The sequence below is a fragment of the Brachionichthys hirsutus genome, chromosome 6 (assembly GCF_040956055.1).
Source record: "Brachionichthys hirsutus isolate HB-005 chromosome 6, CSIRO-AGI_Bhir_v1, whole genome shotgun sequence".
NCBI classification, from domain to species: domain Eukaryota; kingdom Metazoa; phylum Chordata; class Actinopteri; order Lophiiformes; family Brachionichthyidae; genus Brachionichthys; species Brachionichthys hirsutus.
The window spans coordinates 4,852,771-4,987,845 of NC_090902.1; the positions used below are offsets into that span (position 1 = coordinate 4,852,771).

General features: G+C 43.6%; 20 protein-coding genes and 1 pseudogene across 23 annotated transcripts; 10 read left to right on the plus strand and 11 right to left on the minus strand.

The window, feature by feature from the left end:
• The first annotated feature begins 13,712 nt into the window (after window positions 1–13,712).
• LOC137894596 (ubiquitin-conjugating enzyme E2 A-like) lies at window positions 13,713–16,629 on the plus strand. Its single transcript, XM_068740032.1, has 6 exons — window positions 13,713–13,858; window positions 14,442–14,522; window positions 14,786–14,811; window positions 15,474–15,563; window positions 15,674–15,762; window positions 15,854–16,629. Exons 1-6 carry the CDS (start codon window positions 13,815–13,817, stop codon window positions 15,980–15,982), a joined length of 459 nt encoding a protein of 152 aa, XP_068596133.1. The 5' UTR covers window positions 13,713–13,814; the 3' UTR covers window positions 15,983–16,629.
• Window positions 16,630–16,648: 19 nt separating this feature from the next.
• On the minus strand, window positions 16,649–20,984 carry nkrf (NFKB repressing factor). 2 transcript variants are annotated; one of them, XM_068740033.1, is made up of 4 exons: window positions 20,904–20,929; window positions 20,673–20,831; window positions 20,267–20,385; window positions 16,649–19,337 (listed from the first exon to the last, which is right to left on the minus strand). In XM_068740033.1, exons 3-4 carry the CDS (start codon window positions 20,361–20,363, stop codon window positions 17,128–17,130), a joined length of 2,307 nt encoding a protein of 768 aa, XP_068596134.1. In that variant the 5' UTR covers window positions 20,364–20,385; window positions 20,673–20,831; window positions 20,904–20,929; the 3' UTR covers window positions 16,649–17,127. The 2 variants fall into 2 exon arrangements, with proteins under 2 accessions (XP_068596134.1, XP_068596135.1); XM_068740034.1 differs by lacking the exon at window positions 20,673–20,831 and having other exon boundaries at window positions 20,904–20,984.
• A 2,460-nt stretch (window positions 20,985–23,444) lies between these two features.
• On the minus strand, window positions 23,445–35,733 carry septin6 (septin 6). 2 transcript variants are annotated; one of them, XM_068740873.1, is made up of 10 exons: window positions 35,704–35,733; window positions 34,043–34,157; window positions 32,597–32,792; window positions 31,573–31,759; window positions 30,357–30,518; window positions 29,628–29,724; window positions 28,804–28,972; window positions 28,532–28,664; window positions 28,242–28,432; window positions 23,445–24,527 (listed from the first exon to the last, which is right to left on the minus strand). In XM_068740873.1, the coding sequence occupies exons 1-10, from the start codon at window positions 35,731–35,733 to the stop codon at window positions 24,518–24,520; spliced, it is 1,290 nt and encodes a 429-aa protein (XP_068596974.1). In that variant the 3' UTR covers window positions 23,445–24,517. The 2 variants fall into 2 exon arrangements, with proteins under 2 accessions (XP_068596974.1, XP_068596975.1); XM_068740874.1 differs by lacking the exon at window positions 23,445–24,527 and adding an exon at window positions 25,008–25,032.
• A 574-nt stretch (window positions 35,734–36,307) lies between these two features.
• On the plus strand, window positions 36,308–38,091 carry pttg1 (PTTG1 regulator of sister chromatid separation, securin). Its single transcript, XM_068740839.1, has 6 exons — window positions 36,308–36,348; window positions 36,917–37,009; window positions 37,093–37,232; window positions 37,363–37,444; window positions 37,705–37,866; window positions 37,973–38,091. Exons 2-6 carry the CDS (start codon window positions 36,922–36,924, stop codon window positions 38,053–38,055), a joined length of 555 nt encoding a protein of 184 aa, XP_068596940.1. The 5' UTR covers window positions 36,308–36,348; window positions 36,917–36,921; the 3' UTR covers window positions 38,056–38,091.
• A 508-nt stretch (window positions 38,092–38,599) lies between these two features.
• Window positions 38,600–40,256, plus strand: sowahd (sosondowah ankyrin repeat domain family d). Its single transcript, XM_068740593.1, has one exon. It carries the CDS (start codon window positions 39,222–39,224, stop codon window positions 40,131–40,133), a length of 912 nt encoding a protein of 303 aa, XP_068596694.1. The 5' UTR covers window positions 38,600–39,221; the 3' UTR covers window positions 40,134–40,256.
• A 222-nt stretch (window positions 40,257–40,478) lies between these two features.
• Window positions 40,479–42,138, minus strand: rpl39 (ribosomal protein L39). Its single transcript, XM_068740574.1, has 3 exons — window positions 42,078–42,138; window positions 41,660–41,763; window positions 40,479–40,627 (listed from the first exon to the last, which is right to left on the minus strand). The coding sequence occupies exons 1-3, from the start codon at window positions 42,078–42,080 to the stop codon at window positions 40,579–40,581; spliced, it is 156 nt and encodes a 51-aa protein (XP_068596675.1). The 5' UTR covers window positions 42,081–42,138; the 3' UTR covers window positions 40,479–40,578.
• A 168-nt stretch (window positions 42,139–42,306) lies between these two features.
• upf3b (UPF3B regulator of nonsense mediated mRNA decay) lies at window positions 42,307–45,720 on the minus strand. The gene is made up of 10 exons (XM_068740265.1): window positions 45,595–45,720; window positions 45,391–45,497; window positions 45,206–45,312; window positions 45,021–45,119; window positions 44,781–44,891; window positions 44,634–44,677; window positions 44,360–44,548; window positions 44,120–44,277; window positions 43,719–44,037; window positions 42,307–43,639 (listed from the first exon to the last, which is right to left on the minus strand). The coding sequence occupies exons 1-10, from the start codon at window positions 45,703–45,705 to the stop codon at window positions 43,487–43,489; spliced, it is 1,398 nt and encodes a 465-aa protein (XP_068596366.1). The 5' UTR covers window positions 45,706–45,720; the 3' UTR covers window positions 42,307–43,486.
• A 676-nt stretch (window positions 45,721–46,396) lies between these two features.
• Window positions 46,397–47,258, plus strand: ndufa1 (NADH:ubiquinone oxidoreductase subunit A1). The gene is made up of 3 exons (XM_068740506.1): window positions 46,397–46,583; window positions 46,696–46,785; window positions 47,099–47,258. The coding sequence occupies exons 1-3, from the start codon at window positions 46,482–46,484 to the stop codon at window positions 47,117–47,119; spliced, it is 213 nt and encodes a 70-aa protein (XP_068596607.1). The 5' UTR covers window positions 46,397–46,481; the 3' UTR covers window positions 47,120–47,258.
• Window positions 47,259–47,756: 498 nt separating this feature from the next.
• LOC137895399 (U1 spliceosomal RNA) lies at window positions 47,757–47,912 on the minus strand (annotated as a pseudogene).
• Window positions 47,913–48,762: 850 nt separating this feature from the next.
• Window positions 48,763–51,131, minus strand: nkap (NFKB activating protein). The gene is made up of 8 exons (XM_068740476.1): window positions 50,592–51,131; window positions 50,422–50,502; window positions 50,287–50,348; window positions 50,119–50,205; window positions 49,972–50,014; window positions 49,666–49,887; window positions 49,176–49,325; window positions 48,763–49,025 (listed from the first exon to the last, which is right to left on the minus strand). The coding sequence occupies exons 1-8, from the start codon at window positions 51,020–51,022 to the stop codon at window positions 48,851–48,853; spliced, it is 1,251 nt and encodes a 416-aa protein (XP_068596577.1). The 5' UTR covers window positions 51,023–51,131; the 3' UTR covers window positions 48,763–48,850.
• Window positions 51,132–52,700: 1,569 nt separating this feature from the next.
• Window positions 52,701–54,713, plus strand: zbtb33 (zinc finger and BTB domain containing 33). Its single transcript, XM_068740573.1, has one exon. It carries the CDS (start codon window positions 52,839–52,841, stop codon window positions 54,711–54,713), a length of 1,875 nt encoding a protein of 624 aa, XP_068596674.1. The 5' UTR covers window positions 52,701–52,838.
• A 3,619-nt stretch (window positions 54,714–58,332) lies between these two features.
• On the minus strand, window positions 58,333–62,924 carry tmem255a (transmembrane protein 255A). The gene is made up of 10 exons (XM_068740497.1): window positions 62,853–62,924; window positions 62,043–62,185; window positions 61,648–61,710; window positions 60,698–60,787; window positions 59,843–59,908; window positions 59,658–59,746; window positions 59,426–59,497; window positions 58,998–59,160; window positions 58,600–58,746; window positions 58,333–58,513 (listed from the first exon to the last, which is right to left on the minus strand). The coding sequence occupies exons 1-10, from the start codon at window positions 62,908–62,910 to the stop codon at window positions 58,367–58,369; spliced, it is 1,038 nt and encodes a 345-aa protein (XP_068596598.1). The 5' UTR covers window positions 62,911–62,924; the 3' UTR covers window positions 58,333–58,366.
• A 2,637-nt stretch (window positions 62,925–65,561) lies between these two features.
• Window positions 65,562–70,131, plus strand: atp1b4 (ATPase Na+/K+ transporting subunit beta 4). Its single transcript, XM_068740490.1, has 8 exons — window positions 65,562–65,627; window positions 66,145–66,361; window positions 67,732–67,860; window positions 67,940–68,044; window positions 68,375–68,574; window positions 68,856–68,912; window positions 69,009–69,101; window positions 69,186–70,131. The coding sequence occupies exons 1-8, from the start codon at window positions 65,562–65,564 to the stop codon at window positions 69,345–69,347; spliced, it is 1,029 nt and encodes a 342-aa protein (XP_068596591.1). The 3' UTR covers window positions 69,348–70,131.
• A 2,267-nt stretch (window positions 70,132–72,398) lies between these two features.
• Window positions 72,399–79,348, minus strand: lamp2 (lysosomal-associated membrane protein 2). Its single transcript, XM_068740132.1, has 9 exons — window positions 79,219–79,348; window positions 77,902–78,017; window positions 77,015–77,225; window positions 76,760–76,918; window positions 76,439–76,677; window positions 76,227–76,346; window positions 75,715–75,769; window positions 75,458–75,628; window positions 72,399–74,843 (listed from the first exon to the last, which is right to left on the minus strand). The coding sequence occupies exons 1-9, from the start codon at window positions 79,253–79,255 to the stop codon at window positions 74,704–74,706; spliced, it is 1,248 nt and encodes a 415-aa protein (XP_068596233.1). The 5' UTR covers window positions 79,256–79,348; the 3' UTR covers window positions 72,399–74,703.
• A 1,196-nt stretch (window positions 79,349–80,544) lies between these two features.
• cul4b (cullin 4B) lies at window positions 80,545–87,760 on the minus strand. Its single transcript, XM_068740233.1, has 20 exons — window positions 87,319–87,760; window positions 86,757–86,872; window positions 86,578–86,681; window positions 86,401–86,470; window positions 85,784–85,857; window positions 85,520–85,682; window positions 85,319–85,408; window positions 84,069–84,151; window positions 83,921–83,988; window positions 83,705–83,823; window positions 83,421–83,613; window positions 83,214–83,318; window positions 83,026–83,136; window positions 82,831–82,916; window positions 82,326–82,433; window positions 82,107–82,220; window positions 81,905–82,010; window positions 81,621–81,793; window positions 81,395–81,547; window positions 80,545–80,640 (listed from the first exon to the last, which is right to left on the minus strand). The coding sequence occupies exons 1-20, from the start codon at window positions 87,758–87,760 to the stop codon at window positions 80,545–80,547; spliced, it is 2,574 nt and encodes an 857-aa protein (XP_068596334.1).
• A 1,298-nt stretch (window positions 87,761–89,058) lies between these two features.
• Window positions 89,059–90,859, plus strand: mcts1 (MCTS1 re-initiation and release factor). Its single transcript, XM_068740311.1, has 6 exons — window positions 89,059–89,231; window positions 89,907–90,059; window positions 90,150–90,247; window positions 90,327–90,460; window positions 90,586–90,653; window positions 90,735–90,859. The coding sequence occupies exons 1-6, from the start codon at window positions 89,221–89,223 to the stop codon at window positions 90,814–90,816; spliced, it is 546 nt and encodes a 181-aa protein (XP_068596412.1). The 5' UTR covers window positions 89,059–89,220; the 3' UTR covers window positions 90,817–90,859.
• A 658-nt stretch (window positions 90,860–91,517) lies between these two features.
• c1galt1c1 (C1GALT1-specific chaperone 1) lies at window positions 91,518–92,990 on the minus strand. Its single transcript, XM_068740553.1, has one exon. It carries the CDS (start codon window positions 92,988–92,990, stop codon window positions 92,031–92,033), a length of 960 nt encoding a protein of 319 aa, XP_068596654.1. The 3' UTR covers window positions 91,518–92,030.
• A 3,054-nt stretch (window positions 92,991–96,044) lies between these two features.
• Window positions 96,045–98,154, plus strand: urp1 (urotensin-related peptide 1). Its single transcript, XM_068740675.1, has 4 exons — window positions 96,045–96,147; window positions 96,427–96,494; window positions 96,965–97,067; window positions 98,123–98,154. The coding sequence occupies exons 1-4, from the start codon at window positions 96,045–96,047 to the stop codon at window positions 98,152–98,154; spliced, it is 306 nt and encodes a 101-aa protein (XP_068596776.1).
• A 291-nt stretch (window positions 98,155–98,445) lies between these two features.
• On the minus strand, window positions 98,446–102,386 carry clic2 (chloride intracellular channel 2). 2 transcript variants are annotated; one of them, XM_068740139.1, is made up of 6 exons: window positions 102,258–102,386; window positions 101,027–101,136; window positions 100,349–100,474; window positions 99,947–100,032; window positions 99,317–99,522; window positions 98,446–99,044 (listed from the first exon to the last, which is right to left on the minus strand). In XM_068740139.1, exons 1-6 carry the CDS (start codon window positions 102,309–102,311, stop codon window positions 98,883–98,885), a joined length of 744 nt encoding a protein of 247 aa, XP_068596240.1. In that variant the 5' UTR covers window positions 102,312–102,386; the 3' UTR covers window positions 98,446–98,882. The 2 variants fall into 2 exon arrangements, with proteins under 2 accessions (XP_068596240.1, XP_068596239.1); XM_068740138.1 differs by having other exon boundaries at window positions 99,317–99,498; window positions 99,932–100,032.
• A 2,939-nt stretch (window positions 102,387–105,325) lies between these two features.
• si:ch73-335m24.2 (protein eva-1 homolog C) lies at window positions 105,326–108,414 on the plus strand. The gene is made up of 8 exons (XM_068740637.1): window positions 105,326–105,404; window positions 106,187–106,392; window positions 106,514–106,637; window positions 106,860–107,012; window positions 107,287–107,430; window positions 107,505–107,576; window positions 107,658–107,738; window positions 108,035–108,414. The coding sequence occupies exons 1-8, from the start codon at window positions 105,326–105,328 to the stop codon at window positions 108,412–108,414; spliced, it is 1,239 nt and encodes a 412-aa protein (XP_068596738.1).
• Window positions 108,415–109,542: 1,128 nt separating this feature from the next.
• ocrl (OCRL inositol polyphosphate-5-phosphatase) lies at window positions 109,543–119,629 on the plus strand. The gene is made up of 24 exons (XM_068740299.1): window positions 109,543–109,584; window positions 110,106–110,185; window positions 111,954–112,045; window positions 112,332–112,370; window positions 112,733–112,846; window positions 113,051–113,245; window positions 113,323–113,572; window positions 113,652–113,825; window positions 113,911–114,012; window positions 114,120–114,234; window positions 114,707–114,823; window positions 115,009–115,190; window positions 115,470–115,581; window positions 115,821–115,930; window positions 116,076–116,211; window positions 116,312–116,422; window positions 116,562–116,727; window positions 117,148–117,383; window positions 117,739–117,762; window positions 118,559–118,678; window positions 118,763–118,847; window positions 118,964–119,091; window positions 119,203–119,314; window positions 119,409–119,629. The coding sequence occupies exons 1-24, from the start codon at window positions 109,543–109,545 to the stop codon at window positions 119,531–119,533; spliced, it is 2,967 nt and encodes a 988-aa protein (XP_068596400.1). The 3' UTR covers window positions 119,534–119,629.
• Window positions 119,630–135,075: the final 15,446 nt, after the last annotated feature.

The following is a 135,075-nucleotide window of genomic DNA, read 5'->3' on the forward strand; positions in this document are numbered from 1 at the left end:
GTGAAGTAGTTCACTAGAGAAATTACACTATGAACTAGTAAATTTTGAGTACTGAATGCTATTAATAAGGAAGCCATTATTACCAATAAGCCATTTATGTATTTTTTTCCACAATTTACAAAGCATCATATCTGAAGGTTATAGCTTGTGTCTGTTTGTGTATTTCTATGGATTTACTGCAGACAGAAATATGCATAACACTTGGTTCTTCCAATGGGAATGTGCAAAATGTTTTAATGGATTTGGATAAAAAGGTGGAGATCGGGGAATCTTTTTACCACTTGTTTGATGTGACAAGGTTTTTATTTTTCAGTCGATCCTTCATAAACCTGTGTGTGCGTGTGCATGTGAAAATCCAGCATGGCTAATGAGGAAAGAATGTATAAACAATAGATTATTGTAGGCCGCAGAAATTCATTTTTCAGCGTTCTTGCATTTTAAATTTGATTTTTATTCAGAGATTATTGCTATTACTGGTACAATTACATATAAAGAGAGACATGGTCAACATAGAGTTCTTTACAATTGTTTTACACAATGTTGGGCAAATGACTGAACTTATTTTACAACACCATTACTTTTGTAAAACTATTAACTATTTCAAAATAAAGAAAACAGTTGAAAAGTCAGAAATTCCCTCAGAAATGTAGTAGAGTGGACGCATAAAATAAGAGTCATGAGAAACATAAAGTGCCTCAAAATGATACTTAACTGCAGCAGTAAAGTTAATGTACTTACTTTCATCCAGTGAGAATAGTATGGGTTCTGTGGCGAGAGGCAGTAAAGAGCCTAGAATGCATTCTCAGCCATCTTGCAAGGAGCCTCTTTGCTTTTACGAGAAACGAATCTATGCCCTGACCGGCATGGTGCGTTGCGTAATCAGGACTGTTATCAAAAGGTGTGACCTGATTTTCCACATATTATCTCGCTCTTTCGTATGCACCTTCTTTCTTTCGCTCTGAGAACAAGACGTTCTCGCCTTTCGACCATTCCTGCCAGATGGGTGAAATGAGTTCTTGGACCCCAAAATGGGGAACAAGCAGTGTCAATTGGGTTTCAGGTGGTATTAATAAGATGAATTTTCCAAATGAGTCTTTATCTAAAAGTTTGATATGTTAACTCTGTCGTATTGTGGTATTAAGTGCGTTTCAAACTTCACCATATCCACTCAAGCAAGCATAAAAATCTCTGACAAGCACAAAGCCAAACACTGAATGTTTTTGGAACACATCCTGGTTTCATAATGACTGAAAGTACACGCAACGCGGATGAAAAGACCCCAGAGGAAAAACACAGGGCTCTGTGTTCAAGTGCGATTACTATGACTTGGGTTCGATATAAAGGGCTACCAGTCCCAGCGTGTTCGGAGTATGAGACCGTTGCAACACGGGTTGCAACGCTTGCTCAACAGATTGGATTTACTTCATCCAGGGAGGTTTGGCTGACTGTAGCACCTGGAGCAGAATGTGCCTTGCTCAGTGGCAGTGACCATGAGGGAAGGGGAGGCGCAACCCGTTACCGGTAACTTTGCTCACGCGCTTTGTACCGGCTGAGATGTTCAGGCTTCAGCCTTTATGAATCTCCCAAGATTTGTAAAGGTTGCCTTGTGCCTCTTATTTTTGGAGGCACAAGGCAAGATTTTAAAAGTGTCATTGCTAACTGCTCCTCGCCTCCTCCTCCCATCCGGTCCCACTATTGCAACGCCTTGGTCACGTTGCTCAAGCCTAATGATCTAATTACAGGCTACGACATGTTGAGACTAACCTGACACTAGTGTCCAGCCCATCCGCCTTTTTCTTAACAGCCTGTATGTCCTCCGAATGAGACCTGAATAAAGCTTCACCAAACCCCACCATAAGTATAATTTCATCATCTGTCCAACAAGGGCCTCATTTACAATCCAAATTAGGGTGCACGTGGGAATGTGTAAAGGGGGGCGGGGGGAATGCAAACTTGTGCCTGCTCAAACACAAAATAGCTTTAAACTCAATGAGCCATGCTCATGATGCTAGAGCAAGTTTCACTAGAAATCAAACAACAATAGATCCAAACTTGACAACAGTCCAGTAACTGGGCGAGTCGAGATATTTATTCGCCGTCTCTGTGGCCATTTGTTCACCGTTTAACTACCTCAACTACAAGTTATGTGAGAAATTACAACAAATCAAGCTGATTGCCAAGCTGGTGAAACAATCACAAGATTATGGATTTGCATATAACAAGATTGATAATGTTAGTTCTGCTGTTAACTGCAGCAGCAGCTGGAAACGGCATCAATAAAAGATGGGTGTGAAAACTGCACGGGTATTTATACAGTGGCATGCGTGTGGTGTGCATGATGTCCTGTGTGGTGAACAAGTGTGCCGAGTAGATTTCTGGTGAAACAGGAAGTGTGTTTTTATTTCACCGAACAAATTTTAGAAACGGTTTCTCAGCAGTCTGAAGCAGATCCATTTTATCCCTAATGGTGTAATTGAAGACATTCTCGGCATCTACATCACATGACGACGAATAATATGCATGAAACACTGCATGACGGATTCAATGCAAGTATCTACACAGCCACTATAGATTAAAAAAAAGCAGACAGGTGATAGTTTTGGTTAATAGAGTGTTTAATATTTATACTAACAGGTGCCTTAAATTTGGAAAGTAATAGTTGCTAAAAGTCAAAATGATTACTACGCCATGAAAAATACATGTGGGCTTGGCTCGGGGGCTTGTAAAATATTCTTCCCGCCCTTTCAGCGCTCCATATAAGGTATTAACTCATAAAAGAAAAGCAACAGAGACATTATAGCAAAAGATCAGACAAAAGACAAATGAAAAACAAATCTGACCTCACCTGAGCATCAACTGAGTTTGCATGCGTCAGATATAAAGCCACCGTCATCACAGTACGGCGAACAACTTTTAGCTGCTTCCTTAAAAGCATTTCGATATCGATGTAAGGTTGACGTCAGATTGAAAAAAAAAAGAACCACAAATTAAATAACAAAGAAACTTGTATTACTTGTCCCTTCAAACCCTTAACCAGTAAAGGGTTCTACTGAGAATGCTACGGTTCACTCCAGGGTGCAGTAGGATCCAACTGCCTGTCTTGCACACTTACCGATATTTCTCCGAGATATACACAACACCATAGAATGCAATACAGTTTCTTTATTTAACAAACTCCACATTTATTTCTACAAATTAAAACAAATATAGTCTGAAGAGGAAAAGAAGAATGGTTCATCACTAACCTCAAAGGCACGGGAGTCGGGCGTCAGTGTCCATAATACCAACAGAACAAGCGTTGACCTCAGCAACCGACGAAAATCAAGAGACGACAAAAGAGAAAACGGGGAATAATCCAAGGTGCATTCGGAGGGGGTTGAAGCTGTCTGAAGGCGAGGATCACTGGCCAGCCTCACGCCTTTCCCACAGTGACAAAACAGCACTGGGGAGCAGGGGAAAAAAGAAAAAAGACAATGCAATGGCTACTGTATGAAGCAGAAAAAGGAGAAGTGTAAGTGAAGTAACTCGTCCTCTCCCTATGAGTCACGGAGCTGCTGTCGCCATTGGTGGGGGGAGTCCCAAGGCAGGATCCTTTCACCTGGCCAATCAGCGGCATGTTTCGGCCCTAAATGCAAATCCTTTCAGGTGAGTTCTTTGTGTTGCGGGGATTGGACAGGGCTTTTGGCGGGGAGGGGGAGGGGAGAGGAGAGCGGTCCAACCAGAGGGCCACACCTCAAAATGCATGAAAGATGACAAACAGGTTTCTCCTGCAGAGGAAGAGGATCACTGGAGCGGCAGGTAAACAGTTGGACAGGTATGCATCTTCTTTAGGCCAGTTATGGTGATTGAACTCTGTCGTGGCTCGCATCTCTCCGTGTCCCTTAAACACATATAATTACAATAAGCTACAAGTCTATTCGCCATGAGCCAGTTAAAGTGCTGACTGGTGGGGGGGGGGGACTTGCTCTCCCGTGCTAAAAGCTGCATTAAACAACTTCTACAAGTTGGATGTACAAAGGAAATGAAACTCTTAAAGCTAGTAGGTGCAAGAAAGTGCTTCACAACATAGGCCAGAAATGTGTCTCCCTCTACTTCCTGCTGAGCGCAATTATTTTCATCATCACTTCAACGCAAGCACACGCAGTAGGTATGGGTGTCGCAAATTGCACATTTAAGGAGCCTTTATGATGATTTGAAGAGCGCGTCATTGTTCCTCTTCAGTAGGCAGCACAAGTCTTTTATTTGTCAAGTGCTGTGGAGGTTCAATGTGTAAAACTTCAGATGAGACTTGGTAAGAATCCTCATTAAAAGTCACATTCAAGTAAACAGGAAATGGTAGTTTGTGGTGAGTGTTCCGCACTCTGTCTTCACACACTTGCCTGTACACATTTATACATATATATGTGTGTGTGTATGTGTATGTGTTTTCCACTGAAAAGCCCCATGTTGGCGTATTCCATTCAAATATTCAAATTAAATCTGCCTTAAACTGGGATTTCTGCAAAACAGCCACACACGTGAACTCATTGGATGGATGGATTAGACCAATAACTAACAGAGGATTTGGTGATTTGTGTTTTATATATGAACTCGTTAAACTCACTGCAAGAGCAGCGACGCATGTTTATACACTCCGTCTCCACCGAGGGCTCGCATCCGCACATTTATTCTTCATGGCCTCCATTCAGTAAAGTTCAACTCAGAGTAAAAAGCAGCTGTTTGCTTTGGAGCAAATTGATAGCCTTGCTGTGTGGGACAGTCACACCAAACAAACTCCATTTATCATCCTCTTTGGAAATACTGTCCCCGGGCCGCTGAAGCCTTGGAGGACACTGCCCACGTCTTGTGATATAAACTCTGAATGCTAATGCGTTTCAGCACCTCCAAAATTCAGGAAAAATATGCAAATATAGGCCTTCAAAATGCCCCCCTCCCCAAAAGTATTTAAAATTCTAAAGGAGAACTGCCCACATTTATTACAATTCGGTGAAGTTATAGAGTGAATCAAATGTAATATATGTTTGGAGAGAAACATGCAAATATAAGCCACACTCAGCAGGGTACATAAAGTGTTTTTGTCTAAAGTTTACCCTGCCGTAAAGCTATAGAACCCCTGTCAACAGTCTGTATAGCCTCTGTGTGTCTTGCAAATAATCCATTTGCTCTACTTCAAACTCGTTGGGTTTATTGGTGGCACGCCAAGGACTTGCAGCATCCAATGGGTACAGTTTGTCTGTGCAAGCGTTCAATTTGAATAAACCTTGAAGGACCAGCGGCTCTGAAAAGCTGTAGCTCAAAAGCTTGATACAAGAAATAAGTGAGGTAGAGAAGGTCATCTCACATCCGAGGTCGAATGAAAAACTTAGCTGAACAATTTGTGTAAGCTAGGCCATCACTCTCCCTCCAAAACTATCACAAAGGCCATGTAAGCTAAAATCAATCTTAATGTAAGGAGCAGGTCAATATTTGGTAAATGGATACCTCAAATAAGAACAGTGCATTTGACTTTTTTTTTTCTCCCACGTGAGCTTGATTCAGTTCCACTTAAATTAGATATGTTTGACAAATTTGTACCAGGCAAACAACTCCAGCATCAGAAACATGCACTCAGAAAAGCCATATCCACCCAGTTAAAATTCATGGAGGATTGCAGACTGTAAAAACAAACATTTGGAACCCAGACAGGTCTCACAGAATGCAAACCTCCGAGGGAGGCATGGCACCTAAAAGAAATTGACCTCATAATATGACTCCTTTGACCTTTCAAAGATCTAGCTCCAAAACGTGAAGACGGTCTTCCATGCCACATACCCAAACTTTCCATCCACAGTTATGGTAATCCATCAAGTAGTTCATGTCGATTTTGTGTAATCCTGCCAACGGACAGACAGTCTGAAAACAGTACCTCCTTGGTAGAGGTAACAATCCTTGACAGGGTGAGATACGAGAGCCTTTGGAGGACACATGGAAGTATTTGTGTAGCTTGGAGGTCATCTGATGGCTGCTCTAGCCACTCAAACCAGCTAACAGGATGGAGGTCCACCCCACGAGAGACAGGGCGGTGTAAACAAGCGGAGAGCACAGCAGCATAATTAGCTCCTCTGAGAAGGGCAAGGAATCATCCATGAGGAAAGTGCTCTGGATAGAATACTGAAGGCCACCATGATGATTTGTAAATTCCAGTCACTTAGATTTATAAGCATGCCAGAAGGTTGAGGTCAGACTTTTTTGTTTATTCAACAACAGTGCAGAACGCTACAAAAACATCATCATTCTCCGACAGCGACCATCCTGCGCTGAACCAGGAGGCCGATTCACCGTGGTGACCGAGCATGACGATAGACGTGGACCCGCGTTGATGATTCATTCAATGTAAAGGCTTATAACTGCACATGTTATGCGCTAACCACTACGCCAAATAATAATAATAATAATAATAATAATATTTGGGCCGCCCAGATTCAACTTTTATTCTGGGTGGGTTGGTCACGGTACCTGCTGCCGAGTCGATACCCCAGCTAGAGGTATTAGGGTAGCATTACGTTCCACTGCTGCTAAATCCATGGACAAAATGCACGTCATTCATAATTAAACACAGAGAGCAGGCCGGCAATCCAGATCATCCGCACCACACCTCAACGGGCTGTATAGCTGGTAACCGTTGACAGATACTGACAAGGAGCACTCCTGTCCGTCTCATCTCTACCACATTAATGCTGGTTCTCGTCTACATCTCAGTCGGTGAGTTTTTCACAGCTCAGTGAATAAAATGCAAAGAACACATCGCTCCGTCAGCCACGGCCTGGACTGCAGCACCCGTTGGCTGCATGCAGTTAAATTATTCATGGGGCCTGTCAATCTGAAATGAACCCAAAAGAAGAAGAAAAAAAACAGAATTTACTGATGGTGGAGACAGGAAACGGTCCCTTAGCAGATGTGATTAGCCGCAAGAGCTAAGAGCACATTCATTCAACTATGAAATCGCTTGTAAGTCAGGCTGGGCAAAGTTTTAATGAGGGAAAGATCATTTGGCTTCTTCGGGTGATGCTCAATGTTCAAATCAAAATGCCACTGGCTCATCGGATTTTGTGGCAAGTGTCCATGAACCACTCTCTCTGCTGTCTGATTGAGAAATCGATCCACCAAAGTTGCGGATGAAGCCAGTTTCTATTTTTGAAAATAAATACTTTGTGTGGTCAATCTACTTGCAAGGCAGTCCTTGATGTAATTACACGCCCATCAACAATACAGGTTACTAATTCATGCACATGGCGTGCATGACTCTGTGGCACAAGAATAATATTTACGGTAAGTAATGTGGGTTAACTGATCGCATGATGTCAACATGCTAGAAGAGCAGACAATATATCCTCTGATTGATCTTACAGTAGTTCTCCATGGAAAGAAAGTACACGAAATCTAATGTACCTGTAATGTGTTTTTACTGCGTTGATAGAAATGGTCGCAGGTGTAATTCCTAACAGTTCAATATCCACCTACACGAAATTTTTGCTCATCTTTACCGGCACTTTTAGGCCACAAAATACAAGCACGAAACACAAAAGGTCACTTGTTGTCTTTAAGCGTTAAAAATAGACTGGCAGCAGCAGCAGAAGCGCATTACATCAGAGGCTCCTGCAGAAACTACGGCCCGATGACTCGTCCAAGTCACATGCTTGTGAGAAAGGCAGTGTGCGAGCAAAATGAGGGTACAGGTGGAATTTCCCCAGGTCTCTAATTTCTCTCTGACGTCATCCCCAGCGGCGGCAGTTTGCTGCTGCCTAGCGATCAAACATTTCTGTCAAGGTAAAACTGGTTCAGAAGCCTGGTGCAGTAAAACAGCGTTTGCACGATTAAGGAACTTTGCACAGTTCCTCTGAAAACCAGAATCACAAAAGAGACCAAAAGTGGGCTATTTTTCTATGCACAAAAAGGAAGTTCAAGAGTTCTATTTCTCTATTCCTGATCAGGTTCCCACATTTATGGGAGTCCCGTGAGTTTTCAGCCAATCAGATTATTTGTTTAGTCAAGGCACATGAACATTGCCATCTTGTGGTTATTTCAAAGACACCAAATGAATTCACACCCCACAACGAAGATCATTACAGAAATATAGTTCGTGGTGCTCTTTTTCAGCTTTCTGAAGAAGAAAAAAAAAGAGCACCATGAACATTATTTGCAGGTTCAGATTTGGGTAAAACCTCATAGTAGACCCCGTATACAAATATCACAGACGAACAGAGAGGTAAACATCTGTCGCAAAAGAGAAAAGCGGCTGGATTCCTGTCTCTTGCGAGGGCCGCTGTGAAAGCTTCTGTGAAACCGGAGTGCTGCTTTCTAAATAGGATAAAAGCTCAGATGTTTTGTGTGCAGCCGAATCAATACCCAGCAGCCCATTAAGGCAGGCGGGCACATCTTGGGCAAAGAGTGTCTCGTGTCTGAGGAGCATCTTATCACTTTGGCGAGCAACACAGGCCCAGCTCTCCAGCATTGTCCTCGGTAATCATTATCCTCGGCTGCTCAGCCTGCTGACGGTGACATCACCGACGGCGGACGGGGAAGGCTACCAGGAACCGATTTATCCTCAGTCATCCAATCGTCTGTCTGCACTCAAGCTGACCCAAGCGCAGTTTGCAGCTCTGAAGATGAGAGCAATGAAGCAAAGTACAGGCTTGATGTGTGGGCGGAAACATAGTTGGGTTTGGAACCAACAGGGCAAATCCACATCGGAGTGTATTTGGAAGGCTTGTTCTAGATAATTGCTTTCAGCGGATTTGACGTTTCAAATGATCCACAAGCCCCTGCTAGTGTTCCCACCAAAAGGAAAACTGGGGGGGGGGGGGGGTTCCAGCTGGTCCTGTGTCTGTTGGGACTGACGAGCTAAAAGTTTAGAACCCTCTCCTTCCCTCTGCGTCACAGACGCCCTCCTCTACAGGGAGAAACTGTGGTCGCCCAATGAGAGCATGTTTGTCTGTCCCCTGGTACAAGCATCTTCGCACAAAAATGTAAACATCATCTGGTAAACATTTAGACTTTCTACAGAAAAGGGTTGATCAAATATTCCAGAGAAAGAGACGACAAAAAAAAAAGTCAGGCGTTGCAGACATCTGTTTGAAAATATTGTTTCTCTTTTTTTTAATTATCATTAATAGTTACGCAACACGGTCTGGAAAAGTTCCAGCAATAATGCTAATCACAATTTCTCACAGTACAAGTTCACAAATGTTAGATTTTGAATAAAGCGAACAAAAAAAGAACATTCTGCTTGTTCTCTCCCTAATACTAACAAGTAATGTCCACATTTTTAGAAGCTGCATCTCAATAATGGTTTGCACTCTTGCTTTATAAAAAATACTCAAGATTATGAATAAATATATCAGAAGGTGTATAAATATTCAAATCACTCCCAGAAGTTTGTTACAAATACAGCAGATGAAGATGACATCATCAAAAAAACCTGAATGAGGAGAAACAGTATAAAAGGTTAAATTAAAACAAAACCCTGCGTGCTGGAATTTTCACAATTACACAATTTTTTCGATTTCCATCGTTACACTTTGACCACCGTTAAATTCTCTTAATTCCCAGATAGCATTTCAAACAACAACAACAACAACAACAACTACTAACTACTTCAGACTCATTCTGTGAGCAGCAACTTAATGAATTAGCTCCTTTCTCACAGTCCTTCTCAATAAAACACACCATCTGGGGCATTTCAACCTTGATTGTTACGACACATCAGCAACAAATGCTTCATCTGGCTGGGATGAAGGAGAAAGAAAATGACTCAGGCAAGATAAGGCAGAACTACTTCATTCAGCGTAGTGAAACTCTTCCCCAATCCAAGACCCACGCCTACGCAAAAATGTCATCGCACTCCATTGATAACTTTGTTGGTCCACACTCCACACTGAGAACAAATGAAGGCTGCTGGCAAACAGGCCTGTCCTACAGATGGATGGCTGCAGCAGCTGTGGCTTCACACACGCACGCACGCACACACACACATACATACATACACGCACAGCCTGACAGGGATCTGTCCTAATTAACCATATACAAGCGTAGCAAATCGAACATGATGTTCGATCATGCTTCTCTCAGTACCACCAAACTTTACGAGCGTAACTGTGACAGACCCCCCCCCCCCCCCCCGGGGGGGCGCAACATTCGGCTCTGACTCCACTTAAGTCTTAAATGATAAGAGACGGAAAACACAACAAATGACATCCAGACGGTTGAAACGAGGAAAGCGGGACTCACTGGTTTAGAAGTCTTCATCGGCGCAGCGTCTGAACCGCCGGTTATTCGTGTTTGTCCTCGTGAAACGCGGAGACGTCAGAAAAACATGATTCTCCCGGTGCGAGCTGAAGACATCACCGCGACGGTCACCGGTGAATTCCTCCTCCCTCCCGCCGGGTTGCGTTGTGATGCGTGGGGATTTCCTAGCAGTCACATTTTCCTGGTAGAAGTTTGGCCATCCACCAAAAAAAAAAAAAAAGTTCGCCCGCGGGCTGGTTAGTCCGTCAGCAAACCCGGGATCTGTCGTTTGACAATAGAATCATAAACACCGATAAATTATTGAAATTAGAGGCGTTGTGGTGTGGGGGGGGGGGGGGGGCGTTTAATGTCAGCGCAATCTCCTTTTCTTTTTCTAAAAAAAAGAAAAGAAAAAAAAGTCAATTATTAATAAACACCTTGGTAACATTCGTAAAGTAACATTCACGGGGTTTGAATTTTGCAATTCACGAGTCTACGATGTTGGGGAGAAGCGGAACGAGCATCTTCCGGGAACGTCCGAGCGGCTGTGGGGGCGGGGCCGCTGCGAGGGCGGGGCCTCCTGTCCGTCCCCGCCCAGCCAATGTGACGCCACGCACCGTTCACGTTAGCGAACCTCTCAGGAGATACAATAATAAACATTCAATATATGCTTCACATCGATTTGTTACATTATGAGGCCATAAATCCTTTTCAATTACAAAACAGTACCCCCCCGCCCCGCCCCGCCCCTATCGGGAATCGATCCCTCGCCCTCAGTTGGAAAATAAGACTCCTAACCACACAAGATCGTATGAAATGAGGCTGTCTTGGGATAAATTGCACAATTGCAGTGACTTTTTCAATAAATATCGGGTCTGGCTGGCGCCTTTGTCCCAGTTTTAATTTTGGCCCACTGTGAATTTGAGTTTGACACCCCTGCCCTAGAAGAAATGTTGCTTTCTGTTTTACAGAGTAATAATAAATTAATAAATTAATAAAAGTCTCAGACGGGAGGAATTATTGAATTTGGGTGTCAACATAGACAGACACACACTCACGCACATACTCACACATACGGACAAATTTGGATTCGCTAATATAAACGAGATAAGCAGCTTTATTTGTCATGATACAAAATTGTACCACGGAATTACAAGGTTTGTGTGGAGAGCTGGTCCCACTATGGGCCAACATAACCGGTCCTAAGATGTCTGTCAGGGTCAGTCATCCAGACCAAGGTAAATCACGAAGAGCAAAAAAGAAGAATCAGCTGGACTGGACTTTGATCTACCGTTAGATCAAAGACATTTCACCTCATCCACGGGGATTCTTCAGTTCTGAGGGACTGGTCTCTCTTTCTGTCTTTCAGTCCCTCAGAACTGAAGAATGTTGGGGACATTGACGGCTGTCCCCAACGTCCCCAACATCCCCAACATCCCCAACACCCCCAAACCGACCTGGATGCATCCCAACAAAACAGCTCACCTGAGGGCGGGCGGGGGGGACCCTTGACTGATGAACCCTCATGGATGAGAGATGAATTGTCTTTGATCTAACCTGAACAAGTCCAGTTGCCTCGGGGGGGTTGGAATGTACAGGAATCCGGGGGGCCAGTGGTTCAGGGTTCAGGCACCTAACATGCTGATGTGGTGTGGGGTGGGAACGTTGGGAGTGGTTTGCCTTCTTTTAAATGTATTTAGAGTAACCCATCAGGGTTAGATTAGATTAACCAGTTTCACATATATTGGGGTGGAGGAAGCTGAGATCAGGAATCGGGGGCCTTCTTGCTGGGAGGCATCATGAGCCACTCGGAGTTGCTGCTTGTATTTCCGTCTGAATCGGAGATTTTATCCACCGAAGCTTAACCCTTCATCGCACTTTGACTTGCGGAAGATGTTGAGATCCGAACAAATGAGCCCCCCGGGCCTTTTATTTCAGATGTTTCATGACAGTGTCAATGAGCATTTCAAGAAACCAAGTCTTCATTGAGATCAGGTTCAGACACACTATCTTTTTGCTGCCCAACACGTTGCTCAGGTCGCTCTCAACAGCCCTGGCGATCTTCAGTACGGTGCGACCATTTATCTTTCGAGAGATGACAGAAACTTTGAGTCTTGCGTTCAACATATTTTCCAGTAATTCCAAAATCGCCGGAGTCTTTTCTACCAGATAGCATTCACCCTCAACAATCTGGGAAAATACGGCATCCACAACCCAACGACTTTGACTCGGCAACGCCGGCTCATTACCGGAAAATCTTGGCGGTCCTCCTAAAGGTTTGAGGATGTTCGAGAAAGAAACCAATCTTTGAACCTCTTCATAATTCAACGCATCCGGCTCAGACTGTGGTGAAATGGATGGGAATTGAGTGCTGGCACATACTTTTGATGGACTCACAAGCTGATCTTTATTGCTTAACACCTCAATTATATCTGAGCACATTTTCACGAGGAAATGTTCTGTTGTATCATCAATCTGTCCTGATTGTAGATGGTCCATTTTCTCTTTCATTCTATGAATGAGATCCATGATGTGATTCTTGGCAGTTACTCTCATGGGTGATTAAATGCCCACATCTTCATTCTTGCACTTATATACACACTCTCGAGATGGCTGTTAAGAACTTCAAAGCAACTGACATCAAAGTCATGCATAGCAACCGATCATGACAAAAATGTTATCTCAATGCACTTTCCAGATAGAGCAGGGGAAGAACTTGATTCTTTGTTTTTCACACAAAGTACTTTGAAGACAATAATCAAGCAATACAAAATGTTATTTTTGCTAATTACAAACTTCTAATTTTTTTAAACATATATTTTTACTGTCTATGCATTTTATTTTATTGTAGTTTATTGTCAAAACGATGTATATACATGAATATATTACATAAATATATGATCACACACCTACTAACGGTTATCATCTCGTGTTTTTTCAGTATTACTGTAAAGTTGATATAGTAATAGATTGTCGGAAATCTAATTTATTAGTAACGGTCACAAGTTAATCCCAACGTTATCATAGAATATGGGTTAAATTATTCGATAAATTGATTTGTAAGATAATAGTACGTCCATCGGGGGAAGGATAAAACCTTAAATATGCGAATTTTATCATTTCCGGAAAAAACTAAACATGGGCGCATAACATGACGTAATTGTTTGTTGGAACGATACAAGTATGGAGACGGGGTATTCTGAACTATGTAGAAATTGTTTAGCTGTATTTACAACACGTTCATAATGTTCTGCCAGAATAAGCAAGTATAATAGCTAGTAAGACATAAAATAATAATGTTTGTCTTAATCTATTTGGCTATAAAAGACACCGATTTACAGTCTGTCGAAGTTAATATCCCCTTTCCTGCGTCAGTGGGAGAGCCCTGAGACCAGCGGTGGCAGCCAGATATTTGACTAGCCCAGCTATCGGTGGGTAGCAGGGTTGGGTTTAAAGTATTCAGGCTAAATGAAATAAAACAAAACAAGTATTCTTACACCTGCTGGTTGGTTTGTTTCCATGCTAAGGATTGGGGCTTCTATATAAACAGGATGTCAACACCAGCCAGACGACGTTTAATGAAAGATTTTATGCGGTAAGCAAAAAAAAAGTAAAAGTGGCGCTAGCTAACGTGAATAACCTCAGACTAGCGTGTTAGCATAGTGCCGAAAACAAGACTTGTAAACACTGGCTTGATTACGCTCTTTGTAATCACATTGTTCTTAAATTGCGGATTATTAAACTTCGGTCTGTTTATGCTACGAAAAGGCACAATCTCGTCAGCGTTGCCGGTACGATAGCGCGGGTTTCAGCTTCAGCAGGATTTTGGGAGTGGTAAAGTTGATGTGTTGATGTTCCTGAGCTGCAATAACGATGGTGCGAGTTGTTTTACTACGTGATCGCGTGTGGTGAGTATTTTGTTACCGGGTTGTACAGGATACAGTTGGGTCTGCTGTTCAGATGGACCTTGAGAACCAAATGGAAACGTGTTGCTGGGATCCATACTGGCCCTGATACAAGTGATCAAGGGGGCTGCCACCTGTATGTGGGCATTGATCGATCAATGTCTAAGCCGGGGCGGGGAGAGATCAGTAACCATCTGCCCTGTGGGTCGCTGGACGATGGGCACCGATATTTAACCAAAAACAAGCATTCCTCTTAACTATCTGTATCTGTAGGCTGCAAGAGGATCCTCCAGCTGGAGTCAGTGGGGCTCCGTCGGAAAACAACATCATGGCGTGGAACGCTGTCATTTTTGGGTAAGGAGATCTGTGGATGACGCCGGGGTGAATGCAGGACATGATACACAGGAGGAGGTTACTTCATAGAAACATCTCAGCACCCGTTCAAGCCATGACGGTTGTCAGGACGTAAACGATATCCATAGTTCACATGTGAGAGGGGTCATTAATTGACTCTGAAGTATTTTACACACGTGTTGTTTTTAATAAAGATGTAACAAACGCAGGATCTTACCTGAACAGGTCTTGTTATGATTGAAATCCTCTTGTACCTCATCTAGGCCAGAGGGAACGCCGTTTGAGGATGGTAAGTTCTCTCTAAAGCTTTACGTCCAAAAGCCATTGAGCTTCCTACACCTGCTGTGTCTCGGCAGCTGAGCGTCGTTATGAATCTAAACGTTGAGCTGAGGAACTTGTGAAGTGTTGCTTTGTATAGACTTCAGGAACAGTCCGGTGGCGCTTTGTTTTGACATAATAGTATACAGGGATCGCATGGAGTGTTTCTTTCCCCCTTACAAATCCGAGAATGGTAAATACATATTTTGTACATTAAGACAAATCAATATCGTCTGTGGGTCATATAAACATTTGTTCCTAATACAGTATAGTTCTTTTTAGCTTCTCTTACGCACCACAGAAATCACATCCCAGCAGAGTTAAAAAACGAAACGAGTCAAGACACAGATTACGATAAATTGATCATTTTGATTACCATAACTGATGTTTTGTGATTTATGTCTGAAGTTATTTTGACTCTGAATTATTTTGTTTTAATGAATCCTATGTTAACCCGCCCGAATCTGCCAGGTCGGCTTCTTTCTCACATAGATCCTCACTAAGACGACGCCTCGGAGGCAGAGGGCGTCATCACGGCCTCACTCTAGAGATTTAGGAATTCACTTCGCAGAGGTTCTCTCTGCTATGGGAAGTAATTTCAATTTATAGTTTGATATACATTTGTACTTTCAGGAACCTTCAAACTTACCATTGAATTCACAGAGGATTATCCAAACAAACCCCCGACAGTGCGATTCACCTCTAAAATGTTTCACCCAAACGGTACGTGTTTCACTTACGGGGCTAAATGTATGCGCCTCCAGCTGCAGCGTTGGGAAGACGTTTCGTCCGTCCTTTGTTTGATGATTTCTATTTCATGTGCTCTTTCGCAGTTTATGCAGACGGCGGCATATGCTTAGATATACTTCAGAACCGTTGGAGTCCGACCTATGATGTCTCTTCAATCTTAACTTCTATACAGGTGAAGCGGTTTTTTAATCGTCAAGTAATCACGCGTGTGATGACCATCATCAGGGGACGCAACCCGCTGACGTTCTCCGTTGTGTCTTTAGTCTTTGCTGGACGAGCCAAACCCCAACAGTCCGGCCAACAGCCTCGCGGCGCAGCTGTACCAGGAGAACAAGCGGGAGTACGAGAAGAAGGTCTCCGCCATCGTTGAACAGAGTTGGCACGACTGCTGACCCTCGTTTCAACATGAAGCGTCCAGTTCGGGATCAAGAACCCGCAGAAACGTTAGCCTCTCTGTCGTTACATTTGTATGAAGTGTTGCTGCACTCGTTCATGCCGAATGTTCCTGCTGGGCGATAGCAGACGTTCGTTCAGAGTTAATGCACCTCGTTACACCGGGTTACTGATACACGCCTCAACTTTCACACTTTTATTTGTACATGAGGTAAGACTGGATGAAGGCGACCATCGGATGTGCTTGTGTTGACGCACACTTCTACAAATCTACAGATAACAAAGGCCTTCGTGCGTGTTTATCTCAACGGCATCTCTTGGTTTTATTTTCTGCATTTCAGATCTTCTTCTGTGGTAATCTTTCTTCTTGATCTCATGCCTTTGATTTTTCTGTAATGGTCTAGATTTTGATAAATATCTATACATATATTCAACCCGGACACAATTCCAGCCAGATTTATAATGCCGACACACACAGTGGTAATGTGCTGTTTGTAAAGAACTCATCCGAAATAATAGGTTCATTGTACCGTTTGAGAGAGGACGCCTGTTTTCAGATTATATAATCCCGCAGGTAACCCATGTAACGAACTGTACATTGTCTTGTAAATAAAATAGTACACTGGTTGTATTTGTACAAACATAATCAAGTCTGTTCATTTTTAGTCGTTTTTGATTTATTCAGTTACACCTGTGGAAAGAGACAAGCACTGACATTCACCAAAGTTCCTATCTTTCGGTGCTACCTGTGGAGCAATCTCCAGGTGGTGAGAAAAAAATAAAACATTGTTTTATTGCTGAACAGATTTTTCACCGTAGTGAGGCGGGTATATCCTAGCACTGATGCTAATGCCTCTAATCCTTGTCAACTCTACAATGTTCACAAGCAACCAGTGGACAAGTTGCATATTCTGCGTTTGACATAACCACAACATAAAAACACAAATTTAGGGGACATGTCAAAACCTTTGACTGGTACTGTAAATATTTTTGAAATGCTGCCGGAGGCAAAGTATTTATGTAAAAGTACATTTATATGGGAAAGGAATGCAGCAGCCACAGGTAGCGTTCCGACTCATTTATCCCACAGAAAGACAATTATGCCGTTTTGAAATCCAAGACGATTCGCGCCTCTCCATGCAAATTAGTGAGAGGCCTGAGGCTTCACCAGCTCGTACCTTCCGACCTGACCTTCCTGTAGAAGCTGACCAATGAGCTCGTCTTTCTGTACCTTTCGACTGACGATGAGGAACCTCTGCCGCCCCTGCCCGTAGGACTTGCTTCGCAGGCCATACTTCTGCGATATCAGGTGAATCTGCTTGCGTTCGTCGTTGTTCAAGTCGGTGGCGAAGCGAAGGTCGTTTTGTCGTTCTGAACTGACGTAGTTGTGAATGATGTCCTCGATGTCGCGCTTGCTGAGCTGGATTCCAGCTTTGCCCGCGTCCATACCCAAGCCTTCTCTGGAGAACTGCTCCTTCACTCGGATCGGTTCGGCGATCCCCTCCCCGTCTCGCCCCAGCCCACCTCCTCGCCACCCCATCTTGCGGAGCAGCTGGTTTCCGATGTTGTCCTCCTTTATCTCCTGCCTCGTGGCCTCCTCGCCAGAGCGAGCCAGGATTTGGGACCGCGATATCGCGTCGCCGTTACCCTCCTTTCTCAGGTTGGACTTGACCACGGCCTGAGTCTGCCTCAAGGTGGCCAAGGCCTCGTTGGCTGCGATGTGCTTCACCGTTTTCTTGGGCCCAATTCCCGCCGCCACATATTGTCCGTCCAGGTAGACTTCACACCTCCAGCGGTGATCGTGCAGAACGGTGAACTTGTAATCAGCGGCCATTTTGTTAAACTGCGCCGTGTCGTTAATGATGCAGATTGCATTGTCAGAGTTCTCCAAGATGACCAACTCGCTCAGGTGCTTCTTCCTGCCGGCCGCTTGTCCGAAGTGCGCGCCACAGTCTGGCTGATTGTACCCTCTGCAGTGCTGCGCCGGAGTTTTCTGCCGTTGCCGCTGCGCCTGATTCGCGCGGAGCTTCCTCACCGCCTCTTCGGCCGCCGCGTGCTTCGAGGTCTTCTTCGTGCCCGGCGCCTGCGCCACCAGCTCATCCTGCAGGAACACGCTGCACAGCCAGGCGCCGCCGTTGGGGAGCGTGTCAAACCGGTAGTCGATCTTCATGCGGTTGAAAGCAGCAGAATTGTTGAGTATGCAGATGGCGTCGTGAGCGTTGTCCATGACTACGAACTCCGTCCAGTGCTTCCGCTTGTCGGGCTCGTACTGGCTCTTAGAGCTGGGCGTCGCTTTATCCTCTGGATTGCGGAGCGCGGGTAGAAACGCCGGGGTCGGGCTGTGCGTCTGGCACACGACGATGTCGTTGACTATCGAGCGTCTGTACTTGCGCTGCACCCCGCGGACTTCCACCGATTTCAGGAAGAGCTTTACCGCTTGCTCCGAGGCCCGGTCCCGCGCCCCGTTTTTACTCCCGGAGTAACCGGTGGCGAGATACACACCCTGGCACCGCAGCTCGCAGGCGTAGCCGTCCGTTGGGACCTTCCTGTTCTTTGGTAGGTCCGCCTGAGGAATGTCCTTCAGGTTGACGTAAATATACTCCGGATTGGTCTTGCAGGCCTGAATACTCCGACTCAACATGAAATTATAATTCGGCGACTCACTTCCGGCCGTGAACATGACGTCGCCAGACGCGCCGACCAACGCAGACGCCACATTGCTTATTAGCCTTTGCTTCGCGTCCAGCGTGGCCTGAGACACGGGACTGGGCATCGGGGAGGAGCCCAGCAGAGAGGAGGCGGGACTGCTCGTGCCCGGGCTGTCGTAGGCTCTGCAGAACGGCCTGCTCGATGACGGCCGATCCTGGTGGCTGTACCCCAAACCCTGACGTTCTCCCAATCGACTCCCTCCGGCGTATCCGTTGTCGCGGTGGGGCTGGGAATAGGAAGCTGAACTCCGAGACCGGCGGTCTTCGTAGTAGGATGTGTAGTCCTGCTGCGTCTTCGACATGAAGTTTGAAACGGAGCCGCGTCCTCCGTAACCCAGCCCACTTGTGCTACCTGGAATCATTTCTCTGTTTCTACCTCTCTGGGAACGCCAGGAGTCCGAACTGTACGATGGCATTCTGTCGTAACCGGGCGTGAGGGAAGAGGAGGTGCCTTGCCCTCTCTCAGAGTTCCACTGTTTCGCACCGTATGACTCACTCCTCCTGCGCTCCTTATCATTCTCCTTCTCATCAACGCCGCCACCTCCTCCTCCTCCTCCGCTGCTTCCCCCACTGACAAAGTGAACAGGCTGGAATCGAGCTCGGGAACCAAATTTTGACACAGGCATTTTCCTCATGGGCTCGTCTTCTGCAAGAACATGACACAGGCGCAGGGTTAGAAAAGCAGCAACGGTGCCTTGTCTGAATCAGGGAAGTGGCAGATTTATCAGTTCTAATCTCAGATGGGCACAAAGGGGTTAATCAAACTTTTTGACTCGCAGGCCACAGTGGGTTCTAACATTTGTGTGAATTGATATAAATGACATGTAAAAGTCATTACATGAAAGGATTTGGTAACATTACAGGGAAAAAAATGGAACTTCGTTGTGTTCGCGGTGTAAAAAGTGTAAAACATATGACAATAAAAAGCTAATCTTAAAAAGGTAAAATGAATGAGGTTCAATTATAATAACTGTTTATGATATAATTTGGACTAGTCCGGCGGGCCGGATTAAAAAGCCCAAGGGGCCGCATACGGCCCCTGGGCCGTAGTTTGCCCACGCCTGCTTTAGACCTTTCAAGAAACATTTCACTAAATTAAATTTGACCAATTCAGAAAAAAGAAATCCAAATCTGAATCCATCCTCAGAAATACGCAACTCGTATAAAAGGCTTTTTGTTTGCTTCCCATGGCAACATTTTTTTTTTTTTTTGCAATACCCCCGGTCACACGACCATAAGAGGCGACTGACATGAAATCCAAATATCTTAAAATAATTTCCTTGTACACACCCATTAAATACAGTGCAAGAAACAGGTTTGCTCTACTCCCCGAAGCAGTGGCACCATAAGGCTGCTTTAATATTGATAGGGTGACACGCTCACCCTGGAGCCCGGCCAACCTCCATTCTAATAAAGCCAGCCATCAAACATCTTTCTCGCAATCATCTTAAGGCTGTATTAACATAAGAGTTTCACTACATGTGACAACATCACTCATGTTGAGCTCGATCAACCATCCGTATACTTGCCGGAGCCGTGTTTCGGCATTAACACAAAAACTCAATCAGGACTCACTGCCATCAGAAGGAAAACGTCTCTTTTTTGCTTCAGAACTTGGATCAAAGGAGGGCATTCCGCCAGTCAAAGTCCCTTCTGCCATCACCAGCACCATCCAAATCAAATCCAGGCCATACCTGTTATTTGGGCCAAAAACATAAATTAGACAGCTTGTAAAAAAAAAAGGAATAAAATATACATCTTGACAGAATGAGCTTCCAGTCATTTAAATATTTCCTGGTAAACCAAAACTACTAGAGTCGTTATCCTGCATGAAGGAGCATCCAGTGAACGCGCTGAGATACGCAGCTGCATTTGGTGACGCAGTAGGCCAACGCTCCCCGACTGTTACGGGCTAGCATGCTTCGGAAGCTAAACGTCTAGCAACATTTACAGGTAACAAGCTGCAGGTTTACGCGCTCACCTTAAGGTATAGCCCCGGGTCCGTTTTATATCGCTGTCCTTCGGCTGAGCAAGTCGCAGCGCATTTGTTTACGTGCCGAGCCCGGTAATTTCGCGCTAGCCTCTTCCAGCTACCCACGTCTGCTAGCATTAGCCAGCTAGCCAAACCGACAGCATTAGCCTATGCATAAATTGTTTCCTGGGTCAGATTCAGTTATTACACAAGCCGATGTTTGATTTAACCGATTTTTACCGAGTCGGGTCGCTGAAACGAAACCCAAACCCTCCTCACAGACAGAGTTATCCGTCTAACGAGAAAGAAGCGTCCATTTTCTGGTCCGGCTACAGTAAAATCATGGCGTCTGACACCGCGCTGACCCAGAATGCATTGCCGCCGGACGCAGACAGCGGGGGGGGGGCTCGTGGTGTTTTTAATACCATGTTCTACAGACCAAATATATGTGTGTGTATTAACGAGATTTAAAAACAGATTTATTTTTAACGTGTAATATACACAAAGCTTAATATAGTGAAATGAGCCTCTGCATTTGAGCCTTTGGGCAAATTGGAGCTTGGTACTTGTGACTTCAGGGACTGTTTTATTTTTACCGATCTTTTTAACTCATCACTGATCCAGCACAAGGTACCGAGACTGTGGAAGGAGTCTATTGTTGTGCCCGTGGCCAAGATCAAACACCCTAAAGAGCTCAATGACCTTAGGCCGGTAGCTCTCACCTCAATAGCGATGAAAAGCCTAGAGCGATTGGTCAAAGACATTTTGACCAACCAGGTTCAGGGCCTGCTCGACCCAATGCAATTTGCATATCGGGCTAATAGAGGGGTGGATGATGCTACTGCCTCCTTGCTTAATTACCTGTACAAGCATCTTGAGGGCACTAAAACTCATGCAAGGCTTTTATTTGTAGATTTCTCGTCAGCTTTTAACACAATTCAACCACACATTTTAGCTCGTAAACTACTGTCCACTTTTAATCTAGATGCAGGTTTAGTAAAATGGGTACTTGACTTTTTAACATGTAGACCCCAGTCAGTTAGGGCTAATGGTGCTCTATCCCAGAAGCGGCTGTCGTCCACAGGCTCGCCCCAGGGGTGTGTCCTGTCCCCATTATTATTTATTTTATACACAAATGATTGCCGGAGCAACCATAAAGATAGGCATCTTTTAAAATTTGCAGACGACACTGTTTTAATCAGTCTGCTCCAGGATGGTGAAGTCGAGCATGGGCCAGTCGTGGACCACTTTGTGGAGTGGTGCGACAACCACTTCCTTAAGTTGAACATTAACAAAACTAAAGACATGGCTATCGACTTCAGGAAAATATCAAACTCAACTGTACCAACTGCAATCAAGGGCTCTCTGGTCGAGTCAGTTGAGTCATACAAGTACCTGGGAACTGTGATCGATTATAAGCTGAAGCATGACCAAAACTCTTCTGCAATCTGCAAAAAGGGTCTGCAGAGACTCTACTTTCTGCGCAGACTGAACACTTTTAATGTGGACAAAACTTTGATGGTCTTATTTTATAAATCTTTTATCGAGTCCATTTTAACCTTCTGTATAATTTCCTGGTATGGAAATCTCACAGTGCAAAACAAAAACAGTTTGTCCAGCATTGTGAAGGTAGCGAGTAAAATCATTGGCTCACAGCAGCTTTCCTTGGCTGAAATCTTTGACCGGCAGGTGTTGCGGAAGGCACGGTCGATTCTGTCCACCTCGGATCACCCTCTCTTGGAGGAGTTTGCTCTCCTACGCTCTGGGCGGAGATACAAGCTCCCCAGGATCAAGAGCAATAGATTTAAATTTTCGTTTGTCCCAAGTGCAATAAATGTTCTTAACCTGCACTAACCTTCACTTGTCTGCACTGCTCAGCAGCACTTTATTCATTAGGGCCTCCATCCCAGAGATAGGACAGATTTATTTTTTATTTTTTTAAGGTTGTTTTTATTGTTGTTTTACTTTACATGTTCCATGTCGTCCTGTGGTATTATTGTTGTTGTTGTGACCTCTGCTGCAAAGCAAATTTCCCCTTGTGGGACAATAAAGCTCTGAACTGAACTGAACTGAACTGAACTGGGCATCGACTCACCGACCTGATGTGTGACCTGAGACACTTTTAGAAACTCTGATGGTACTTACTTTTGAATTTGCTATGATACTTTATGACATTTACACACACAGAAAACCTCCATCCATCCATCCATAGAGTTCTCGGTCGACATTCGTCGACTGTTTTTTGGAACTTCCGATTTCATCCTGCGGGCTGGCAGAGCTGTCAGTCAGGACTGCCTATTAGATCCACCCCACCCGGGGCATTGTAACAGGGGGATGGTCTTACAGATCTGAACGTCTCCCCAAATGTCTTGCCTTTTCATAAATGTGGGTTATCTTAAGGTAGCGGTCCTTTGGAATTAGTAGGAGGCAGCATTGCTATTATTTAAAATGGTAGCGGACGTCCCATAGGGTCTGGCGGTTAGGATTCATGGGTTTCACCCAGGCAGCCCGGGTTCGATTCCCACCTTTCGAGCGTATTTTACTACACTTTGAGAAGGAAATAATGCCTCAGAACACTTATATACTCGTACACGCTGATACATCAAATACGAACTTCACAATACAAGAACAGCAGAACGTATTGAACATGAGTATGTGGCTTAAACCCATTGACTGAACTTCAAGTTCAAAGCTCTCAAAAACAATAATTATCATTATTAGAGGTAACCACGAGTTTCCAACCCTCTAAATACAAGACAGAGACTTTTTTATATTTGGCTCACAATTTCTTTTATTGAAAATGCACATCAATGGAATAAAGGTAAAGTAAGTTAATAAATCATTTAAAGTGTTGGTGAGTTTCTGACTACAAGAGGAGGTAACTGATACTAGAAAAATGTATGGCATTTTCTGACACAGAAACTTTACACTCAGTCACATCCAAAGATCACAGGTAATAAACAACCAGTCTTCACTTCAATACACAAAATATATCCTTATAAATGCATGACTTATTTTTTATTATATTCTTATCTGGGGTTCAGTTCAGCTCCATGGTATACTAATATTTGGCAAAAAAAGGGAGCTGAAATCATAGGGCAGAGAAAATATACAGTAATAATATGCACCATTTGAATAAACAGCAATTAAGTTGAAATAGACGGCAAAACTGACTTAATAGGGGATAAAACAAGCAGGTCGAAGCTCAAAGATCGCAGCCATGATGAAATAAATTAATGCATGCAAAATATAGAACAGGCTGGTGGAGTATTAAAGCACAGCTTGCTGTAATAAACGGCCAAAGCATGTGACCGCCACGGTATTCAACAGTAACATGTAAACATGGGCATCATCAAATGAAGCGCTGTGTACAAAATATTATTATTAAAATATTGCTTTGGCTTCTGCATTGTTAGGATTAAATAACGCTCGATTTGATTTCTCATTTCTTTCTGAAATTGAAAACGCCGTGATTTTAATTTCAAACCAAACTAGATTGGAGGAAACAACTGGCCGACTCGTTTCATCCTGGAGGTCAAGATTATTTTTTTGTTTGAAGATCACAAAGATTTTACCTTTAAATGAACCTCAACTGGTGATGGCTCACCCGTCTCTTTATGTACATTAAGACATTGGAGGAGAGTTAAAGTGTGCCCGTTTTCCAACATACCTGGGTTTGGAGCTTCATTAGGTGGTTAAGAAATACCATGCAAGGCCATACTCAGCAGAATGAGATGCGATGGAGAGAAGCACAAAAAAAAAAGGGGTTCGTACGGCGAGGAAAAACAGGAAGAGGTAAAGGGTGCTCATTTCTTGCTGAAGCTGCAATCCCCTCTTCAGGTGGTCAAGACAGATTAAAAGAAGCTAGAGAGACAAAGAGAAAGAAGGCTGGCAGTTAGAGAAAAGGCAAAGCCGAAAGTCTTTAAACAAAAAAAGTCATCCGACATCAGAGATAAGTTTAATTTGAGACACCCCAGCAGGTGCCAGAGCCGCCGCAGGCAAACACGCCTGTGGCATAAACACATGAAACTTTATGCTGTGCCTTTTGATTGTTTTTGAATGTAAATACTATTCAAATGTGATGAATTAATAAGCACACATGTAAACACAGCGGGAAAGGTCAGTTGCAGCAATAGCGGAAGACAGTTCTTACACAAATACAAGTAAAAGGCGAAGAAGCAAGAATTAGATCACAGATCGACAGCGAGACGCCGAGATATACACGCGAATGAACATTACAGGAAAGCAGGTCATGATTAAGAAACCCTGAAATGTGGGGTCCACAAAAGCGCCGGTGCCACATTTGAGGTACTCAGAACCCACAAAGGCTTGAGAGCCGAGGACCTACTCAGCGCAGAGCCAGGTGTTACTGCAAAGGAAAGCGAGACCACACAGACCGGTAAGCTGCTGATCAGGAGGGAAAGGCGCGTCTCTTGATGCACTGTGATCAAGGCGTCATTAGGAATCAGCGGTTTGATGCAGACACCTATCCGGCTTTAAGAGTTCAAGTATAAACACCAAGGAGCATCAGATTTATAGATCGAGAGGAGGACCTCCGATTATCTATTGCATTCACTGTGTTGTAGACATGATGTAATAACCAATTCATAACAAGTTATTATTAGTTAACTAGTAAAACACATTCATGCAACGTGGTACGCAATGATCATGGCCACAGTTGTAATGTGTGGTTAAAAATCGGCCTTTATTTTCTTTTGCTGGATCTCCCTTCTGTGTAACACTGATACAAACATTGGTCCCCGCAGGGCAACGAACATCAGACGAGCGTCAGTGCCCTCGTAATAACAAATAAAAAGAACGGTACAATTGCACTGACAACATTAACATACACATAAAAAATTATTTTTGCACATTTGTGTTTTAAGAAAGTGCAAATGTGAAAGCTAAGACAAGTTTGCACAACGCATGACAGTGAATGAGGTATGAGGTGGCAAAGACGTTAGGCTCGCAAACCATCCATGCATCAGGCCGAGAGAAAAAGCATCGGCTCGGGGGACAAAAATCTAAACGCATTAAACCGAAGCAAACACTTGGAAGCAAAACCTTTCAACACACATGCACTGGAAGTTAAGGGTAAACGATAACCGGCAACTGTTTGTCAATGCTAAATCAAGCACAAACAGCTTAAATAGCTCAAGGAAACACATTTGGGTATAAAAATCCTACTTTTAATAAGTACGGCAGGCTGAAAAACAGCTTCATAAAAGCCCACATTTGAAAATGAATCGTTAAAACACTAGGTAAATCTTCACAGACTTGTTTAAATGGTAAAGTCCGAAAAGCTTTTTTTTTTTCCCTCCTAAGACTGAAAGTTTCCCTGAGCGGCGCGTCGATTCTAAGATCGATGCCATCAAGTAACAGGAAAAGCTAGAAGAAAACATCCTGCCGTGGTTAAGGAAGCGGGAGCTCGGGCGTCACCGGTCATTCCAAGAGGACAATGGTGCCAAGATGACTTTTCAGAAGTCGTCACAGAACCTTCTAGAGCCGCCCTCAGCGCCCGACTTGACTCGTGCAGTTGCTGCAGATCGCCCCCGCTTGGCAGAATGCAGAGAATTCAAGTGATTTACAGTTTGGAAAACCACTTGTAATATACAGTATTTGTTTTACTGAGCCATTTAAACTGCTCCTTCGATCATTTTGATAGTTGTTTTCTCTTCAGATTTCTATTGATTCAAAATCTCCACAGCAGAATGTCACATTTGCGTTTCGGATCTGGTACAGATTTCGCATCGGACGGCAGCTTCCCGACAAAACCCTCTATGTGTCGAATCATTTTGCTTCCAAATGCAGCCAAATCTCCTCTTTGGAACAATATGACATCTAAACTTGAATGCAATAATCACTATATTGAATCCGTTTTAACATCCTTGCATTCGTCCTGCCTCTAATTCAATCTTTTCTGGTTAAACACACACGTAACTTTTCACTTCAGCACATCTCTGCCCTTCACAACCGTAGTCACGTAAAGTCACGTTCTAAAAAGCTCACTCCATCATGTAAGAAATAACTGAATAGAAAGCAAATATGGAATGCACTGATTTGCTACGTCGTATAAAAGGAGAGGCTTGGGTGGGAGCAAAGAAGGGATGATGGGGGTGGAAATTCATTCACAGGATGGCCACAAGGGAGCACTGTTTCTACAGGAATCCTAAGCTGGAGATAAGAGAGAAGGGTCGTTATTGCTTTCTTAGTTAAAAACACCACACACACACACACACACACACAGTGGCTACATCACAAAAACGTTAACAAGATAGCATTTAGAGGAGATCATGCTCAAGGAATCTCAAACGCTTTGAGTCGATATCGTTTTGGGTGTAGTCGTCCACATCTTTGAAATGTTGTTAGTGGGTTTGTCCCATCCCTGAGCTTTAAAAGTACGCGATTATCATTAGCACAGAATCCTGATCATCAAACAGCATCTTGCCCCAAGTTACTTAGATCTAAATTGCTTAAGGAGGACACTCGCCTCACTGTGGATTTGGTATTTGTATCGAAGAGAGGAGGGAAGAGAGGATCGTCGCATAGCTGCGAGATTATCTGCAAACATTTATGAGAAACTTCACCTCCGTCAGTCAAATACAATTTAGATGCTCAAAACACTGAAGATTTTCTCACTTTTTTCCTGAACTCTAATCGAGGTAAAGCTGAAAATTTGGTTGGTAATGTAACTCAAGAAGGGGATCTTACCAGAAGAGGTGCCTCATGCAGCATGCAGCAAGTGCGGCGGGGTGGGGGGGGGGGGGGGGGGTTAACTGGAAAACATTGATGCAACGCAGGTGACAAATGCAAATGGGGCAGATTGACATGTAAATAAATAGTAACCGTGAACTCTGTCTGCTGGGAAATGAAGAAAACACCGAGTCGAGGCTGAGGCGAGGTGAAACAGATCAATGTTCCAAGTATCCTGGTCAACAGCCGGTTTGAATCAGCGACCCACGGACAGAGGCGCATGGAGGAAAATAAAGCGAGAACCTTCTCAATGCAAGCGTCGTCTTCCTTTTCTAAGAGGCACATCAGCTTCGACACAAAACCAGCAGAGGATTCCCAGAAAGACGGGACGGACGACAGCCACCAACGCGAATCCGAATTCACGTTCATGGTCCGTCTCTGTGTTCCCGTCCGCAGTTCACACGTCGGAACTTTGCTGGAAGCGGGATACTTTCAAGGCCGGAATAATGACAGCTAATCATTTTCTCAAGCTCTCTGCACGGCCGACTTTCCCACATTGGTGATAAAACATGGATTCCAGCCAGCTCAACAGAAAGATTTGAGTTTAAGAGAGTTATTGAATTAAAGTACGCATTCGATGAGGCAAATATTAGGCAGACTATGAATGCGTGGTGACGGATATTAGCGCATCAGACTCTTGTTTGCAGCATCTGTGCACAGAAAGGGATGAATGACGAAGCGGTTTGCATTTTGGTTAGGGTACAGCTCAAAGGATTTAGTTGAATGCGCATATAAATAACCTCACGAGACGTAATAACATGCAGCCATGTCTTCCAGAGAAGACGGAGGCGAAGGACGGCGAAGGACGAAGAGAACAAAACTTACTTTTTCCTCTCTTTTTCCCTCTTGAGCGTGGTGGAGCCCCCTGGCTGCTGTGCTTGGTTCTGCAGGAGCTCTGCAGCAGTTTTTTTCTGTTTGAACATGTTGAGTTCATCGTCCAGGGACTTCCTCTTATCCTCCAGCTTCTTTTTCTCATCCTGATGGAGTTTCTTCAGACGATCAAACTTCTCATGCAGCTGCGAAACAACGCCGCGTGTTATTCGAGACGAGAGCGGAAAGATTAGTGACATACAATCCGTCAAGCTGCCGTTGGATCGTAAACGCAACGAGGGTACCTCTTTCTCGGCTTCTTTAAGCTCAGCCTCCTTCTCCTTGACTCTCTGAACAAACATTTGCCTCATTTCTTCTTCCTTCTTTTGCAGCTCACCCATGAACTCGTTCCTCTTGGCTTCGTACGTTTCCTGAAGACTGGGGGGCAACAGAAGAGAAAAGGGGCAGCTAGAAAACTCGTGTCGGACAACAAGGATGCCCCACGACTGGAGGGGCGATTCCTTTTAGCGCGGGGGAGGCCGCAGTGAGCGTGTACGAGAAGCCGTGCTTCCGCTACCTGAAGGGCTTGCTGTCGGGGTCCGTGTCCTTAAAGCCCATCTCCTCCAGCTTGCAGCGGCGGTAGAGCTCATAATGCCGAGTGTGCGTCTGCTCCCGCAGGTCTTCCATGTTCACTCTGATCAGCATCTCCCGCAATTTCACAAAGTCGCAGTGATTCTCGTTTTCCACTGCAGAGACACCGAAGATAAAGGAGATGCTGCTCATTTTAAGTGATGGCCTATGACTTAAGCATAAGAGTTTATTTTTGTTCAGTATGTTTTCCACAGTGGAAAAAGCTAGTCAGCCATCTCAGAAAAAAAACCGGCGCGTCGTGAGGGATAAACAACCAGAATGTTCATTAGCATAAAGACAGGGGAGGAGAAACGGCGAAACGAGAGGAAAATAATAACCAGACTAATAACACAAACATCCTGTCAAAGTAAAACAAAAAAAAAAGCTTTTGATGCCAACATAAGCTAAGTTTAATTTGTATTAAAAACAGGTGCTGCTTGGTGAACCCTCTGAGGACTGAAAAAAATATTTGATTTCATTACTAAAATAATCTATAGACAACTGAAAATGTGATCGACTTTGCACATCCTTAGAATACTGTGTGCTGGATAGATCATCATAATGCTCTCTCTCTCTCACACACACACACACACACACACACACTTCATAATAACACCTAACAGCAGCTTTAGGTCAGGTCAGCGTAACTTGGTCTTAGTAAATAAATAACACATTAACTTCTTCCCTGACATCACATTTCTAAATCTCTAGGCAGCTTTAGCGCGAGGGAGTGCGCCCTCATTTCCTGTACAGGACGTGACCTGGGCTTACCCTGCACCGTCCCCCAGGGGTACTGCCGGGCTTTCACCATCTTGTTCCCAATCTTCACTTCTTCTGTGCTCCCCACAACAGCAAATGGTAAATTACTCTATGGAGCAGAAGAGGGAAAAATAAAATTCTCAGCACCAGTATGCATTTAGCGCACGTACAATTCCACCTCTAGTAGCGCAGCGCCTCGACACATGAACGTAGCGCCGTGTCCCACGTCCAGCAGCAACTGTTACAGCTGCTGGACGTGGGACACGCTCATCGAGGCCTCCGCTGCAGCTCGGCTTTCGGAACCAAAACACACGAGGAATCAGGTCACAGTAGCACACAGCTAAGGATATATTCTTGTTTACTGTACATCTGACTGAGTCGTTAATCAGAACGGAGCCGAGCTGAGGATGAGACGTGAGCGTCTCACGCAGCGAGTCGGGGAGAGCAAGCATCCACAGATCAGACCTCGTAAACAGCGAAGTGAGCCTTGGCTCATCCGACAGCGAGTATAGATTCCTTCCCAGGCTGCGGGCTTTCCTGTCTGGCTGCTCTGAACACGCCCCCCCCCCCCCGCATGGGGCCGCTTCCTGACAGCCGGAGCGCAAACAGACGACGCCTGCCCCAAAGCCTCGTCGCGTTTATCTTTAAGTCTCAAACAGGAACTCATCGTCACCACTTCTTCTTCTTCTGTGTTTAAAAACAAGCGATGTTGGCAACAATCCAGCAGCGAAGCCGCCTTACGTTCATGGCGGAGTTGATCTCTGCCACGGACTCGTCGTCGATGGGGAACTGGTAGATCTGCACTCCGTTGCTGACCAGCTCACTGGTGATTTTGATTTTGAACTTGGCCAGCTCGCTCTTGGAGATTGCGTCGGACTTGGCAATGATTGGGATTATATTGACCTGCAGTTGAGAAATGACACTTAATGCAGGCTAAAACAATGACAAGGTTCATGCAACGCAAGACCCTCCAGGTTCGGGGTCGGCAACAACTTTTCCAGAACTCAATTTGAAAAACAGACATATTTCTTTTATAAAAACTGGCAAAGTAAATGTTAAAAATCACTTTATTCTGGACTCTTCCTATCAGACCATCACAGCGCCTCCCTCTACATCCAGGACCTCTGCAGACATTTACACACTCTTACACACAGAGCTATAAATAGCAGCAGACCTCCATCTCCTGCTCTAGATCACTCAAAGGGTGTCTAAACACGCTGCTAACAGCTCGAGTGAATTAACGCCGCTGTGATTTATGACATCTGCGTTATACAAACAGTAAAAGAAGCGCTGGAGCAAAAGGGGAAGCACGCGAGGGTCATTCGAGTACATTTTCAACCGGCGGATGAAAAAAGGAGACTTTCACTCCCACATTTTATTTATTTTTTTAACAAGCCCTGCTACATACACAATCCAAAATGATTTACGCTCCAACTGGGGGCGCCCCCTTTAACCGTCAGCAAGGCAGGCCCAGGGTCATGTGAACAGAAATACTCCCGAGTCTAGTCATGATTCATTCGACTCAGAGGGGCCGCTTCGGATGACGCCGTTGTCAGAGCTCGCTGGGGGCTCAGCTCGTGCTGGAATAAAAACTAAAAGCTAACTCTTTGTGGACGGCGCGTGCAAGTAAGCAGCCAAAGATCTCACAGAGACGAAGCCGCGGTCACCGAGTTGATTGCGTTTCACGGTTGACCTAGGCTGACGCATTAGCCCAGAAAGCAGACGGTTTGCATGCAGGCGGGGCGGCCCGGAAAACGTTTGTGATCCATGACTAGAGTAGACGGCTCAAACGCGGGAAGCAGGAACGCAACGTAAAACCATTTACCGCGGTTATTACTGAATGTTTCTCACCGAACACGTCAAGTGCAACCAGCGCTTTTTGCATTTTAACTGCATGACGCTTTTATCATACAAGCCACATCACTTAAGAACAGACGTCAAAGAGGGGTCTCGGCACCTTGCTGTCGAGTTTCTTCATGGTCACCAAGTCCAGAGATTTGAGCGAGTGTCCCGTGGGAGCAATGAAGTACAGGCACGCATGGATGCGGGTGTCGTGGTAGCTGTGAAGCGTCCGCTTGATTTTCAGTTCCTCCTGCAGGTATGCTTCAAACTGGGCATCGATGAACTCCACGATGGACTTGTAGCTGTGAGAAGAGAGAGGCATCGCTGAGATGCAAGCATTTAGACGCGTCCCGTTTTGGGCTCATCAGCATCGCCGTAAATCTTCCCGGTAACACCGGCTACCGTCGGTGGATGGAGATACATTTTATCCTTTAAAAAGCTTCCTCTTTACGTAGCCAAGAAATCAAGATTTCCGCTTGCACAGAAACAGAAACCCTTGTTGATGTCAAGTCGAGTCCTGCTTCCCACATCCTGCTGGAGTCTGCTCACAGCAGTGGAATGGACAAGGAGAAAGCTGTTTGACCCCCCCCCATGCATGGATGTCTAAAATACAGGAAACACTGAGAGCACCCCCAGCATAAACACAAGCAATTCACGTGACCGAGTTTGTGTCTGTTTTACTTCCTCGAGTGGTAATTTGAAACTGAAAAAAAGTGCAAAATGTAAAATAACCACAGCCCCCCCCCCCCTCCCCCCTCCCCTTGATTTGCTTCAAGAGCAGAGTTATCAATTACATTGTGGCTTGCGAGTGACGAACCAATAAGTTACTTTTGATGAAATGATAAATCCCAGGCAGCGGTCGACGACAGCAGCTTTAATCTTGTTTTGCTCCTGCTGCACAGAACAGGAAGACATCTGCATTTCATTCCGATAGTGTGAAACCCCCATCCTGGGGGCGCACGTGTGTGTGTGTGTGTGTGTGCGTGCGTGCAGTTTCAGGACTGAATGAAACCTGAAGAGGCTCCGTTCTCTTTAGGGAGTAATTGGACCGCGTGTCGACAATGAAATGTGCGTTTCGGCCCATTTCAGGACAAAAGCCTGCTGATCAGAAAAAGAACAAGTTTGCTTCTTGGACTCACCTGTCTTCTTTGTTGATCTGGTCTCCGAAGCCCACGGTGTTAACCACGGTGAGTTTCAGGCGCACGTTGCTCTCCTGGAGCTCGTAGGTGTTGGACTTGAGCGTGACGCCCGGCTGGTTGTGCTGAGTGGGCTCCCCCTCGAACTTGGTGTTGAACAACGTGTCCATCAGGGTGGACTTCCCCAGACCCGTCTCCCCTGAAAACACAAGCTAAATGTGTTCGTACTGGTGGATTTATACAAACCGTTATCTGGCGGTCAGTCAGCAGATGTATTTGAAGGCGTCACTTAAATCTACGATGCGGTTTCGTTCACGCTAATCGTTCCACGTCAACCCGGCATAAATGTCAGATCGCATTATTAATGACCTACTCGGGGAAAAAAAAAAAAAAAAGGACAGCCTAACAAGAGTGACAGAATGAATGTAGGATTTTTCAAATGCTTAAAAAAGAAAAGAAACAGGAACTGCTTATTTAATGTGACATCTTGTCAGACGACTCAAAAACAAAGCTCGCTCTGTGAGATACTCTATTTTTACTCGCCACAGCTCGGCCGTGTTTTTAAGTATCTTACTGTGTATCCCAGCTTTAAGAATTCAAAGCACAGCAAGGAGCTGAATCCGAGGGTTCTGTGGCCCGTCTCTTTCACTAAAAAGGGAAATATCTCAAGATGAAGACATCTTGCTTAAAGAAATTCATTTTCTACACTGGAACTATCCATCTTAACATTTTGCAACATCACCGGATCAAAATGGAAAAAACACGATCGCAATGTCTTTGCCTCCAGTCGTGCTTTTACTAGTGTGAAAAGTTGCTCCTGGAAGTTTGACACAGATGAACCGAAGTGTTCAGCTGGAAGGCAGGACTATGCTATGACACCAAAAAATAGCCACCACCGAAATCCCAAAAGAAACGTACACAGACAAGACATGGAATGCAGTAATGAAGTTAGCCCTCTAAATAGCAGTATAGCATTTAAAAAAGAACAATAGTGCAACATTTGATGTCGTGAACATTTGATTTAGCTCCCCAACAGGCCAATTTATAGTGTCGATATTAGAAACTGGAACAAAAAAAGTCTTGTTTCTCATTTAGTGTACCAAAATGTCCAAAAAGAATAAATAGTAACATCACCAAAATGACTCAGAGGAATAAATAATGGATCAGTGTGAGGAAGCGAGTCATGAAATGTTGCCAAATCGAGCTAAAGGGACGTATTCTCGTAATTATTTTTTACAATTACGCTGGTGAAAAAACTTCAAGATAATCATTAAATGAAATCAAATAATCACATGCGGACGTTTCTGAATCACCTGTCTGAAAACAAGAGCTTTCTAATCATGGTAATTGGAGCTCAAAAGCATTTGAATTGTGAAAAAGGAGGATTTTCCCCCAAAGACAAATAATTCTGATTTAACCTGAAAGAAAGACCAAAATAAAGACACTCACCGACACAGAGGATGTTGAAGCAGAATCCGTGGTTGACAGACTTGTTGACCAGCTGGTCAGGCATGCTGTCAAAGCCAACATGACCTGCCAGAGGGACAGACCGAGCACCCTCACCCTTTAAACGAAAGAATCAATATATAGATAAATCCATCAATCTGCAATTAGTTGAGGATCCCACACTTCTAAACACACCCAGGAATCGCTCTAACTGTCTATAATCATCATCTACATTCCACTCATTGCAGTTCTAAGGAGCAGAAATAATAATAATACAACAACACTGAAATTAGGATTATTTCCAGCATGTTCGATGTTCGTTTTTAAACATGAATTTTGGGTGCGAAGCAGCTAAACTCTTGTTTCCTGAGCTGCAACGATCTTCCCACGAGCAGAACATTTAAAAACCACAACTTGCATATATAGAAAAGTGCCACTGCTTATTTAAAAAATAACTGATTCGGCAATAAACGTACCCCAAAAAAAGCTCACTGCTGTGCCAGTACAAATGTTTACAAGCATAATATTGATGAACATTATGTGGAAACTTAAACCTCCCCATTGCATTTACGCTCGCCTTGCCCTGTTATACGCGTGTGTGGGGGCGTGCGGAGCATCTCCATCGCTGCCAATCTCCTGTTCTGCAGCCTAAATCTGTATTGCGAGGTGTAAGAAAGCAAAGAATTTGGATTATATGGCAAAGAAAGTGGTTTAAACCAGCTAAACCTCAGCTAACCGGCCATTATGTGGCCTCACAGAACACAGGGTCGCTTTCCAATGCGGAACGGATCTGGAGAAGAAAAACATTCCAATCGAAAGGGTCCATTTAAAATAAACTACACCATTTGATGCTCGTGGACAGTTGTGCGTTATTTGAATAGCTGAGGGAGTATTTGGAAACACTTGGGCTAGTCTTTAGCGGACAAACAGACTTCCTCCTCCTTCGGATGCGAGTGCAACATTCCTGCAAACACTCCTGCTTCACAATAGGAGCCACAGCCAAGTTACACACGCACGGCTAAATCGTGCAACTCTGCGTTCTTTCTGCAGATGCACTTTGAATCAGATTTTTCATCTCCAGGTAGAATCGCTTTTTTTTTTTGCTTTTTTTTGTCACCTTCTTATATGAGCGTCAGACACACCCGATAGAAGGAACCAACATAACGGAAATGGCTATGCTGAAACGGGGGGGGGGGGGTGTGTGCTTAGAATGAATCCGATGGATTTATAATCTTAAATTAGAGCTACCGGTAATTCAGAATATTTACACGTCATAAACGATGCTTCCAAACACCATGTCGTTTAAAAGTAGTTTTAGCTAACGACATTAGCACAGGAAATTCGTGGGCGTTAGCTTACGACAAACAACAGGATGAAAAGGTGTTTCAACACAAAACAACCGCCGAGCATCCTCATTCATAATTAGGAAATCTGAAATATTGATTAACGCACATTTAACATTTCTAATAGCTAATTGTAACCGCAAGACGCCTCGTTCCGCGACGAAACTGGATATTTGGATAGAAATGTTAATGGAGGGAACGGATGGAGAGAAAACGAGCTACACAGCCCAATTCCTTTAGGTTAGGATTAAAAAAAAAACGTTTCAAAAAAATATTCATGTTGATTCAGAAAACGGCATCAGGAGGGGAAATGCGACTCACCGCTTGCCTCGCTATCTCCGTGGACGCCATAGTAGTAGCCTCTGCTGGTGAAAGGGACGCTCGGCTGCGCTCTCTAGCTAGTAGCTGCTGAGCAGAGAGTCCCGCAGAAAGATGGAGTAGTCGGGCTGTACCACTATCCAGCAGAATGTCTTTGGTGACATACCGTACTCGTATCGCGCGTCATTTAAGATCGATAAGGTCACCATAAATATCGCATGCACTTTGGCTCATATTTTGAAAGTTGTCTTCCACACAACTGTGATTAAAAATTAGCACTGTGACGTGGGCTCCCCCGTAGGATTTCCTAGTGGTTTCACCCAATTCGAATGGCAGAAGTAAGGTTGCGTATGGGTGTTCCGGTTGATATATTAAAATCTTTGAACAAGAAGGTCCTAGCACACAACCTACATGAAAGATATTTGTACATTTCACAAATTAATAGCCTCACATTCGCTAAATAAAGTAGGGCATAAATAATTTGAATGACGTCATATTTGACGGCAACGCTGATTTGGAAACGCCCATTCGGGGCACGGTGACCAATCAGAGGAAGGCAGTAGGTTTAAACTAGCCGCGGTGCTTCGGAAGCTTCAAGCAGACCGGAACGAGACGACTTCCCATCCAGGAGCAGAGATCGGCATTCAGGTAGATTAATGCTGCAGAAAGAGCCTGAACGTTATTATTGTCCGTCTCGGAACTCAGCGAAGCGAAGAGCTGACTAACTTGTTAAAATTGAGCTAATGTCAGGGTTGTCGACGTCGGAGAATTGTTTTATTTCTAATTTTATTCGTCTCAGCTGACGTTAGCAGGTAGTTAGCTAACATTATGCTGGTTACGCGAAAGTAACAGTTCAAAACTTCTGTAAGGAAGAACATGAGTATTACTCGGTTTTTCTTTCGTTTAGTTTTTTAATCGTATGTTTCCAACGAATTTGGAGCACAAAAAAGGCGCGTTAATACGGCGTTGTTGTTTGTTTGTTTATTTTTAGCAGTTTGGGACTTAGTTTAACGTTTAAGAGTTTTAAACTCAACTTGGCGACTGAATGTGACGTTAAGTACGCACAGCGTGACTTCCATTTCTTGGGACATATTCTTAATTTATATTCTAATTAAGTTGTTTTCCCCCGGCACAGCCATTTGTTATAGCCTTCGGGTACCAAACAATCAACTATATTGTGTCCGTTAACGTGACTAGCGTTTGGTTCTGCTCACAGATAAAATGGCCAACGTGAACTTTGCAGAGCGAGAAAACGCACCCTTCCGTCCACCGATCCTGAAGATGCGACAGCGGCTTCAGTCTGCTCCAGGTACGGAAGTCTCCTTTGGTTTTTGTTTTTTATTTTTTTGTATGCATTTCTCTTTTTTTACGTTCTTTCTATTTCCCCGCCAGAGAAGCTGTTGAAATCTCCTATGACTGCCGGAACCTTTAACACGCCGCTGTCATCCGGTCGCAAGGCTTTCGGGGATGTCAACAAAAAAGGTTTGACTCCTGCTGGCGTTCCACCAGAGAAGAAACTCCTAAAGCCACAGGTTGGAATAAATCACACAACTTACACTTGTGTCTAATGCAAATACTCCTTTTTTTTTTTTTTTTTTTGCAGAGTGCTGATGTAACAAATCTTGACGTCCATGTACTAATGCAGTATTTTGTTTGTCTTAGGAAACTAAAGTCAAAAATGCTCCTCAGACGAAAGTGGAAGAATATCCAGAGATAGAGAAGTTCATCCCTTATGACCCGCTCGGTGAGTGGGTTCAGCGTGGGTCCGGATCCGGGAACAAGGGGAACCAGCATATAAACCCACTTAGCTGTAGCAATGATCTATAGCTCTGTATTCATACACTGCACTGACAGTTTGCTGCTGAATTAAAGTTACTTGATGTATAAGTAACTTCAGCCTTGTGTTACTGGACTCGTTGACGGTGCTGGAAATAATCTATCGGGATGAATTTGTCATTTAAACCAAATCTGCATCCCTTCACCACCTTTGGTGTATTTTTCTAGAGTTTGAGAAGTACAGCGTGCCTGAGGATCTAATCGCTCTCGGTGGCTTCGCTCTGTCTGGGCTGGCCCGTTTCCCAAGAGCGCCGCATCTGTGCGAGGATGATTGGGAAGAACTGGATCCCATCCCGGAGCAGTCGCCCGTGAAGATGCCCAAATGCTCAGGTATCAAGTTTAAGGATATAAATATAAAATCAGGAAAGCTAACGAGCGGCTAGCCTGTTACCTCCAGGCGTCATTAAGCTGCAGCAATAACCGTTTTCTCCTCCAGATTACTGCACGAAGCTCGACGACTTTCTTCAGACGATCGACGAGCTGGTCGTCGAACTTCCTCCAGAACCTCTCTCTGACTGAACGCTTGTCTTCTTACGGAGACCGTCTTTGCTGAAATACTTTTAACGTTCCTGATTATCTTAATAAAGATTGCTTTGTTGTAGCAGCATCTTGTTTTGTTTTGCTTTATGCCGGTTTGTGGGTCTGCGTTGAAATGAGCGCATTGAGAGTAACTGTTGGTGCTTCGGTTAGGGAAACGCTCTTATCTGCTCTATTTCTAATTTGACATTGCAAACTTGCAATGTCATGTGTTTGAGGTTTCATATTCAAATTAGAAGCGCTAAATATAACTTCAGCGCTTTCAAGTAAGTACTCGGAGGCAGCGTTTGCTCCTCCTGTCTGTGTTAATGCGTCGCTGATCACAGGCAAACCTCAGACTTCCTCGTTCTGTACTTTGAAGCCATAAATTACTTCCGCCGGGGCGAGGCGGCGGTGATGGAATCGCTGGCGTTTGTCTGTCCGTCCGTCGGTCAGCGAGATAACTGAAAAGGTTCTGGATAACGTTACCAGGAACGGGTCCATTTCTGATCCAGAATGGAGTCGGTAACAAATGTTTAATTTAACATTCGATGGGTTAAATAACACACATCAGCTGATTCCCTTCTACTTTCCATGGTTGGTGTATAAAGATACAAAGAACAACCTAATTGGGAGGGGAATGAGCTGCTCGGCGGAGGTCTGCGCTCTCCTGCCCGCGTCTCCCACCTCCGGTGCCGGTAACGGCGAGTATCGGCTGCTACTTCCTGCTCCGGTCCCACCGGTGGTCACGCTGTTGGTCTGATCTGAGATCAGCCTGAACTTTGTCTCATTTCCTCTTCGGAAAGAATTTAGACTTTGGTCTGGAGATCAGCAGCGTTTGACAAATCATTGGAGGAACGATCTCTAGACGTTCGCCTGGAACGTTTCGCTGAGCGGACAGACGAACGCGTGAAGGAATGCGCGTCGGACGCGGAGCAGGTGAGCAGCGCTTAGCATTTAAGGTGTGGTAATAACGGGTTTATTACAGCTCTATTACCCTTCACCCGGAACGTGGTCGGTTCCTGCCGTGACTGAACTTCAATGCATTTATGTAAAAAATGATTTTCCTTCCACAACAGGCGATAAATCCGGTGAAGATGGGAAAGTTTCCAGTTTATAGTCCGAATAAAGGGAAGTAGCCGTGAACTCGACGCGCACGGGAGCCGAGCATGGAAAACAACGGACTGCGTGATGCTGGGCGCGACGCATCTGGATCAGCTGTCAGAGATGCCGACGCCCACGGCGGCGTGGGGGGGTCCGGACTCTCGGGATGCGGCATGCGGGTCCAGCCCGCGGCTTCCCAGCGTCGCTCGATGCTGCAGCGGCAGCTGAGAGTCACCGAGGGGGGGCTTCAAAGGGACGCGCCGGGGGGGTCGTCGCGCACACCCGCTCTGCGTAAGAAACACCCGGAAGACTTGCTGTTGCGCGACCCTTCCCGTAGTAGCGGTCCGTCCTCCTCGCGGGACGCGGGCTGGGCTCTGTACCCGGTGGAACACGCGTGGGTTCTGGCGGCCGTGGACGGGAACTACGAGTCCGTCCTGGAGTTCGTCTCCGCGGACCCGCAGCTGTTGACCCGGAAGGACTTCATCAGCGGCTACTCGGTCCTCCATTGGCTGGCCAAGAAAGGACGGGACGAGACTCTGGTCAAACTTCTGCGCTACGCGGAACGCGCGGGGATCCCCGTGAACGTGAACGCGCGCGGCAGCGGCGGGCTCACCGCGCTGCATGTCGCGAGCATGCACCGGCAGTACGCGATCGTCAAACTCCTGGTCGGCGCTTTTGGCGCGGACGTCGACGTCATGGATTACAACGGGAAGAGGGCGTGGCAGTATCTGACGGGCGACGCCCCTCTGGAGATGAAAGAGCTGCTGGGGACTTGGGATGACGAGCACAGCTTCGGATGCGCGCGAGACGTCAACAACACGTTCAGTGCCGGCGCGGCCGCGCGGGACGAGATTGATGACGTGAAGCAAGAGGTGACGTCATTCGACCGGAGGAAGAGGCGGGGCAGCTGGAGGCTCGGCTCTTTGAGGAAGCTGCTCCCCTCGTTCTCGTTTCTTGGAAACAAAGCGAGCGGCTGATCGAGCATCCAGCAGCTTCCTGTTTGAAGCGCAAATCAATGTTTGATTTCCTCTTTCCTTATCGGGTTAGAAATAAGATCAAAGTGAGTCACGCTTGCTTTGTTTTTGAAATACTTCCACATTAAAAACACAAACTCGTGTCTGAATATCTCTGACCCGGTTCTGCTATCGTTAGCTCAAATTAGCAATAGCTGCACGTTTCGCAGTTAAAGTTTGTTTAGCGCTGGATTCCTTGCAGCAAGCGTTCGCTGTGGAGTCGATAAACCCTCCCCAGCAGTGCTCCGTACCATGTGATGTTTTCCACAGCTATGCTGGGGGGGGGGAGGATGCCACACTACAAATGAGTTTGATCACAGATCATTTAATGTCAAACATGAGCAAAACCAGAGTATCTGTACAAAAACACTGCTGCTCCAGATAACGGCTGCGTCGCTGCGGCTCGTGTTTACAGGCCCAGCTTGGTCCTCCTCCAGTGTCTCCTCTTGGAGTTGTACCTGCAATCAAAAACCCGTCAGATCAATTAGAATGACAGAACTCATTTTATAGCCATTTTCTCAGTCTGACCACTTGACATTTCTTTGTGACTGAATTGGTAAAAGGATTGATGTCACCAGTTTAAATCAAATAAAAGTGAGAACAGCTTCCTCATCTCATTGTGCCATGACAATAAAGGCTTTCCATTTATATTTCTATTTAAGGTTCACTAAGCGTGTAAATTCCAACCGGCCAAAATCACATCCTGTGTGACAAAGCAGTCCCCGTGAAACACGACACCGGTCCCGGTTCTTTAAGTGAATGAAGAATGGTTATAATCACAGGAATCCACCTCGACCAGTCATTTCAGAAACTACAAATCCCAGAGAACCCTTCAAGGAAGCGACGCTAGCAGGACCGTGTTCGGCTACGGAGCTTCCCCCGTCACCGACGGTGAGGAGCGCCAGCCCGACAGCAGGATGCTCTCAGCAGGTTTAATGACAGAACTCCACTGAGACGAAGTGCTGCAATTGCAGGCCTGCTTTACACGAACTCCACATCCGGCATCATCCCTCCACTGGGAACAGCTAGCAGCTAGCAGCTAGCACTCAACGGTAGCGCAGGACGCAAACGGGCCCGCTCCACAATGAAACTCAGCATGGCCGCTCGAGCTCAACATCCTAGTTACCACGGCGATGAATATATTTATCAGATAGAATGTTAGAGTACAAGTACAGTCAAGCAGTAGCATAGGTCAGGGATCATTAGTAACAATGCAGCCCAACATGTGCTTTATAGACAGGGGGGGGGGGGTGCAGACCCGAAAGTACATTATGCTGCGTCATGATACGGAATATATCGGCGTAGGAAGAGATCATTTCCTCTCGGTAGACATCGACGGTGAGACCGCAGAAAGTGTCGCACACTCGATTCGCCCGCTTTTCGGCGTGTCGTAAAAACACTTCATCTGAAACTCGGAGAATTTACAGCGGCTGGACAAACGACAGAAAATGGCTGCGCTGCGCAGACACAGCGCTGCGCGACAGCCTCACCTGATCTTGTTGCCGGTCTTCATTCTGATCCACTGCGGAATGGGCCTGTTCTGTTTCTGCTTCTTAGCGAGGAAGCGCTTAATCCTGAACGTCTTGTGGGAGGACTGGGGGGGGAATAAATCACCATATAAGCAAGAGTCAGCAACGAACGCTCCCGTTTCACGGCCATTCCCGCCACGCTTTAACAGAACCGCAGTTAGCAGACGGTCCGTGTCGGAAGCTGCGCGCTAACAGCATAGCGTCCCGGCTAGCTGCTAGCCGCTAGCATCATCGTGTAGCCCTCCTCCCCGCATACAACATTATTTAATGACAAAATACAAGTATCCGTGGTACTACTGATGTATGTAATAAAGACACGCTGTATCTAATCGGATTAACGGAGGCTGGAAACGCAGATGTTCAAAGATTTCGTATTTACCATTTTGTCCACCGTCCTTTCCCGACTATGGCGGCGGTCGAAGAGAGAGAAGGAAGTGACGTTTCACATTTATCCTATAAGCGTCCACGAAACAGCGACACCTTGTGGAATGTTTCGCGATTTACGTTTGTGTGCTCCGGGGGGCTCTGAGGTTCTTCACTTTTAAACAGATTAATTAGGTGCTTTAAATCGTACCACACAAGCAAGTACATTCCAGATGTATGTTTATTTATATTTACTTGTTAATTATTATTATATTGACTGAGACTTTTCTTCATTTTAAGGTAAAAAAGTACCACTAAAGCAGATCTCTATCGTTAGAATATTCTGTGGAGGGACCATATTCACTAAAACACTATAATACATATACATTAAATTCTAATTAAGATAATCTCAGTGAAGGCCAAACAGCAAATGTAAGACATTCCTGAACAAAATCTAATCCCAGATTGAATACTGAATTACCCTATGTAATACCTCAGAAAGGAGGGGGGGGGGGGTGAATAGTGAAGTTGTTTTTTTATTTTGTACTTTTGCCACTGAAAAAAGTTTCACCATGGAGAAAAAAAAATACATTTTTATTTTCCAGTCAATGGGAATTACTCTGTTAGCATTGCCATATGTTTGCATTCTGTAGCTTAATCCATCACACTTTAATCATTCAGGAGGGATTGAGATTAGAAAGGCCACTCGTTGATAGCTCCGACTGAACACTGCAAGCTGGTGGCGTGGCTGTTTCACACAGTCCTGTCAGAGATGGCTATTCTTCCAGTCACCGTTAAGACTATAACACAAGATCGCAAAAACACGCAAGTCCTTCAGCAGACATTGTTGTTGTCCCTGCAAGATTACAAATATCTTATGGTTACAGTCTGCGAAAATATTTCATAAGTGCTGAAGTCTGATATGGTCTGATAGCAACATGACCAGTAGAGGTTTCTGCAGGAAACGTTATTTGGTCAATCAGTGGTGTAGAATGTCTTTGACTCCAGGTCATGTGAGATGTAGACGTCAAACTGTAAAGGGCAATGTTTAAAAAAAAAAATGTTATCCTAAATAATGGTGAAACCACGTCAATATCTGCCACTGTTGACGTATCGTTTGCATCGTGGACAATTCTCTGCTTTGGGGAAACAATACTGGCGTAAGGTCACTTTGAGTTCGGTTCGCTTTGGCGTATCTAACACAATATGAACGCTAGCTCTAATAACAAGCACAACTAAAGAGCGGCACATTCAGGCACAGAGGGGATCCAAAAGTCACACATCTGCCTGAGAACGGGAGGGCGGGATGCAGCGCTGCACGATCGCCGTGCACGCGCACGTGCACCTCATCGCTGTTCTGAGCAGCACACGCCATCTGGTTCGCCCTTCAAAAAGAAAAAACGTCAAATGTCACGAGAAATTGGCTCAATCGTCTCCTTTGTCGTCTTTCTGAGTCTCGATGTCCGCCTTCCTGGAGGCGGGGCTGGATTCCTCGGCCTCCTCTCCTCCTCCTCCTCCTCCCGGAGCACGAGTGCGGCTCCTGGCCCCCGGCTGGTACAGCTGTATCGCAGGTCGGTCCTGATGCACAGAAACAAATCTTAGCACCGAAACGGCTTCCTAGAAGCGTCACGATGCGATGGCAGACTGGAATCGGTACCTTATTTCTCAGGCGCTCTCTTTTAGCGCTCTCCTCTTTCTTGTCTTTGGCGGGTTTCCCCAGCTTCTCCGAGTGAGGGGAGTCCCCGGAGTTTTCACCCTTTTGCTTCTCGTGCTCTTTTTCCTTTTTCGCCTCCTCCTGATGCTTCCTGAATGAATTATCTCCATCCTGACGTTCTCTTCTTCGCCGACGGTCTTCGTCTTGTCGCCTGATGCGCTCCTTCTCTTTCTGCCGCCGCTCCTTTTCCCGATCTCGGTCACGCTCTCGATCTTGATCTGTGTCACGTTCTCTGAAGTCCTTCCTTCCATGCTCATCCACTCTTTTTATGAAGCAAAGTTCCTGACTAAGTATTATGTTGTTAAGTGTGCATTGATTTAAAAAGAAACAAAACATTTACTAACTTCCTTCCCCGATCTTCCTTGTTGTCCGCGTTCTGACGCCGCTTATACTCGCCGCTGACCATGGATCTGTCCTCTTTAGTAGGTTTCTCCGGTTTCTTGGTCTTTTCCTTGGTTTTCTCAGAATCAGTGTCACCTCCTCTCTCTGGCTTCTTCAAGAGCTACGCAGTTAAAAAATTAAAAAATTACCGGTATAGTAAAAACACACTTTGTCAAAATGATTGAATCGACTAAAGCAGACACCTTAATTTTCGGTTCTTCTTTAACTTGGTCCAGATCTTTCTCCAGAGGTCTCTCAATCCTCTTCATCTTCTCAGCGTCTTTGCGCTTCCTTCTGTCTTCCTCCCTCCACTTACGACGCTCCTCATCACGCAGACGTTTGCGTTCCAGCTCCCTTCTTCTTCTCTCTTCTTTCCGTTCCTCCCTGATTCTCTAGGATTGCATTAAAAGAAATGAGTCACATCACAAACATGCAACTTGACATCATTTATAAACTCTGCCGAGTTTTTTTTTTTACCTGTTTATTCTTCAGAAAGTCCAGCAGAGGAGTCGTCTTTTTAGCTTGAAGGAGGAAAAAATGCATGTTAAATTAATGATTCCAGCTGTTTTAAATATATATTATTATGATTCAGGTGTTTTTTATTAAACAGGACTGTTTACCGACCGACAAGTTCCTTGGATTTTGCCTCAAGCTCTTCCAATAAGGTTTCAGGCGTTGATGCTAACTTTTCATCATCTTCATTGTAACTTTCCAGGTACTTCTTGTATTCAGGATCTAAAAGAAAACATACAGCATACAAAGACGTATGTATTTACCTGGATAACCACTACTGTCAGAAGCAAATAATAAAAATATTTACCAACTGTTGGTAGTTGTTGCATGGAATATATTATATTTTTTTACCGTCAACAATTGTTCCACATTTCGCATCCTTTTTCTTGTTTCTCTTCTTGGCAGTTTTTTGAAAAGGTGCAAACTCCACAACGGCAGGATATTCCTGTCCTGTTTAAAGAGCACCACGTTTTCGTTAGTTAGATATTAATGAACGATCCTTGTGCAGTTTGGCTGTGGAACTCGGGTTCCCTTACCTCTGTTGTCAATGAACACGTATCCATCAAATCGGTCTCTGAAGAGAACTATATCCTCCTGGTTTTTGAAGTTTATGTACGCCCTTGCGAAGAGGTGAGGGTAAAGACTGAATGGGCAGAATACTCGAGTTAGATCATCATCAGAGGTTTGTGTTAAACGATGAAACGTCTTCGTAACAATTCACCTCGTGTCGTTGGCGAAAAACTCCAAGTAGTCCACTTCTGGTAGAGGTTGTAACTGCTCCTCCAGGTCTTCCTTCGTCAGACTTGGGGGCAGCCGTCTGATCACGATCTGAAACGATTAATAATGATTTCTTCTATATTTGCAACGTAAACAATAAGACTGGGTAGGAGCAGCGACTGTCGCTAACATAGCTAGCAAGTTTTACCTTTGTCATGGCCTCTTTCTTTTCCTTGGGCTTTTCCGCCCTTTCGGCACCTTCTAACTGTATTTCCACTTTTCTCTCCTTCGGTCGGGTGTTTTCTTTGTCTTCCTTCATAATTAATAAGATACTTTGTGCTACAGGTAAAATTTCATCGGACTCCACGGACTTGTTTACTTTTTAGCAAGTTAGCTAAAGAGCTAGCTACAAGGGAACGAATTCATGCTACGAGAAAACATCTGTGACGGGTAGGAGTCCATTTTACTGTTACCACGAGAGGGCGCTGTGGGCCAGGACGTGCTTGTGCTGTAGATTAAAAATAAAATATATAATAAATAAATACTCATTTGATGTATTCTTTTTTGTGTATTTTTATTATATATATATATATTTTGCTTGCTTGAACATGTCTCAGTTATGCTCATGACAAATTATTACTTTTGGAATCGAAACAAGGAACTTCCCGTTTTGGTTATATTTCAAAATAAAATATAGAAAAGTCGTAAAAGTCTCGTTAGACATTTTGAGATTTCATTTTTCGAGACTAACAAACTAAGCAACCAAGTTGGTAGTTGTTAAAATATCAATTGAAAAATATTTTATTTGTCTTTGTGTACGTATTTACTCTGATGAGTGATAAATATTTAGCCATTTTATTTGGTAAAAAGCAATTCATCTAGTAAACCATTTCTCAGGATGTTGGCAGACTTTCACCCATCTAATATATTAAAAAGAAAATAAATAACAATAAGCGCTTTTCTTAAAAGAACTCTTGCAGGAAATACAAATTGTAATTCCGTTTGCCGAAGGTGAGAGGGCAGTCGCCATTTTGTGATCTTTCTCGGGCAGCTCTGCTTTGTTGTTCTTTGTCTTATGACAGTTACGGTTTAACGATGTGGTATGAAATCTTGCCCGGTTTGGGCCTCATGACGGTGTGTCTGATCATTCCCGGCGTCGCCACCACGTACATCCACAGGTACACCAACGGAGGGAAGGTGAGGAGGGGCGCCATGTTTAATAACAAGCTAGTTAAACGAGCTTAACGTGAAGCTGTCTCATCACCAATAGTTGTGTAATCTAACTCATCGGGTTCTCTCGGTTCCGCAGGAAAAGAGAATCGCTCACGTCCCTTGGCAGTGGTATCTGATGGAGAGAGACAGGCGAGTGTCGGGGACCGGAAATTACTACGACTCCAAGGTGAACGTCGGCGCTTCAATGTTTTTATAGAGAAAGCGTCATTTTTTAAAAAAATTCTTAATACTCTACCTTCTAATAGTTTTTAGACAATTTTGAGACAGTCTGGTAAACTAATATCTGTTTTAATTTAATGTGCGGATATATTTAGCTGTGTTGGTTTCCCTTTTTATTTGCTTAAGTGTCTCGTCGAATAAAGGAAGATGCGAGGAAGGTTGTGTGTGTGTGTGTGTGCGCGTGCGTGTGAGCACGCGCGGGGAGGTAAATATTTCTAATCTGTATTTCTAATCTTCTCTTTTTTCTGCTTTGCCTACAGGGATTAGAGAATATCGACTGAAGGCCAGCGATATGGAGACATACATGTGAAGAAAGTTAATTGTTGTACATCAGAATATTATATTTATCATAAAGACGTTTGATTTTTCAGTCCTGTAAAGCAGTTGGTATTAATTAAACTGGTCTATGATGGAACTCTGCACATTTCCTGGCTCATTTATTGAATTCCAGAAGCATCAAGTTTGATGTGGTAATCAAATAAATGTTCGCCTGTTTATATGTTTGTCACATGTAGATGTTATAATAAGACGGTTAATGGTTATATTGTTAGGATGTAAAATAAGCATCTGTTGTTGTCGAGTTGAAGCTCGATTGGATGAAACAAACCGCATCACTTGTTATCAAATATTAAAATGCATTAATTGCTTTATGTGGAATGGAAATCTAATAAGTACCTCAAATATTTCACACTCCAAAGCTTTCCTGCTTCAAAACGTGTTTGGAGGATGCGGGCATCGATCCCGCTGCTTCTCGCATGCTAAGCGAGCGCTCTACCATTTGAGCTAATCCCCCGCTGACAGGCTGCCTGTAGTGTAGAAGTTAACTGGTTAAGGACTCCTACACTTTGCGGACACCCAGAAATACAATAAATGAATAAACTGAGAGAGCGGTAATCGTTTCTATCGAACACTGTAATGAGGGGAGAGCGCGGACCCACTACCAGAAATAATGCAGTCGAGATTCCTCCATTTGAGGAATTCGCAGGGTATCAGCAGGGTCGCAGTGCAATGACCGAGCCTCGCCCCGGGTGATCCACCTGCGTGATCGTGGTGTCCCCCCTGCCAGGTAAGTATGCCTGAGAAGGGAAAGACATGGCGGCCTGGCTCAGCTACACACCAATCAGACTGACGGTGTCGATACATAAACAGTGACCCAAAATGGAGGTAAGGTTTCACGTTTAACAGAACTTTAGCCCACAATCTGTAACCCAGTTCATTTGCGTTTAAACCAATGGAAATACATATTTAACTGCATGGTTTGGGTACTCCCATCATGCTTTGCGGTACATTTTAAGTCACGTGGTTGCCTACTTCCGTGTTTTCCCTATGGTAGAATTATTATAAACATTAATCAACTTTATTTATTGAAATACTTTCATTATCCTGTCCGTTGCATATTTCGTCGACTCTTTTCGTCGAGTATTGATGCACTCTATACTAAAAACTATCTCCCATCATTCATTGCGGTACATTTTAAGTCACGTGGTTTCCTACTTCCGTGTTTTCCCTATGGTAGAATTATTATAAACATTAATCAACTTTATTTATTGAAATACTTTCATTATCCTGTCCGTTCCATCTTTCGTCGAGTATTGATGCACTCTATACTAAAAACCATCTCCCATCATGACTGCGGTCGAAACAACATGAATTACTGAAATCTAAACGGATTTGAATCCGTAAATGGAGTTTTCATTCTTCAAATTTAATACTTTTTTCCTGACCTCATTCTGCATCTGATCCAGAAGACACTCTCAAGCAGTGGGGCAAACACTGCGGCAAGAGTGCCCTCTTGTGGAGAATAATCATCATCATCATCTACGTACAATGAAGTGTGAAATAACCGTAATAGAATCTACCACCTGTAAAAGACTCATTCCTTAGAAATAAAACCCTCAACACTTTTCAGTTCATTAAAAGGGAATATGTTTTATTCTCATCAAAAGTTGATGAACAGACAACAAAATAACGTTTTCCAATGAGAGGGGGGCCGCTGGATGAAAAGCTGACGCTCACTTCTCCTCTTTGCCTTTGGTTTTCCTGTACACCATATCCCTGAAACTTGACAGGATTTTGCTCTCTCTCTTCCTCCTCTCCTCCTGGTTGAAGGAAGCCAGAGCTCTCTTCTCATCTGCGCTGTATATCTGGTTCTCTTTTCTCAGACGCACGGCTTCCATACGACGATGTCTGCAGGATCACATTTGAAATACGTAAAAGATCGGCATTCCAATAGACTATATTTAGAAACGGCATCCTAACTACACCTAAAACATTACAGATTATTGAATTGCAGCAGTAAAATTTAGTTTAGAATGCCTTTTTTTTAACATCATATACCTGCTGCCGCTCATGACGTAGCCTGACTTCTCAAAGTCGGCAATCTCATCGCTGGTGAGCCCGATTTCTCCTCTTCGTGGGATACGTTTTCCTGCTTTGACATACTCAGCCATTGCAGCTCCTTCACCTGGCAGCAGAGCGTGTCCGAAACTGGAGGAGGAAGAAAAGAAATCTCAAGCCAGGAATATATTTAACAAGAGGATTTCAAAAACAAAAAGACGGTTGTTTCAAAAATGTGATTTCTTAGTGGAATAAAGATTGAAGAAGTCACGAAAACATATTAAAAGGCTGCAACCATTGATTCATTTCAGCATCAATTATTCTGCAGATTATTTCTTAGACCACATTTATGGACAGCGACTTGTCAAAAATTGGATTCCGGAAGTTCCTGAAGGACGGAAATCTTATTTAAGTTAGCAAACGTTCATATTTCAGAAGCCGCTACGACTGCATTTATATCTATAAAAAAATAGACAGGAAATAAACTCACTCTAAAGGTCTGTCATCCTGGGACAGGTGTGTGAGCGGCGCTTCAGGTCCAACCATGTGTTCATCAATGCAGGTTTTCTCCACCCACATCGCCCCGCTGGGATCATCCTCCTCCTCCTCCTCCTCCCCCCCCTCTTCTTCCTCTGACTCTTCACTGCTGGAGTCACTGGACTCCTTATGACTCTTCTTTGCCTTCTTCTTCTTCTTCTTCGACTTCTTTGACCTGTTAGGAAATGCGACGTTGGGTCGATCAAAGCATCTCGTTCCCTGTGATCTCGCTTTTATAGACATTTCATAGACCCCTTACTTTTTCTTCTTATTTCGCTTTTTCTTCTTCTTTGATTCTTCTTCTGAAAAGACAAAATATGATAGTTCAGCTGGGGCGGGGGGGGGGGGGGGGGCGACCCTCAAAGGCGTTGTTGTGCATGAACGAATGCAATCATATCAGTTTTACCATCGGAATCTGGTTCCGGCTCGCTGTTCTCGTTGTGCTTTTTCTTTTTCTTCTTAGATTTTTTCTTCTTTCTCTTCTTTCGCTCTTCTAAGAATGACAGACTCTCGTTGGTAATTAAAAAAGCACATTAATATCACTAACGTACTCACGAAGAGAAAAAAATCATACCCTCTGAGCTCGAGTCGGAACTGCTGTTCTTCTCGTCTTCCACCGGTGTGAATTCATCCGAGCTGCAGGACACGAAGGAAAGACGTTGCTCTCTGCAGGCGTACTCATCATCTATCTGAGAAACTCCCAACTCACTCTGGCTCTTTCACTCTCGGCGAATACCCCCAAACTTCAGGACAGCCCAATTCCCCGATCCTCTCTCTTTCTTGAAGACGCCTTACAGGAGAAAGACAGACGTGTTATGTGTATATATATATTTAAAACAACAACAACAACACAGGCTGAAACTGAATAGTTGGTGTAACCTCGCAATAAAAGCCTCTTGTCTCTGCCTCTGAGCGTCGTCCCTCTGCTGCTCGTAGTAGTAATCATCTCGGAAGCTTCCGTGCTTCCCAGAAGCATCGTAATGATTGTAACTGTTGTTGTTGTTGGCGGGGTTGTTGTTGTAGTTGTTGTTGTTGTTGTTGTTGTGCCGGTCTCTCTCTCTGGATCTGGACCGGCTGCGCCGGGGGCTTCCGATGCGAATGCGTCGGAGATTTTTTGCCTCTCGAAATCGGTGCTCCCTTTCCTCGCGTTCCCGCTCTTTATTTCGTGGTTTCGGGAGTTTGGGTCCGAAGCTATCCGGAGACAAGCTGCGCTCGCGGCTGCCGTTGCGGTTGCGGCTGCGGGAGCGGGAGCGACTCCTGGCTCTCCGGGGCCGGGGACTCGGAGAGCCGCCGCTATCCGACAGGGGCATTTTATAAAGCAACAGGCTACGATTAAAATTACAAATATAGAATAACTGAGATAAATCGGGAATAATTACGCGGTTCCGCCCTGTTGTTTCCTCTGCTTTTTGTGCTACGCACTAGCACAGTAACAGGAAGTTCTGATATGTCCGTTCCGAAACACCTACCGGGTTTCCCCCGATATGTATCTACATAGTTCCGCTTTCACGTGTGCTATAATATTTCAAGTTTTGGGGACAAAATAATGAATTAGGGAGTACACAAACACACACACATACATACAACCAATTATACGTTATTTTTACTCTTGTTGTCACCGAATATTTCATTTGGTTGTAATTTCACGTCAGACATAATACATGGGAAAAGTGGAAATTTTGAGGAACTTTAAGAAAGAAGTGCTGACCTAAGGATCAAAGGCTGCAGGGATTGACTTGAGTTTAAATTAATATGAAGCGGCACAACACTCACCGGTTCAATACTTTCGAAATAAGAGGTTTGATACCCTCTTATTTTGAAAGTACTGACCCGGTAGTTGTATAGCCGCTAAGCTAGGCGTGTAAAGTTTAATTTCATCTAAAGTGATGCTCAGGCACTATTTAGTCTGTATTTTAGGCTAACATACTTATTATTTTTAGCTTGTGTCGTAATGCTGTGCAGTTTTGTTTGCCCCGTCAGACGACGGTGATTGTTTGTGGGTCTTCAGCCGCAAGAGGAAGCTCTTGTTAGCCATTGTTTTTAGCCATTTAGCTTTTAAATTACCAAATTCTGTCGTGCCGCTCCTGCTTGGTCTTGTCTTAAAACATCGGGGTCGCAGGTAAACGACGTTTTATGTTTTGTATAGATTCATATTAGCATGTGTTCACTGATGCGACTTACAATGCCGTGCGACTAAGCTGCTAAATGCCGGGCTGCACTTGTCATTGAACCGATGAAAGAATGGAGCTGCCGTAATGCTACCATTGTTAGCTAGCTAACAGCGTTTGAATTACTTTCAGCGCGTCGATCGCAGTAATAGACTAACGAAAGCAGCTGTTACACAGTTAAAGCTTACGTTTTGAGTATTTTGCACTTTTGCAGTGTTACGCGTCAATAAACGTGCAGCTAGCTATTGCAATTCAAACAGACTGGCGTTTTGCTAATGACAGCTAGCTGAGGTACCGCCATAGTTGTTTGTGTTGCCCGTTTAAAAATGACGTTTTTGCAGTTGTTTGCACGACTTGTTTTTATTTTATTGTGGATTGGGGGAATCTCAGAGTTTCAAACCATGTTCACAAAAAAAAAAAAAAAAAAAAACTAAAATAGAATAACGTCAATGCCGCTGAAAAAGTCGTAGCGTTGAACATTTATATAAAATATAAACATGAGTTCAACATGGCGCTTCTATCATTGTAAGCAAAGACAAAGGACATGGAGGCGGAACTATTGAGAGATGCTCCCGAGTAGAGTGACAAAAAGATGGGGTGCATTTTCTGTGGGTTGTTCTGACGCTCTGTCGATTCGTGGATCACGTGGTTCAATATAGCAGATCACTTGATGGTCTATAGCAGCTTGATATTTTACGATATCTTCACTCATATCTGCAAGTGTCTGATTTAAGAGAGACCAGAGGAATGTCTGTGAGCAAAAACATTATAAACTCTAACGTTCACGTTTATACTCCGACTTCCTGGTTGCCCTAACAACTTGTAAATGTATTTTACCTTCTGCACTGAACTGTTGATGTATTTGTCATATCAAGAACGATGAAACAATCACATTTTGTATGCGCATTGATAAATCAGATTTATTTTCTCTCTTGTGATTGCATCTCTCTCTGCAGACATGCCAAGTCTTAAGCTTATATCTGCGACTGACACGCAGTACTGCGCATCCGTGCTGAAGTCAATGAATGAACAGCGAAGCCATGGATTGTTTTGTGACGTCACCATTATCATACAGGACAAGAAATTCAGAGCTCACAAAACCGTCTTGTCTGCCTCCAGTATGTATTTCCACCAGCTCTTCAGTGTCGCCGGACAAGTGATCGAGTTAAACTTTCTCAGAGCGGAAATCTTTGAGGAGATTCTCAATTATATTTACACCTCCAAGATTTACCGCATCCGCTCCGACATGCTCGAGGAACTCATTAGCGCCGGACAGATCCTGGGAGTCAAATTCATCGCGACCCTGGCTTCTATATTATCCCAAGTTAAGGGTCTGCCTGGCTTGTCTAAGGAGACGGAAAACAAAAGTGACGCATCCTCGGAGATCATGCCGATCATCACAGAGTCATTCTCAATATCTGCAGAGGAATTCAATCAGGCCACCAAAGCTGTGGACAATGACGAGGACTCCGACAGTGATGTTTTGTTTGTCTCAGAAACGGAAACGCAAACCAAAACCAATCAGAAGGCCGGGTCGGAAGTCATTGATTTGCATTCGCCTGATTCAGAAATAATGCCATCAAAACAAAATGAAGACTCAAATCAGGCTGTTGCAAAACCTGCTGAGAAAACCCAAACCCCCATTAGTACAAATGTGGCAAAGCCCACCATTGCTACTTGTCCAAACCCCAATTTGCTCAACAACAGCCCCATGGAAAGTCCAGACAGCAGTCCAAATAACCCGCCTTCCCCTGCTAAAGTTTCCTCAGGAAGCGCTCCCACGACTCCCGTTAAGGCGAGTCATTTCCCTCCTGAGCCTTCAAGTGCCTCCCTGTGCTCTGAAAACAACGACATATTGGGAGTCCACAAGAAGCAAGTTTGTACTTCATCTCAGCAAGGGGATTCCAAAATCACGCTTTTGGATTTGTCTGATGTCCCAGCAAGTCAAACTAGCATTCCCAAACCAACCATGGAAACAAAAAAGACAGTGACCCTCAATATGGCTACAGAGATTGACTCAATTTCATCAGGCTGTAAAGTGTACGCCAACATTGGAGAAAACACGTATGACATTGTCCCAATGAAAGAGGATCCAGGCGAAGGAGGCTCCAAGGTCAATATTAAAGGGAAGAGGTCGCTAATGGCGACGGCATTGAAACCCTTAGATAAAACGAATGCACTGAAAACAACCAGTCCAAATAAGAAGACGAAGAAAACGGAGCTTGAGGATCACTACGAGCTGATCATGGATGGCAAGACGTTCTACGTGTGCACCATCTGCAAGCGCCCCTACGTCTGCATGACGAGTCTCCGCCGCCACTTCAACACCCACTCGTGGGAGAGGAAGTATCCGTGCCGCTACTGTAGCAAGGTCTTTGCTCTGGCTGAGTACAGAACTAAACACGAAGTCCACCACACGGGAGAGAGGAGGTACCAGTGCTTGCTATGCAGTGAAGCGTTCCTGAACTACCAGGTGCTGTCCACCCACTGCAAGCAAGCCCACAACCAGGATCCCAGCGGGAGGAAGGAAAAAGACGACGCCAACAACAACCTGTACCGACTGCTGCCGTTCAAAACGTTGCCGATGAAGCCGCACTCCTGGACTACTGACGGGCAGGGAGTCCCCGTCATATCCGAGGACGGGAGCGTGCATCACATAACCACCGCTGGAGAAGACGTCAACGCGTCCACCCAGACTAGGATGTTAAACTGGGACGACATCTTTGTCGACCCTAACGCCCAAATGTCGCCTGACCCCCGACCGAGGTCAACCGTGAACACTTCTTCACAGGCAGCTTCAGAGTTTGACTTTGTTATACCAGAGACCTACTGAGAATCACTCCTAATTCCATCACCTGTGCCTTTAAGTGCCCGAATAAGGGTTGGGTACCAAGCTCCACTCTGATATTAAGGGTACACATTTAAATTACATCGGAACGACGGAATACCAATTAGATAGTCAAACTACGCACACATTTTAGTCCGAGAGCAGATCTCGGCGGGCGGGACTTAAATTATGACATTGTCACTGTGCAAGTGTACACTTTAAAGAAAACTCACTGCAGCAGAATTTTACATCAAGCGTTGACAACTTTATCAAATTCATGTATTCACACAGCTAATACAAAACGTTGAAGGTATCTTGGGCTTCTTCATTGCCTTGGATGATGAGCATTTCTACATTACCGATGCGCATGTTATCTATGCAGCGCTCATCACTCCATTCATATTTACGCGCCACCTCTTATGCTTTTTAGCATAGTAAAGTGGCATGTAAGAATTAGATTATTTAGGTATTCCAGAATGTGAAATGAAACCAGTTACGTGACTGCATACTACTTGTGGGGACATATTCAAGTATGCAAGCACTGTGGCGGTCACCGGATAGGGCACACTGAATGCTGGCTTATGGCTGCCCACTAGTATTTGATACCAAGAATGTATCATACAGTCCAATATTCGCACAATAATTTTTTTCATTTTTGTACAGATATTAATGAATTAAATGTGCATGTTAATTTTACATTGCTTCCAGGTCTTGCTCCTCCGCGTAACAACATATCACATAGGGAGACGTTTCTGTTTCTACAGAGAGAGTAAAGTAATGCAAAAAAGGGTACCTTTGGGTACCAGTAATGAATTCTGGTAACAACGGCCTTCGCCATTTTGAAAGTGGACGGTACCCAACCCTAACTCCAACCGTTTCCTGCTTGGTTTCATTGAAACCGTGTTCTGCGAAGGTTGAATTTAGTTTAAGGTGCGGTCACGTTAACCAGTTAAACACTTAAATACATTTTGCATCTAATGTGATACACATGGTGAATGATGTCTGCTAAAATAATTTTGGAACCAGACTACATTTTTTTTTTTTTTATCAAACATGAATTCAGATTAGTGAGTCCTACAAAGCCTGCTGGCGGCGGCAGGAACACGGGAAGCAGATGTTTGAATGTGGCACGTTGGCCTTATTGAAAGGGAGAACAGAAATGTAAAGTGACCATACCTTGATTTGTGTTGCTCTGCGCGTTAACGCCTTGGAACTTCTCTAAAACATATTCCTCATCTGCAGTAATTTGTTAAAATATCTAACATGCAGGAAAATCCCAGGGAAATGAAATTATTAGCATGGATTTTATTCAAAAACGGGAGGGGAAAAAACACCCCAGAAGAAGTGAAAGAATTTGGGCAAAGATTCAAAAGTATAAACTCAAAGGAATAATAAGAGATTATAAGAACTGAATGCAATCCATCCTTTTTTTTAAATGGAAAGCCTCTGTTCATGATTGTGTAACTAGGATGTCGTCCCATATTCAAATGAAATGAGCTTGTTTTCAGTTTCTTTTTTTTTGTGTGTGTGTGTGTGGGTGGGGGGGGGGGGGCAGTTTTTTGATCATTCCATGTTTCACTTTGTGACTGTTTTTGAACTTAATTCTATTACAAGAGAATGTTAAATTATGATTGAAAATATTTTTTTTGCATTTCGTGATTCTTGATCCCACCGGTGGATGTTGTGACATGGAAGCGATGTGATAATGTTTTCCATTGGTTGGAAGAAAAGTTTTTCTTTCTGTCCATTAAAACACTTTTCTTTTGATACACATATGTATATGTTTATTTCCTACGGTTTCCATGTTATTTGTTGTATTAAATGTTCTTTTGCTGCCATAATCTGACAGCTACGTAGTGGAAGATAGAGATTTGGGAAACAGATGTGATGGTAGCGTTGGTATAAATTGATGGGTTGTTTCAGGTCCTCCATAGCGCACTTAGAGTTAGGTCTGTGTAATATCTTTACTTTCTCCATGTCAAAATGTAGTGATTGGTCAGTAAGAGTTTAAAAAATAATGTAGTGCTAACATGAAAAACTGTCATTCAATAAAATCATGCAGGTTTCAGACTAACAGTGGTGTGAGTTTATATTGTTTTTGAAGTATTTCAGAGAATTTATTGTTTTAGGATTATAGGTGTGGATAAACTGAATTAACTACATTTTTTCTGTCTGTTCAGGATACTATACAACACATAAATTATTCTCTCAATGTTAACCTAATTGTCTTACAGTATCGCTTACCGTTTCAGTAAAAGTTTGGGGGGGGGGAAAATGAACACGAGTTAAAAATAAAATTCTACAGCTTAGTCAGTTAAATCTTATATATAAAAGTGTACTGGTGACCATAACAATGCTAATGTTAAGCAAGCGTAGTCCACAGCCATGCTCGCTGCATGCTGGGTATGTTGTGTTAGCATTTGTACGTGTATGCGATCATAAACGTAAGTTTATTAAACGTTAATTAAATGACAAGTGGGTGTCAAGTTCCAGAAATGTTATCTTCACAGGAGGTCAACGCAATCCAGACGGTAAGGAGAAGCGGTAAAGCGGTAAGGAAAAGACAAATAGAGGAAAAGTCACGGAGTGGAAGAAGTCAGGAAGTTTATGGGATCAGAAATGTCACAACCACATTTCATTCATCACAATGTCTGAGATATTTCTTTTCTGGGCCCAGACAGTGAATGGGGTGTCACTACCATTCTTATAAAAACACACACTTTGAATTACACACACAGACATTTTTTTTTAAATGGAACTGATAATCAGCCCCTGAGAATGTTGTTTAAATGATAAAAGCAGGGATTAAAGCTAACGGAGGGAAACTTCCTTCCCGTTTTACTTTTCATGATCTCGTGTCAATGAATCCAGCACTGACTGTAGGAAAAAACATTTCAAATATGTGATATAACTGGTGGAAATACAATAAATAGTGGCTGGAGTGTAAGTGATAATCATCCCATCCTAAATACCGCAATAGAATGTTCTGAATTGTTCACCATACACTGGGGGGGGGGGGGGGGCTAAGATATCAGCCTTTTTGTATACCTAGCGTCTAACTGTTAAAGACACGTCTGCATGTCACGCTGCAGTACACACATTATGAGCATGTCGCACCACCGTTCCTCTAAAATTGTACAATGGCACTGCTGATGGATCAATAAATGTCTGGCTGGGTTTACAGCTGGACCCTGCGCAGTTTCCTCGCTGCGCCGGTTCGGAATAGGCTAAAGCGTTAATCTCACAGAAGGCTTGCGGCTGTGGCGCGATCCTCAAACGGCGAGGGCGTCGGTCAGGCTCCGCCTGAGGCGGAACGCGTTAATCTGTACTAAAGAGGGACGAGCCGAAAACATGAGAGAGTCTCTGTTCCTGTCCAGAGTGAGTCCAGGTGATGCGGCGCAGGACGTCTTGTTTGTGTTAAGGCAGATGCATGTGTACATACTCTTGTACATGCACGCACGCACACACACACACACACACACACACACACACGCGGAGCCCAGGGAGGAAAGCGCATCCTCCTTCGAACTTAAACTCAACTCAAGCGTCGGCGTTCGCCGTGGCACATCCCGTTCCTCCGCACCACTGCTTCCGCCAAAAAGCCACGAGGAATTAAAATGTCCTCACTCCGCATCTGACAACACGCGGCAGGCGTGACGTCAAGGGCTGTACGGTGGGGGCTTCTCGTCAGGATGCTCGTGAGGTGGGGAGTAGCGTGGAGGGATCATCGTGGGCCACAGGTGACTGCCTCCAGACTGGGAGTCGTCGGACAGGCCGGAGGAGTCGGGGAACAAGTATGAACCCTGCTGGAAAGGCAAAGGCTTTATTAGGACGGCTTGTTTAACACTAGAACTACCGAGGCGGCCATTTTGACTGTGTTAATGGTCTGTACCTGCAGGTCATAGGCAGTGTAAGGAGGCAGGCAGGTGGCTGCGTTGTAATAGGAGTTAATGGAGGTGGTGGGTGGAGGAGGCTCCGAGGGGGCTGCGGCCGTGATGGCCTCCGTCTCAGATGCACCCGCCGAGGCAGCAGAGGGACTCTGACAAGGACATGGAGGACATTGATCCGTTACTATTCATCCAAACACCAGCTAATCAGAAAAGAGAACACTCACGTCAGCTTTTTTAAACACACACAATCATATAGTGGGTGGCACGGTGGCGTAGCGGTTAGCGTTGTCACCTAACAGTCAGAATGTACAGGGTGGGTTTTCCCCAGGTTCTCCGGTTTTCCTCCCACCTCCGATCAACCAATCAGAGTCTCGCACGTCATTGAAATCATCCCACCCACCATGTCTTTGAAACCTCCCAGCACGGCAGCAGTAATGATCCCCAGAAAGAGGGCCACGATGTTCAGGATGGTAGCGGCCCATAACAGGTGATGGAGGTGCACGACGTCCTGGCAGCTCTTCACGTCTGTGTATTCATGGTAGCCTCCGATCACCTCCACGCGGCTAACCCAGTGGGGTGGGGGTGGGGGGGGCAGAGAGGGACACAAAAGTTGCTCCTAAAGATTCTCCTCATGCTCACTCACACAGAATCTGTGTATTTGTATTGAAAATATGGTGGGAAACATGCAAAGAAAGGAAATCCACCCTAGAAACACAAGCACAAGCAATCAAACAGCACTTATTGGGAAAAACAAAACACAAAACACATCATGAATTGATCGTCAATTGCCAACATGGTTCTAGAAAAGAGAGGGGGGGAGGGACCTACTTCGAAATCATGGATGATTTCCTAAACTTTTTCAAAACATCTTTATTCTGAAGTCCCATAAGAGGATGTTCTCTGAAACAAAGGTTAGAGGAAATAAACATTCTTCTCATACAATCAGTGCAGTTGCAGTTGTGCAAAAAAACAAAATGCACAAAGATTATAAAACACAACCGACCAAAGCAACACAAAGCCAAGCAGGTTCGGCGTGCTCGAACGCTCGGCGTATACTCACCTCCCGCAGTTGTAGAGGTCGCAGCAGTAACAGGTGTTGCTCTTCACGCGCAGGTTGCAGGACGTACGCGAGGATGTCTGACAGGGTACCTAAGGGCCAAAATAGTCTCACGTCAGATCCACGTCTGACTCTTAGCCCCGCCTCTCATTTGGCTCAGGATGAATGAAAGGTTGAACACTTCTTACGTCGCGATCAGATGCAGTCTCACTGGAGTGGTAGTCACAGCGACCGGCGTAGAGAGGCCTGAGGTCCTGAAACACGATGTGCAGATGTTTTACTGGCCTCGAAACGCACATTGAAAAGACATCTGAGTCGCATGTGATTGAAAAATATTTGATTGGGGCCTCCTTTTTGGAGGAGCTTTTCCATCATCTCTGCAGTGAAACGCTTGCTTAAGGCGGTCCCTCTGGATTTGTTGTCTACCTGTTGACTATCATTACATTTGATGAGCATTATCAAATCAGATCGAGACTTTAAATTAGTGTTTGGGAGAAAATAACCTTAATTTTCCACACCCTCCCATTAACTTGAAGAGTTGCCTAGGGAATTGTATTGTTCTTATTCTTATACTGAATAGCACCATTCCATGCAGTATTTGTACAGTAGAGAAAAAAATGCTGGTGAACAACAAAAAAGCAACAAAAAGTACCGGTAGATAAATAATTATAAACATGAGCAGCATCACTTCGCTGCTAATGGTGCCAATCTCCCCTTTCGCCCAGCCATAATTGTTTTAAGAGTCCATTAGTGGTTATTTATTGTTTTATGTACTTTGCATAATGGAAAATGATACCCCCGCACCACAAAATACATTTATCTCGACGAGGAGGGAGCTGCAGCTGCTACAATCTGCAGTAAGTGAGCAATGCTCCTGCAGGAGGGCATGCATTTTAATATACGTCCGACGCAGACAGATTACATTAAGCTTTCATGAGGATGCCATTGATTAATACGCTGGCTTTAAGGCGGGACATAAGCGTTATGCGTATTCATAATTGATTATATTAGTTAAATAAGCAGGAGCTCAAGATGTTACTTACAATGTGCCTCGTGGCAAAGACTCCATCGACAATAGCGCAGCAGAAGGCCGCCACCACGCCGAAACTGATGAAGACGATAGACGCCACCAACTGTGAAAGGAGAAAGAAGCTTCATCGATTTCCTATAAACGTGCATCATTCTTCTCAACACTGTGCCGTTGGGGATTCGGATCTGTAAAAACTTCCTTCCAACCAAGGTTGAGCAACATTTTAGGGCTGGTTGCTCATATTTTAAGGTCATTGTAAATCAAACTGGTGTCTTTGACCATTAAACCCTTGAGAATTAATGAGATTTTATAGATTTATGTTTTTTTTTAGTCATGAATAACTGACATTTTCCGTAAATGCTTATTCGAATTTTCATTGTCTTAAAAACATAAGATGTGTTTCTAGACGAGATACGACCACCTGGGACTGGAAGCGTTTGCTTTCAAATGGAAACAAACTATTAATAAATCAACTTTCAGATTAGTGTCCAATGATCATTTAGTCCCTGCAGTGTTAAATGAAAATGTAATAGCACAAATGCCTCGAACTCTATTAGTCCATTTTATGACAACAAATTAGACTCTGTGTGTTTTTTTACATTTCATGGGTCGGTTAGTTTTGTTAGTTTCCAAACCCATCGGCATCACGGGAAAAAGGTGTCACAGCACACGCTTTGATCTTCGTTTCAGCCCGCCACGTCCCACCTGCTCCTCTCATCTGCAGTTTCCTTGCCGACATACCAGCTCAGACATCTGTCCTCCTCTACTTACACCCTCAGTTCTATTCCGGGTCGACTCTCCCCTGCAGGGCCGGGATACGAGCTCAAAAAGCTCCCAGTGAGCTCGCCGCTCTGATTTATAGCCGCCGTGTCTACCGTTAACAACCTAATCAACCTGTCGTGAGGTAACTGGGTCCGATTGGCAGTCTGACAAGCGATCCCAGGGCGACATCCGTCCACTTACCATCTGCCTCTTGTTCTCAATCAAATGAGTGCCGATAATTCCCAGAAAAGAGCCAAATCCCAGCTGAGCAGACAAAAAGAAGAAGCTGTTAGGGCTTTTAAATAGAATTTGACTTTTTTTTTGGGATCAAAGGTTCAGCTGCAACAATTTGAGGTGGAAAGTTAGAAGAAGCATCTCTATAAATGCAGCCGAGCCAGAAATGTTGCAAACGGAGTACTCTGAAGAAAACACATTCATGGGCCGGGACACTTCAGCTCACGCAGCCTCTGATGACGGCGATGCTGAATAATGAATGCTCTGCAAAATGCACCCCTCAGAGACCTTCGGTCATTTGTTGTGTGGAATCAAACAGTGTCTAATGGCGAGCGGGGGGGCCTGCCGTGGACGCCACTCACGATGAATCCCGGGTAGTAGCCGCCCACCGTGATGTTCTGCGTCCTGGTCGTCGCCGCCAGGCCAAAGATGAGGATGAGGACGGATACAATGAGCAGCATCACCGTCACTATTATGGATTGTCGTTTCCCTTTCTCGAAAGAGCCTGCAAGGCAGTAAATGAAGGGAGTGTTACAGATTCAGCAGCAGCAGCAGCTGAAATTAGAAAATGAGTCCGTGATTTGAATCCATTACGGGAAATGACGTTCAGGGAAGTTGTGAACGAGACTGGGGGGGGGGGGGGGGCAGACTGGAGCGTCTCTGGCTGAAAATACTTCAGGGGACCTTTTTTTGAATCGCTTTAGTAGCTCCAAATGACCCATGACCCATCTTCCGGTTCTGATGGACACAGCCTTCTGAGGTTAAACAGTCCCGAGAGGATGCAGATTGTTTTCTTCTCCTCTAACTGTGGAGCATCAGCACATTTAAGGAGAACACCTCCACCTGATCGCATTCAGGGTTCATTTATTCCATGCCTGAACCCTGTCGGAGGAAAACATCCCCACCGACCCCATGCCGCCGCCGCCATTCGGTGCTGCCGCACCTGCAGTGACGCGCTGCGGGCCGGACCCGAAAAACAAGAAATAATAATAATGAAGGAAAAGAACAGGATTTTTCCTGCTTTGCTAAACTGGATCATAGACGAAGCCTGAACCGCGGCGTGTGATTAAAAAACGAACTTGTCCGAGAAACGCCTCCGATTCCGTTAAAGCGACATTATCTGCGTGATTGAGACCTGCGGCGGACGCGCCGCTGACCTTGCGTGTTCCTACCGGTGCTGGTTCCGGAGAGGGACCGTCCGCCGTTCTGAAGGCTCTGAGCGGGAGGCATGATGGCTGGGAGGAGGTTAAATCCGACGGAAGAAGAAACGGCGGCGACCGAGACTCAGTTCTCCACCCAGCTGAGAGCCAGCCGCGCCAAATGGTGCGCGTAATGGTGCGCTGGCCTGCCCCCCCCGCCCCGGTTCACCGGAGTCTGCCTCATTTACAGCCCTGCGGCAGCGGGTCCGTCTGTCGGGTCTCGGTCCTCACGGTGCGTCGGTGCCGGACTGTTGGTTGCTCCAGCTGCCGGCGGTCGTGTTTGCGCATGTCACGCGTTTTCTGCGTTCCTCCTTCCTGTCTCAAAGCGCAGAGTAACGTCAATCAGTGCGTGACACCGCCACGTTTTTCCGTTAAAGCCCCGTGAAGGCACGAGCCAGGGGCGGATCTAGGGGTTTTCCCAAATCAGGGGCAACAAAGGGGGAACCGTTTTATCTGTTTATTTTATTTTATTATTTTTATCTACTATCTAGCTATCTACTGATCTACTTTCATTTCATGTCTTCTGTTCTTTGTAAATTATTTCTTGTATATTATGTGTAAATTATCAAAATAAAAGAGACATTCTTGATTTCTCCAATTTATTGGATTTTAAATTAAAGAGCAGAAAACATAACTTTATTACAGGTCACATAAAGTTTTTATTATTATTATTATTCCAAAAAAGCAAAAATTCTACAGCAAAGTTCAGACAATAATGTCACAAATTCACATTTGTATCCACTCCCGACTCTCGCTGCTCACAGCCTCAAAGTGATCCTTCTTCAGCTCTCCAGAGGTTTTAACAAGGAAAGCTAAATCTCAAAATGTTTTTAACTGAGAAAAAATGCGCCAAAGTTCTGAATTTAATCTCAGAATTCTGCCATTATGCTCAGATTTATTTTACTAAATTCTTAAAATCTCATAATTCCATTTGTAAGTGATTGTTGTGGCATGACTGACGTCATGATTTCAGATGGTGACGTATTTTGTGTAATGAAGAAACAAAAAATGTCTCACCTCTAGTATAATAACTTTTTTTTGTTGTTGTTACGTAGGATTTGACCGTTACACCCCAAAAACATGTTGAAAATGTTTCTAGTACATCCTGAAATAAATAGTTTCCTAAAGACGAATATCTGTCCTCATATTTTGAACCTTCGCCAGTGGTTTGCGCAGTTTCAGCGGCAGCCCGATCTTCGAGCGCCACCATGTGTCTGAAGCGCGGCGACACCTTTATGTAGATACACAATACACACCTTTTATTTTGAAATTAACCAAACAACCTTCAAGGCATTTTAGGTCAATTATAATTTACTTTGAAGAAACGAATGAATGGTGGAGAGAGAAAAAATGAAATGTGGGACTGCAAACTTTTACCAAATAAACATTTATTTATTTATTTCCACCTTAATTGCATCAGCAGAGCGTTATCAGACCACAAGAAATTATGGAACAACTCAACAATAAATAAATGGTACGATGTATCTTTATTTCTGGTCCTGCTAAAGTAAAATATTATTTACGAAATATACATTTAGAGAAAATGTTATTTAAATTTGAATTATTGTATGTATTTAGTCAGTTTGTAGTAAAATGGTTTACTCAGGGGAATTCTACATCTGCACACAACTAAAGTATTAATCTCTCCTCTGACTTCTCCAGTGTTCCTGACCAAGGCGCTGGAACTTCCCAAATTGCTGCAAGTATAAGCGCAAACTCTCGAACACGTGCACGTCTTTGCCGCGCAAACCTCAAAGAAGGGAATTTTTCCATGACGCAATTTCTCTTTTCATGTAAAAGGGGGGGGAAACAACTCTCTCTCTCTCTTTCAAAAGCCCCCCCTCTCCTACTTTTATATGGGGTAACACAGCGTTACGTGACCAGAGTGCAGATCGACTCAGGGATGAGGAGAACTGCACGCTGGAAGCGCCTGTTGAGCAGTTTGTTCCTGAGTGCACGGAGGTCGCTGGCGTCTGGCACCCGGATCAGTATTCATGCATGTGCAAGGGGAGCATATAATCAATGTCATGTTTAAAACCATATATGATGTGATGTTACTGCAGGTACGCAGCCGAGTACTGCTGGCTGTTGGAATAGGCCATAAATATTGTGTCCAGGCTTTGCTTCCGAGACAATGAATGATGGCGTGCGTGAACAGAATGCAGTTCTGTGGTCCAGGTTGCTGCCAAAACGTCGCTGGGACATTAAAAAAAATCCACTTTGCATCCCACCCCCAGCTGTCCTCTGTCCAGCGTTTCATTCACCACGATGCGCGCCTAGCTGAAAGCAGGCTCTCCATGCCCGGCCCCACTTGCATGCTTCAAACTTTCTAATGAACTCTCCAGACACCTTTTGACAAATATTACTTTTTTTTTTTTTTGCTTCTCCTCCTCCTCTCTGGGAATCAAAAGAGATTCACAACGTTTGAACCCGCTGTTTGATCGGAAGGAAAACTTCAAGGTATGTCAGAACTTTCATTTGTGTTTTTATCATTCTTATTGTTATAATATATGTTATATTCTGTAACAGCGATGATCGACTCTAAAGCCAGTTGTTCAAACAGCCTGTTTACGCTGTCGAATAAAGAGAAACAGAGACGTTTACAGATGTAAAGACGTGTCGCTTTAGTTAACCGGCACAGTATGTGATTGGTGTAACAAGTGCCTTTTCTTTGTGAGGAGGATGGAGCCCAGTTCCACAGAGGGAGGAGCTGAAGACAAGCTCATTCAGAATCGACGACCAAGCGTTGTAAGTGCTTGAATTAAATAAAAGGCAACTTTACAATCATTTTAAGCAAAGTAGATATGAAGGTTCTAATTTATTTCCATTAGCAAAAATATAATTTACTCAATAATGGGGGTGGGACTCAGCATGTCAAACATTTAACAGAAACTACTTTTAACCATCACAAATGAAGCATCTCGTGTCCCCTTGGTACCTTTGGGACGTGTGTGTGTGTGTGTGTGTGTGTGTCCTGCGGATGTCAGTGAGCAACATCTGGCCGTCGGACTGACCCTCTGCTGTCTGCAGCTGCTGCTCCGAGCAGGAGGGTCCCACACAGAGGAGGTCAGCTCTCCCGACGAGAGCCACAGAGGTCACCAGTGGGTTTATAACTTACAGAAACAGGGGACGGGACCAGCAGTGTGACGCCGATTAATATGCAGAGCGCTCTCGGCCGTTTAGATCGGCGGTAACACTCGGAGCAGAAGGCATGCCATTTTTTTGGTGTGGTGAGGGCTTTTTCTCTTCTCCCTCTTTCCACCAGCCTCACAAGGTGATACTGAAACATGGCCAAGAGTTGGAGGAAGAGCAGGAGGAGTTGGCCGAGCACCATCCCCTAGATCAGGAAGACCTGAACTTTGAGCGATGGAAGCGCCGGCCGCTGCCCAAGAGGACGCTCCACCAGAAGATAGACGACCTGAAGACGTACCTGTGGAATGCGGAGACCAACGAATTCATGGGTCGCTCTGGAAAGAGCTGGAGTGAGTGGACGAGGACGGACGGACCGGGGGGGGGGGGGGGGGGTGTATAGCGGGCGGGGACGTTTTGGATTGATTTCAAAATGACTTTCTCGTTCTCGTGTTTGACGATTATCGATCAAACCTTTTGAGCGTGAATCAAGTTTAGTCGTTTAAGTGCCTCAGAACACTTTGCGAAATCTGTAAGAATTGTCGCTGTAGTTCAGTGACTCTGTTCCCTTTTCTGCGAGTGTGTGTGTGTGTGTGTGTGTGTGTCTCAATGTTGACATAGGTGCATGGACAAATCAGAGTGTCCTGACAAAAACAGACTGCCTGGGGACATGTCCCCAGCGGGAATGCACTGTTCTGGGGCCTCGCATTGGCTGGAATCACATTCCTTCTACATCTTACCATGCCTCTCCACTGCCTGTTTCCCAAAACCCTTGGCGACCCCATTGCCGAACTGATCGGGCTCACGGCCACGCAGTTCGCAGTAGAGACGCCCGTCTGAGGTTTGGGTTGGCGCAGGTGATTGGTTTTGGCAGGAGACCGGATGATTTTGTCGAATCAAGGATGACGGAACGGCCGCCGGCGTTTTACTTTGTACCGCGCCTACTCCCTCAGCTCTGCGGCACACACTGAACCGGCTGAACTTGCCTCATGTGGTCGCAATAGCTGAAACGCCGGATGGCAAGAAGGCCCAAGAGCTCGTTTCAGCTACATAACCAGTGTGAGCAGACTTGCGGAGGAGTGGGGCCCTTGTGCCTGCACGAAGAAAGGCTCTGGGTCGAAGTCCGCGCTGCGAGTCCTGTGAGACAAGTGTCTAAGAGAGGACACAATACCAGAGTGGGGGGGGGGGGGGGGGGCGATTGAGGCTCCTTGGAGCTGGCTGAGCCTCTATGGCTGCAGAAGAGCTTCACTACGATGGCAACCGGAGGTTCACTCTGTCCCTGAGTGAAAGGACTGCTGGGAGAATTCTCACTGAGCTCAAACAGAAAGGTCTTTGTGGCTCCGGCGATGCGAGGCTGGCTTGCAGCGAGACCCGTTGTGAAGTCGCCTCTGCAGCAAAAGCCATTTCATTTAGCGCATGCTTTGATTTGATTAGCTGCTAATGAGCCGATAGTTGAAAACTGCATGACGGCAATAGTTTTCGAGGGACTTTTATTCCTGGATTTGCATGTTTTGCTTAAAACTGAGGTTGGTTGTTTTGCATTAGTAAATGAATTAGTTGCTCTGGTCCAGACGGACCACGTAATCTGAGCAAAAGTGCACATGATTTAGTTTTCTTTTCCACTCGAGCTGCAGAAAGTATTGTTTATTACATGACCCACATATGTACAAATACTGCATGCAAATTGTTTGCCCTAATAGCTCTCTTTTCACTCCTCTTCCAGGCCTCATCCTCCTCTTCTATGCCGCACTTTATATCTTCCTTGCAGCCATGTTTGGCGGCTGTTTGTTTTGCCTCATGTGGTCTATTAGTCCGTACCATCCAACGTTCAATGATAGAGTAATGCCACCAGGTAAATATAAGCCCACACTCCCTGCAGCTTTTAGTTGAGACCTCAGCACAGTTGACTGTCTCTAAATCTCCACTGGCAGGTTTGACGATGGCCCCGCACCTAGAAGGCCACGATATTGCCTTTAACGCCTCCGATCGCAAATCCTGGAAGAAGTATGCGAGGTCTATGGATGAATATCTGAAGCGTGAGTCCTGAGGGAGTCTGGCGGAGAACGTCTAAAGCGTGGGGCGGTCTGAGTGGGTTCTGGAGTTTGTTTAAAATGAAACAGACTTCATCGTTACCACCCTTGTCTCGCCCCTCCCCACACACACACTCTTTTTTGGTTCCTGCAAAGCATGCTGGGATAGAGAGCCTCTTTGTGGGACGAGCGCAGCAATTCAATGCATTTTTTTTTTCACGCCACGCTTTTGTCAAGCTCCCTTAATCGGAGCCTGGCCTGGCAGTTCAATGCTGCAGCGAGGGTTTATTGATGCCACCCCTCCCTCTCTGATTCCTCCCTGCTCTCCATTTTCAGCTTATAACGATGGTGCACAGGACAGGAAGAATATTCGTTGCACACAGGACAGGTACTTCATGCAGGACGACTTGGAGGAGAGCGCAGAACGGAAAGCGTGCCAGTTTAAGAGATCCTGGTTAGGGGACTGTTCGGGGCTGCAGGACCCCCACTATGGCTATTCTCAGGGAAGGCCATGCATCTTCCTTCGAATGAACAGGGTAAGATGAGCCAGTCACCAAAATCTGGAACACAAAGTCACTTAAGAACGGCAGTTATGTAGATCAGCACGAGAAACAGGAGGGAACTTTTAAACAAGATCTCAGAGAGCGGCAGCTTGAGGCCATTTCAGGGGAGAAGGAAGATCCTGGTTAACAGACTGAATTTTAACTCGTGCATTTGTGAACTGTTTGGACACTTCTCCCTGGAATTTAAAAAGTAATTTAAATGTAATTAAACATTCTTTTCCTGTTAGCGTGACTGTTTTTCTTACGTTCCACAGATTCTTGGTTACCTACCTGGCCAGGGCAAACCAATAAATGTGACCTGTGGCGTTAAGGTGCAGGAACGATCTCACCACGCCTCATCCATACGCAGCGCAACATTCATACCGATCGTATCATCTAACAGAAAACAAAACTTCATTTTCTTTCAGAAAGGACCTCCAGAAGCTCTGGGAGAATACTCTTTTTTCCCCAAAAGCTTTTTTGACCTGAAGTATTATCCGTACTATGGGAAGCATAGACATGTGAGTGTTTTAAACTTGGGGGGGGGGATGCAGTAACTATTGCATTAATGTCTGAAGTAACACCTGCCGTGTCTCGGCCCTCAGGCGAACTACTCCTCACCGGTGGTGGCTGTGCGCTTTTCAGGAGTGACGTATGACACTCACATCCATGTGCAATGCAAACTGAACGGAAAAGGCATCATTAATGATTCACCATACGACCGCTACTTGGGCAGCGTGACCTTCTCCTTGGAGGTCGGAGCATAAGGCTGCCAGCAGGAAGCTCCGGTGACGATGAGGCAGATTTTTTTTTGACATTTTATTTCCCTGAATTGTGTAATTTCCCTCTCCTCATCATCTTTTTTTTTTTTTTTTTGTCTTCTGCTGTAAAACAATTTCCTCAAAAACTAGATACTTACTTTGTGTTCTATTTTTTACCTTGAGCATCCACAACAAACATTGCTGAGCACAGGACTAGTGCGAACAGCAAGCTACAGTTCACTTCCTGATATTTTGTAATGACTAGCATGATTAATCAAGCTAAACTTCACTCTACAAGTAGATGGCATTTCTGGCTATGCAAATCCAATAAAAACAATAGACAATTAGGTTATATTATGGTTTTGTGTGCACATTTCTGTGCCATAGTGTACTAATTTGTTTTGCATTTTATTTTTGAAACGCATATATCGAAAGAATTCAAAGATTTATCATGCAAACACTGAAAGCAGGACTTGTACTGTACTTAGAACACATAATTACTGCAAATACACGTACTTGTATTTCTTGTTGAATAGCCGTATCATACTTTTACATCCTAAGCCACTCCTTGCCTTCTTTTGGTAAAAATGGAAAGAAAAAAATTGCTTTTGAAGTTTAAATACTAGACAAGACTGATCAATAAAGACATACTATACAGTGAAATAGTTTGTGAAATATCTACACCATTAAGGAAAGAATAACTATTTTTGCGATAGTTGTAATTCCGGCTGAACTATGTAACTAAATTTGGTATCAGTGTTGTATTTATTCATGTAGCTCTACAATAAAAACGATGTTCCCATGTGCGATGGCAGATTTATTCCACATACAGTATTTAAATGTGCTTCTTTTCTTAAAATGAGAATAAAAACACTGGATAATGCTCCAGTATTTGGAAATAAATAAATATTATCCATTACAAGACTTTTTGTTGATAAGAAGAGGACCCAATGTGCTAAAACAATGACAGCGATTACGAAACAAGAAACTTTATTTAATTTGCCCCCCCCCCCCCCCACTTGTGTTAAAACAAGCTCGTCATGTCACATTCTTCATCACATGGCGACAAGCAAGCAACTCAAGGGTGAAAGACAGAAAGGCACAAACCCCGAGGATCACTTACACATTAGACATGGTCTTACTGGCGCCCCCACGAGGACGGATGTTTACTGCACTTTCACCATGAGGGCAATGAGGAATTTCACCCGCAGCAAATCTTTCTCGTTTCCACATCAAGAAAATAAAATGAATGCACATTCTACTTAATTTGAATCTGGTGATTAATGCAGGTTTACATCCAATGCGGATCACGTAACTTGCAATGTGAAATGAAACAGGAATGAAACAGTCAAATCAACACTCAGGTGTGGATTCAAAGAAACTTAAGTTAAAAACAAAATACAAACACCTAATGCACATTTCCCCCCAAAAAGAACACAATTATTTGTGCTACACTGGTGTCCTAATGATGAGGCTTCCCTTTCAGTGGACTGCGCCACACAATTGTGACTAAACTTGTGCAACTTCAGTTCCTCTTATCGGTTCGTTTACGTGAAAGCAATGACGAATGACAACATCTGTTATCTTGCTCTACATTCACGGCATCCATCCGGTACAAGATAAGTCATTTACATACACATGTATTATTGTGCAGCAGAGGTGTGGAGAGCCTCTCTGGAGTAGGGGGGGGGGGTGCTCTCCGAGGAGGAGGTGGACGGCTACTCACAGCCGTAAATGTCATTTTCAAAGCATGCAATCTACAAACAACGCAATAGATCAGAAATTAGTTGGTGCTCGATTCAGTCACTGGCGTCAATAAAAACCAAGCAAATAATTCAGGTGGGATTAAATATAAATATTAAATGGTACAAGAAAACAAAAGCCGAGGGCTATATTTAGGGAGACGGAAAAAGCACTAATTAGGAAAGTTATTGATGCACTGAGGTGCAGCGGAGAGTCTAGGATGATTTTTTAAGAGCTGGGAGGGGTGAAAGTGCTCGACAGGCGGAAGCAGCTAAGTTGCATTATACAGACTGGTAGCCGGTGCGACTCTTCCTCCGGCCAATCAAGTAAGAGATAAGCACAAGGATGATAAGGAAGCTGAGCGCCACGCCCACTGCAATGGGCACCAAAAAGCTCAAATCAGAGTCCAGGAAGCATTCCTCCGCTGACAGAGACAGACAGAGAGGATACAGACAGCAGGTTAGTGTTTTAATCAGGGGGGGGGGGGCAAGGATCTGGGGTAATTATCAACCACACAGGCTTAAAGAAAGAGGCAGAACGGCAGGAATGAACATCAGAACCTACAAAAAGTAGAAAAGGATTATTTATTGCAGATCAAATAACCACGTGTTAGTTATTATTCTAGATGGACATTAATTTCAGAGAGATAGAAGTAAGGAAATATTAAAAGGAGTAAGAGACATGAATCAGTCAGTCAGCTGGATAGCGTAGCTTAGCATAAAGACTGCAAGAAGAAAAATAGCTACTCCAGATAGAATATATACATATTTTTTTATCAAACAACAATTCTTAAAGTATAGATTAGCATATCACATCTTGCTTGCTCATGCTTTCGGTCTTCTCTTTGAACTCTGGACCGAATGTTTCCCAAGATGTCACAGGCAGCCAAGTAGCACTCAACACCACACAGAAAAATCAACACAACGCCAGTTTACCACAATTAGTTCAAGACGGCAATTTACCGACTTCCCTTTAGTTAGCGAAAAAAAGATGAAAATGAGGAACGTTTATCTAGAAAGACTCATAGCCGGCGGCCATGTTTCTCTTTCTCCCGATGAAATAGGCCAGCACAACGATAAGAATGAGAATAATCAGGGCAACTCCAACAGCTATGGGAACAAGGAAGCTCTCTGCATCAGCCCGGCAATCCTCGGCTAGACGAGAGTGAAGAGAGCAGAAGAGTAAATAGGAAATATGACATTAATATAGACATGCATCAACACCTGGAAGACATTAGCAGCATGCTAACTGACTACAGGCAGCAAATTAGAACCTTTTTGTTTTAGGTTTACAAAGCAATAAACATTTACTCGATTGTCCAGAGTTGCAACACGTTTTTATTTATTGTTTTAAACTGCTAAAATACTAAAACGCTCAATTTTATTATGACAAAAGGAATTTATAGCAAACAGCGAGAGAAGATAGAGATGAAATCATTTAACATTTTTATTACACAATTAATTTCTTTAAACACGATGGTCTTGCAGCACACATTTCCCTTTGCTGAACGTGTGTGTGTGTGTGTGTGTGTGTGTGCGTGCAAGGTTCTAAATAAAGTGACAGGAAACTAAAAAGAAACCTGGTTAACATGAAAGGTATCTCAACAGCATTGCATTTACTAATGCACAAAACAGAAGGCAGCCACTGAGCAAGGCACAGCTTTTATAAACGTCTGGATGATTTATTGACAAGAAAGGAAATTAAACTGGAGAAAAACAAACATCTAGACTGGCGCTGCAAAACCATCCTGATAATTAAGGCAACGAGCTAAAAGCTGAAATACACTTGGCAGAACAATTGCAAGCAAAATCAAAGCCAAGACTTGATTAATTGATTCGTCGCTATTATTCACAAACATGTACAACATCCTGGGGGGGGGGGGGGGGGGGGGGAGTCTAATTTCATAAGAAGCTGGGAAAAAAATAAAAATCAAATATTTGTCATCACTCTCATATTTAATGAAATTCACTGATGGGGTTGTTCCAGTGTGAACAGCAAACAGCACTCTGATTAAAAAAAAAAAAAATGGTTATCCAACAATAAGCAGCGGTGACACGTCTCATTCCTAAAAACCGCGTCCCTGCAGCGACTGCCTTACATCCAAGATCCCGAAAACTACGTTTCAGCCCAATCAATGCGCAACATCTTTGAGCATATAACCTGAGATGAATTATTCCACCTACATTTAGGAGCCGGCAGTTTTTGTTTTTGTTTTTACAATTGGAAGAAAGGAGTGGGGCTTTGCTTGCCATGGTCAAACCACGCCTACGAAGTCATGTGACTTAACCCAGGTACGGTGAAAGTCATGACATCTTAGCTCCCGGCACCGTCGGCAGGCCAGCAAATAAAATCGTCTGATCGCCCACGTAAAGTTTTTATGAGCAAATACCTTTTGCCGGAACTTTAATTTCCCTTATCTTGAAGGTTTTTTTGGCGCTTCTCCGCCCCCTGATGCAGCGGCAAACCTCAGCGCTAAGCTGAACCCACGCCGACACACACGATACGACAATCTCAACACAATGCAAAAACTGTAAAACGAGCCTTAGTGCATTTATATTCATCTTTGGGATTTGCCTGTGCTCAACATGAAAATCCACAAAACTCTCCCTTTTCTAATCCTAATGCCACAAACTATTACGTGTGTGTGTGTGTGGGGGGGGGCTTTAATGTTTCTATTCAGACATAGTATCTGACGGGTGCATGTGCAAATATCACAGACCTTTCGACACCTCGTCCTGCTGCAGAAAAAGCAAGGATGGCTTCACATACGTGGCGAGTCATCGTTAGCATCCCTTTGAATATGCTTAACTATTAATTCATATTTAACAATGAAAAATCTGACTCAAGACAATAATTTCGATGTTTCTCCTGCTCTACAGGGGCAAACACGGGCTAAAGCACATTTCCTTTGACAGCGTTCCCAACAGAACAGACCTTCAGCCCGGTTTTGTTGCTCAACGTGAGGGTACGACCACCGATCGGCCCAAAGCCGCCCGAACCGCCCCCTTCCTTTGACGTGAACATCATCGCTCTATCGCTAGACGTTTAGTTTTGAAGGGGTGAAAAGTCAAACCATAAACTAATGAAAAATGAAATATGCACAAGGAAATAATGACAAAATAAAACAAAAATAAGGGGAATGTTTGCAGAACAAGTGGAGGAATCCAGGCATCTTCAGAAAGAGATTTGTGTTAATATCCAACTGCTCAAGAACAACTTCAAAAATTATGAGTTGTACTGTCAATATCACTTTTCCAGTTTTTACTTATATATATTTAATTTCTAAATAAATTTGATGTGTGGATCTTACACTTGCTCATTAATACAAAAGAACAACAATAACAGAAGAAAAACAAAAAGACAAGACATCAAGGAAACAAAAGAGAAAACACAAACATTGGGGGTGAACAAGTTTGGTCCTTGAGAAAATGACCAAACCATCGAACCTTGTGTGGATTTTACTCTCATTACAGCCTCATTAATGGCCCTAGAATTAAAATCATCTTGTCTTTGGACAGATGGGTCTACGTTACTGACAGCCAATAAAACACGAACATGAATATGAACCCCAAGGACCAATGCTCGGGAGCCCCCGGGAATATTCCAGGATCACTTGGATTTAAAGGGTCTGGTATCCAACATAAGTTTTTCTTCGACCAATCACGTAAGCGATCACAACAATAAGAATCAAGCCAGCCAGAGCAGCACCGACAATGATTGGGACTAAGATGCTGACGTCATCCACTGAACATTCATGGGCTGCAGGTGAAAAGAGAGTCAGTCAACAGGTGAACAGCGATTGCTATTTGTCATCTTTCAAATCATTTGAGCCTTCCCAGCTGTCTGCATGCTCAAACGTAACACGGTGCCCCCGACTTTAAAGCAGGCGTGTCATTTTATGCCGTTGATGGATGATCAGCAGCCTTCGTAAAATGTAAGAACTTCGGCGAGAGGCTGCTTAAACGTGTGACATTAACAGGGAAATGGACTTTAACCTACGATGCACCTGATGGGAAAAGGTCTCCTGTAATGACTGAAAACATGGAAGATGGCGCTAAGGGGTGAAATGAGCCATTTTCATTCTGCTTGTGTTCATTGAGTTAATTAGATTATAAAATTCCTTAATGAGGGATTTACAATCAGACATTGTTTGATTTTAAAAGGTGTGCGAGGCAAAAAAAAAAAAAAAGGGTTAAAAATGCTAATTTTAAGTGTTCATAAAGAAAAGTCTCCTGCAGTTGATGGATGAAATGAAACAATGCCGGCTCTGGCTAAGGCCGGGTAGCAGCAGCCGCAGTTCTCTCACTGCTGTTATGTTATTTTCGAGTTACAAGACAAACTAAACGGCGGCATTCCTTTGAAGGATAACTTACCGGTGCTGAAAGCGCCTTTCTTGACGCCAAAGGGCTGCACCTGAAGGTCGAAGGTGAAGACGGTGAGCACGCCGGTGATGGTGTAGTTCTGTTCCTTGTTGCACATGTAGGAGCTGCGGACGGCGGCTTCCCACAGACTCAGGTTGTTGCTCCCCTCGGCAAATGGGACGCCTTAAGAGAGATGCATGTAAATCAAGTTTAGCTCGTTTCTACGCGCTCTCTGCTCCAGCTGTTCGGGTATTTTTCCTCGTCATTACCAGAGCTCGCGCTTCCAGTAATGTTCAGAGCTTGCAGGTGGAATTTCTTTGTGTCCTGTTCGATGGAAAGCACAAGGTCAAACATTTTACACAAGTCTTTCTACAACGCGCACCGGGACAATGTCACATGGTGATTTTTGTACTTGAAATCAAATCGACTGATTAATAATTTTCACTGAATTCCATTTAATAATGTCAAAAGTAAGGCGGTGCGTTCGTCAGCGTCGGTTAAAACTCGTGGAGTCTGTATTTTTTTCATAAAAACATTAATAAAATTGCTCAAAAAAACCAAACAAAAACATTTTGTGTTGTCTTCAGACGCCGGACGTGATCTTGAGACTACAAACTTTTAAATTTCCGGTGTTCCAGAGCTGCTTTAGCCATTGCTATCGTAAAACAAGATGTTCATCATCGTCATTCTGAACAATCTAACTGCCATTTTATGAGCCCTTTAAAAATCCTGCAACCAAGCAGATTCGTCAAACGCGTAAAGCTTCTCTTTGAGGACTTGCATTGACGAAGGTGAAAATGAGAGTCATGTTGTCAGACTTCAACACCAGCTGGCTGCTGTTGACTCCACATGATCCAGACGGGTGAGTCACATTAGGGTCCAAGTTCATCTCCTCATATTTCTAAACCGGGGAGAAGCGAGAGAAATCAAATCAGCAATGATCTTCCGCGTAACAACGAGATTACAACATGTTAACAACGTTGAAGACCGTACGTCGTTCTGGAGGAGACCAATCCGGAGCCCAAATTTTGCCAACATGCAGACTGTTCCGTTTTCACTGGTCTTGACAACGTAGTTCCCAGTACTGGGCGTGACAATAGTGGGCACTGGGGTGACGGTAGCAGTGGGGGCAGCGGACGTAACATTTGTGGCAGGAGTCGCGGTGGTAGCACTGGTGGAATTAGTGGTGGGGGCAACAGCGGTTGTCGTGCGATCAGCAGCACAAACGGTCACTGCGAGGAGGAACGAGAGGGAACGTGAAGAAAAGAGACGTACTACAGGCAAAATGGGACGCGGCGCTGCAGACACACTCACGGTTGTCACTCTTGCTGCCGCCGCTGACAAAAGCCTGCACGAGCACATTCCACAGCGTCTGATTGACATCACCGGCTTGGAGCAGGTCGTCAGTCTTGCACGAGTAGCAAGTATCCGCACCCACATCAATAGTATGGGGCGTCACGGTAACAACCGTCTCTAAAAGAAATTCAAAAACACACCAGCATTAGCATAAGGCCTCTCGTCCGTGTGTGCGTGTTGTTGTTTTGTTGCACTGCGAGGTGTAGAAGTTACCATTTGATGCAGAATTAGGGAAGAGCTTTGTGTCGTTGAGATTGTACGAGAAGGTGACGGCGTCAACCCGGTACGCGTTTCCACTGCTGGTGAAGTTCATGCTCCAGGAGTGTCCTTCCCCAAAATCAAGCTTCAGTAGAGAGCTTGTGGTATTACACAGACTTCCATTCGCTGTAGCTTCATCAGGAAGTTCAAACGTGACTGTCGCACTCTAAGAGGAAGCAGAGGAGCGTAACTTTATTTGACATGGTCACATTGTTTGATGTTACAATCTCTCAAATAACGTTTGTTTTTCTTCCCAATCCACCCAAATATATTTCTGCTGTAAACACCTGAATTCTGTGAAAAACAGAAAATGGATTTGTAATGTTTTGCTTTCCGCTTTTGTCTCGCCTCTAGGAATCTGGCACCCGGGTAAAACTGACTGGGGGAATTGTGGAATTGTCAAAAACACCCGATGGGCACATTCCCTAGATAAACAGGTTAATTAGTAACACGTGACGGTATCATGATTGGATTTGACGGGCTCAGATCTTGGAGCAAGGTTCATGATCGTAAGGCGTTACGAGGGTATTACAACATTATACGTTTTACACTGCATCCATTATTGTTTTTAAATTGGCACTGTGACTACAGGCTACCTCGTGTCTTCAGTTTCTTTGTACGTCAGCAAAGTAAAACTACGCGGACCAGGAAGCTCCACTGGAACGCTGACTTGCGAGAATCTCTTTGCTTTGTAGCGGCTCATCGAGCCTCCCTTGTATGTTAACGTTTGTTTACGCGAGTTGAATTGATTGGTACTCCTAACAGACTGTCTTGCGTGCTATATCGACAAGCTAACAGCACAGAACACATTGTGGTTAGAGTGGTGAGAAACAGACACTCACCGTATTACCGGTCACTTCATATGAGACAGAGAAGTTCACCCTCAGATCGGCATAGAGGCATAACTTCTTGTCTTTGTCTGTGACATTCACCTCAATGCCATGTGATTGCTGAAACACTGAAAAAAATAAAAATCGCAAAACAAGGATCAGATGACTAAGTAGCAAAATTACGTTTTAAAATGATAGCACAAACACAAATAAAATAACTAGATTTTAGTCAAACAAAGTCTTGTTTTTTCCACTGAAAATGTTCATACAATTAAACAGAACGCAATCCCGAAGTCCATTTAGATTTACAATAAGGCTCGGATTGCATGATTTATTATAAACCCGGCAATGGCGTACGATAATCTGAAAATAAACATATAAAGCAGACATTTACTTTACTTGACATTTTTCTTCCTATAAATGACCACGGAGAGAAGAAACGAAACTGATCAGAGAGACCATTTATTTTAGGATCAGTAATTATAGCTGAAATTAATGCGAAAACGCCTCAAACTAGCAATATAGGATTAAAGAGTAGAATAATAATTTTACATGCTTATTGTCCCTGTTTGGAAGTCCTGTACTTCGCATTAGCGCATTAGCTCGCTTGCTAAATCAAACGATAGCTTTAGAGCCATTCGTCGTCACTACGGTCACGTGACTGTAGCTTTGAAAAACAAAGCTACTGATAAGTTATATTCCGCGTTTTACTTTGTACTAATTGGGGGTTGGACGCACTTTTACACTCTTAACTTGGTTATGCGTGCAGCTAGAATTATCTAGCAGCAGGCATGACCCGACTTGTAATGTTTTATCGCCAATATCGAACCCATATCCCCAACTAGCATGCTAACGGCTAACCCTAACCAGTGTTAGCTACCTAGCAAGCTAACAGCTAGCTCAGCTGATCGAAACGTCACCGAATATCACGATAACGTTAAAACAAAGTTGACGGTCACTTTTAAGCCACACTTCCGTTGCTTTCTGCAGGAGCGGATAAATAAGGTTTTCGGTGTTGAGTGCGAAAATTTAGTTTCTTGAACTAAATGCAAGGCTCGAGTCTTTACGTTGTTGACGTAGGTAACAATTAGCAATCAAGCTAGCTTTACAAGCATTACAATCGCAGCTTTCGAGCAGCTGGGGGCATTCACGTTTAGATGTAAATTCAACAAAAATAGTTTATTTCTAACAATATAGTCATTATATAATCCAACGGATAGGATTAAAATGTATTTTCCAGACAAGCTAAATTAGCCTGAAGCTAAAAGCGCCAGGCCCATAATGGCCACTAAGTTAAATCACGTAACTTTGTAGAAACTGGTTTCCTACCTATTCCCAAGGCGAGGAACAACACCAGTCGGTACATGATCGCCGTGTAGATCGGAGTGTCGGCCACCGGAGAAAGGACGAAGACCCGGGCGGTGCGCTCAGTCCGTGGCGTTTGGCATGTGACCCTTACTGTACCAGGAACTGGAAGTCATATGACAGGGACCAAAGTGCCAAACTACGAGTGGGTCGGGCCTCTGTAAACCGATCGATTATTGTACGTTGTGCAGTTTCAAGACCCACAAAATGCCAAACTTGCTACAAAAATCGGTAATAAAAAGGACTCTTTTCACACAAAAATAATGAATGGGAGGGAAAGGAATAGATGATTAAAAAAAAAAAGAAACCTTGATGGAAATAGCTATTTTAATCAATAGCAATAAATCTAACAGACTCGTACAAAACAAGGGGCATGACTAATCACTCATTTCTCCTTGTGCTGAGGCAATCCACTCCCAATACGCCGCCTTTCAGCAAGGCCTTGTAGGACCCAGAGGAAGACAAAAAGTATAGTGTGTGTGATTATGACATGATGTCATTGTGCTTGTAGTATACTCTACTTTTTCTTTTTTTACTGGTTAACAAAAAAAAAACATACAAAAAAAACTGAACAAATGAGCAAATTAAGTGTTTTAGCAGCTTGAATATATCATCAGAAGTGCTAAATGTTTTTCAACAGACGACCTTGAATGGTCGCGTATTCCTGATCACAGCTTTGTCAAATGGCTACACGGCTGCAGGATCACACATTTTATACAGATACCTCCAAAATGATCAAGTCCCTACTGCGAACGTTAGTCCAGTAGTTCCATATCTGACACTGAAGAAACAAGTACTCGGTTTAATTTCTTTTTTTCCATTTTCTCTTCAATGTGTGATACATTTAGAGCATATTTATGTGTCAACATCAACAGCTGGTTGGGATACTGAGTGAACAAAATAAACCTAAAAAGTGACTTAACAAAGAGCGTATGGATTCAACTTGGACAACAAAAAAAGATCCCAAGTTTGTAAATAAATATTTTTCTTCTCCATTTAAAAAAAAAAAAAAAAGAGGAAATGGAAATACATTTGTGTCTTCTTTCTCTGTCTGCGGAAGCCCAACTCTCTCTCTCAGAGGCACTGAGACATTTGGACAATACTCTCATTTAAATGGGCATGCAGTCCACAGGATCACAAGAGCCCTGACAGAAACCCCGTGGAGCAGTATCCATTCACTTGTCGGTCGCTGGGTTAAAGATGATAATTGTTAACGTCCGCTGTGAGACTGATCTCAGCCTGACTGGACCATCGGCATGTCCTTTTGTTGCATCCCCCCCCCCCCCCCCCCTAGGCCACGTAGTTGTACTGGTTGGGGTTCTCCTTGTCACGCTCCATGTAGTCTCTGTCAATAAGAGACTCTATCCTCTTTTTCAAGTCAGCAGGCTGAAAAGGCAGATCACACAGAAGAGGCAGAGGTTAGCATTTCTGGTTTCTACGGTAATCACAGTGAACCCTTTGATTCATAAGAGCCACGCCACTTCCCAAAGGTTAACCTGACATGCAAGAGTGTTTTCTTGTACAATTGAGATAGGATGTTACCTTTCTAGATCCGTTTTAAAATCAGTCTTTTTTTATTTATTTAACTCTAACAGCAGTTAACTCTAGTGGAAAAGGTGTTTCTGTAAAATAAAACAGGAAACAACCAACATAAATCACATTTAAGAAACCAGAACAAGTAAACGCTCGATGCTTTTATTAGAAAGTGACGAGAGAAAGTCATCAATTATCAAAGAAGTAGTTATTTTCGATCATTCACTCAAGTGGGAATTCCACAATGCTGATGCACGCCGACAGAACAATAGGATTGCACAACATTTAGTTTTATTGATTATACTGATCACATTAAAACAGCAAGGAGGTTTAAGATAGGCTGGTAGTAGCCCCTCCCTCAAGGGAGGGACATTTTTGTGCCCTGGGAGATCCACAAGGACCGGTGTTGGAACCTCAGTGCTGATTTCCTCCCCAGCTTGTTCCAGAATTGTTTTATTAAATATTTAAATCTTACAAACATTCTCTTCATTGATTTGTTGAGGGAAAACTAACATAACAAACTGAAGCCTATAGTTCCTATAGAACAAGATAAGGGATACCACGTACATCTAGGTCGTAAAATAAAGCTATTCAGTGCTGCATTTACCTTGACTGGGAACTTGAGCTGGTTGTACACCTCAGACATCAAAAGATTATGGCTCAGAGTCTTCCTCATCTTCATGATGCGCACAATGGCAGCATCAATCTGATACTGACGATCCTGAAAGACCCTCTCTGTGGTGCTGACTTGCTCCTCCACCTGGGAGGAAACGGTTCGTTAAAAAAACGATAATCAATACCTCAAAGGAACAGAGGAAAAACTAGAATTGTACCGTTTCTTTCATCTGAATCTGGTTTATTTTGATCCTGAAGAGCTTGTGTTTGAAGTCATCGTTGCAGGAAAACCTGTCTCCATCCTCCACATCTTTGCTTTTTGGAATTTTGGTGAGGACGCGCGCTTTTCCACAAGCGAGTGACTGCAGAGTCCGACGCAGTTCGCTGTCCTCTGCGAAGCAACAGACACAGAGACGGTACTTTAGATAAGCGGCGCTGCATAATGATCGCTCGTTTCTCCATCCAAATGCTGCCAACCAAACGCCGAAGGGATCCCACAAACCTATTCCTGTTGCCACTTTAATCTCCTCCAGAGTGAAGTCCTCGCCTTCATTGAACATCAGCAGCACAAGAGTTTGGAAAAGTGACACCTGCAGCTCCTTCCTGCCCTTTTGTACAGAAAAAACAAAAAACAAAACAATGGCCATGAAGTGCTAAACTGTGTTAAATGGTTGAGGAAAACGCAGCAAAAATTGGATTTGTACCTCTTTAAATTCAGCTTTTAAGACACAATGGCCGAGCGTTGATTGCCACTGCAGCTTCCTGCCGCTGTGTTTGCCCAGGTAGAAGGTTTTGAAGATCTCTTGCAGTCGCACCATCTGGATGAAGATAAGAAATGTGAACAAAGCAACACAGTATTTATTGTTGTACTGCATGGGAATGTAATGTAATGTAAAAACTCCAATATTCCGACAAGCACCGACCTCAGCGGGTAGATGCACTTCCATCGGTATATATGTTGGCCAGTAACCCATAGTAAGGATGTTCACCGTCAGCTCGATGTTGCCAGGAATATTTTGGCACTGCATATACTATGGAAACACAAAGGACACGCATGACGCTGGCACAGAGCTTTGACAAGGGCGCCGAGCTTGTGAGGGAATTCTCTTTCAGTTATCTGTGAAGTGACGAGACGAAATAAGAACCCAGATTCAATACAGTCCAGATGTGGAAAGTTATCAGCGAGACAATCACTTATCTTTGACTCATCTTCAATGCAACGACTGCAAAGTAATCGGTAGAAATAAACGATTGCAGGTTTGCTTGATTTTAACGTGAACAATAAATAATCCTTTGTTCCAGTCTCCGATATGATAGTCACGCTACAGAAACACAAAGAAACCCCTTCTCCGCAGGAACTGACAGACTGTGCTGGTTGCTACGGGGGGATAATAAGATGCGTTCTCGTGTTGCTGCTGCTCTTCTTACCTGTTTGAACTGGACCATGATGTCTTTAGAAAGCTCCATATCCTTGAACATCCCCTCCAGTTTGCTCGTGAATGCTGCTCCGCATTCTGAGGAAACACCAAAAACACTCCAACTAAATGTGCATTCAGTCCCAAAGTGACCGTTCTCTCATTTATTTCACACGGAGCGCTTCAAAAAGCGACGGATTAAACTGACCGTGCTTTAGCTTTGACAACATTGACTTTTCAGCATCCACAGATGCACTTTTTCCAACCAGCAGCCTCTTGGCCAAGTCCTTCTTGTAAAAGGCCTCGAAAACATCTTTTCCTACAACGGAAAATAAATTTTCCATTAAAAACAGCCACAGCGGCGATAGAAATTCAAAAGTGGTCGTTAAAAATTACCGTAGATGAATCTAAAAATAATCATTATCTTGTCCAGCATCTTCTCCAGTTCTTCATCTGTTGCCTCTTTGTTTCCCGCCCTCAATTTGGAATCCACGTGTTTTGCTGGAAACAGACGCGTGCATGTACAGCCCATGTTATTTCACCGTATGCTCATTTAATGGCGGCGCCGCAGCTATGAAAAGGGGAAAATGCAAAGTTGCTAACCTATGAGCTCTGCCGGTTTATTTGGCCGCTTGTTTATGAACGTTTCGAAAGCCTCCTTCATGGCATTTACAAACTTCTCGTTCTTCATGAAGCAGATGTCGATGATGTGATCCACCTTGTCCTTGAAGTCCAGCAACTCTTGCACCATCGTTTTGTCTTTTTCTGGATTGATTACGATTGTGCTCCCGAAAGCCTAGGGAGTTGATTTTCAGAATCAGAAACAGTTACGAGCAAAAAAATAATAACCACCTTCGCACGCGGATGATTGTTAACGCCACTCGCACCTTTATATACTCTATCCAGTGTTGCAGGAGAACCTGGACGCCGCCTCGCACCCGACTGAAGAGCTGATAGAGGAGAGACAGTTCCTGAATTCTGTTCTCATCCAGCAGGTGAGTCAACCCTGGAAAGGTTACGAGAGAGGTCCGACGTGAAACCTCTGGCTGCCCGGATGCAGGGGGAGTCATGTCAAGATTTAGCAAGCGTTAATGGTCGTCTACCTTTTTGTAGAGTCGCTGTGAGATGTTCACCCAGCAACTGCTTCTCCACGGTGGCAATGAGGGGTTTTCTGGGAAGGTGGGGGTTACAAATCAAACATCTCGCTTCAAGAGCTTACCTGCCAAAGGAACGCTAGAGTCCAACACTCACTGCGTGCTCTGGTCTAGATATGTGATGACTCTGTCAGCCTCCTCCTCCAGGCGTTTGTTAACGTGATGGAGATATTCAGGTACCTGGGAGGAAATGAGAGACATTAAAATCGATGCCGCATAATAACCATTTTACCAAATATAGCATGCCCAAGTAAAATTAAAACTTAGAGACAGAATCTGATGATGTGCAAAACATTGTAGCCCCATTGTTTTTTTTTTCTTTGCTTTTAGATGATGTCGACAATGTGTCAAACGAGACTGGAAAAGTTGTGAGATGCTCAAAGAAGTCATCTGGAGGAGGATCTGAAACTGACTGGGTTTCCCTGGCAACAGCTCGATAACACGATGGGGTTTAAGACGAGCCTCTCTGGACTGAAGATGAGGAGGGGGTTCACCGTCTGTCAAAGACCGGACAGATTCTGTCGTGGACATCGCACACAGTTTGTCTCTGCGTCCCGCAAACAACAGCTGAAACTCTACGATGCGACGAGGAAAGCGAGTAGAAGCCAGATCCAGAGACATCGCCGCCGCCGCTCTGGGCTCGTTTCAGGAGGACTCGGGTGAAAGGGGAATCTGTCCTTTCTTTGTTTCTAGGCAACGCGGCATCCTCTGGACTAAAGAGGGGAGAGACCTTTCAGCTTCTGATCAGCGTACAGTTCAAAGGTCAGCCTCCATGAGCACTCCCATTGGTCCAACACGACAGAGGTAACCTGCACATCTGTGAAGCCGCCAGAGAACGTTTTAGACTCCTCATTTTCTGGGAAGGTCTTGCTTAGATCAGCAAGAAAACACCGAAGCGCTCTCTGCACGGATCCCCACAGCCTGGTCGCTAGACTGACCTGCAGCGCCGACTCGGTACCCAGAGAAATGTTTGGAGCGTCAGGAAATATAAAAGTACCACAAAGGAGGGCTGAAATCTAACATCAGGCAAGAACGAGAAAAACAGTCCACTGTCAAAATTACAGCGGCGGTTCCCTCGGTTCCCAAACGCACGGCGAGTGTTGCTGAAACAAGAGGTGAAGCAAACCAATATTCTTTTCTCTGTTTCAAGAATATAAATATTATCTTTGTGCTATTACCAACACCACGTGGGGCTTCAACAATTAGCAAATCACGACATACTGTTGTTATTCACATTTTTTTCAAAGTGTCCGAACTTGTTTTGGAACTTAGATTGTAAAATCGAGACCTTAATTTACCGTCATGTTTCAGATGCACCGACCGCGTTTAAGGATTCCCATAAATTACCTCTCTCTCCTGCATCAGTCTCTGTCCCTCTGCAGCATAGAGCCGATTGGTTTCCACCAGAAAGCGCTGCTCAAAGGAGTCTTGATAAATCTGTCAGTGAAAGGACAGGACATTGGTTTCATGAAAGCCATTTGTCAACCAGACAATGACGACTCCAGGCTTTCAAATACAAATGTACACAATGAAGAACGGGCCAGTCACCTGCAGGTCAGAGAGCATGCTCAGCAGACTCCTCAGCAGGCTGCGGTCTATCGCCTCGCCGTGTCGCTCCTTCTCGATGAACAGCAGAATCCCATCGATAGTTTTACTTTGGACTTTCAGATCGCTGATGATGTAGAACCGGAACAGCTCCAGACCCATGTCCCTGCAGACCAGAGCAGCTCCTTTAACACCCGGTCCACCCCCCCCCCCCCCCCCCCACAGACACCATCTCAGCACTATTGGAGAACAGCCGACGCCACTTACCAGATTGATGGCAGCATTGAATTTTGTAAAACATAGGTGCGGTCCAAAAACAAAAATATACTCCTAATCATGATCTGCGAGACAAATGGGAGAATTCAGAATTGGAAATATGAAGAGACACTATGACAAACGAAAACAAAGCGAAAATAACCCAATGTTGAATTGGGTTTCTGGAGTTTGAGAGACATCAAACGCATCCGACTTTACAAACAGCACCTCCATCGGAGTTTACGATACGTAACTTGTTCCAATTATGATATGCGATATATTCCTTTATTAGTCCCGCAAGAGGAAATTCCGAGTTACAGCAGAAATTATAATGCTGATAGTAATAAATACTTTGTAAAGAAGCACTTTTTTGACTTCTGATAGTTTTTTTTAAGGTGTTTAAAAGCTCTCACATATTCATACGTCTGTTCTATTTGCCTAGGTAGTTGAATTTACCAATGGGGTGGGGGGGGGGGGGGGGGGGGCGCTAGCGGCTAGACACCATGGAGGAGTGTTATTGAGAGCGTGCTTCATTTTGACCACTGCCTTTTACCACGTCGCTGAAAAGTAAACTGCATTGAAGGTAAAGTAAAGCACGTTTGAGGATTCATCGGAGTTATAAGACATACCATTTGTCTGCAATGATCCTGCCAGCACTTGTCAATTTTCTTTAGAAAAAGTACGCTGTCCAGGGCATCCGTATGAACGAACGTTAAGGCAAGAACGGACTTCAAGACCTTCCCGACAATCTAACTGCACGAAGCCAAGGCTGAAACCGACAACGAGCAGGAAACGATAAAGGATATTCTCTGAATTGATCGATCTGGGCCTTGATGTGGTCTTCGCACACGGCCCTCAGCTGTTTGTAAAGCTTGGCAGATATCTTGTGGGAGCACAGGTTCTCAACGGCCTGAGGGGACAAACGGAAAGCACTCAGACAAGGACGGCTCCGTCCGAGACGTCGACAAAGGTCCCGAAGCGGTACCTGGTAGAGCTCCTCTAGATTGTAGTTGATTGAAGTGCTGTTCTGTATGGCCTCCACGGCCTCCTTCAGCTTTTGCCAGGTCTCCTCTGTATAGTTCTCAGGCAATTTGGGCTTTTCTGTGTACCAAAAAAAAACACACAAAAAACACACACAACGACTTGAGCAGGATCTTAATGACAAAGAGCTTTTTTTACCTGCTTCAATATAACCCAGATCAATCAGTTCGTACTGTGGACGTATGAATCTAAATTCTGTGAAGCTTCATAAACACACACATCCCATCGCTCCACTCCAAAGTAATCTCATTACTTTACACAGACACACGATTATGTACCATTTCTAAATGGAACGACGTGCACGCTGTAGTAATATCAAAGTTTAACAACGCCACGAGTGTTTTATTTTATATTACTCTTTATATATTTGCCTCACATTTAGGTCACCTGTAATAACGTGTATTACAATTGTTTTTTATTATTATTATTGCTAAAGAGATTATTAGTTCAATTTGGGACTCGGACCCGGAGCCTGAATCACGTGGCCCTCGGGTGGATCCTGCTACCTTTGAAGTTCTTGATGACTAGTTTCTTGGCCGAACCGGGTTTACTGTTGGAGAAGGTGCCGGAGCCCGCGGTCTTCGTCAGCCCGTTTGCGTGGGGCCCCACGCCGCCAGCCAACAACGCGGCTTTGCTTTTGTTATTGGAGCACGAAGCAGCGGCAGCAGCCTCCTCAGCCATCTTCACATCCAGGCCAAAGAAATCCACAGAATCCTCGAACCTCAACTTCTTCTGGACGTGCAGCGACGTGGGAGAGCAGGAGGAAGAGGAGGAAGAGGAGGAGGAGATCGCGTCAGAAGAAGTGTCTTCCCTCGCTGATCCGTTTATTTTCCTCTTCTTCGGGGGGGTGATGTTGCCGCTGTCGGTTTTGACATCAGTAGCCGCTGGTCGAGCCTCCTGGGTTGGCGGTGCTGGGGGATTAGGGGAAGATAAACCTGTCGGAAACATGAACAAACCTGGAATACTAATTCTCAACAAGCCAGTCTTCTAATCCGAAACTTTCAGGTTTGTCGGGTGGGGAGGAGGAGGAGGGGAGGGGGGGGAGCGCAGATTCCGAAAATCCTTTATCGATCGCAACACTCGGGTTTTTTTTTTTTTTTACTCAAGTCCTCTTGTCACGTATGAAACACGCAATAAATTGTGAATTCCACAGCTCCACTTGTGTCCAGCCTGGTCTCTTTCTTGTTATTGCCTGCAGAAGAAGAAGAAAGATGGTCGGCTATTGCTTCCTCTTTGCGCCTCGCTTGTCGGGCCGCGTTGTGCGCTCGTTCCGTGGGAGCTGTGAACTAAAGCGGCCGTAAAAATGTAAAAACGATTCACAGACAAAATGCGCCCACAGCTAAAACAGGCTAACGCGCTAGCAAAACAGCCGCTGGTAAACACGGGGGAGATCTCTTTGGATAAAGCGAGTCGGTGACCCCACCGGAAGTACTTCGTACCAAAACTACTTTTTTGCACCAGCATGTTTTTTTTTTTTTATGGACCGAGAACTGTGCTGTTACGTCACGGCCACAAGGGGGCACTGTGGGAACGCCAAAGTCTCAGAGGGCTTCCACTAAATACTTTATTATTAATTGCAGGATCCTTAAATTGGTTATCGTGGAAACACGTTTTTGTTTTTCCAATTGTAAAAATATTTCTATAGCATTATTTAAATACAGTAGTAGTATTTAAAGCATGTGGTTAGATTGTCATGGCTGATCAGAACCCAAATGTATATTGATTGAACTAATAACTCGATTCTACCGCCAAGACCCAACAGTGCCTTTTAACTCAAGCAAGGCTTATTCAACACGTTAATATCGCTGTAACCATAAAGAAAAAAATGTATTTCTATTTGAATCAAATTTAGCTTCCACACACTTATATCATACCCACATCTTTTCTTGGCAAGTATAAAAACCAGTCGATGAACTAACAACAAATACAAACAGACGAGATCATAAAAGCCTACAGAAGATGGTTTGGTCACCAGTAAAAGAGAAAATTATGTAAATTCATATAAAGCACTAAAATAATGCAGAACGAAGCTCAATTTAAAAACCACGAAATAGTAACGTGAATATATGCATGTGCATATGAAAGAAGATGCTAATAATGAACACAATTTAAATATTTAATGACAGAACAATACATTGTTGTTTATCTCGGAAGCGCTGACGGACGTTTCCTCGGTTAAAGGACACCTGATTGAAATCGCCCTGACCTGCCGTATAGCGTAAACAAACGACGTAAAATGTCGTAACGTTCCCGACGCTGAAAGCTGGCCCTTCGCGTCTCTGTGCGGGCGTGGGATTACCATAGCTACTTCATACATGAATTGTAAATCTTCTCTTGACCTGTGTTTAACATAAACTTACGGAGAAAGCTTTATCGAAAGCAGAAGAACGCGATCGCGACCGACGAGGATGTTTAAGAAGTACGTCGCTAATTGTTTTCATGTAGCATCGTTAGCTGAAGCTAACCATGTCTCAGGCTAGCGCTAAGTGATGAGCTAACAGGGCACGCTGAGTTTATTGTCGGTTGTGTTACGAGAAACTGCGTTATGAGATTTTGTTGCATAAAAGCTTTCTTTGCGTCCAAGTAGAGAGAAGTGATTAAAGTGGAATTAAACATGTCCGCCCCCTGTACGATCCAAGGATAATTTATTCACGAGTTTGAACATCTCTGCCTTAAAATCAATAATAAAGTCGTAATTTAAATGAAGGTAGAAGTATGTGTCACTGGAGCCGAATTAAATTCCTCCCAGACGCGATCCACTGAGTTCATAATCGATGTTTAAGAAAACTTCCAGCCTGAGAGCTGGATCAAAGCGTCCTGATATCCGTTCATTCTTTTTTCAAACCCTGTATAATTCTGATCACATAGTTGAAGTAAGAAGTATTTAAGGTTTAGTCATTTTTGCATAAAGTTTTCAATATTTGTTTTCTATTTACATCTGTGTCTCATTAAGACTAAAATTGTATTGGCTTTCCGATGCTTTTATTATATGAGAATTAGTTTGGTAATGACATGAGCGAAGTAAAATGTACGTATGGTCTTTGGCTGTCTGACAGAAAAAGCATATAAAAACATTCTATCTTTCTCGTTTCAGATTTGATGACAAGGAAAATGTGTCCAATTGTATCCAGCTGAAAACATCAGTGATCAAAGGCATCAAAAATCAACTGGTGGACCAATTTCCTGATATTGAGACATGGCTAAATAATATAATGCCAAAAAAAGACCCAGTGAAAATAGTGAGATGGTACGGCTTAGTCTTAGTTCCATCACCCTTCTGACATCCAGCATGTTTCCGGTATTGAGGATATTCTATTTCACCTCTTTCTCCCCGCAGCCATGAACACATTGAAATCCTGACGGTGAATGGAGAGCTGCTGTTCTTCAGACAAAGAGAAGGACCTTTCTACCCAACCCTTCGACTGCTGCATAAATGTGAGCTCGTCTGATGCCGGTGTGTTTATGGTTATGTTTCAATAGCCTCACACTAATAATCCATGCTTCCTTTCCATAGATCCTTTCATCCTTCCGCACCAGCAAGTAGACAAAGGAGCCATAAAATTTGTCCTTAGCGGGGCTAACATCATGTGTCCGGGGCTGACATCACCAGGTGCTAAACTCTATCCTGCTGACGCCGACAAAGTAGTCGTATCCTTTTATACTTCGTGAAGGACATGGAAGCTGCTTTAAATAGAAAGCTGTGCTGTAAGTGTCTCCTTCTCTCCCACAATTTCAATCGGTTACACGTGAATCTCTTTAACGAGTGGATGTAGGCCATAATGGCAGAGGGGAAGCAACAAGCACTTTGCGTTGGTGTTATGAAGATGTCTGCAGAAAGCATGTAAGATGTATTTATAGAAGCAAAGCTGTCAGTGCTGTTACTTCTCCTCAGATAATTGATCTTAATCTCTTTTCAAAACAGAGAAAAAGTCAACAAGGGAATCGGCATTGAGAACGTTCACTATCTGAATGACGGATTGTGGCACATGAAGACCTACAAATAATATCGAGATCGTAACACCGCTGCCACCTGAAAATGACGGGGGGGGGGGGGGGGGGGGTTCCTGAGGGCGAAGCCTGAGCTGTCAGTCACCTGTTTACACCTGTGGGACTTACCGGTAGCTGCATAACCTGCTGGAAGATGGAATTCACTTACCCTCATGCAGAAAATAAAGATAATGCATCAAAACTTCAAACTCTGTCTGTATCATGGTTTTGATCCGACAAAGATTACCACGATAAAGTGCATGGAAATGGTGGGCACGACAAAGCATTCGAACTCATTACTTCCGGGTTCATTCCTGGATTTTAAATGTCTTCCGCATAGTTTAAGTAATGCTGGAACGTATCTCGGTATCGTTCGTCCAGGAAGTGAGCGATGTTATGTAGCGACTGAAGGAGTGGCAGTAACAGGTTTCCAGCTGTCAAGCGTGTCCACTGCAACGAGTTAAGCAGATTGTCTTCAATAGATACATAAACAGTTTTATGTGAGTTATTGATTAGCATGATAAAGCATTTACTCTATAGTTATTTCCTAAATAACATCTCTCAGCATGCTGGACAAGGTAAACATTTTAAAGTAACAGTTAAATAATTCAACCCATTAGGTTTAATCAAGCTTTATTTTATTATCCAAAAATCACTTTATAAAAAGTCATTTGATCAGTGTGACAATTTTAAAAATAGTAACAAAAAAAAAATGTGACAGAAGAAATAGTTCAACCATAAATCATAATTTTTTACAATTTGGCAATGAAGACCACATACCGGTATTCATATATTGATATGATCAAAAATAATGCTTTTATTTAGAGCTATAAGATGTTTGATTTTCAATTTAGATGAATGGGGATGTGTTCTCGCAGGTAAAAAACAAACAAACATATTTACAGTGTAGTTAGGATAACAAAGTATTTAGAAAATATTTTCACAAAATAGTATCACCTAGTAACCAATGCAACATTTAAGTATTATGTAACCAATCATTTATAATCTCCAGTTACATTTGATTTCACAGCTATGTCTTCGAAAAGAAAGGTACACCCATACAAAACAACGAGCTGGTGATTGTGCCAAGTGCAAAATGTACATATTACAATATTCCCACGCAGAATTAATTTTTTACAAACAGCACAAGGAAATCATTTACCCCAGATTTCGGCTTGCAGTCACAGAAGCAAACAGAATCTTAAAATCCACGTCCGGAAGGTGCGATTCTTCAGTCATTATCTGACCCATCAGGAGGCTGAAATACTAACGAGTCGTGGAAACGGTGGCCGTAAGGGCGAAGCCTGTAAACCCCAAACATCATGACCTGCATTTGATTTGGTGACATTCCGTTAAAGGTCACGGCCAGGTCTGAGCAGCAGCCCTCCACCACGTCGGTGGGGTTGTTGCTCATGCTGTCAGTGATGAGGTTGTTCAAACTCTTGCTGTTGAACAGGCCCTTTCCGTGCGCGTCTTCTCCATTTTCTGCAAACACACCGGTATACTTGAGGCACACGGCCAGCTGCTTGTCCTCACTCAGCTTCCACAGAGCGCGTCCTCTTTCCGGACATTTGTCTTCATCCTGGAAGACGTGCACTAATCTTTTCAGGGCTTCATAACTTAGAACAATGCCACTGTCATAGGTGACAAACTCAAGCTCCCCAGACTTCATCGTTTGGCCCAGGTAGAAGGGTTCGCTGGGATCCTTCGTGAGCAACAGGTATTTGAGGTTCTCAATTATGGCAAATGTAGTGGGCTGCGCCACGAAGAACCAGAGCAGGTCTCCGGCATTATCGTAGGCATGCCTCAGAGCTTTGCGGAACCTCGCCCACTCCTCCTTCTCATTTAAGTTTACTGCTTCAAGTGCTTTGGAAGGCTCAGAGGTGTAAAATACAGCCTTATCACAGTGTTTGCTCCAAGTGTCAATAGCAGTTGCCCAATAAACTAAGATCTTTGGCTGGACCATGATAAGACAAAAAACGCGGACTTTGTGGGTCAATATTTGGATCTGACTGTCGGTAAGTTGGTTTAGCTCATCTGTACTCTGCGCCTTGACATGATGATGATGATGATGATGAGCTTCCATCCTGGACTCTGTGTCAGGGCCGAAACTACCCAGGAGCGACAGCACCAAGCAGAAAACGCTTCCCATGATCATCCCCTTCACGAACGAGCCTCCTTCGGTCAACATTGTGGCAGCAGACACTGGGCGGGAGATAAAATACGTTACTGTTCAGAACCGCGACTCTGAACGATGCTATTCAGAGCTGACCTTATTCGTAAATGCAGTTTCCGATATGATCGGTAGAAACTTCGGAATCCTGCGCTGATCGTCGGTAGTTTACAAGCTATCACCAAAAACAAGATTTTACAAAAAATGGTATCTATGGAATGCACAAGAATGATTTTAGCCACATATTGGAAGTAGCAGCATGCAACAACCCTCTCTATTACCACATTGAGGAAAATAGGTAATATACAGATTTAATGCCCCAGGTCTGGATCCCGATCTGGATCAGGACACGGTTGTGCAGATAGTTACAGCAACATGGAGACTCTATCCCAAGGTTTTAAAAAAAAATGAAAACATTTCATTGAACAACAGTTACTTTCCATCATGTTGACAAAAATGAAAAAGAACTCGGCTCAAGATCCACTCCTCCTCAAAAATGAATTAATAAAGATTAAATATTTAAATTTCAGATCATTTCATTCCAAATGAGTGGAATGGACCTCTAAACGCCACACGACACACGAGACAAGTAGGAACTCGATGAAGGCGGATTTGAGCATCTCCATTAAACGCTGTGGAGATTCTCCTGGTTTGATCCGTTTACATACATTTAACGTCAACGCTTGACAGGCTGAATTAGCATTTCTGGACTGCATTGACGTCAGTTCAGTCGAAACGATGTCACTTATTCCGAGCTGTTAGCTCGTTGCTAGCTTCGCAGTGTTACACCAACAACACGGAGGGACTTGTTAGCACCATTCATTTAAAGAGTATTTACTCTACCTGTCTGGATTTACGGCGTCGTGCGATCCGGTGTTCCCGTTTACGTTTGACTTTCAGCCTCCACGCTTACTGTTTCGTAAAATAAACAACGCTGGGTGTAGAGTTGGTAAACAGACCAAGAGGATATGGCAGATGTTCTCTCCGGTACGCCTTCTTCGGCGCCGGCTTCCGTGTTCACGGAGTCACGTGACTCAGTTGAGGTTACGTGCAGCTTTCACTAAAGATTTGTCCACAAGATGATTTTAATTACATTCGCCAAGGAGGTTATATTTTTTGACTGCGTTTATATGATTTTTTTTTTGTCTCTTTGCAGGATAATGGAAAAAACTGCTGGATGGATTTTGATGGAAAGAAATAAATAAATCTGAAGATGAGTTTTGGTCTAACCGGATCCGGAAACTCGTCTAACTACTGTACTTTCGGCTTGTCCCGTGAGGGGTCGCCACAGCAAAGAAAAAAAATCAGCGTTCTCCACTTTCAAATTCCCATGGTTTGAAAACACACATCAACTCTGGTTCACTTTTACTTTCGTGATTGGTGTATAAAGATAGCAAGAAAAATGTATAACCTTTTGATGATGATCCGGATCACCGTGTACAGTACATCCAGGAATTTTTTACATGACCTGGTCATTAAAAAAAAAATATTTTTGTGCTTTGCTGACAAAAAAGGCAGTGACCTTAAATTTCTTATCAAAAACTATGCAAACAAATAAGTTTATCATGGTCTTGAGAATCTAAAAATGTCAACAAAATAATAATAAGACTATTAATTTTGGTGTAAATCCAATTACGATGGAATGAGCTGGTTGGCAGAGGTTTGCTTTTTTAGTTACATTTTAAATCTAAACTTTTGCTGTAAAGCTCATGGCTGATAATCAAATTTAGAAAGCTTATTTCAACATTGTACCCTCCTATATTTCCAGTGTTTGTTAAGCATATTGAACCTTTCTTTTTTTGGCTTTTTGGACGCCTGGAAAAAGGTTAATAGTCCTGTGACACCGTCATGACTTTACTGGCTTGTTTTACCTAAGGGGGATTTTCAATGCATGACTAAAAACCTTAAATTAATAGTTTCTCTGATTTTCAAGTATGACAAAAATAAAAACTCTGAATGTATTTCAAACATTTCAAACAAGTTATCAGAAGTTATTAGAGAGCAAGTTGTTTCTTTCCCTTCCCTGAAGAGTAATGTCTCTATGCGACTTAAGTCATTGCTTCAGTCCAGTCTTTGCTGGCACATGTATCAAATTCTGTTTTCAAAAGCAATTTTAGAGACAAGGAGACAACAGTATAAATCATCTTGTACCATGTGCTTTAATCTGAAGACCATTAGTGACCCTTCAGTAAAAAAAATAAATAAAGCTGAAGTCCAAACCTTCCTCTTAAAACTGAAGCCTTCATTTGTTGGGATTTTATACATTCATGCACAATTAATCCTGACTTTCATTTTTACATTTGAAGACATTCACACAAAAATAATGAAGGGGGTGCAATTTATGTTACCACCAAAAGAAAATATAAATAGGTGCATATGATTTAAATAAATACAGGAATGAAAAATTCAAAACTATAAACGGAAAACACTACATGGACTGAACTTGTATAGCGCTTTCTACACGTTCAGCGCTTTTCACATTAACACATTCACACACACATTCACACACCAGTGGGCGACTGGTGCCATGCAAGGTTCTGCCAGGCCCACTGGAAGCATTTAGGGTTCAGTGTAAGCTACATTACCCTTACAGGCTTACCTACCTTAACTGTTTGCATCTTTAACTTGTAACAGTTTATCACACTGCGACCCATTTGGCCCTTCAGACGGTCGCAGTCACCAGAATGTAACCCGCAGTGACCCAGCTCCTGGCAGCTGGATACCTGCGATCTCAGACATGAGCAATGATATGTTTGAACGGTCCATCACGCAGGCGTGGCGTCAGACACAAACCATCAGTGCTCTGCTGGACAGCTGCTGATTACTACTGGAGAGCAAACGTTTGTTAGGCCTCTCTGTCCAAGCATAGATAGGCTCTTTCTAAATTGACGGGGTCCCTTAAATCGTGTCTATGACGCCCGATCCATCTCGTCAAAACCATTACGAAGAGGATTGGGTGTGATGATAATATATTGATCAGATGGTGATTGATGACCATGCAGGATATATAAGGGAAGTGCCTTGCTGGGTGGAAGTGTACTCAGCATCTGGCCATCTAAACATTCAAACATCATGCTTTCTGCAGCGCTCTTTTACCTTATTGCTGTGATTTGCTCTGCGAGACGGACATATGCACTACCTCTGTACTCTGATACCAATCTGGAGCCGCAGGCAGGTAAAGGTTTACTTTCTTCAATTTTACTGGATGAGTTTAAAAAAGGTCACCTTGTGAGTTTAATGCTCATCATGTTATTTATTATATTCCATAAAGCTGAATGAGGTTCTAAAACATCCAAATTATGGCATGTGCTTTGTACAAAGCTTATTTTTTGCCCCTGTAATATAAGGATCAGATTATAAAACTGCATTTTATAAGGTGTTCCCTCAGTTCAAAGCAGTAGTATTAATATCACAATGAAAGGTTGATGAGCAGAAGTTGTTTTTATCTCAACAGAGTTCATTCAGAAATTGGTGTCAGAAGTGGACGATGGACCCGACATCCCCGAAGGGGAGCAGAGAGAGGTGAATAATTTGTATCCTCTAAGGATGCAGCATAATGGAGGGAGAGACTCCTGGAATAAAGGTAAAAGCGAATAATAGGTAATAATAATAATAATAGGTAAATCAGCGATGTATGGCCATCATAATGATTTATTTCTATGATCTTTAAGGGGATGAAGATTCAGCACAGCAGCATACGTTTGCAAATATGGTAAGACTGAAATGTTATATTTCTGTACATGATCATATTTAAGTAATATCATTTAGGAAAAAAATAAACTATAGCAAAGAAACACATATAGAACTGGTTCCCAGCTCAAACACAGTTAGTTTTAAGTCTATAACATGGTGTTAGTGGGCGTAGAGCTGAATTGGTGTGATTGTGCACACTAAAATAAAGTCCAATATATGTGATAAGGTAATGCAATTAGAAAAAAAAAACAGCTGCTGATGAGTTGTGTTGAGTTATGTTTTTTAAATCTCATTTTTAGGTGGATCTCACGGACGCCGTTTTGAAGCTGGCAGCAGCTGGCAGGCTTCGCTCGCATGGCGTTCTCAGATCTGAGCAGAATTTGCCGAAAACAAACAAAAGAAGTGAGTGATTCTTATTTGAACTGTCACCACAGCTGCTCTTCATAATCATACTATATATGACTTGAGCTCAAACATTCACAGGACAATACCTGGCACAGTATTTGAGCTGATGTTATTAATAATCCTAGTCGGGGACAGATAAGTTATTTGATTGATCAAATAGAAGAACACAATACTACTGATGTGTAAATAACAAGCACAAGAGTTAAAAGATTTAAGGTTAAAAAGTCTAAACTGTCGAAGTTACAGCTTTCAAAATACACTAGACTTTTGAAGTTTTCAAATGTATCATTAAATTAAACGTTTTTTTTTACATTAAACTACAATTGAATTGAAAGTGAATATAAGCATTTTTTTTATTGTGCTCAATAATGTTATTTTTGCCAAGGATTATAATTTGTCATTCGAAGGCAAATTATAATTATTATAATTATTATATTTATAATTATTAAAACTTTATTTTAATCCATGGACAAAACTGAAGGAGACCATGATTTTGAACTCTGGATCTCACTCCCATTATGGACACTGTGGACACCATTAAATACTTTTATAGTTTTGACTTGTGTTGTGTTCTTGCATATATTTATGCACATTTGGCTCTGAACTTACCCTTTAAAAGATACAATGCAAGATGGAGATACTGACTTACTCGCTATATTGTCATAGATTGTATAGTTCCTGTTTGCAAACATGGTAAAACTGAAAACTATATATTTCTGTACATTAGTCGTATACAGTCATTTGTTTATATCATCTATAATAACATATACCTCCACTGAAGGAATTATAGTTGAGATACCTATATTGCTACATTATTGTATGCTATGAGATACGTATTTATTAATTATGATTTTAAATATTCAAAAGGAGAAACTCAAATTCTTGTTGATAGTAGATAGATTTACAATATTAGGTAATTATTAAAATAAATATGTCTAACAAGATATGGAAGAAAAAATATTTTGAGCAGAACAATGTGGATTAGAATAAATTAAATTGTACTTTGCGTCCTTCATCTTTGTCTCTCATTTTGATCTCTGCTGTCCCGGCAGCCTGTTTCTGGAAGTACTGCGTCACCCACTAGAGCCCGTCAGACACAGGATGGTCGGTGTGATTTTGAGTCGGCCTGGATGGAAACGTTCTCACTCAACATCATTTTTATTACCAGCCCAATGTTGTTTTTGTTGTTTAATCTAGATCCACAAAAATAAATAAATCTATTTTTGTGTATTTATTTTGTGGCTGAAAATAAAATTTAACGTCAGAAATGTCATTTATGTGATCTTCTTCTGTTCATGACATTCGGATATAATGTTTGAAAATCGGGATTATGACAAATTACCGGTAAGCACATTTTATATTTTTTATTTTTGTGAAAAGTTCAAACTGCATTTGTCAAACATACAGGTGTGTGAATATCCCATATATTAATTCATGGTTTTCATAAAAAAATAACTTGTGAAGTTTTGTTGCAACTCCTTCTCACCCTAACAGTCATATACTTCGATGACGGTGCATAAATGAGAATAAGTACTGGAAATATTCATATTTACACTATAGACAAAAACATAAGCAGTTAATTGCACACTTGGCCTTTAAAATGTGGTACAAACACATTAATCAGTGAGTATAAATAGTCACTGCTGCATACTACCATTTAAAAGACTTTGCTTCAGCAAGATTTACTGTAACTGGTCAAGGTTTTATAGATCGAGGAGCATCTGATTCATTGCAGAGTCTGACAGAACACTATCTTAAATGCATGGCTACACTTGGTCAAAGCAGGAGGTTAACAACGGAGAATCCAAAGTACTATTTCCTCTTGTTGGCTGCGCTGAAATAAGCTTTCTCAATTTCAATATCAGCTGGACACGTCTGCTTGAACTCTTCTCTGTCGTAGGCATTTTGAAGGTATCTCCACACGCCGGTGAATTGGGTTGGGATGTCAAAATCGCAGTACTTCTTTGCAGCAACCTGAAACAATTGGAAAACTAGATGAACACTAAGCATTATGAGGGGCATAAAGACATAAAGTACTCTCACAGAGAAAAAGTAGAAAGAAAATAACAATGACCCTAGCGTGTCCAGGGAAACATTTCCTACAAGATGCACTGGAGTAGATATTTAAAACAATCTTGAATCAAAACCCTCTTACTACTTATGTTACATTTAAAACCTGCGTTCCGACACCCAAGATGAACTCTGCAGGCAGGCAGTTAACCTAAACTAATAGATCACCGTCGCACCCTGATGACGTGCAGTTTGGGCAGCAGGTTGCAGTCGGCTAAGGTCAGGCGATCCCCGTCCAGGAACTGCCTCTTGGAGACGGCGATGGTTTCTGCAGAGTTGTGATCAATCTCCTCCGGGAGTGGGGAGTTCAGGAAGTTATCCAAACGCTTGAATTCCCGCAGCAGATTTCTTTCTTGGACTAAAGAATCAGAAAAAGAAATGGCTTGCATTTCTGCCTGTGGGTCCATGTGGCATAATCTCTAACAGGTAAATGGTTTTAAATATATTATAACATATACTGTGAGTACAAGTACAATAAAAACATCTGCATAAACATCAACATAACAATATAAAAAATCATTTAAGGTAGATACTCCTCTTCATAAGAAAAATAAAAACTTTTAATTCAAAGAAATCCTCGATTCAAATGTGTTCTTAAAATAATAATAATATACCCATCACAAAATAATCACTTCTTAAGCAGTTTTGTTCATTAAAATAGAGGCTAATCAGATATATTTGTAAATAAATCCTTAATCCATTTACTGGAGTTACTACAAATGTTAAATAAATGTGGAGTAGAAGAATAAATGAACATAAAATATATAACCCTAAGAACAACTACTACTTACAGGTGTTATTTGTACTATTTTTGATGAAAGCAGAGAACTTGGCAAATATGTCGGCTCCAACGTCGAAGGACTCTTTGTTTACCGGGCTGAGATGAGGATACCTGCCGGGAAGAGAACACACCTGCAGTCAACTATCCTGACAAGGATGAGCTGTAGACAAGATCACCGTCAAAGTTGTCAACAAACGTTTTGAGTGGCAGTGGAGAAAGGGCAAGAGAAGATTTGATGAAATGGGAAAAAAGGTCCAGCAAAATAAAAATATCTGGCCACGGGCAACTCGTGACAGAATTGGATCCAGATTGGGTTTAGCAGATGGCTATAGGGGAGTTAGAAAATTGCCTGTATGCATCGTTTCATATAACAATAGTAGCAGTTGGGGATGTATGTTAATATTTGCTTTATCAAATACAACAATACCTGGGAGGGGCCAGCATTTGTTCGAGGAACTCCTCGATTTTAATGAAGTCTGTTTTGAGGGCTCCGTTGTAGAGCAGGAACGGAGGGTTGGTCCCAGGGGCCAGGTCTTTGAGCTCAGCCGGCTTCCTGGAGAGGACGGCGAGAGACACAGAGGAGAAAGGACAGGAAACAATGATTCATTCTGTTCTTATTCAGCGTAACTAAACTGAGCGCATGGTGTGTTACCGAGGCGTGACTGAACCTACAGGTGGATTAATTCAACACTGGCTGTTTAGTTTAGCTCTAAAAACAAACAGTGCTAGGTGTGGTCACATGTTCAAAAGGTCTGTTGTGTGTTTTCTGAATCATTTAATTATCAGAATCCTTTCAATGTTTCCCGAGTGTATTTGCCCTTCTATAATTACCCTGAGAAATTCATGCAATACAGCCCAAATTAAAGGTGTTTGTTCGCAGGTGACACAGAGCTCTTTGTACACTTTGGCTTTACAGGCCCCTCCCTCGAACCTCTGCGAGACGGCGTGAGCGACACACCTATTGATAAGTGGGTTGCTGAAAGAAATGACTGACTCTCTCTCTCGTTTCGCTTCTTAATAGAGTTCTGTGTGAAAGTCCCCATGACCAGATGTTGAGGAAGTGTTTCTGGCAGAGGTGGGGGGTGGGGGGGTGGGGGGGCCTTACTTCCTCATGTCAACAGTGGTCACTGTAAACTTGACTCCTTTCAGCCACAAAACCATGAAGAGCCTTTGGCAGAAAGGGCAGTTCCCGACATTCTCACCATCATGTCCAGCCTAAAAAAAAAAACCACACAAGGAACAGATTATTTTCAAGACAGCACAAGCAACTAATATTCTGTGCAACATTTGGAGATGAAATGTCATTTTCTCCTCGCAAAGAAGGGGAAAATTAGGCAGTTTCATTTCTGGTGATTAAGCTGCAGCTATCACAACACTCGACTATTGGATGGAACCAGTGATTTCCTGGAATGCTGCTCATGTTTTATAGGGAAATAGCCCCGAACACCTTCTGGCAGTTACGAGCAGTGACAGATTATCTAAGGGGCAAAAGCATAAAAAAAATTAAAAGGGCTTCTCGACAGTCTTAATATTCTGATGAAACGGCTATGAATCATGATTAATATTTCTGCTGCTTAATTGTACAATGAATCACACACGAGGCGCTTTTAACTATTTAACCATTTAGGAGCCGATGTAGGGAAGACTTTACAGCATTTCAACATAATTTAACCACTTAATACCCTGATATCAAAAGCGCAGCCCTTTTTGCTAAGCCAAGTAAAACTTCAGTCGAGGCAGGCTGGCTATATCTTCTTGTTTCCAACCTTCATGCTAAGCTAAACTAACACTCCGCATCATATTTGCAATCCTTTCCAAAATGTAGACCAGCACCTTTTAAAACACGGAGCATACAACAGGTTTATAACGACAATAACCTGATTTGATAGTTTGGCTTTAGACAACAATGAACGTTGTGTTGGTGCACACATGTATTTCTAAATGCGTGTGTGTGTGTATAAAGTGGGTGTGCCTGCTTTAGACCCGGGGGCCATGTTCCCCACTCCTTCTGCATACGTGTTGATAAGGTGGTCTGTCTGTTTCCGTGTGGCGTTCACTGATAAACACGTGCCAGGACCCTCCAGAGGGATACAAACACTTCATCGTCTGCAGCAAGCAGCATCTTTAGAAGCAAGCTGTCCTCTGATTGATGCTCTCTGCCCTTTAACAACACTGATAAGTGACAACAATAACTCCTTTGTTTGCTTATCCCTTTCCCTCTAAAACCAAGGATATAAAACAGGCAAATTAAAAGAAAGTACTGCATGTTTTAAAATGTTTGCATACATAGCACACATTCTTTAAAGTGTCTTTAAAATTGTGAAGAAATGGCTCACCTTAATGAACAATTCGATGTTCGGCTCCTTGTCAGAGTTCTGTCGAAGAGCCATGTCCTTCAAGAAATGTTTAATTGAGCGTTTTTTTGTTTTTATTTTTTAATTCCAAGAACTTTGGTCCAAGCTTCTCCTTTATTCATCTAACACCAGAAATCCACAGAGCCGGAGAGCCGGGGAGAGAAAGCTGATGAGGTTGACCTTCAGCAGCTCCTGCCCTGGTCGTATCGCAGGAATCACGCAACGCCTCAGGGCTGCCGGGGTTTCGTCCGGGAGTTCTTTGGAGGGTATCGCTCTGAACGTACTTAACTAGTCAGGGCAGAGGGAGGATCCAGAGAGATGGGCGGTAACACACACTCTTATATACCCAGAGCAAAACTCTGAGGAGAGAGCTTAAAATAGGATTCCCTGCATGCTGCATAAAGGAGGAACTGATAAAACCATGCGACTCAAAATTCTGTTTTGAGTCTGCAAGAAATGTTTCCTGTTGTGGATTTGTGATTTATGAATAATTTATGAAGAGAGGACATAAACCTGTGAAAAGGAATTACATTTTAAATATGGTACATTTTACAGTTTGGCACCAACATCACTGTTAAAAGGAAATACTGCAGTTTCCTTTTGTAAGCAATTTTCTTTTCCACCTTACCGGTAGGTTATATTTATTCCACAGATTACAGACGTACATTTGAACAGTGAGGAGATTATGTTTTCACAAAAGGTTCTCGATGATCTTGATGAGATTTCCGAGAAATTTTGGGAATCTTGCCAGGAACAGTTGAGTAAATTTTGGTGATGATCCAGAAGAGATCCCAGATTCTGGATCACTTTGAAATGTTCTGTTACATTGCAGTCAAAGTAGCTTCAAAATCTGTTCCTCAATATCTCGGCTGATTATTAACCAATATTTATGGAATTTGACGCAGACATGTAGGATGGGGTTCCTTATCTCACCACCGAATTTCATCTGGATCGGATCCAGAATGACGTTAGGAAAAAATATTTAATCTTAACACTAAAACATTTATGGATTCAAAAATCAACTCCGATGGTGTAAATCCAATTAGGAGGGGAATGAGCTGCTTGGCGGAGGTCTGCGTGCTCTGAATCCTTTTGTCAAGGCCTAAGGCAGGTAAGAACCCAAATGCGAGGCGGTTTGAGTGGGAGTCAAAAGTCAGAGCGTCCGTTACCGGGTAGTCAGTCCAGAACAGCAGACAGAGCAGGTTTGGGGCAGGCAGAGAGACAGGTCCAAGGGGCAGGCAAAGGTCATACACCGGACGGTCATGCAGGTCAGGCAGACAGGTCCAAGGTGGGGGGCGAGCAGACGGGATTCCGGGATCAGGCAAGGTCGGTACACGGGGAGGCAGGCGCTGGAAGGGTGCTGGAAAGAGTGGTAACCACGATCTGGCGGGGTTGCGTCGTCTGGGCTGAGGTTAAGTAGTGTCAGGGCTGATGAGGGATGCGTTGCAGGTGGCACAGGTGCCAGGAATTAGCTGATGGCAGGGCGGATCTGTGGAGGCGGGGAAATGGGTGTGGAGAGTGGCACAGGCTGTGACAGCTTTTCTTGTTTTGTATCACTTCCAGAAATAAGGGGAATGGAACTTTTTATTGCAAAATCTTAACACTGTTGATGTTTCCGAAGAAATGTGACGACTTACGCAACCAGGATTATGCAATCACTTGGAAGGAATTTAAAAAGATACGAGCAGCATGCACCGTTTAATATGGCTTCTGGACGCGATGGTACATTCCTTCTTGAAGAGGAGATAGTTTTAAGGACTGATCAGGGTCTGCTGACATTGCTTGTAGGAGGCGGATGGAATTTAAGATATTTAAGAAGGGAGGATCAGTCTTACTTAACAAACATGAACTTCTCCTAAATGAATTGCATTGATTATGATCTAACTCCCAACTGCAGAGGGAACGAACATTCCTTCTGATTTCCATCACCAATGGTTGCAATTACTGATAATGCCTTTAGCACCGGTGAATCACTTCACATGTATTTTGCATTTGGCTGTTGTGACAACAGCCTTCACACAAAAAGGAAAAGTAAAACTGACTTTTAGGATGTGCAGTGAAGACAGATTTCCTGAAAATAAATGGCAGTAGTGGAAATGCACAACTCCCCAACGACCTTACAACGACCCGAGAAGCTGGAAGCAACCTCTTGGAAAAAAAAGAGCCGTATCTCCATAAACAGGACAACCCAGTCCAAGACAATGAGTCTTGATTTTGCCATTACACACTTCCGTATACACAAACACACGTGCAAAAACATGCAAGGTCAAGATGTTCTGTAACTAAAACATGCATATTAGCCTCTGCAAGTCTGTAATGGAAAAAATGTCTTTCTTTTGGCCCTCTTACATTAAAATATACAAAATGTAAGCCTTTTATTGATACGTATAAGATATAAGAATTTTATTCGAATACATTTTGGGAAATTGGAGTCATTAGATAGAGAAGATTGATACGGCAATCCTGTTTTCAACGTATTTACCTCGTCCAGGCCAGAGAGGTGCATGTGTGGTTGAGGGTGGCGTAGCAGGGGGCAATAATAATGATGGATAGATGGGTCAAACATAGCAGCTTCATACATAGTGATGCTGCACAGACATGCTCAGAACAGGGTTAAATTCCAACACGTAACTACAAATAGGTTGTTCTTGTGGGCTGATGTTTTTAAGATTTTTGTTTTAATTTGGACTCGCGCTTTGAGTCTTGATGCTAATAACACGGTGGCATTATAATAGTCTTCAGAATCAACAGCAGGAAATCACGAAAACAAGAAACGACTCAAAAATGAAACTCCACCTTTCAATTACATTATTTAATGTTCCTGAGAATAAAAGAGGAAAAGTCATTCCAGGTTAAAGGAACATGGAAACATTCGTTGGCGCTTTTCAAAGCAGTCAATTGTTTTTTTTTGGTACCAGAGGGGTTTGGCTGTTTCCAGTGAAACAATGACATCTTTGACCCACTGACGGCTCTCTCCCATTCAATAGCACAGCAGCTCACTACAGCACGAGCCTCGGATCGTTAGATTTGCACATTGGAAGTGCTCTAAGATGGATTTCGTTCACCTCTTCTTAACTTTTCTTTTATCTCTGAAGGTCCACTTCACACATTCGGCTCCAGATGTTTCTCGTAAGTGCTTTGTCGTTGCCTTTTTGTAGACATAATGAACACGTTGGTTATTTATGCCGCTGTTGATGTCAAAACCGTCCAGAACATCTTCTTACTTTTTCCTGCTCATCATGTTCATATCTGCTGCCGTGACTCACGGAGAATCAGGGTCCTGAACAAATGGCACTAGATACTCCCAAAGCATTAAATAAGCAGGCGTTGCTTCACGTCTGTCAATAACATGATGGATAACAATAACACATGGTAACAGTGATACATAAAGTCAAAGCTGATTTTGTTCTCATTGAGAACATTGCAATGCACCTCCCTGGCTTCAGATTCTGTTTGCCTTTCTTGTGGCCTAATAATAGGTCATTGTGAAGAACGGCCTGGCACTGCCTCTTCAAACCGTCTCTGTGACACACACACGCACATACGCACACGCACACACACAGTCTGGAGACTACGCAAGGGAAGTACACGACTTCACTGACTTCACTTAACTGTTTATGCCTCGCTGAGGTCATAGTCCAAATATTGTCTTGGGGGAGCTACACCCAGTAACCAGGACACCACCCAGTCAACAACCAGTTCCAAGGATAAAGACGAAACTAACTACCTACACCAAGAGCAAACTATGGTTCAAAAGACAACTAAAAAATAAATAGTAACTCTGAAAGCTAAATAAAAATAAATGAGAAAGTGCCTGCTACTTTTCTATGTACTATATCCCTCTATATTCTAATTAGCTTCGCAATCTGCAGAATCATGCGAACTCAGCACCACCACGCGTCCCCTGTCAGCGTATCTCCAGGTCATCTTGAAGAACCACACTGCTCATGCTTGTGAAGGAGACACTCTGGTCATAGAATGTCCCTCGAGGACATCGGCGACCATCCTATCAGCGTTCTACGGACGACTTGTTCCACACCAGCATCTGTGCCCGTCTGCAAACTCAAACAAGACTGCGGCGGAGGACACAGAATGCTCGTCCCCGGTTGCCATCGAGGTATAAAAGCCTCAGTGGGAAGAATGTGACATCAGTGTTTCTCAGGAAGGCGCTGCTTTCTGACTCACGCGGGAGATTAGAGTATAGTCACGACTCACGACGTGATTTCTTGTCCTTGCAGAAGGTGCTGTCAGAGTGTCACGATCGTCAGTCCTGTCATATTCCTGTCATCAGTCCAGTGTTTGGGCAGGATCCATGTCCCCAAACCAGCAAATACCTTCTTGTCTCCTTCAAGTGCAGACCAGGTATTTTGGGTCCTTTATAGTCACTTTGCTGATCATTTAAAATCATCTTTTTCCATCGCATACGCCTCTCTGTGGCAAATCTGTCCAGAACATTTTGAGTGAGAAGACTGACCAGAGTTCTTATAATGTTAAAGGATGTTTTTTTTGTTTTTTAAATTACAATGGCTTCCTTTACGTATGTTCACTACGTAATTAAGAACCTTTGCCTCCTCTGTTTCTCAGAACGCCACCGCACCAGGCTGGTGTGTGAAAATGAGCGTCTGAGGCTGACGTGTAAAAAGGAGGCCGTCCTCTTGATCTACTCCGCCACGTTTGGACACCTGCTCCACAGCAGTCCTCACTGTCCCCAGGAGACATTGTCACATACCGACATGGGTCTGAAAGAGGGCGCTTCACCGTCGTTTAGCTGCAGATATTGGAACAGAGCTAGGATTTCTATAGAGCACAGCAGACAATATCTGATGCTCTGTTACTCTGGTACAATCAGAATCATAGCAAGTTAGATCATGAAAAGAAATGATTCACCGGGTCATTATTATTTTTTTAAATATATTATAATACATTTTATTAATCAGAAACTAAATTTGAGCCTTGTGGTATAATTAAATAAATATCAGTTATTAACTTTATGAAATCGAACATGTTCCAGAGTGTTTGTCACCGTCAGCGCTGAGGAAGGTTTCTCGCCGCTGTCACGGAAGACCAAACTGCTCCATCCGAGCCGATACCCAAACCTTTGGGGACCCCTGCTTCCCCGGCACCAGGAAACACCTGCGAGTGTCCTTCACATGCGGTACGTGATGATCTGGATTTCACTGCTTGTCACTGATCCCACCTCATGAAAAAATAATAAGTTTTTCTCTTCAGTGCCCCAGTATCTTCTTGAAAATGTGGGGCGGGGGCCAGCGGATCCTTTCATGATCTCCGACTACACACATGGTGAGAGTCAGAATGAAACCCCTCAGGTTCTGCTGTAACAAACTTTGACAGGCACCTGAGGCCGTACCGTCTCACCTGCAGGTGGATGGTACACTGGCCCCTCCTACAGGCCTAAAAACGTGCTCCTAACCAACTCTCTGGAGATGATTGAAAAAATTTTGGGTATGTGCACTGATGGCCGTCGACCTCAGCCTCGAGCCGCATGCACGTCATTGTCGTAGATCACATTTAAAGGACCATGAAAGTATTTCCTCGTATTTCACACTACAATACATCTTAGCATGTCACAGCTGATTACAATTAGCCACTAGTTGTGTACTTTTTGTCGTGTACCACACAAATTGATTAATACACATAAAGCAACAGTGTAATATTGACAGGAAATTCAAAAGGATGGACAACGTTTAATTGGGCTTCAGGCAGTACATTAACCTTAAATATAGCTTCATTTCTTCCAGGCTTCCCAGAGCGAGTGGCTCTGTACTTTGTCTCTGGTATCAGCGCTGGCCTGGTTTTCTTGCTCTGCATATTTGGTCTACGCTCCACACTAATGAGGGATGTTAAGGATCTGGTTTCTGAGCTGAGCGATGAACTGAAAGCAACTCACAGACGGCGCAAGGAACTTACGGAGGCTGATGACATCTCGGACACTTCATCCTTCCATCCCCTCACACAACACTACCAAACAGCAGACCTTTACAGTCCCTCCAATTTAACAATAGAGATGGTTGAATGTAACATGGAACAGAGGCGAGAACTGCCCAATGGAGACATGTGGCCACATCCAAACTCTAGTCCCTATGCCATTCAGAAGATAAAAACCTACAATATTTCATAAACCTTGCTTGTATGAGTGAAATTATCTGCTGAAACATCCTGCTACTATAAAATCTAAGTTGTGTTACAGTTTAACCGTGCCAATTCTCCTCTATGTGTCATTGTTCACAGGCATGTGACATAAAGCAATAAAAAGTTAAATACGTGATACTGTTTCTGAACATTGGTCACTTCATATAAAGGGGGCAGAAGCCTAAAAAGGATTTCCTGATCTGTCATTATAATTAGAGTTATTGTTATAGTTTTAGTGTGAGGAAGACAAACCATGCTAAATGTGATAAATCCTCTAAGAATAGGGATTTCATCAAGAATTCTATCGAACAACTAAAAGTCATATATTAGAAATTTTGTTTAGCACTCTCAGCATAATGTTCATTTAATAAAATTGTTAATAAAATTAAAAATAAGGATAGAAAATTCAAAGAAAATTTAATAAAAAGGGACAGAAATATGTAAAGGTAAATAGAAAATGTTACACCGCTCGTGGAAGCTGTACACTCCGCTGCAGAAGGTGGCGCTATGACTCCGTACACTTACCATAAAAAACGAAGAAGATGAAACCGAATCGACGAGGAAATGGGAGGCTGTGTGGTGCGAGTTTTACTTCTACTACGACGAAGGCAAGGCCCAACCCACTCTTCGTCTGATTGGCTATTTTCTGTCGCTTACGGTGAGTCACGAAGTGTTTATTGGTTAGAATTGAAAAGGGGCTACCAGGATAAGCTAATTAATGGTGGAGAACGGCGGGTCACGGTATTGTCATAGTAGTAATTCTGAATTCGCGACAGTAAAACAGGAGCGAGTCCACACAGCTTAACTCGCTAAATCATCCACCATGTAATCTTACAACCCTGCTCTCTGAACAGAAAAGAAACCGGATGTTCCGAGGTTTTGACACAATGGCGCACATTAACCGGGACATTTTGACATCTGGCCGCATCCAGCAGCAGTAACATCTGGCCAACAAGCTAAAGAAGCTGTTAGCATTAGCAGCTGCCAGCCGCACAGCTGTCACCCCGGAAGGCCGTCGCAGCCGCACCGGGTGGGGATTTAACTTTTTCTGGTCCGTGTTTGGACTAAACCAACCAAAAGTCAATGCTAAAAAGCTGCTCATTCCATATAGGTAAGAATGGAGACCTCTTTGGGGATAAGCGCAGAGGAGTGCCTGGCAATATCCTTTTTTGGGGGAAAAAGTGACAGCATTTTTTAAAGTGTGTTTTTCCTTGTTTGTTTTAGCTCGTTTGGCTAACTTTAGCTTTTGAAGCATTTTCTTAGCTAATGTCTGCTCTCGCTAGCACGGAATTAATTGAATGAAATAAGTTACGTGAACCCTAAAGTGTGTTCTAATAGCTAGTTTTATAACTCGTGAGCCATTTAACTGGTTATTTTATAGCGAATGAAACAAACACAATAACTTCAACCGAGAGTCTAACCGTTCCTCGCATTCGGCTGCAACTAACCACTTAATTCACTCGAACGCTTTCTCTTCTGCAGAACATTCCGACTTGCTATTCGCCACATTAATTTGGATTCCACTGTACAGTAACCACAGCTTCTGCTTTCACCCTCACCACACACGCATCTGGATAACACAAGAGGAGAAGCCTGTGTTTGACGCCTCGGGGCTTTTGATGTGTGCAGAAACCTGTCTAATCCTCAGATGCGTTTAAATTCCTTGATTGTGATGCTTACACTGTAAGAGGTCAGGAGCTGAGGGCCGGTCAGAAGGCGCCCATACTACTGTCTCTAATTGAGCGCAGTGGAGAGTTTATGTAAGTATCAGGTAATCTGATATATATTTTTATCAGGTAGTTGATGCTTGCGTGTGTCATGTCTGAACTTTGGCCTATTCAATTCAAAACTATTTTATTTTAGCCTCCAACAACATTACTCGCTGATTTTCCGCATGATATTTCGTTAAGCTGCCAACAGATTTTGATTAAATTTTGCAGAGGGACGAATCTTAGATTGGTGAAGAGTTTAAATATTTGAGGAGGCTAAGGATTACTATTTCTCTCTCTTTAACACTGATTGTGATAGCATAATTTTAACATTAGGTTTATGGGGCTATGTATTTTGTAAAGAGGCGTCGAGGCTTGGCACAGTGTGAAGGATACATTTAAGTACTATATTGATTTTCTTTTCTTCAGCGATTTTCTGGAACTAAATACAAATAGTTCATATGTACTGAAATAAATTAATTGTTGCGTGCAGCGGTGCATTAATGGCTTTAAAGGTTAGAAAGTTAGCTGCAGGACAATGCTGTTATAATTCTGTTCTATGTTACCAGGAATTTCATATGAAATATGGCCACTTCAACATCTGTATTTTGAAAGATGTGATAGAAGCGGGTGTGTTAACTTGTCAGGCTTGTTTGTAGCGGATCGTGTCATGGTGTGGCGTTAGAGGGAGAGGAATGACAGCAGCCAGCTCACTTCACATTATCCAGAATTCCTCCACTTATTCTTGGACTATAATGAGGCTCACATGGGCACTCAAGCTTGATCACCAGCTGACTTTGTAAGGCAACACACGGTTAACTCCTTTCTGACAGGAGGAAAAATGGGGAGAAACTGTGGAGATCAGGTGCTGCTGGGATTGTTGTTAGCATTGGATAAATATATACCTGTGAATATATCAAAACAACTGTAAACAGTAAATTGTATTCTAAAAACTGCATTTTAACTGGTGATTAATTGTAACACATTTATGATTGAGAATTTAATGATCTATGTTGTTCCTTTTAGGCCACCATCATAGCCTCCATCTGACATTTAAGCAGCTTAATAATACTTCCAGTATTCACCCCATGAAGAAGTGCCTTCTCTTCTGCGAGCTTCATTAATAGTTGCCTGGATGGATGTTTGGCTGTTGCTGCCTATTCAGGCTCAACCAATCTGGTTGGGTGCTGTAATGTATGGAGTTTGTCTGGTGATCGTCATGTAGCTTACTTAGCATAGCAGCCGGGTTGTTGTTGATGCAGGGGAACTGTGACTTCCACACATAGTCCAGCAACGCTGATGCAGTCATTTCTTCTCTTCAACGGTTATCTGCCTTATCACGATGTGTAGAGGAAATGTGCAGTGCCCAGAAAGTTCAAGACCCTGGCTCTTTGTCAGCCATTGTTAGAAAGTGAAGGATTAACCGGCCCGCAGTGACCCACTTTGCATTTCAAGCCGTTATGTGCGTTTAATAATCGACGGCTACAGTAACTTCAGCAACAAGAGAAACTAAACGGCGATCAGAGATCAGCCTTCATGGGAGAGGCCTTTGCTTGTGTGCATGCGCTTTTTAGACGGTTGAAAAGCTGATAGATAATTCTACTCTTATACTAATGGCACCTGCATCCATATTGCATCTCAAATGTTCAGTCATTTTCATATTTTCATACTAAATTCTGTGCATAAAAAACAATTTCAACTTCTAGAGAACGGATGTTGAGAAGCAATTTTAGATTTTCTGCATAAAGTGTGTTTTTGCTCATTTATTATAGCATAACTGAGCCGATGCTAAGCTGGACTCTGCACTGTTCTCATTCAGATTGGGTGTTTTGGCCACTCCTGATGCCGTGGTGTCTCGTCCGGTGGCTCAGCTGTCTATACCCATCAATGGATGTTTTGAAATTGTGCCAGGTACGCGAACGTTTTGTCACGTATTGAATTCTGTTAAGCCATTTTTGATGTGACAATTTTAACCAAATGGTCAGGATATTTTAACAAGGCACCTACTGCAAACGTTTCTTTGCATCCTTCCGTTAGATGCTTCGAGTTCATCCAACAAGACATTTTGTAAACTGCCCAACCCGTCGCATTCTGAACTAGATCCTGTTGAAATGATTTATGAAACTTCCGGGTTTACACCCACAGACCTTTGACTTGCATTAGTAGCTTTCAAGCTCTTTTTCCTCTTTCATTTCAGAGGCTGAGGAGGCTTTTCTTATTAACTTCTCAGTAGGGTGTAAGTACTTTTTAAATACTGTATTTGTTTAAAGTCTTTTTCTTTTCTTTCTTTTTACCCGTTTTCAAACCGATGTGAAAGCTTGAATGAAATATTGTGGAAATAAAAACAGAGCAACGCAGCCCTCACACAAACCGTGGAATGTTCTAAAGCGTATGCCTTTAGTCAAATGCCTACGTCCCTTTTCTTAGCAGCAGATGCTGGTCATGAGTAACTGGGGTTCCTTGAAAGAATCCCGGCTTGTCTCGGTGTTAAATCACTCTCCTTTGTCTAGACAGTCTGCATTTCTGATGCATTTGCGCAGCCTCATAAAGTCTCTACATGCATCTAAGTTCACGCGCGCTCTCGGTTTGCTTCTCAAGCCTCTGTTAGGATACGAATCAAAGGAGAAAAAGCACCTGTGCTTCTGTTGGAACTCGAGGATGACGATCGGACTCAGACTTTCCTCGCCCAGGTGAAGAGTGCTCAGCTACAAGGTCAGACTTCACTCGCTGAAGCAAAGCAGTCGGACGATTCATTATTTAGTTGCTCATCTAACATTTATTCACTGAGGGTGGAGTCTGCTTGCAGAGTTCCTTTTGAATTCTCTACATCCCTGAAGCTGTGTTTCCTTCTTCCAGATCCTGTTCGGGCAGGATCGTGTTGTGCTTCATCTGACAATGCTAATTATATTTTCTCAGCTCAATCCAACCTCAAGAAACTCAAAGCAATGGAGCCCCGTGCGCCGGCGGCCGTGAGGGGTCCAGCCCCCATCCCAGCACAGAGAGCGAGCAAGAATGCTAACTCTGTGAACTCTGGAGTCAACCCGCCAAAACCTACCAGTACAGTGTTTCCCAACCACGACAACACTGTGTCCACCAATCAGACCAGTACCGGTAAGTCTTTGTCTTTCAAATTCATTTCTGCTGCTATTATACTGACCTCTCTGCTTTTGTTCTTACCGTTTCTGAAGCCACAGCTCAGTTACTTGCGTCAGATTTTGGCTTTGAAGAAAACTTCAACCGCACACTCAAAGTGGAGGAAAAGAAGAACCATCAGAACCGCATGGTGGCTTCTCGGGAGCCTCCTCCTGTCCCTCCTCTACCTCCTCGTAAAACCTCGTTTCCTCCGTCCCATCCTCCACCTCCTCCACCGGTCCCTAAAGACAGAGTTTCCTCCTTACAGGCCACAGACGACTCCTTCTCAAACAGCACCGAACCAGAGTAAGTGAACCACTGGAAGCGCGGGAAACTGATATTCCACGGCCGAATGCTCAGCAGCCCACACTTTATCCCGTTCCAGTAGTTTCGTGTCTGGATTTAGCCGCGTGGACAGGCCGGCGTCTTGGTGCGAGAGCCCCACCAGCAACAGCATGAGACAGGCCTTTTTGTCCAGCCAGGCAGGACAAAGAGAATACCTCATCAAACAGCGCTTGTCTAAGAAGGAGAGCGAATATGTGGACATCGAGACGTTCAAGTGAGAGGAGCCTTTTGTTTTACCTTTTAGCTATTGTGTTGCGTTTAGCCAGCCCGTTTATAAAGGCTGCCGTTTGTCTCTGTAGGATTTTCGCTGGAACGTGGAACGTGAACGGCCAGTCTCCAGACACCGGCCTTGAACCGTGGCTGTGCTGCGACGCAGAACCGCCTGATATTTATGCTCTGGGGTCCGTGAGAAGTGTTCTTAACGGGCCTTTCTGACAGTGAACTCGTGTGTGGTCCTCGGCCCTTGTTTCAATGCATCGGTTATTCTGACTTTGTTTCATGACTCTAGCTTTCAAGAATTGGACCTGAGCACCGAGGCGTTCTTCTACATGGACTCATCCAAGGAGCAGTTGTGGGTGGAAGCTGTGGAGAGGAGTTTGCACCCAAAAGCCAAGTACAAGCGGGTTAGTAGAGGAAGCCGTTACTGATTTGATTCCCGGATCATCCTTCTCATAAGTCATTCTCCCCAGACGAGGGTTATGGTTACTGTCAGAAAAATGCAATGTAGCACCGAGGGTTGGCAGTTAACTGCCACCCTGACGACCAAAATAACTTTACATACCGGTACTGATGAGGTTAGTGACCATTGTCGAGTCAAATAATGTCCACCAGCTATCGTCAATTATGTGTTCATGACCGCATGCAATGGGATTCCAACCCCGACGGCGTTCTATTCCTGCCTTTATACAATCCGTCGTCTGTTGCGTCGCTTCACGGCGAAGCCGAAGTGAACAGCAACTGAAAGCCTTTGTTTCTCCAGAATGCCGTGAACATTCAGCGGCTACGACTTGACAACGATTACTGTGTTTATTTATATATCACGCCAGACAAAAGCCACCGACCTGAATTTGTTTTTCTTTTTTTCCCTGAACACAGGTTCGGATAATACGACTAGTTGGAATGATGCTTGTGGTTTTTGTCAAGAAAGCACACAAGACTCACATAAAAGAAGTGGCTGCAGAGCATGTGGGGACGGGAATCATGGGGAAAATGGTTTGTTCACACTAAAAGAGGTCAACTGTAAAACGCAAACTTGTGCTTTTCAATTCACTAATGCTACTTCCCTTTGCATACCTTATTGTTACTAATTAAAATAGGGGGGGGGGGGGGGGGGCATTAGAAAGGTCAAACTAACGGCCGATTGTTTTTTGTTTTTTTATGTTTGTTCATGCTTGTAGGGAAACAAAGGAGGCGTGGCCGTGAGGTTCGTCTTCCACAACACGAGCATCTGCATCGTCAACTCCCATCTAGCAGCGCACGTAGAAGACTTCGAGCGACGCAACCAGGACTATAAAGATATATGTGCCCGCATGACCTTCCACTTACTGGACCACCCTCCTCTCACTATCGTCAAGCATGAGTGAGTCACCCATATCCAGATTGAGAACGTGGCTCTGGATTAATGTGGAAAGACTGACTCGCCAATTTATGATTTTATCATCCGATTAAGGTTTTTTGTTTGTTGTAAATTTTAACTGAACTTTTATGTTTTTATTGCGTTTTTGTTGATTTTCCGCATTCTGATCCACAAAATTGGATTCATCACTTTAAAAAAAAATCCTATTATTTAATTTGAATCTGTAATTTAAGGACACGGGTTGGAGATTTAGTGTCGTGACTGCGTCCGTTCATGTTTCAGTGTCGTTATCTGGCTTGGGGATTTGAACTATCGTCTGTTCATGTACGATGTCTCTGAGGTCAAACAGCTCCTGGTGAAGAATGAGCTAAAAAGGCTTCAGGAATTTGATCAGGTAAGAAACTAACGCGAGTCAGTGTTTGCTGTGCACTGCTGACGGCTCAGTAGCATTAGTAATGCTTTGGTGGTTGTATTTTACAAATCTTTCTAGCTCACCTAATTATTATTTCTTGATAGTTAAAGTTTGAGCATAAACTGTATTCCCTGTAAGATATGGCGCAGGTTCATTTATACCTGGAATTCTCAGATTTTCGTGATTACAAAAACCAAATGGTGTCACTTCTTTGGGTGCAGCTGAACATCCAAAGGCAAACAAAGAGAGCCTTCGCAGACTTCATGGAGGGAGAGATCCACTTCATCCCCACGTATAAATTTGACACCAAAACAGATCGATGGGATTCAAGGTAAAATATATATATTTTTTTATATAGCTATAAAGGAAGCCCTTTTGAAGTTTTTCATTCTATTCCTGTCGCCGCGGCAGTATTGAACGTGTCCCTGGTGTCTCAGCCTTTTTGTTATCTCTGAAACTGTGGCGTTGTCCTGCAGCGGGAAGTGCCGAGTCCCGGCTTGGTGTGACAGGATATTGTGGAGAGGTAACAATGTGGAGCAGCGCGTATATCGGAGTCACATGGAGCTGCAAACCAGTGACCACAAGCCTGTCAGCTCTGTCTTCAGTGTTGGGGTTAGAATCTACGTCACGCATGCGACATAAATTTAGTCAATAAGGATGGCCGATGCACTAAATACATTTTCTTTCAACCATCGTTGGGTTTGTTGAGCAGGTTAAGGTGGTGAATGAGGAGCGCCACAAAAAGGTGTTTGAGGAGATTGTTCGGGGGATGGACAGAATGGAGAATGATTTCCTTCCATCGGTCACTCTGAGCAGAAGAGAGGTGAAGCTCAAGTCCTCGCTTACACTAAATACTGATGATGCTTTTGAAGGAAGTGCTGATTTTGTCATTTATCCTTTAATCTTTCTGGATGAGGTGACAGAGTCTGTAATTAATGTGCAACTCTTTCCCTGTCCTGCAGTTTACATTTGAGAACGTGAAATTCCGGCAGCTTCAGAAGGAACGCTTCCTAATCACGAATGACGGGCAGGTCCCCTGTCACTTCGCCTTCATCCCCAAACTAAATGACACTCAGTATTGCAAGTCTTGGCTCCGTGCCGAGCCCAGCGACGGATTCTTGGAGCCGAGTAAGTCCTTTTATGTTCCCCACCTTTTTTTTCTTTTTTTACTGCCCTTATTCCTTGATTATTGGATTTACAATACGAGTTTATCCAAGTTTATGACTGGAAATACGTTATTTTGAATTTAATGCATCCATTTTTCCTTCTACTCTGTTTTGAGTGTAGAATTGTTCTCATCGGTTTGTTCCATAAATCCTGTCGATGTTTAATTAGGCAGTAAAGAATGAATGAATGGCTACGGCTTGTAACAGTAGATAACAGTAAGGTGAGGCATAGCTAATGATTACTGAATATTTCCTCTCATACCGCCATTCATTTCGTTTTTAGCATCCCTTATAGGTGGCAATAAAATGTAAAAAGCAGAGGATCTCATCAGAGATCCTCTGAACGTTTCCTTGCAAACCTCTTCATGAATCTTCTGAACAGACGAGACCCTGGAGATTTACCTGGAGGTGTACGTCAGTAAAGACTCCGTCACGCTGCTGAACTCTGGAGAGGACGCCATAGAGGATATTCTGGTGCTCCATCTGGACCGTGGGAAGGACTACTTCATCACCATCTCTGGAAAGTACCTACCCAGCTGCTTTGGCACCTCTCTGGAGACGCTGTGCCGCATGAAGAAGCCCATCAGAGAGATCCCCATCACCAAGCTCATCGACCTGGTGAGGGAAAGCTGATATACGCTTCTGAATAGGGAGGATCACACCAGTTCAAAATGCTAGGATCATTCAGCAGAGACATATTATTCCTGTCTGAGGACTGTCTGCCTTACTGTAGTTTGACTTTGGGATTTAGTAGTGCTATCATTCCGCACCTCTTTATTTCTATTTTTTAATTTCAACTGTTCTACTCTCCCTTCTTGCCAGATTGTACCTGATCTGTGATTTATGCTGCTCTCCTGATTCTGTGTTTATGCCTACCACTTCTACCTACCTTCTTCCTCTGTTGCCCTTCATCGCCTCTCCTTGCCTTGCTCACTCCTTTCCAACTCTGGTGCTGGGCTGACTTCTTGCTCAGGGAGAGGACAGCTACACGGAAAAGGTAAAATATCAACACCCCGTTAATGCGTAACCTTAAGACTGGTTGTCCAATCACAGACGAGACTGAGCCAGCGTGGTTACATGGGGCGACTCATTAAAGCTCCCTGGGCTCATTGAGGACTGGGCGCACCAGTGCAATGAAACTGAGACGCACACACACACACCACCAACGCTGAATCACATTTCACAGCAGGTCATCCTCGCCGCAGAGATCCCGTATTTGCATGATTAAAACTAATGAGAAGACGTATTGGCGTCTGTGGAGCTCCTCTGAAGCCAAACGACGGAGTCTTCTCTTCCAGTTCAAAAATTGCGACTGATCAGTAAAACTGAATATTTGCACGAGGAAACGGATGCATTTAATTTGGAATTCAAAGTGGATCATATTTCATTATAAGTGTTGCCGTTTATTTGTCAGATGTTACCGATTAAGTCTTGAATTCGCTTCCGGAAGCCTGAACACGCTGCAGAGGTCCACAGTTAACGTTTTGGATGTTACTTAATGTCAGAATGTCTACGTTCGGTGTGATTCAGTTTAGTATCGTCCCTGTTAACGCCAGAGTCCAATTTCCCTCGCATTTATGTGCGGCCTGCTCTTTGTTGGTATTTTTGGATGTTTCGCCTGTGAGCATTTGGGATTCATTCCCAGAAACAGACCCCGGAGGTAAATCCAACCTGGGCTGTCTGTTCCTAATCACATAGTATGGAAATAATAACCAAGAATTTCAAATCATTTTCTGTGCAACGTATAAAAATGGAAAATACTGATTGCTGTAAACCAAAGTGACTGTCATCAGGAAAAGATGAGGGTGAACTTCCTGACGGTGGATGGTGCGAGCACTGATGACAAACCTCTGAAGATCCCCAAGGAAGTGTGGATTCTTGTCAACCATCTCTTCACCAAGTCCTGCGATCAGGTGAGATCCCCCGGCGCATAAAGCGCTCGTATATCGGTAGGTAATGTTTAAGATGTTCCACATTTACCTCTGAATGTGTTCCAGGAGGACTTGTTCCAGACTCCGGGCCTCCAGGAGGAGCTGCAAAACATCATCGACTGCCTGGACACCAGCATCCCAGATTCCATCTGTATCCTTGAATCTAGACCCACGTAGATGAGAAGCATTAAAACGCATCGACCCTGTCGTGGTGCCGAGGCGACGTCCGTCTGAAACGGCCCCGTTCTTCCCTGACTCTTCTTGTAGCCGGTTGTAACCACTCAGTGGCCGAGGTTCTGTTGATCTTCTTGGAGGCTTTGCCGGAGCCGGTGATGTGTTACGAACTCTACCAGCGGTGCCTGGACTGCTCCAACGACAGCCGCCTCTGCAAACAGGTAAATCTCTACATCGGGTACGGGAAGACGATGCGCCGCTATAAATGGTTCATAACTTTTAATAAATCGAGGTTCATATTATACGCTAATCGTTAATCTACTTCATGACAGTTGATCTCCCAGCTGCCCCGGGCTCATCGCAACGTGTTTCGCTACTTGATGGCCTTTCTAAAGGAGCTACTGAAACACTCGCACAACAACAACCTGACGGCGAGCCTCATAGGTATGAAGCCTAAGCCGAAGCCTCAGCTCTGACAGACGTTGCTGGTGACACGGCAGTAGGAGCGAATGCTAATCGTCTCCCTCTTGTGTTTTAGCGACACTTTTCGCCAGCCTGCTTATCCGACCTCCTCCCAAACTGGTGCGCAAGCAGACGCCACAAGACCGGCAGAAAGCCATCGACTTCATTTTGGGATTCCTAATGGCGGCGGACGAGGAGTAACCGAGGTCACTCACCATGCCGGGGGGGGGGGGTTGTTTCCTAACCCGGCTGATGACGGCAGTGAACCTGTAGGACACGATTCATTTGGCATTTTGTATTTTGTGGTCTATGGAGACGGGTGCAGTTTCTTTTTTTTTTTTTTTTTTTTGCACCACATTTCCCATAAACTCGTGACCGATGGCGTCTCCAGGTGATTGACAGGATGACTGCTCGCTGCATTTGGGAGAGGTTTGAACTGAGCTGTGCACTTTCTGATGAAGTAGGCCTTCTACCTGCAGATTAGAGTTCTGTTCCTCAGTCGACGCTCCTTGTCGAATGCCTTCACGCCAAAATACCCACGAAAGCACTGAATGTGAAAACGCTACGTAGCCGTAGACGCTAACGGAAAGACTCCATTACACTAAAGACAAGCAAATCGCTGAAGTTTAAGTAGACGACTGAATACTTGTATGTGGTTTAAAAGCAGTAGATGGTTTTAAATTGAATAACTGTGGAAATATATATCTGTGTAAGAATGAATATGCTTAACATTAACCGCGACAATCATCCGCTTCGCAGCATTTTAACCGAGGGGGCAATACTGAGATTTCTGGGAGCATTGCTATACCTGTTAACGTTTTACATTTTATTTATATCGTTCATCCAAATGTTTTGGTTCTCACCGCGATTTCTCTGCAGCTCTGCATTGGTGTAATATATTTCTCCGGAACCATCCATATATTTTAGTCATAAGGCGTAAAACCTGAACATTCTTTTTGTGTTTTAGGTGTTGTGTGTTAACACACTAACCTTTCGGTCCATCGGAAGCAGGAGAGTCCCCCTCTGTGGTTCATGTCTTATATCATGTAAATAGCCGTCGTTTCCCTGCCTCATGGGTATTTAAGTGTCGGCAGGGCGGTGCAAACGTGTGATGGTGTCTACAGTTTGTCATGCTTGTGGTGAAGGCGGTACTATTGTCTGCTTGCGTTTGTTTCCTTACTTCTGCCACATCTTAATTCTAACTCCATGCCTGCGTGATACTAAGACGAGGCCGCTGTGTTCCTCGTGGTAAATGCAGATCAGTAATACTCTTGTTTTGAGTGATGCAGCATTTCCTGAGTTCCATTTTTTGCCGCAGACATTATTATTATTTTTTAGCAGTAATTGTTGTAAAACTGTCATTGTTAATGATAACAGCACTTCCACACTGTGTAAAATGAACAGTGTTTCCTTGGACAAAAACAGAGTATTTACTTTTGCGAGTTCATTTTCCTTTGCGTTGTAGCTCCTTTAACTAGTGATGCTAAAATGTTCATGAAAGTTCACGTGTGTGTGTGAGCATGTGACGTAATATGACGCCGCTGACAATCGTAGCACTTGCAGGAATATCTCTTGGGCTGAAGGCGCTCAAGTCTTTCGTCGGTTCTTCTGTCTTATTGCCATCGACACACAAGATGGTCTTTAATCAAGAGGCGGCTGGACTCTGAAAGGATTTGGGAGCATTATTTATTTATGTGTACCATCATGATCACATCAAACGACATCAGTAAAGTCCATAGATTTGTTCTTGGTGTCATGCCAGTGAATCAGGATGTATTTGCATGTGTTCAATGTGCTTTTTTTTGTCAGTCTTGTCGCAAATCTGTTCATAAGATTAAGGTACATCTAAAGGTACTCAAACATGTTTTCACTTTCTTTTTTGTTCCTTTTAATTTATTTTGTAGAAATAAAACACTCTGTCGAGCTAACTGGCTTCTCTGGCTCATTCTTCAGGGATGTGTGAAATCGTTACTGGCTGATGTTCACCCTACACTTAGTCTGTTCAGTGGTCAGTGAGGGCTCCTTCACTTCAGTACACTATAGGCCGAAAAGCCTCCTTCAGCATCACCTCTGCTGCAGCTGATCCGGAGTCTGCTCTGGATGCAGTGGTGGAAAAACTGCACAGGGAGCGGGTAGGATGCTTCTGCAGCTGGGTGTGACATTCCTAAGAAGATTTTCTCAGAAAACACAACCCATTTCAATTCTATCCCATCAATCTGGAGTGGCAGGCAGGCCTGATCTGGTCGGACCCCTCGACCCTGCAGTAGTGCAGTTCATTCACTCACTCTTTGTTTTAATCAGCTGTGATAATGTATCCTCAGCACTAGGTGGCAGTGTTGCCGAGCCTTTCCCTGCTCTTTCCTTCCATCCCTGTGAGTCAGCTGCACCTTGCCACGGCTGGTAGCTCTATCCACTTGGTAATAACTGTCAGAAAGCGGCCCCACGATCTGAGCCGGTGGCCCACTGCAACCTGAACCACCAAGTTGTTCTGCTCGCTCTCCCCGTCTGCCACAAATGAGTTCCATCTCCTCCAGCCTGGCCAGATGCAAGGGCGGCTTTAATATCTCCTTCACAGATGTAATGCAGGCTGTAATACCGAGCTGTAATGTTCCTGCTGGCTTAGTTCCTCGGGATTCTGAATTGGAAGCAGCTGCAGAGCAACAAGACTTGGTGGCAAATCGACAAGCAGATTGGGGAAGAGCAAAGATGCGGCGGAGAGGAGGGGATGTTACACAGCGCTTACCCACAACTCACTGCAGCTCTCTCAGCATATAATGGTCGACTTGACAGTGATTAAATAAGACAGGTTTTTGGTTTTTTACTCTATTGGCTACCCTTGGCAATTTTCAAGGCTCCCAAATATCCCTACTTACCTCAATTATGCAGTAATTTTGTTGGGTGCGGCAGAATGTGGCAGCATCGGTGAAATAATATGACCAGATTTCAATGCAAAGACAAGATTGCGTGTCGTCTTTATCTGTTTCACATGCTACGTAGTAAGTTTTTTTTGGGAACATGAACACAATGCTCACACAGAAGATGCTCCTCAGGAGGAAATGGTAAAAAAAACCTCAACAATGTTTCAATCAAAATCCATTTTGGTGCATTTGTTGTTTTGCCACCTTTGTGGTTGCCACTTAGCTCTACTATACATATCTGCTAAAATTCTTGATAAATAATACCTAAACATGTTTTTTTCTTGCTTTTTAAATTAGATTTTATTTTTGCATCGCTGATCAGACGGGATTTGTTAAATTTGCAGCAAAAAGGTAGCAGGTGAGAATGAAAAAGATTTAGCACCTAAAGCTGCAGCTTCTCTGAACTCTGGAGAGTTTTTGTGCATGTTTAATACTGTTGGAAGTTGCAGCCCATATTGTTTACAGCTAGTTTCTCTCCAGCTGGCAGCTGACATTTAAACAGCAGCCATAGCAGGATCGGACTATTTTAGCTTGCTGCTGTCCATCAAGAGCCTCAAACCACCCTGCGAGAATTCGGACTCCGCAACTTGACCACAAAACCCTCAATGCACGTGTACAAGTTTAAATGCATGAAACCACAATGATTGCATCCAGTCCAAACTAATCTGCTCTTTAAAATTGGCTGACAATTGGAATGGTGGACAGGACTTTTGTGGCTAGCTATCCGCTTTCAAGTCTTCCTCCTTGTCTATTTGCTGTTCCCTAAAATACGTGATTTTGCCGGTCCTGATGGTTTTTTAAACGGTTTCTCAGAGTAGAAACAACAAAAATACCTTCTCATTTTTTTTTACATCTGACTGTAATGCTGCTCTAACACACTTAAATTAAGCTGAACCTCATTATGTTGAGCCTTGCTGTTGCCTTCATTTCCTTTTTGCAGGCAGTGGACGCCGTGACAGCCGGGTGCTTGGCATTGAGGGAGCAGGCGGCTATCTATGAGAAGCAGCTGGACAACATGGAGGCCCAGCACAAGAAGGTCGGGGGGGTGTTGGGGGGGGGGGGGGGGGGGGTGCGCAACGAGAATGACTCAAGATGTACCACTTAGGTCCGACAGGAGTGTTGGAGAGATGCCCGGATCGCTGGTGATAAACACAGCTGCGATGACCCAAGAGCAGCTCTGTCAAAAGAAACACTGGGAGTGGATTAAAACACAAAAAATGCAATCTAGCAAATTCTGCAACAAGTCGCAGTTAGGCCCTTATTCAAATTGTAAAGGAATATTTCAACAATTCATAGAAAATCTTTTCTGTCTGAGAGCCATTCTACAGCTAGAAGCCGCTAAATGTAGCAGAAAGACTACAAGCAACTGGCGGGCATCGTCCCACCCAAAAGCTGAACAAACCTGCATTTTTATTGTGTTAAAATCTCACTAATTTGTTTAATTCATGCTCAATCATATCTCAATGTGCCAGACTGTTCGCGAGTCCTTGTGCCCAGCCAAGAATAGATTGGCGCTAACACAATAAAAAAAAACACAACTTATCTTTTTGCTCTTTGTTTCCTGTTCAGGTTAAACAAACGACGTATAGCATTTTATCAGTGAACTGAAGAGGCGTTGCTAGGTGACACTTGTTACCTTTGGATGGAGCCTAGCAACCGGTTTCCTCTTTCCAACCTCTGTGTTAGGTTAAAGCAGCTATCTGATGATAACTCTGTGTGTGAGCCGTAGACATGAAAGAAGTCCATCCAAACAAAGGTGAATCCGCAAATTAAAATACTTCTACCAAATAAACAGGAAGGATAACAGTGCAGAGATCATTTAGAAGCTAAGCTTTATATGCACACATTCAGACATAGTCGGACATGATTGGTGTATCTGTTGCTAGGCAGTTTAGGGGTATTGTAAGATCCGTATATATTGGCTGTTTGGTATGAATTCCTTTCAGAACAACAAGATATTTAATGACAAACATTGGAGTGGAATTGGCCTTCATACACGCATGACCGAGCATTTTTCCTGAAATCTTTAACTTTGGTCTTTACTGTGCTTCCATCCTTTCTCCACCTTGCCCAGAGATGACAGATGCAAAACAGCATCAGATCTCGAGGCTGCAGACAAAGAGAGGCAGCTGAAGCAGAGCAAATGCATCACTCTGTATTTTTTCTCTGCAAAGCCGAGCTGCCCGGCGTTTAACACACTCCCTCTGGGACACTCTCAGTAACTCAGTCTGGGAAATGCAGCTGAATAGCAAATGGAAACAGAAGTTCCCTTTGTTTTATTAACGCTTGTTATTATCAGCACTTCTAGATGCCACATATTCCCCTGACAAATCGGCAGCCGTGTCGTTGAGGTTGCAGGAAAGGGAGGAAAATATATTTTTTCCTGTCGCAGCAGCAAGAGTTCATGTTCTCTGTGGAGGATAGGCTTTTCTTTTTAATTGAATTCTCACCATTTGAAATGTATTTTGCTAGAACATAGTAAAAATGTAGATGTTTTACTTGCAGAAAGTAAATATCAATATCCCACTGTAAAAATACTGCCAAAGCTTCAGTAATTATCCCATTTTTTTTTTTTTTTTTTTACTGAATATCAAGTAAAATCCTTTAAGTGCAAAAATACTGAACACTTGGAGCGTTTAATTATTCTGTATATCAGTAATTGTTTTGCTCATTTTAACTTGTAAATGCTATTTTATGGTCAGACCCGGAAGTAGTTACTCCAATTTTATAAAGTGGTCAAGCCCTGTCTTCGCAAGTAAAATCTCAGTTGAGCGATTATAATTGTGAAATAAATGCAATATTCAATGCTAAAATGTCATGGAGTTGAAGTTTCAAGAAGAAATAACATGAAAATATTTGGGCAAAATGCATGTACAGTATTTAAAAACTAAAGTTCAGTCATTAAAAAAGTGTTGCATTTTACATTTCACATCCGAGTGAAGGATGGCCGTGTATTTCTGTGTACCGGTATTTTGTGTTTGAGCAGGCAGCGGAGAGTCTGCTGGAGCCATCTGAAGGGATTACGGGGGCGCTGGCAACTATTAAATATGGCAGCCCCGACATCACTCCGGCTTTGGATGTAAAGAAGTACTACTGCCAACTGGCTGAGAGCCTCCAGGTACTACATACTGAAGCCTCGCCCTTCCTACGTGTGAGGGAAGTATACCTGTTTGCATTACTGGAGCCACAGCTCTATTTTATGACTTTTCATTCAGGTACACTTACAGACACATGAAAGGACTCAGACACACCTGCAGTGTAAAGAAACTACTTTCCTTGAGGTCTGTATTAGATAAGTATGACAAACGCTACGTGTTCAGCTTATATGGTCGGGTTTTCATCCAAATGTAACACAAAATCTGGTGGGAAACCAATGGAAGAACATAATTTAGTATGACATTTATATTTCTTTTAGGCATTCACATGAGGAAGGTTTCGATTCCATGCTGGGCCCACACAGAGCGAGTGTTTTTGCACAGCGCCGTTTTTCACGTAGTGACAGCTTCAGTGTACATTTTAAACCTCTGGTTTCATATATTTTATGATCAGTTAAAAATAACCCCATTGCTGTTTCACCCCCCCCCCCCCACACACACACACACACACACACACACACTTATAGGAACTAAAATGTGCATAAAACATCTTTGGTGAAAATGTATGTTTTGATTTGTAGCATCAAATCTAGAATACCTTAACTTTTTACAGTGTTGCATTGTTAAAATGACCCTATGCTGCAAAGAAAATGGAAAATGTCATCAAAATCTGTGTGGTAGACTGTTTTATGTTCACCTTTTGTTCTTTACTCAATCATTTCACGACCCCTCAGATTCGTCCTGTGACCCTTTGGCGGGGACCTGGCCCTAGGTTAGATTAGCAGCGCACTAAAACTACTAACCGCTTATAAAGCACCAGCTCTATCGTCACATGCTATAGCAGTGAAATGCCACTTACATATTTCTCCAAACTCCAATCAAGTCATAAATGATATTTTTAATTTCATAAATGTAGGATTTTATGAATTCAGGGTTTCTATGTTTTTCTTTTTTTGCTTTAAATATTGGCATTGATACTTGCAAATATCGGATAAACACTTTCAAGAAAGCAGCTGCCATTCTCATCTTCCTATCGACTGCTTAAACCATAATTTTTTGACTTACTTTTAGCTTCTCTGTCTCTCTCTGAGGAAGCCTGGTCAGGTCCAGATGTAAATCTCAACTTGCACAAACCACACAACGATACTCCCACTTGTGTTCTTTACCCCTTAACACAACACGAGGGAAGAACTTGAGAATCAGAGGTGCAGTTCTGGACCTCAACAGAATGCCTTTGTCTACCTTGGTGGACTTGTATTACTCACTCAGAGTGGGGACGTCTTTACACAGTCACGACAGGCTGTATTTCATAGTGGGAAAGTCCCCATAATGTAGATGTTCATTTCTAGGATGGAGAAATGATTTAAATCTAGGCTAAGGATCAAGGTTAAGCAAATTGTGGTTATGTTTTGGGTAAATATAAGTGATGCAATGCCAGAAAAAGCTGTGGGTGTTCCTATATGTGTGTAGTCCAAGTAAAGAGGTGCTGCACTGGGGTCAGACTGCAGCTCCGGTGGGTCTGACCTCTCTCTGGGGTGAGGATGTCTGCTCAGGTCAGAGGTCATGGCTGTAATCAGACTACTGGCCGCCTTCCCAGGATCCTCAGCAGCTCTGCAGTGGACGCTGGTGTGTTTGTGCGCGCGCATTTTGCATTTAGAGGCACAGCTGACATTTTTAGTAAATGTGTGTGTCTGTATGCACATGTGTGTTCCTTGCTTCACCAAATCCATCCTCTCTGCCTCCCATTTGGTCTCCTCTCTCGCCAGCTGGACACGATGCCGTCTGCGCCTGGCCTTGATTTGCAGACCCAATTGTTTCAATGCTGAAATGATTGCTGTGGGGTCTGAGCAGTAATGATAATCGCTGGCGGGCTCCCTCGCACCTGTGCACCCTCGTGTTGCTCGTTTCGGGCGCATTTGTTCCATCTAATCAGGGCTGCGATGTTTACAGAGAGATGTTTGAACCAAATCAGCTAGTACAAGAGGAGCACCTAACTGGTCCAGTCTTGTGCTCTTGCAGACTGAAAATCAAAAGGTCAGACAGTTTTTTTTCACACCTACAAACTTTACCGACTTTTTTTTTTTTTTACTTTCTTCTGTGCAGGTTGACTGTGGCGTAGCTTCTTCTGCTGTGGTGGAAAACAACTGGAAGTGGGAGGAGCTGTCAGGTCAACAGTTAAAGACACCAGTGAGATGAAGATGTTGGTAAGAAGTGGACACTTTTAAAGGGTCAGTTCCAACAATTTACATGAAATGAAAGAGGAAAAATAAAGAAGTTGTGCTTATAAGTAGAAAAGAAACATCCACGCATCAGACTAGGTGGGCAGGACATACCAGGGAGGCATATATGATCTGCATGGGTCAACAGTGTTTATGTGAGAGCAGAGTTGGCTACATTTAGGGACATTCGGACCCTCTTAGTGATTTGCAAAAGGACCATAAGGAAAGAAAGCATTTGGAAGACAGTGTGTATTTCTTTGTGGTGAATCCACCCTTTAGGTCTCACCGATACACACCATTAAATCTCCCACTTTATACCCACTGATTGAGATCTTCCCATAATACATTTCCCCACATCTTTACCGACAGAGAAAAGAGGAGAGTGACGGCCTACAAACTGGCTCTGTATCGGCCGTCGGTGCATAAATCAGACATAATGGTGAAAATGAACGGGGCTCCACAGCAGGTGGAGGGAGTGGAGAACAGCTGAGTGACAGCAGAGCAACGGTGTGGGAGATCCCGCTGACCAAACTGTTTGCTTTGCAGACAATTTCAGCAGGAGATGTGAAGGGCTTGGGCTCAGCTCAGACGGGATTTATTGCCCTCCTTGTCCTCAGTTATTAAGTACAGTCTCTCAGAGCTCATAAACGTCTTCAAACGTGACATATGTACGCGCACACAATGACCGGAGACTTCCTCTGAAAGTGGAAGAAAGTTTAGAGACCTCAATTTAATATTTCTCATCTGTTAAAGAAAGAAAGACACACCAAGGAAAGTCCCAGAGTCGGGAGAAAGGGTTTGCATGGAACAGACAGCCGAAGTGAAACATCAATAAAGACACACACTCGGCAACTTTGACTTGAATAAAAGCACACGCTAATTTCAGGAAGCAGAAACTATCTCTGCTGAATTCATGCTCTTCCACGCCCGTCAGATCTCAGCTGACACCTAACCACATCTGTAACAAACATGTTGGTTTGGTTCTCATCACTGTGGCCTTCGCGCTACCTCCAGCTCTTTAAATAAACCGCACTGCAGAAGTCTTCCAACATCACCCCCCCAACCCCTTATATGCAGTACGAAATCCCCACGTCTGCTCAATCCAGCCTGACGGATGGACGCCACGGCTTGATCCCCGTTTCCTCTGTTGCCCGTGACCGATGCCTCGGGTTTGGTTTCTCACTGGGACTCTACGTGGCCAAACAAACAGATTTCAATGAAATCAGCCCTGACGTAGAAATGTATATAATAGAGCAGGCAGACATGTGGTTGCACTCACAAAGAGCAGGCTTATCACTTGTCATCCCAGAGAGAATGACGAGTCAGACATACGAACGGGCCCGGGAGTCACCATCAGTCTGTAACTAGGGTCTTCCTCTGGTCACGTGATCTCAATGGCTGCCAGGATCACCATCTGGCCCGGACTGCTAATAGTTGAGCTTCTCCGACCGGTGTTAAAACTCAAGGCAGGAGACATTGAGGCCTTGGACCAAAAACTAACGTTGATGCTCATGCGTTACTTTGACGAGGAAGCAGGGTGACGACTACAAGCAAGCTGCTCAGGGAGAAGATGGCCAGAGATATGGAAATATCTGCATACAGGTCAGGACAGCTTCATGTAATGAAGGACAGCAGTGGGGGGGGGGGGGGACGTTTCTCTTTCCCCTATTGATGGGTTGGATGTTGCAAATCAGTAAACGGTCTCTAAGTGTTTTGGGATTGGGAAAATATGTTTGATCTTTCCTTCTGGTATTGATTTTACAGCAATAATTGCAGTTTAACCTAAAGACCATTATGCACAAGTGCCGACCCATTTTGTAATTATGAGACGCTATGGCCGACAACACCTTCCCAACTCTGACGCCCTTCTTCCATTGACCTACAGGTTGTTCTTTAAATGGCAACCCATAGCTTTTAAAAATACACTTCATTTCAAAAAGAACCTTTAGCTCGAAATAATACACATGGTATTTCCACAAAATCAAACAAAGCACAATATCATCCCAAAATGTTAACTCTCATCACTTCGACATCTGAATTGTCCACAATAAGACATTCCTGCCAGCAAAGGGCTGAGATCCTGGACCACAGGAGGGTCACAGGAAGCTCCTGAATAGGATGCAGTTTCCTGAATGGCGACCTTGAAGACATTTGATGTCATTCTCTCCTTCCACTGAGGTTGTTTATCCATCTGCCATCCTGGTATGTGGAGTGACGCACTTCAGCCATCTCATCCTGCTGCCACAGGCTCTTATTTCTTTCTCCATCATCGATCCAACTGCATCCACTCGCCGGGGGGTGGGGGGGCGCTGCTGCAGACCTGAGCACAGATCCTCAATACCTCATTAGAATGGGCAAAGGACCTCCCGCTGTCAGCGCTGCTTCCTGGTGCTCTGCCAGCTCTTCTGTCTGCCAGCCTGTTAATGTCAGCCCTCCCCTTGCACACATCTACAAATTCGCCACAGTTTTCGCTTCCTCTCGTTACCGAGTGGACCGTCCCAAAGACATTTAAGGCACAGTGAACAGCAGATGCCAAGCCCCCCCCACTTTACTGGATGTTTTGTCATCCGTGATGATAACCGTGAATAAGATGTGAAAATGGTGGTTGTTTATTCTCTGTGCCCTGCCAAACAGTCTGCACTACAGATCATAAAGACTCCTGGACGCCGTTACTGGGGGGGGGGGGGGCACAGTTTAGGCAGATGCTCACCGCTAATGAGAACCATATTACGTCCTACTTTATTCTGCTGCTCGCTGTGGTCTGTTCACGCTTCCCCGTGACACAGCAACAAGTAGCTCCACTCAGGACAAGATCCTCTCTAGTTAAGCCTCCATCATAAAGTGGGTTAGTATGCAGGCTTTCCTCATTTCAATCCATTTTAATCAAACCATTTTAATTGGGATGTACCAAATTATTTTCTACAGCTCCACTCAGCGTTCGCTCGTCCTGTTTTTTTTTTTGTCTGTCTTAAGAACCACTGTCATTAGCAGCATTTCCAGAAGCAGCAGGTCACTCTTTTCAGTGAATCAGTTTTGAAAGCCCACTGTGCACCACCTGCCCACTGCTAAATGGTAGAACAACACCGTCAAGGACTAACTAGCAGACGCAGATATTTCTGTAGGCAATTAGTAGAGAAAATAAACAGCGAACTGGGAAGTTCCAGTCAGGAGTTAATAAAAAAAAGAGTGAATATTCAAACACGACTTCGACTACTTGCTATATATACAGTATATGTTGATGATATGCCAGTTTGGGTTTTACAGCTGTTTTTATAGCGGCGCTGCCCCCAAGTGGCCATGGAATCATTTGTTACAGGTCTGGATGTACATATAAATGAAATAAAATAAAGTTCAGCAATGTATCATTGACATTTATTTAATGGATGTACTGATTGTGTTGGATTTAAACATTAATCCCACTGCCGTTGTCACAGATCAAGGCACAAGAGCTTAAAATTAATGTCTATCACAGACATATTAACAATATGTTTTTAAATTAACTGTGCTGTAAAACATCAGCTAGTTCCTCTGGCTCATTTCTCTAACTTTGTTGACCTCGGTTTTGGCAGTAGCCTGTACTAACATCAAGCATGAACTACGAAGCTGAACACATTTCTGACTGGAAGGCCAACCCGTGAGTTACTTGTGTTTATTATCCCTTCTCTTTTTCAGGAGTCTGGTGGAGGAAGAGGAGGAGCGGCTGTCCAACGTGTGATTTGAGACCAGAAAATTGGAATGACCGGATGCTCCCGTTGATCTGGATTACAAAACGCACCAAATCTGCTTTAAGGGGCAATGCCAAGCTGCTTGGATGGTATAGCGAGTTAAGCTTCCAGTTACTCGACAGTAAATGAATTGAATACCCTAAAGCCGCCCCCTGAGATATGTATAAATATGAGCCATCGAGTCTTCTTCATTCCAAATCAGCGATATGTCAGAAGAACTGTCGTGTGAAGACGCCAGAGGTCTGTCGTTTCTGAAGCAGAGAGAGGCACTGAATGTAACGTTTTACATTTGAAATAAAATGAACTAAAAAAAACAGCATGGCATTGAAACATTAGAATTTCAAAAAGTAACATAACCACATATTTGTGATTTTGTTTAAAACGCATTGATATTTAAATAAAATAAAATTGGATATTTTGTATGTTTTTTTTATGTTTTGTTTTCCGATGACAATCCATTGATGTTTTTATTAACTGCGCTGCTCTCTACCCCAACACTGCTATGGTAAAGCCTTAAGCAGATGTAAACTTATCATGACAAATTAAAGACGTCTGGACGGCTTTAGCTGGGCCACTGATAGCGGGTCAACGGAAGATGACCCCGTGACCCCATGGAAGATGAGGCAGCCTAAACATTGTGGGAGGATGGCTCTTTGTAATGAGCGTATCCATGCAGGGTCTGGTAGGGATGCCTCCTTAAGTGGGTTTTAACTTCACTGTCATGATTCACACATGTTTTGTACCCATGTTTTTGAATACGTTCCACAGAAAACAACACGCTAAGCAGCGCAGCGCCACGGAGCACCTCGTATATCACTCAAGCTACGTCTGATTACCGGCTCTTAACCTTTGACCCCTTTACTGTTGGCAAATATATTGACAGCTCTCCCTTTGGAAACTGAAAGCGTCTGACCTTCCCTTTGCTTTTTCAGTCATGCATCCATTCATACGTTATGTATGGCATTGACGGTCAAATGTGCAGAGCAGTGTTTGCTTTCTAAATGGTTCATACATTTTCTGTAGCTCTTACAAAATGAGCACCTGGAACTTTGTCGTTATTTCAATGATCCAATTCGCTGTGATTGCAGACATAACCGTTTCGTTCTACATTTCTATGTAATCTTTTCCTTATTTTCTGCATGGCTTTTGAGCTGTCCGTCATAAATCATTTTTGGTCTCTGCATTTATAAAACAAATCAAACCTGCTTGGGAGAAATCCTCACGCTATATGATTTCTTTTGTGAAAATCTCATGTTTCATGAGAAATGCTCATGAATCCTTCAGCTTAAGGCTTTCCATGCACTATAAAACTAAGCAGAATGGAGTGATTTACGTCCTGTGATCTTTCTTCATTCAACTGCATGCGTAATGTGAGATTTAAACATTCCCAGCTATTAACAATCTCAAAGTCTCGTTAGCTCAGCCATAGAGATGAAGAATGCAGCTAATAGCGGATCAGATAAGATTAGCTACACTCGGTGCGCTTGCGGTGTTGAGGGGTTAGCCTCTGTAATAATTGAGTTCAGTCTCTGGAGAAAGGGTCAGCACTGGCCGGCCGAAACACTGCAGGAAAAAATCAGTTTCTCAGCGCTAAATCACAACCTCAGAGTAGAGAAGAGCTGGAAAGGCGACGCTGGTGGTTGGATGAAGCAAGGAAATGTATAAGAGAGACTAGAGCGGAATGACAAAAACGTTCATCCTGGTTTCGTTGTAAATCAGGATGTTGTAAACGATTAGTCCAAACAACTCCTGAACAGAACAAAAGCCAGATGACGCGTTCCGTGTCTCTGCATGTCCAAGAAATACCTCTGAAGTAGCACACGGAACATCTTTGATTATTCTACATTACGTTGAATAGTGTGAGAACAGTTGAGAAGCAATCGACAAATTATTTTTCCACAATCCTGCAAGCTATGTCTGTAGCGTAGCTAAAAATACTCAAGTGTCAATCTTATAGTAGAAACTGCACAATGCGTGAAGAGAACAAGAGTCCAGCAAAAAAAAAAAAGACCTTTCTTTTATACGATGAACAAATATTGGAACGGGCTCTCATTCAATGAGGCAATTTGACAAACCAATTAAGTTTTTCTACGGCGGCTTCGGCGTGAGATGACTTTGTTTGTTTGAATGTGCGCGTTTGAAGTATTTCAAAGGCTCCTGATGTTTGTGAGGGTGGTGACCTTCGTTCGCCTCTGTTTTCCTTTGGCCCATCACAAATCCGTGACAACAGAGAAATTCGTCTCTCACCCCCCCCTAAGTCTGTCGGCGACATTGAGTGGCCCTGGGCCGGACTGCGTCACCTCTCTGCTCCTTGAAGCCGGACAACTTGATTTGAAGGCGCAGGTTTTCAAAGCTGAGTCATGGATCAGCGGTCAGCCAGCTTGGCCTTTTCATCCCGTTTTTTTTTTTGGGCCTTGATGGTTTCTATGTGCGGGAGTGAGGGGAGGGGGGGGGGGGGGGGGTCAAAACCTGACCAACATCAACAAACGAAGCCGCTGCGAGGAATAAATGAGCGTGTGGTCCCCCTGGGTAGTGTTTGCTGTGAGATTGAATCTTTCATGATGGTTTGATTGTGTTGAAAGAAACCATTTCACACAACATATGCTGTGGACACAACATTCCATTAACTTCACATGGTGCTGGAATGCCTGTACATTAAGAGTGGCAGGGCCAGGCTGATAAATTATGACATCGGAGCTCGCTGTGTCATTCCACATATCCTCAATCATCGGCAGAGGAATCTGATTAACGCCTGAGGTCGTGGCGATTGCGCTCAGCTTGTATGACTCAGCTCAGCTGTCACCTCCACATAGGTAACCCCAGAATATTCCTTTCCCTTCGGGTTCACGCGGACAAATAAACACTGTCCCCAGTGAGGACAAAGGTAATTTTTTCAAGGTCTCTTCATGGCAGTTTGGCCGTAATGAACCAAGGTGATGTTTAGAAAGCAAATAAATAAGAGGATGGGGATGAATCAAGGAAGAAAATAAAGAACAGTAAAAATATACAAAGGCAAGAGAGCTATTGAGAAAGTATTTCCTTAACAAGAGGGGAACAAATAATAAATTATGGGGCCCGTTCTCCCTAGGGGAAGATCTGGCAGGGCCTGAGGGTGGAAGGAAGTGGGCATCCTTCTCTTTTAATAGGGGCGGTGAGCGGGCTTTCATGATGGGAGCATCGCATCACACAAGACAGAGTCTTGAGAAAAAACTAATTAAAAGAGTGCTCAGATGAAACTCGACTTAAATCTCTCCATACAGGTTATACACCGGGGCAATGCTGAATGAAGATGGTGGAAGTGTGACTTAATAACCCCCAGGTCTCTCATCTTGTCATCGCCTCAGTTTCTAGCCCTCATATCTGCAGTCCTGCTTCATTGCCTGTTAAACTGAGAGGCTGCTGACAGCAGTGACCCCACATTTACCCCAAAATCTCCCCTATGCCCATCCCAAAGCAGGAGGCTAACACCCACCAGCGTGTCATCACGATGGGCCGTATATATGCTACGTTTGCATATCTTTACTTCTCACTATCCTGTTTTTGATGATGAAATAAAGCAACAGTGTTTTTTAATTTTTTTATTTCCCCCCAGACTCCACGCGGCATATTAGTCACGGCCAAAGTTAGCTAAAAGTGTTCCCTTTTGTCCCAAACTGTTCTATTAATCAACTTCACAAGGCATTCTTGATGGAAGCAGAAAACAACCCAGGCTACAGGGGACACAAGAGATTTTTTTTATATACTGTGGTGGCTTGAATAGCATTATCTTTTCTTTTTTTTAAAGCA

What these genes read in the sequence shown, in the direction of transcription:
- ocrl (XM_068740299.1), top strand. Translation starts at nt 109,543, where the DNA reads ATGGAGACCTCTTTGGGGATAAGCGCAGAGGAGTGCCTGGCA. An exon ending in CACCAATCAGACCAGTACCG is followed by an intron (nt 113,246 to 113,322) that starts GTAAGTCTTTGT and finishes CCGTTTCTGAAG; the next exon opens with CCACAGCTCAGTTACTTGCG. An exon ending in CCTGATATTTATGCTCTGGG is followed by an intron (nt 114,013 to 114,119) that starts GTCCGTGAGAAG and finishes TCATGACTCTAG; the next exon opens with CTTTCAAGAATTGGACCTGA.
- LOC137894596 (XM_068740032.1), top strand. Translation starts at nt 13,815, where the DNA reads ATGTCAACACCAGCCAGACGACGTTTAATGAAAGATTTTATGCG. An exon ending in TGGAACGCTGTCATTTTTGG is followed by an intron (nt 14,523 to 14,785) that starts GTAAGGAGATCT and finishes TACCTCATCTAG; the next exon opens with GCCAGAGGGAACGCCGTTTG. An exon ending in GGGAACGCCGTTTGAGGATG is followed by an intron (nt 14,812 to 15,473) that starts GTAAGTTCTCTC and finishes TTGTACTTTCAG; the next exon opens with GAACCTTCAAACTTACCATT.
- si:ch73-335m24.2 (XM_068740637.1), top strand. Translation starts at nt 105,326, where the DNA reads ATGGATTTCGTTCACCTCTTCTTAACTTTTCTTTTATCTCTGAAGGTC. An exon ending in CGTCCCCGGTTGCCATCGAG is followed by an intron (nt 106,393 to 106,513) that starts GTATAAAAGCCT and finishes TTGTCCTTGCAG; the next exon opens with AAGGTGCTGTCAGAGTGTCA. An exon ending in GCGAGTGTCCTTCACATGCG is followed by an intron (nt 107,431 to 107,504) that starts GTACGTGATGAT and finishes TTTTCTCTTCAG; the next exon opens with TGCCCCAGTATCTTCTTGAA.
- nkrf (XM_068740034.1), bottom strand. Translation starts at nt 20,363, where the DNA reads ATGGTGCTGGTGATGGCAGAAGGGACTTTGACTGGCGGAATGCCCTCC. An exon ending in ACGTTTTCCTTCTGATGGCA is followed by an intron (nt 19,338 to 20,266) that starts GTGAGTCCTGAT and finishes ATGTTCTTGCAG; the next exon opens with AAGACGAGCCCATGAGGAAA.
- lamp2 (XM_068740132.1), bottom strand. Translation starts at nt 79,255, where the DNA reads ATGTACCGACTGGTGTTGTTCCTCGCCTTGGGAATAG. An exon ending in ATGAAGTGACCGGTAATACG is followed by an intron (nt 77,226 to 77,901) that starts GTGAGTGTCTGT and finishes GCTTCCTCTTAG; the next exon opens with AGTGCGACAGTCACGTTTGA. An exon ending in TACTGGAAGCGCGAGCTCTG is followed by an intron (nt 75,629 to 75,714) that starts GTAATGACGAGG and finishes ATCTCTCTTAAG; the next exon opens with GCGTCCCATTTGCCGAGGGG.
- sowahd (XM_068740593.1), top strand. Translation starts at nt 39,222, where the DNA reads ATGGAAAACAACGGACTGCGTGATGCTGGGCGCGACGCATCTGGATCA.
- tmem255a (XM_068740497.1), bottom strand. Translation starts at nt 62,910, where the DNA reads ATGCCTCCCGCTCAGAGCCTTCAGAACGGCGGACGGTCCCTCTCCGGA. An exon ending in TTGAGAACAAGAGGCAGATG is followed by an intron (nt 60,788 to 61,647) that starts GTAAGTGGACGG and finishes CTCCTTTCACAG; the next exon opens with TTGGTGGCGTCTATCGTCTT. An exon ending in TGGGAGGTTTCAAAGACATG is followed by an intron (nt 58,747 to 58,997) that starts GTGGGTGGGATG and finishes TGTCCTTGTCAG; the next exon opens with AGTCCCTCTGCTGCCTCGGC.
- pttg1 (XM_068740839.1), top strand. Translation starts at nt 36,922, where the DNA reads ATGGCCAACGTGAACTTTGCAGAGCGAGAAAACGCACCCTTCCGTCCA. An exon ending in AGAAACTCCTAAAGCCACAG is followed by an intron (nt 37,233 to 37,362) that starts GTTGGAATAAAT and finishes TGTTTGTCTTAG; the next exon opens with GAAACTAAAGTCAAAAATGC. An exon ending in GAAGATGCCCAAATGCTCAG is followed by an intron (nt 37,867 to 37,972) that starts GTATCAAGTTTA and finishes TTTCTCCTCCAG; the next exon opens with ATTACTGCACGAAGCTCGAC.
- rpl39 (XM_068740574.1), bottom strand. An exon ending in AAGACCGGCAACAAGATCAG is followed by an intron (nt 40,628 to 41,659) that starts GTGAGGCTGTCG and finishes TTTTGATTGCAG; the next exon opens with GTACAACTCCAAGAGGAGAC.
- cul4b (XM_068740233.1), bottom strand. Translation starts at nt 87,760, where the DNA reads ATGTTTCCGACAGGTTTATCTTCCCCTAATCCCCCAGCACCGCCAACC. An exon ending in CAGATCGATCAATTCAGAGA is followed by an intron (nt 86,471 to 86,577) that starts ATATCCTTTATC and finishes GTTCGTTCATAC; the next exon opens with GGATGCCCTGGACAGCGTAC. An exon ending in TATCTAGACCAGAGCACGCA is followed by an intron (nt 83,989 to 84,068) that starts GTGAGTGTTGGA and finishes CCACCTTCCCAG; the next exon opens with AAAACCCCTCATTGCCACCG.
- clic2 (XM_068740139.1), bottom strand. Translation starts at nt 102,311, where the DNA reads ATGGCTCTTCGACAGAACTCTGACAAGGAGCCGAACATCGAATTGTTC. An exon ending in ACATCGAATTGTTCATTAAG is followed by an intron (nt 101,137 to 102,257) that starts GTGAGCCATTTC and finishes TTTTTTTTTTAG; the next exon opens with GCTGGACATGATGGTGAGAA. An exon ending in CTCTGCTTTCATCAAAAATA is followed by an intron (nt 99,523 to 99,946) that starts GTACAAATAACA and finishes CAGAAATGCAAG; the next exon opens with CCATTTCTTTTTCTGATTCT.
- c1galt1c1 (XM_068740553.1), bottom strand. Translation starts at nt 92,990, where the DNA reads ATGTTGACCGAAGGAGGCTCGTTCGTGAAGGGGATGATCATGGGAAGC.
- nkap (XM_068740476.1), bottom strand. Translation starts at nt 51,022, where the DNA reads ATGCCCCTGTCGGATAGCGGCGGCTCTCCGAGTCCCCGGCCCCGGAGA. An exon ending in CAAGAGGCTTTTATTGCGAG is followed by an intron (nt 50,503 to 50,591) that starts GTTACACCAACT and finishes TTCTCCTGTAAG; the next exon opens with GCGTCTTCAAGAAAGAGAGA. An exon ending in TACGTCATGAGCGGCAGCAG is followed by an intron (nt 49,026 to 49,175) that starts GTATATGATGTT and finishes GTGATCCTGCAG; the next exon opens with ACATCGTCGTATGGAAGCCG.
- urp1 (XM_068740675.1), top strand. Translation starts at nt 96,045, where the DNA reads ATGCTTTCTGCAGCGCTCTTTTACCTTATTGCTGTGATTTGCTCTGCG. An exon ending in CCGAAGGGGAGCAGAGAGAG is followed by an intron (nt 96,495 to 96,964) that starts GTGAATAATTTG and finishes TCTCATTTTTAG; the next exon opens with GTGGATCTCACGGACGCCGT. An exon ending in GCCGAAAACAAACAAAAGAA is followed by an intron (nt 97,068 to 98,122) that starts GTGAGTGATTCT and finishes CTGTCCCGGCAG; the next exon opens with CCTGTTTCTGGAAGTACTGC.
- mcts1 (XM_068740311.1), top strand. An exon ending in CCTTCGACTGCTGCATAAAT is followed by an intron (nt 90,248 to 90,326) that starts GTGAGCTCGTCT and finishes TCCTTTCCATAG; the next exon opens with ATCCTTTCATCCTTCCGCAC. An exon ending in CTGACGCCGACAAAGTAGTC is followed by an intron (nt 90,461 to 90,585) that starts GTATCCTTTTAT and finishes GAGTGGATGTAG; the next exon opens with GCCATAATGGCAGAGGGGAA.
- ndufa1 (XM_068740506.1), top strand. Translation starts at nt 46,482, where the DNA reads ATGTGGTATGAAATCTTGCCCGGTTTGGGCCTCATGACGGTGTGTCTG. An exon ending in GGTACACCAACGGAGGGAAG is followed by an intron (nt 46,584 to 46,695) that starts GTGAGGAGGGGC and finishes TCGGTTCCGCAG; the next exon opens with GAAAAGAGAATCGCTCACGT. An exon ending in GAAATTACTACGACTCCAAG is followed by an intron (nt 46,786 to 47,098) that starts GTGAACGTCGGC and finishes CTTTGCCTACAG; the next exon opens with GGATTAGAGAATATCGACTG.
- upf3b (XM_068740265.1), bottom strand. Translation starts at nt 45,705, where the DNA reads ATGAAGGAAGACAAAGAAAACACCCGACCGAAGGAGAGAAAAGTGGAA. An exon ending in CGTGTTCATTGACAACAGAG is followed by an intron (nt 45,120 to 45,205) that starts GTAAGGGAACCC and finishes CTCTTTAAACAG; the next exon opens with GACAGGAATATCCTGCCGTT. An exon ending in AAGAAGAACCGAAAATTAAG is followed by an intron (nt 44,278 to 44,359) that starts GTGTCTGCTTTA and finishes TTAACTGCGTAG; the next exon opens with CTCTTGAAGAAGCCAGAGAG.
- zbtb33 (XM_068740573.1), top strand. Translation starts at nt 52,839, where the DNA reads ATGCCAAGTCTTAAGCTTATATCTGCGACTGACACGCAGTACTGCGCA.
- septin6 (XM_068740874.1), bottom strand. Translation starts at nt 35,733, where the DNA reads ATGGCGTCCACGGAGATAGCGAGGCAAGCG. An exon ending in CGGAGATAGCGAGGCAAGCG is followed by an intron (nt 34,158 to 35,703) that starts GTGAGTCGCATT and finishes TTTCGTTTAAAG; the next exon opens with GGTGAGGGTGCTCGGTCTGT. An exon ending in CCCCTGGGGGACGGTGCAGG is followed by an intron (nt 28,973 to 29,627) that starts GTAAGCCCAGGT and finishes GTGTCTCTGCAG; the next exon opens with TGGAAAACGAGAATCACTGC.
- atp1b4 (XM_068740490.1), top strand. Translation starts at nt 65,562, where the DNA reads ATGGAGCCCAGTTCCACAGAGGGAGGAGCTGAAGACAAGCTCATTCAG. An exon ending in TCGCTCTGGAAAGAGCTGGA is followed by an intron (nt 66,362 to 67,731) that starts GTGAGTGGACGA and finishes CTCCTCTTCCAG; the next exon opens with GCCTCATCCTCCTCTTCTAT. An exon ending in TGATAGAGTAATGCCACCAG is followed by an intron (nt 67,861 to 67,939) that starts GTAAATATAAGC and finishes CTCCACTGGCAG; the next exon opens with GTTTGACGATGGCCCCGCAC.